This window comes from Lissotriton vulgaris, chromosome 4_1 (genome assembly GCF_964263255.1).
Source record: "Lissotriton vulgaris chromosome 4_1, aLisVul1.2, whole genome shotgun sequence".
Lineage (NCBI taxonomy): Eukaryota > Metazoa > Chordata > Amphibia > Caudata > Salamandridae > Lissotriton > Lissotriton vulgaris.
Window position 1 is genome coordinate 1,660,340,925 of NC_141691.1, and position 144,179 is coordinate 1,660,485,103.

Here is a 144,179-nt window from a genome sequence, read left to right on the forward strand (position 1 = left end):
CTTGTAAATGTAATCTGCCCCCTAGTGTCTAGCATTACGCAGTTCTGTAAAGTACACTCATACATAATAGTTACTCAGGCCAATGAGACCACGAAATAGAAAACAAATAAGCATAGTAGCAACGCCACTGAAATGCACAGAAGATTTTGAAATATAATTTAACTACAATGTAATCGTCATCAGCGGCATTATTGGCTTGCTCCATGTAAAAAACAAATATTTGCAATACAACAACACAGAGCAGGAGAAAACATCATAGTAGTGAGTGATTAAATGGCTACTACTACTCACCAAGCCCGGGGATCTCCAAGCCGAGCTGGTCCAGCAGGTCGCGCTCGCGGTCCAGGAGGTCCGTCCAGCGATGGGTGACCTGGCTGTAGGTGCGCTGGACCCCGTAGAGGTAGGATATGGCCCAGCACACCTTCTCCCACCGCTTCCGGCGCTCCCGCATGTTGTAGCCGCCGGCCGCGATCCTGCCGCCTCCCGCGATGGTCCTGGGCAGGCGGCGCTGGACGAAGTAGACCAGCGCGCCCACTTCCTCCGGGTTGAATATCTCCCGTCGCGTCACCTGCTCCCCCCTCAATCTCCCGCATGCTGTCCTGGCACTGGGTCCAGAACTACTCCCCGCCGCCGCTGCGGCCCTCAAGTGCCTGGGCAGCTTCACGGCGCCTGGCTTGACCATGGTCTGGGCAGGTAAGGTAGGAAGAAGTAGAAAATTAAGAAAGAATAGGATAGGGAAGAAGAAAAGAAAAGAGTTTAAAAAAGTAGTTTAAAAGTAAAGAAAAATAGCAGAAAAGACAAAAATATACAGCTAGGAAAAGAGAGGGATAGATAAGAAGCAAAATCGTAAAAAAAAAAACTGAAAACAAGCAAAGGATGGCAAAGATACCAAGAGGATTAAACACCATGCCCAGACACAGGAAATGAATGAAAAACAAGATGGCCGGCGCCCGTTCACGAGCGCGAAAGTAAGTTCGCGCGAGATTTTCCTCGCGATCTCGTGCGAACCTCTAGATTTCCCGCGCGATCTCGTGCGAACCTCTACTCGCAATGCGCTTACTGCGCGAGATTATACATAGCGGGCGGAAACGGAAATACGTCACGCAAACAAAATGGCCGCGCCCGTACTCGACCTTGGGGTAAATTCGCGTGTTGCGCTGCAAGCGGCTCGCGAATACTGCAAAAAAACTCTCGAAACAAAACGCCGCAAAAAAATAAAATGCTCATTCGCACGAATTGGCGGCTTCCGCGGTCGGTTTCGCACGACGCCGCGCCCCGCGAATAGCGCGAAAAAAACCGAAAAACGATTTCAGCAAAAGCAAAAGCAATGAGCAGGTGCAAAAGGTCAACCTCATGATTTGTAACGATTCTTTGTAGTGCTTCCTGAGGGGGCCCTCCAGAATTCGGTTGCCTGCTTGCAACTATTGTGTGACCCTGCTCTGACCTTAACTGTATGCCACAAAGGTCCTGATTTACAGCTAAAGGAGCAGACAAGCAGGTGCCAGGCTGGAACTTGAAATTCTTTCAGTGACACATTAATTAGCCCCTAATTCATTATTGTCAGTTGGGGCAGGGCAGGTGTTGTTAATAAACTAACCCCAAATTAATTCATGTCAGTTCAAGCAGGGCAGGTGGGCTTGCTTTTCCCCCCCATCTTCTACAGTGATGATGAACCAGAGGGTGGCATTGATGTAACAGAGGGTGGCATGGGTCAAAGAGAGGGTGCCAGTGGTGAAACAGAGGGTGCTGGGAGGCTGTGATGATGAACCAGACGTAGAAACAACATAGTCGCGACCGTTGCGAGCCGACAAGTAAGTTCGCAATTGCGAACTAGTACCAAATCCTCGCGAACTGGCAGAAACAATTGCGAACACACAAAAAAAAATCCGCGAATTCGCGGATTTTGCGGATTGCGAGTTCGCAAATCCGCAAAATTCGCGAACGCGAGATCCGCAAAATTCGCCCATGCTTAGCTGGCGCCGACCTCATTAAGTTGAAATGCCAGCTCGGGGAGCCCACCAGGAAGTGAAACAGATGTAGGGGCAGGTTGTAATCACAATCTATGGTGTGAAATTGCACTGGGAGGCTTCCCTGTCACTTGACAAGATAGGTCCCACGTCAGTGACGTGGAAAAGAGAGTGATGGAAAATGACGACATCATGTCAAGAGCAAGCAGGGTAATAATGTTTATATGGCTCTAGTTGTGCTAACACAGCATGACTGGTCTGATAGCAGGGACATAAAATACAATTGCAAGACCCCGTAAAAAACGTTCCAGTCATACTGTTATTTCTTTTCCAAGCCATGGTGCGATCTGCCCTTTCCTAGGCCGTGCTCTAGTATGTTTAAGGTACAGCGGTGTACCCAAGTACTGGTAGGAGTGTTTTTTTAAAAAGATTTATATAGCGCTTACTCGACCCGAAGGTATTGGAGCGCCAGTTACGTTACACAAGGACACATTCGCTTTTGTTAGGCAAGGGGAGATAAGGTGATTTGCCCAGAATTACAGGATGCTGAGCCGCTGGGGCCGAACTCTAGTATGTTTAAAGTACAGAGGTGAACCGGAGTACTGCTAAGAGTATTCATCCGGAGCCACGCTTTAGTATGTTTAATGTACAGTAGTGTACCCGAGTACTGCTAAGAGTGTTTATGTGAGGCCGTACTCGTACCTTTCAAAACATTGCAGTGAGAATAGTAATGAGGCAAAAAAAAAAAATCGATTATGTCTTACTGGTCATAGATCAACTACGCTGCCTATGTTTTGAAGAAAATGTGTATGCAACCAATTTGTGGGTCGAGTGCATTGGTGATAGGTCGAGAAGAAAATTCTTGTCACTAGACCTGCAGGTCAAGTAAGATTTTTAAGATTTGTCGAGCCCTGATACTGTAAGAGCATTGTATGGTTTCTAAGCCATATAAAAATACATATATTAATACACAGGCCAAAATACTCAACTGGTGCTTCTAAAATACGCCTACCCCAATGTACCTAACCTAAGTCTAGTACGCGGGAAGAAGTAAGTATTGTGTAGCACAGATTTTAGTTTTTGCCAAGAATCTACCAAAGGTTTCTCTAGGTTCTAATCAGCTCCATACCTTGTTTAGAATGAAGGAGAAATGCAGCGTCTTGATCAGGGCATCAGCTGGAGAGTCGGCTTCCTTCGGCACTTGTTGTAGCGAGCTGCGTCGGGCAAGTAGGTTTTCAAACTGCTCCAAACCCCCTTAGTTTGCCATAGCAAGTGAAGGTATATTTATACCTTGAAGGTGTTTAGGAATGCCATAGTTTGACATAAAGTCGGGCATATAAACGTCACATTAAATCCCTGTGGAATAGTTGTTCATTGTAAAGTACCTGAGTTCTTGGGGAAATCAATATTGAATCATGGGGAAGTTCCCTAATTGCTTAAGCCGGTTTTCCAAGAAATCGTTGTGACGTTTGGTACGGGTGGAAGTAGCCATGCCTGTATTTGGGTAGCATGGGTTATGCCTAAATAAGGGCTTGATTTCCATGGCTATATAAGGGCAATGTGAATTGTACCTATATAAGGGCATGAATCGGGAAAATTCACTCTGAGCCTAAAACGCCACACAACAACCTGACTGTCCAGTAAGTAGTGTTTTGTTAACTTGTTCAAGGAAGCCCAAGTTGCTGCCTTACAGAAGTCCAGGACGCTCTGTGCTAATGCAGTGGTTGCAGACTTGGCTCCGGTGGAATAAGCATGCAAACCCTCAGTGTTTTACGAGCATGATCTATCGGGAGGTGATCATTTTTGCACAGCCATTTACTTCTTCACTTTGACATACCCCACTAAGAGTTGGTCACCCACCCGGAATTCTCTAGTGCTGTCAAGATAGAATGACAACACTCTCTTTGGGTCCAATCGGTGAAGTCGCTCCCCTTCCTTAGAGGGATGTGGCGGAGCATTCAAAGTAGGCAAAGTGATGGACTGGCCTACATAAAATGGATTGACGACTTTCGGTAGAAAGGAAGCTCTAGTTTGTAGAACCAGCGTGTGTGGGTAGATGTTCAGGTATTGAGGCTTGGATGACACTGTTTTGGTGGAGGGATGCCTGGCTGCCGGAATAACATTCTAGACTTCGGGCGGAAGATCAAAGGCTGTCAACTGTTGCTGCTCAATCTCCACACAAGAAGGTGGATGATTGACAAATTGGGATAGAGAACCAGCAACTGGGTCGACTCTGCGCTTCCCAGAGTTTTCCGCTCAACTGCGCGTGTTTTTTTAGGGCCCTGAGACCCATATTTGCGCAGCCCGTTCCTACTGGCATGCCTTATTGTACTATCAACAACCAGACCATCGTAAAGAGAGGAACTTTATTTTTTCTATCTGCACTCACATCTCTAAAACACCATCCAGTACAAAAATACAGTGCCTTCAGAAAACCCTACTTATAAGCTGAAGTAGTAGTAGTTTCTTACCTGTCGGTGTGGTTTTGCAGCTTGATTAATTTTCTTGATTCACATGCTGTGCATTATTCTGCCATCTAGTGGTTGGGTCCGGAATTACTGTTTTTTTTGTGCTTGTTTTTTGTGCTTGGTGGGCGTCGAAATACCACCATTTGGTGTCCTTCTGTGATGTGGACAGGCTTCCTCCGGAAGCTCCCACCTTTGGTCGCCATCTTCGGATTCTTTTTTTTTTCTTCATCGTTCTTCCTGGCAGAAGATGGTGGGTCCGCTAGTGAATCCAGAAAATTATTCAAGCTGCAAAACCACACAGACAGGTAAGAAACTACTCATTTTGCAGCGTTTGTCCGCTTCGATATTGTCCTTCCCTGGTAAGTGTATTCCTACTATGTCTATGTTCTTTGGGATTGCCCAGTTGCTGGGCTAGAGTTGATAGAGCTACAGGCTGAGTCGCACCTTGTTTGTTTATATAAAACATGACCGTTGTGTTGTCTGTTTGGATCAACACCTTCTTGTTGTAGGTTTGTTTCTGAAATGCTTTCAAGGCTATGAACACAGTCTTCAACTCCAAAAGGTTGATGTGTTTCACTGCATCCTGGTGTCTCCACGATTCTCGTACCTTGAGGTTGTTCATGTGCGCTTCTCATCCTCTTTGGGAAGCATCTGTTGTTATGGTCACTGTTGGGGTTGGTTGTGTGATATGCTTACTTTGTTCCACCATGCCATCTCCTGATTAACTTTTTGCGTGACTACCACTAGATCTTCCCAACTCCCTGTTGACTGAGACCATTGTTGTTGGAGCCATTCTTGAAATGGTCTCATGGGTAGACGGATGTTGGGAATTAAATGAATGCATGATGCCATCATTCCTAGTAGTTTCCTCACTGTCCTCACTGTAAGATGTTGCCCCTTCTTGTAAAGATTAGTCTCCTTCAGTAAGGCTAATGTTCTCTTGCTGCTTGGGAACGCCTTCCCTAACACAGCGTTTAGTTCTGCGCCTAGGAACACCTTTACTTGTTTTGTCTCTGGTGATGATTTTTTCCAATGAATTGACAAACCCAGATGAACAAGTGTCTGTATTACCGTTGTATATGCTGTTTGCAGAGACTGTATGGGCTTGCTCTTACCAACCAGACGTCTAGATACGGGTAAACATGAATTTATTCCCTGTCTTCTTAGGTGAGCGTCTACTGCTGCTAGGCACTTTGTGAACAGTCTTGGACTCTGATTTTAGTTTTAATGCCAGCACCTTGAACTGATAGCTTGTTTTGATGACCATGGATCTTAATAGGTTCTTGTGTCTTTTGTTCATAGGGCTGAGCAAGTAAGCGTCTTTAAAGTCCATGGTTGCCATATAATCTCCTTGTTGCAATTGAGGTATCACCTCCTGCAGCATAGTCAGTCAGTCAATAAAACTTTATTTGGTTTGTTACAACCATAAATGTATACACTTTACATCTTATCATTCTGTTAAAAAGCATAAGCAAGGCAGTATCATAGAAAATGTAGCACATATTTATCACACATAAAATAACACATTTCCTTTAAAATATAAGTCAAATATCATCCTATAATTGGTAAAATCAAATAGTTCATCCATGTGCATTAAATCCTTCCGATATATCCTTTAATAGCACAATCTCGTATTATCCTCAGGGGACAACTTACGATATTTACTCTATAACACTTGAGGAACACCTTGACTTTACTTATATATTTCCCCATAGCACAGGCTATATCTAAGTTCATCATTCCCACTAAAAGGTTAACAGCTTGCGTCCTGTTCATAATCCTATATTTTTTGAAGACCGGACATAAAATCTTCTTTCGCATATCTAAAATCGTCATGCAATCTAGTAAAATATGTAGAATATTACAGGGGGTACCTAATGTGCAAGTGCATTTACCATTACTATCTATCATAAAATATTTAACCCCACTATTCGCATAACAGGGGTTTATCCCAATTCGCACTTTTAACACCTCACGCCTTAAACGGTAGCTAGGTAACCTGTCTACATAAGGATACTGTTGGTCATTTTCCCAAGCCAAGGTCATATGGGACACTGACGTTTTTCGCGAGAGGTACTCCCGATCATGTATACGAGGCATATCAAATCCCAGTGACCTAAGTTCTTTCTTGTCTATTATTAAATGTCCTAACTGCGGACCTAGCCTTAATTCAAGCACTCCATACGCTTCACTTAATGAGGCTCTTGTCTCTTTGGCCCAAGACAGCTCACTGAAGGCAATTTCACCTTTACATCACTGGGAAATGTTATGGGACTCCCCTGACCCTAGGCGCTGCCAAAAACGTATTAGGGCCATGCAGGCTGTTATAGCCCAAGAGGTAAATCCCAACTCTAGTCTTGCTGCTTGTATCATAGATGATCTTGGCAGCGAGAAGAAGCTTTTTAGGATATTTCCCTCCTCTTTATCCCAACAGGTTTTGCCACTTAAGTAAAGTACCTCTGCCCCATACAGGAAGTGTGGAGGGACCATTGCTAGTTAGGCTTTTATTCCCGGCCTATCCGACATTTCTCCATATACACTGTTAAATCTTTTTAGGCACTTCACAGAAGCTGAAGCCCTCCTTTTTAAAGCTTCCGGATTGGTATACCATTTCAGGTTACTCTTAACCACATTCCCAGATATCTGTATTATGTTACCATCTCGAGCAGTTCTGTGCCAAGTAACCAGGAGAACTTTTTTTTGGTCCTCCCGAAACATAAAATGTTGGTCTTCTCCATGTTCACTACTAATTTTTTATTTAAGCAGTATTCTTTAAACATGTTTAATTTCTCTGGAGACCTATCTCCGTCTGGTCCATAATCACCAGGTCATCTGCATATAATAAGCAGGCTACATGGTTACCTCCCAGTTTCGGGCTAGCCCCTTTAACCTCTCTTAGTTTTAAAAGTAGGTCAGCTAAGAGCAGGGAAAAGAGCAAAGGGGCAAGTACGCACCCCTGCCTCAAGCCAATTTTCAATCTGGATCCTCCCAGACAATCCTCCCTCCTCATCCAAGATTATCTGGGCCCAGTTTTCAGTATGTAACACCTGGATCAGGGCCAATAAATCACCATGTATCTTGTACCCTACCAGGGTTGACCACAGCTGCTCCCTGACCACAAGATCGAATGCCGCGCGGAAGTTCGCAAAACAGCAGAATAAGTTACCCCTCTGTTCTATCAACTTCCACGCGATGGACCAGAGAGCAAAGCAGTGGTCCACCGTTGAATGTCCTTCTTTAAACCCACCCTGTTCTGGGGGTACTATCTGATTGTCCTCTGCCCAGTCCTTTAGCAAACCTAGGATTACTTTGGAGAATACTTTTTCGCCTATGTCCAGGAGATTTATCAAGCGATAGTTTTTAGAGGAATGTACGTCGCCTTTTTTATGTAGTGGTCTAACAATAGCCCCTTTCCAAATATCTGGCATAATTCCTGTATTTAATATCCCCTGGAACATATTCGAGAAAAACTCAGCCCATCAGTCTGGATTCGTTTTTATAACAACTGCTGGTAACTTATCTGGACTGGCAGCTCGTGTTAAATTTAACCCAGCTATTATGCTCCTAATATGACCTGGGGAGAAATGCTCTTTTACTTCTTCCCTAACTCCCGGCCAGCTATTCAATATTATTTCCACCCTCCTTGGCCATTTACCATAAATTTCCTCAAGATAGACTACCCACTTATCCTCTGAAACGAAGCACTGCAGGGTCCCTACAACTTTCCCCGTACATTCCCGTATCAATTTCCAGAAGCCTTTAACATTTTATTCTTCAATTGCCTCAAATAAATTCACCCAGAATTTATCCTTATAGGATCTTTTTTTATCTCTAATAATTGCCTTAAATTTTATTCTTAATTTCTTAAGTTCAATTGATGAAACATCATTGCATCTACCTCTAAGGCATCTTTCATGTTGCCTAATAGCGGCCTTTACTTGGCAATCGTCATCAAACCATGGTTTATTATTTGGGTATAATTTAGCTTTGCTTACTAACTCGTGATTGCCCCATTTGATTTTTATCCTGAGGCATTCTACCAGCTGCCTTATTATATACTCATACCAGGATATATCCTCCCCTGGTAGTAGGTTTTCTAACCCAACTGTTAACTGGAGTGCTCTCAGTTTCTTTATATATTCTTCACTAATCCGGGTTGTAAGTCGCTTTGGGTATTCAACTTCTACTTGTAACACTTTTTGTCTCTGCGGCGCCCTGTTTACCTGTAATTCTATCAGCAGTGGGTAGTGGTCGCTGCCCTCTACCCAGAGTATTTCAAAGTGTTTAAATAAATGGAAGCTCCATGCCTGAATAAATGCATAGTCTATGGGGCACTTTTGCTGCCCTATTTAAAAAGGTAGGCTTTGCGGGCCGATCTGCTTCCTTTCTTCCATTAGCACAGACAAGGCCCATAGCCCCCAAAAGCTGACCGAGCACCACGTCTTGGGTTGAGATGTCACACCTAGGAAACTAAGCAAACTCTATGTTATATACTCTTAGCAGATCACTCTGCCAAAAGTCAATTTTTGGGGGATTTAGGCTATGGTTAAAGTCACCCGGTATCAAGAGCAAATCTCTAGGGTATATATCGCATAAACCCTCCAAGTCTTTTTTTAAACGTTCCAGATCCCCTTTATACTCATTTATTTTTCCTTTCTGTATGTACCCATTTATAATACCTAAACCTTCACCACCTGAGGTATTATTTAATGTCAGCACTATTCTACCTAATGCCCAATTACACTTGAGTTCAAGGGGTTCTATATCTCTCGCTATCCTTATTGAAACCAACGTCATCTAACCGCCTGATGGCCTACCTACTATGTTCTTTCTTGCAGGTTTTAAATGATGAGTAAAGCCGTCAGTGACGGGGGTTTCGTCGCACAGCCAGGTCTCCTGTAAACAGACAATATTGGTCTTCCTAAGGATATTTTTTCAACTTTCCTGTAACAATATTCTTTTATATCCATTAACGTTCCAAGACAAAATGGATAGGCTGCGCGACGACCCTAGTTCCTAATCAATATTACTCAAGTACCCATCTTCCTCGCAATCCATATATGCCAATTCTCTACATCTATTACCGACCAGAACATCTTCATCATCCTACCCTGGATTTTTAAGAATTATAGTGATTTCAAGAGCTTCCCATCCTACCCAACCCCAAACTGATCATTTTTATTTGCCGTTCTCCCAACCCTGCATGGTTCCTGAGGAAAGGTTTCCCTTGTTTATCCATCAGCACATCCTCCATTTTTAATATTCTAATTCCCTCTCTTAGCATCTCAGCTTCTGCCTTTTCCACTGCAACTTTTATTAGTACTGAATGGAGTAGAACCTTTGTTATTTCCTCCCCTTTGATGTTAACCAAGAATCCCACTTCTTTTAGGTCTTCTGTACTAACATATCTTAAACTAGTTTGAAAAAGAAGAGAGGAGCTGGGAACGATTTAGAGGGTTTAATTTCTTAACTCTTTTCCCCCCTTTCCCTGTCCTATTGATTCTACAAATAGTAAGGTATTTGCAGGCCTATCTAGCTGCAAATCTTGTGAGCTTTCATCTGGCGTTTCTTCCCTTCGTTGCCTATTTGCTTCTTCTCTACCTCTATTCCTGCGTCCCTTCACAGGAATTGGGTTACTAGGCCCTGCACCTAAGGACGTCTCCATCCCCAATTCTAGTGCTACGTCCTCCTTTTCCCCGGGATGTTTCCTCAGGGTATCCTTAGCACTCTTTACCGTACTTTTTCCTGTTTCCCACCTAGGCTGTTCTTCAGGTCTACGGGGGCTTGCAAAGGTTAACTTTTTTATTTCTGGCATCACTACCTTATCACTTGGCCTTTGTTCTGAAGTTACCCCCTTCCCGTTCTCCTGTTGCTTTGCGGGTTGGTATTTAGGTGGGGCCTTTTTCCCCTTCCTTTGCCACTGGGTATTTTGTTTTATACACCTCCTTTCCCCATATCTCTTTATAATCATAGGGCAACGAGATATACATACTGTTGGTTCGTCCTCCTTGGGTCTGCACACCCTTACCACTTCGTCCCCTCTATCCACTTTAATTTCCCCCTAAACTTCTACTGATCTTACTACTGAGTGCATTAGGCTTTTAATCTGTATAAACTCCCCAATTATATTCTTAAACTAGTTGCCTTGTGTTTTTAAAAATTCATTATTTAAGACTGAGACCTCTAAAATGCCCTGCAAGGTTTTCTAAAGCATCAGCATAACCTCAAGCATAGATAAACTGAAGGACTCAGTCACCTCCAGACTATGCAGAGGAAGGCATGATTAGTCAGTTTGGACAGCATCAGAGTTTTCCAATCTTGCTTTCACATTTGGGCTAAACTCCCTCTGGGCGGAGTCTTCCACACACAAGGATTTACTTAAGTTTGCTCTTTCTTCCTCCACCTCCTCTACTTCTATGTCCTGGATAAATAGCGACTGAAATAACCGTGGCGAGGAAGACAAGCGTGGTTCCATCGGAATCTCAGCAATATTAAAATTAGTCTGGTTCAAAGATTCCACGCTTTCTAGGTGCAGAGTCCTCTATAGTTTGCAGGGTCACTAGCACACTAATCTCCTTATCTGAAGCCTCCTTCGCTTTAAAATGTTTGCCTAAAAAGTCCTTAATAGATTTTGATACTGCTGATCGCCTTTCGCGCCTGCTGTCTTGGAAGTGATCAACGCTATCTGTGGGATTGAGAACAGTGAGGGGGTAGACCCCATCACTGCTGTTTTACTTCCGGTGCGTGTCGCCATATCACCATTTACATTGTTCGATCCTTTCGGTAATTCAGTCAGGTCCTCCATCCCAGGGCTTTTATTTCCTGATTTCTTGAGGTTTTTCAGGGCTTTACGGGGTTTCGTTTTCCCTAGGGCCATTGCTTTTGCTTCCCTTAACTCCTTCCTTCCGGAGTGCGTGATTTTAGGATGATCTTCTCCTTCACTTTCTTTAGGTTCCCACAGCTCTTTGGGTACACTGCTGCCCCTGCTCCCTGTGCACTTTATTTATTTCCCCTTATTATTATTTTATGAAAAGGGAGAAAATATCTTTTCCACTTACCTCTGTTCTGTGGGCCCGCACTCTTACCTCCACCACTTCTCATTTACAACCTCGCTTTTCCTTTCTCCGATCTAACTCCAGTCCAATTACTCAGCCAGTCCGCCACTTCACCACCTAGGTCTTGCTGCAAATTTAAATTTTCCACTGGGTTTGCAGAGCCTACAATTCCCCCCTCACAGCTTCTTATATTTAACTTAATGACTCCTGAGTATGTTTGAGTGGGTTTGCCTGCGTTCAGCTCTTACCACTTATATTTTTTATAAAACTCCATCCCCACATGGGCGTCCACTGCAGACAGGCTGCCACTCGCAGTTCACGGCTCGTGCCTCCAGTTACCAGGCACGCAGTTCGCGGCACGTGTCTTTTGTTCCACGGTTCTACTGGCGGTAAAGGAGGATTAAAGCTCCACGTCCGCGCTGATATCCGCGAATTACTACACCTGCACACACCATACTCCCTGCAGCGGTTCCCGGGTGCGGCTGCCGAAAGCGGCGTCGAAGCAGGAAGTCGGTAGTGCGCAGTGAGAAGTGGGAGGTCCTCCGCAAGAGCACGTCCGTAGCTAACACAGAACAGAGCGTCACAATTGACAACTGACAGACACTCTTGGCACTGATTTGAGTTTGAATGCCAGCACCTTGAACTGATAGTGTGTTTTGATGACCATGAATCTTAATAGGTTCTTGTGTCTTTTGTTTAAGTCCATGGTTGCCATATAATCTCCTTGTTGCAATTGAGGTATCACCTCCTGCAGCATAGTCATTTTGAACCTTTGTATCTTTACGAACTTGTTTAAGAACCATAAATCTAATATAGGGCATAGTGTTCCATCTACCTTTGGGATTAGGAAGTACATGGAGTAAATACTGCACTTCCTGCAGTAATTGAGATAATTCCTTATGTGGTAGTATTTTTAGGTCTCGTGGTGTTGCAGTGCGAAGCACTGCCGCCACAAGTCTTATAGCTGCTGTCTGTGCCTCCAAGGGCATGAGCCGATTCTACTATGGGCACGAGCCGATTCAGGTCTGTGAACGCGCTTCACAGTGGATCAGCTCGCGCTCCACAGTAGATCGGCTTGTGCACGTTAATGCTCACTTTCAGTGTTGTGATCGGGAGCAGGGTATTACTGGCACCACTGCCACGCCTTCATGAGTCATAAAAGCTGCATAATTAGGGTGGCATGTTTACTTAGTGCTATTAGTGATATCTATTTAAACGTGCAGCACTGAACATTTACAAAGAAGGCGAATCAGCGACATTCATTGGAGACACGACCTATTTGAAGACGACCTATTTGAAGATGCTTGTTTTACTGGGGTAAGTTCTGTGAACTGTTTATTTTTTATTTATAGTATAACTGGCAGGGTTGGCTAAATTATGCGAGAAAAGGAAACATATGCAGGAGATGATGGTATGAGGCAAGTGTGGCAGATGTATAATTATGCGTAATATATAAAAGCAAGTTGCAAAATGTCCTGTGTTGGAGGTTTGTTTTTTTCTTTCTAATCAGCTCACAGTAATGCCTTCAAAAAGAATAGTGTTAAGTGGCCATAACAGAGTTCCTTCGTGTTAACAATTTATTTGCAGCCGAGTAAAAAAAAAAAAAAGTGTAAACCAACTGTCAAACTTTGCTTTTCAGATTTCCCTCATGACACAACCCCCTTTAGGCTTTCTCCGCTTGCCACCAATTTATGGGGGTCCAGATGAATTTTTTTCACTTCTAGCACTGCTTCTGGAGCACCTTAATTATCATGCAGAAAAACTCTAGTCGTGCTTGCCACTTTCGTAAGACAACGAGGCGTGGCACTAAGATAACTCCTTCTCTAGTAAGCCTAGTAACCTTACTAAATAAAGACACGGGCTCCAAAACCAGGCGGCGTTTGGTTAGCAGCACCACGTTCTGATCTTGTGCTTCCGTGGCAGGCCCCACGAGATTAAGACACTGGAGGTGCGGTAAAAAGGCAGAGAAGATAGCCGCAGATGTCCTATATCAAGTGACATAACTGCCAGTTGTGCTGTGCACGTTAAAGGCGAAACCGTCGCGCTGGGTGAAATGTACACAACGGATAAGCTAATGCGTCTGATAGTTTCACAACAGCCTCCCCACATACACCCAGAAAAGCCCCAATTCTTACCTTAACGCACAGAAAATACCAACACCAACAATTACAATCACCGCCTTTCTACTCCCCGGGTTTCCTGCCGCCAACGAGACTTATAGTCGCCTTGCTCTCTCCCAAGGGAGACAGAGCTGTGCATGAGCCGATCCAAACCTGGGCCCGAGCCTACTCAGGTCTGTGAACGCCAACGTGCACGCTCACGGCGTCACGCTCCTGCCCTCCGGCGTCTCTTCCGAGGCGCGATCCAGGCCGACGGGCTCCACTATAGGCTCCAGAGCGACGCCAGTTAGGCTGTATTTCACCCTTGTTTATTTTTTTGTTGCGACTCGACGTGCCCCGCTCCCCTGCCCCCCCGCCCGCCACGCAATGCTGAGAGCTTGTTGCTCTTCCGTCTTCTCTTTCCCTCCCACTCTCCCTCCATGTCTCTCGCATTTGCTCTTTTTCGCCAATGCTTGTTTTATATACCTGCAGCCCAAGTCATTCTTAAGGGTTTGGGGGCCTGGAATAGTCCGACTGTCACTTGTAGTAAGTAGGAGTGTGATAGTCACTAGTTGTGATGGTTTGTCTTTAGAGGCGCTGGCAGAGGCATTGGGTGGTGCAAGTTGCGGCGGCCTCCGGACCAGGGTTTTAGCACTTACGTTATCTTTCATCAATGAATCACTGCCAAGCAACTTCCCTAACGCTTCCTCCAACTGATGTCTGTCTGTTGTTTTGAAGGGTGTAAATTTGCCCGTCTTGATGATCCCCAAGGAAAGTCTGAAACCTCACGGGCGCCCAGAGCACAGCACGAAGGCAGTTTTTATCCACCACCGCGAGTCCCTTTGGAAGCGATGCCGCAATGCCTGGTGAGACGTTTCTTATTTAAACTTAACATCTCGGATAGGATGTCAGAGGGGTTTGTCCAAGAGTTGTGACTGGCAGTTTAGGATGTACGCTCATGAACGCGTTTGTCCCAGCTGTACGACTGAGAGCGTTGACAGTGCTGGCAGTATTGGATTGGTGCAGTGCACAGATCTAGTGAACGTAATGTAAAGTTGCACCAGAAAGTGGCAGTGCATCGAAGGTACTGCAAGACCCTGTCTATGGTTAGAAAGTACCAATTGATCAGAGCGGAGTGGATTCGAATGAAACGATAAAAAGGGTTACAACAAATTGTGCTTTCTGCCAATGTATCTTTCTTTGCTCTGCACCTACTTCATGGTACATAATGGGTCGCTTCTATAGGGGCACGTGTGCTAACGCATTTTCCCATAGACATAGAATGGGAAACCCCTTTGGTACATCAGGCCCATAGTTTTACAGGTCCTGGCTTGTAAATGTGAAGAACGTGCAATGGAGATGTCAGCAAGATGATGGATAGGAAGTGATCGGGTGACTGGCTTTAAAGATGCGGGGCTGCCCTGTAGTAAAGGTGCAATCCGTCAAGCAAGGCAGAGCTAACTAAGCAAGACACCCAGACCTGTCTGCTTCAGTGTAGAGAGCACAACAGACCGTCATGAGTGCAAATGTTCACGTTAATAAACATTTGTTGGGGTGGGAGTTCTCTGCAATGATTTTCTCAGTTGTGCTTTGCTTTCCTGACCTAGTCAGCTGACAACACCTCAGTCTGTGATATGTATGACTGTATTTGTTCTCTTGTATCCCCCTTTATTCATTTTCCGATGCTAATTCTTACCTGTTCTGTATCTTTTATTTACATTATTAGTACATATTGCCCAGCCATAGACTGTCCTTGATGCTGTTTTAACTTATTCTATGCACAATTTTTCATTTCATTATTCGAATTATTGAGTTAACTGTTTCCGTGGTCGACTGGAAATAGCATGCCAACTGCAGGTAGACGTTTTGACTCGTCTTCTTGTCCCACTATGAAAATTCGTGGAAAGTAATTTATTTTCCTTGTCTCTTTAAGCACCTTATCTTTAGGGGTGGCCATCTGTTTCTAATTAGCATGGCCTTAGCACCCACGCTATTTAGAAACTGATGCCCCCCCCTCCCCCCATAAAGATAAGAAAGTCTGCAGGCACTACCCTGCCCACTGAAGTCAAACAAAATACAACAAATCACATTTTTAAACCGTGTCTTTTCCTATCTGACGCCTAGGATATGTGAAGACAATTAAAAAGACCCAGTGACTCCAGGGACAATAAAGAGATGTGTTTTTCTGACTGAGAAGAGGAGCTCTAAGAAGGCAGTCCTTTCAGGCGCTACAGACATGTACCTGTCAAGGATGACTGCTCTGCTGTCTGCTCTAGGCACCTCTTCTGTACAACGCATATACCTTACTGCTCGAGGCAAGCGGATTCGTAAGGCTGTGCCGGGGCAAAGAGCTGTTTATGTAGGTCTTCCGTCACTCATTCACTTTATATCTCCCTGGTTGGAAGGGGCGGGAATCAGTCAGGCTTCAGCCAGGTTTGAACGAGCCATTCAGACCCGAAGCTTCAGTGTGCCTGTGACTCAGTGTGCCTGTGTGTGGGATCACGTGCTTCGGTGCAACTGTGTGCCTCTATGTATTAGTGTGTCTGTCTCATGGGGTGCGTCTGTTTCTAAGCGTGTGCATGCATGTGTGCCCGTTTGTAGCGCGGTTTCTATCTATTTCTGTATGCGGGGGTCAACAGGGGGTAGAAGACATTGTCATTTACAACGCCCTTACTTGATTAGTGCTTCACAAAGGGGAAAAAAAACCATTAACATTTTCAATGCGAATAGCTGAAAAGAATGTAATTGCGAGGCCTATTGCATTGTAAATGCTTTTTTTTAAAAATTTCAGTACGTTATGCATTTACTAAAAGTACTGCAAGTGGAAGAAATGCACCGAACGGTTACAAAATTGCAATTGCATTTGACCTATTGGTATTTTAAAGACATAAACTAAAGGCATTGTCATTTACAATGCCAATAGCTCAAAATCTCGCAAATGCGAGACCTATTGCATTGCAAATGCTTGTTTCTCTTTGTTTTTTTGTTGGGAGGTGGTTTGCTTAGCTCTATGCAGTAACCGTACTGTATTATGTTTAACACCCATCTGTCCGAAGTGATTTCCTTCCACTCCTGGAGGAAATATTTTAGTCTGCCTCCCACTGGTTTTGTATGATGACCCAACTGTTCACTTACAGGACGTTGTGTTTGTGAAGGTTGTAATGCTGTGTGCACACTTGGTGATGTTTTTGTTACGTGTGCCCCTTTTGGAATGCAGTCACTTGGTTGTGGTCTGTGGACCAACTCTTTGTGGCTGGCCTCTTCACTGGAGGCACCCACGAAAGGACTGTCTTCCCTGCTGGTACTGCCAGTTCTGTTGCTGGCCCGGTTGCTGACCTTGGCTTGATCCCTGGTATGTTTGCTGGTATGCTTGTGTGAGGTAGTAGGTTGGTGACTACCTCTACCTGTGGTTTTTCTTGACTGAGTGCCCTATCGCATGCCTCTGAATTGTAGAGCGCCCGTAGACCTTGCTGTCTCAGAGTCTTCTTTCAACTGATTTATATTATCATCAACAACACTCCCAAACAGTTGTTCTCCATTGAATGGGGAGTTAATTATGTTGCTTTGGACTTCTGGTTTGAAACCGGAGATTCTCAGCCAAGCATGCCTTCTTTCTTTGATGCCAATCATCATTTGTCTGCTTGATGTTTCTGCTGCATCAAGGGCTGACTTTAAACATGTATTCGCAATATTTTTACCCCCTTCTACTAAGTGGGTAGCTCTCTTTTGGCACTGTTCTGGTAGGTGTTTCAGAAGTTCCCCTACCTCTTCCCAATATGGATATGCATCCCGGTTTAGCAATGCATTGGAGTTGGCTATGCGCCACTGGTTTGCCAAACTTCTCTCTATATTTCTTCCCACTAGGTCCATTCTCTTACTCTCCTTGTCTGGTGGTGGTCCAACAGTGGTTGCCACCTTTGCTCTTTTCCTAGCAGTGGAAGTGATAATAGAATCCGCTGTTACTGACCCTTTGATGTAAATTGGATCTTTAGAAGAATGTTTGTATTTCTTCTCTGGTCTTTGTGTGACTGCTTGGCATGTTGCGGGCTCCTTAAATGCTTCCTTTCCTTGATCCAATACACTTGGCAGCATTGGAAGGAATTGGTTTCTTGACTGTGTTGGCATTAAAGTTTCCAACAGAAAACATGATGGTGGTTTCTCTTCTTCTTCCAAATTAACTCCGTAAGTTTCAGCTGCATTTTAATCACCTGATTGTATATCCAAATGTCATCTGGTGGTGATGGCCTCACTTGATATGTATCGATCGCCTCTTCTGGTGATTCGGTGTTGAAATCTTGCCATTGGAGGTCTGGTGTCTCAGAGTTCGCTGACTCCAAATATTTGTGTTCATCGACGTCCCTCTCTTCCTCAAAGGAGAATCCTTCTCCCTTTCTTCCTCGAGCGGTTCAGGTGCCATTGGGGGCTGCAACTCTTCGACGACTTACTCTACTTCTGTTGAAGTTTTCGGCGGTATCTTGAATTGCTTCAATCTTTCGTGAGAATTCTTTCTTGGGCTGTAGTATGCTCCCCATTTCAGCTTCGAGGTGCTTCCTTATTTTTTCTACTTCTGCTGCGTGCGTTTCGACGCCGAGAGTTTCGGCCATTCTTTTCACGCTTGCCGATGCGGTTACCGAAGCCTGTTTCGACTTCTCCTTTTTCAACATCAAATCGTCTTTATCGTGTTCGTCTTTCACCGTTTCAGATTTTTCTAGGGTGTTGGCCGTTCTTGAGTCCTTGTCCAAGAATCCGACCGAGTGCCTATCTCTGGATGCTTCTGCGGTCATTGAGTGCTTCGAAGCAGAGGCTCCCTTCGAGGCTCTAGAGTCTGTTTTTCGTGACCCTCCTACTTTTTTCGAGGTCGACATATCTCTCAACTCCTTAGAAGTCTTCTTCTCGACAACTAACTCCCGGATGTCTGTGTCCTCATCGACTTCAGGTCCTTCGGCGACGCTGTCCTCTTCTTCGCTGGAGAGGCCCAGGTCTTGCAGCAATGGTCTAGGCCCTGGCCCTGCATGTTGTAGTTGGCCTTTCTCTGCCTTTCTCTCACCCTCAAAGTCTTCGGGGTGAAGACCGAGCACGTGTTGCATTCTTGACTTTGAAGACCCAGCAGCAGGCAAAGCTTGCAAACTGGATGCTGATTTTTCTGCGCGTACTTATGACATTTTTTGCACAACTTGAATGGTGTCTTGTCCATTAATTTGCGCACAGAGCTGCTCCCTGCATGCACCTTCTCTGGTTGTTCCCCAAAGTTTTGGTGTTTTTCCCTCTCAGCGTACCCGGACTGCTTGAATCGACAACCGGAACGTCGAATGTAGGTATCGTTAACCTGTAGAACTATTTCCTTAAACTTTCGTGGATTCTTCTCTCCAAATCTTAGGAGCTCCTTCCGTAACAATCCAGCCACAACGGAGGAAGAAAAAGAATCTAAAGATGGCAACCTAAGGTGAGAGCTCCCGGAGGAAGCCTTTCGACATTACAGTAGAACACCAAGTGGTGGTCTGTCAAAGCCGTAGTAAGTCAGACAGAACGGTTGAGTACACCTGGGACTTTCAGGTGATATCGTTTCATTTTTATTTATATAAAGCAGTAGTGTTACTCCAACTAGGTCCTGAAGAATGCATTTAAAACTCTATTCAATGTAATGCAGAAACATGTTGACCACTTGGTGCGGTTATTATTTCAAACCTGCACTTGCACCTGCGTTTTAATCTTAGGGATTGGGAGATACTAATAAATTCTGTTTCTCTACCCAATTCACCTAATTTTATTATTACCCCTCACTTTTCACCCTAATCACTATACACTGCTTTTTTCAGTAGCCACTATCATTTCTTGTACAGACAAACCCACTTGCAACTTTCATCGGTCACGGTAACATCTGACCGGCCGTTTTGTCTCCTGGGTAAGGAGAACCCAAATGATGAGAAAGAGGGCGGTACAGTGTGGCTTCTGATGGGAACTATTTTCTCCATTTGCTCTTGAGCCTTTACTAGGCCTATAGTCACTAGCTTGCATGAAACTCTCACTGGTGCTATTGCGTAGTTTTGGTTTCGTGATCCATTCTGTCTGACTTACTATCACTTCTCGGACCCCCAGGTATTATTTGTTGTCACAATATTGTGTTTGGGGCACATACCTGGTTGGTCGGTAAACCTGCCCTTAGACCCTTCTTTCAATTGTGTGTTGTATGTGGTCTGTCAAAGCCCACAACCACAAAAAAATAATAATAAATAAATGACAGCAATTCCGGAGCCAACCACTGGGTGGTGGAATAATCCACAGCATGTGAATTCAGAAAAGATTCACGCTGCAAAACTATTTGATAACCTATGTCATCCTCTGTGTCTGCATCTTCTGCCTCAGGATAATCTGGAAAGTAACAGGTGGTGACCACATTTGAAAGCATAGGTACAGATGGGGGATCCAAAATATTACCTCAAAGGACAGGTTAGCTCATATGCCTTTATCCCATTACATAAATATATGTGTGCATCATTTGGACTTGCAAGGATGTTTATACCCAGACCAAAGGTATTATATTTGCGGTTTCATCTTATAAAAGGTTTTATGGTCACAAACAACCATGGGAGGGGTTGATTGGTGGGAGAATGCAAATAAAACTGCTTCAATTGTGTAATTCAAATTTGCACCATTTGAGGCGAGGTGGCACAGATCGAAAGAAGGCAGCCCTTTAAAAGCCATTTCTGATTCCAGACACAATTTAAACAAAGTACAAGATTCATACATCAATAATAAAAATGCAATATAGAGACAAATCTGGTTTCATTTAAGAAAATGTAATTGTATTTGCACTGCTTAATACAGCCTTCCATTAAGACAAAGTCTATAAACTGCACCTTGCTATCATGATTAAACAGGCCTCTGCCATTTTGAAGATATTAAAAACCTCTGAGGATTTAATAGGAGAACGCCATACACCCCCAAGACTCCCTCCTGATGCAATAAAATTCTCTTGCAAACTTAACACCCCCACTTATTTGCAGAACATTATGTAATATTAAGGCTCCAACAATTCTTTTGAATTATCCATTTCAAAACAATCAAGCTGAGCATTGCACAATTCTATACAACAAATTATCTGGACAATACTGTAAATATCACTGTATCACGTTAATCCGAATGTAAAATAAAAAGTCCCCAGGTTAGAGCAGAAATTAGTATATGTATCACACTTGTTTCCAAGAGACTAGGATTCTTTTGTATTCTGATTAGTTGCCTCGGGCAACACATAACTGAATGTGTACATTATGGTATTTCATTTCGCTAAATCCAAAATTAATTATTTCACTTCGATTTATAGGGCACATTGACTAGAGAGTCTCATGTTAAACGTTAACCAATACTCCCATTATTTGAGATAATTTTTAACCACATCGCTGCTGTGGTTATTTTTCCCTTGTGCTGGAAATTGCCATTTTGCTGGTGTCATGACGAGCTCAGCTCGTCATCAGCACAGCTCAACTGTGCCTCATGACGAGCTGAGCTCGTTATGAGCATGGAAGGGGTTAAACTGCATACTGTCTTAAATAAATGTAAACCATTCCATGATTGAATTACAGTACTACTAGTTTAAATTCCTTATCTTAAATTAAGTGCATTACGTAACGTGTTAAAATCCTTTCTCAGACAACCATCACAAGTATAGAATATTACTTCAGTGCAGGTGTGCAGATAAACACAGCATACGTGTTAGATCTATGTCCACTGTAGGCATAATGAGACAATAAGTTACAGCATAACTGTCTAGGTGCCATGAAAAACTCCTTCATCCAAAATTAATCTTCCTTTTTCCCATCATCCCTTTCAAGAGGTATTATCTGAAGTTCTTTGGCGATGCGTTCTGCGATGGCACTGCTACTTGCTGAAATAATTCTTCGAGACATTAAATCAAATGGACCCCCTAAAATGACAAGAAATTGTTTACCATTATGTAAAGGAACAAGCATTGGATTAAACGTTTTGTATTCATGCACAATATCAATTTGTATTGTAATTCATGTGACATATTTATCTAGTAAAAGCTGGCCTTTGCTTGAATGTTGAACCGGAATGCCTTTGTACGATTAACACCCTTTGCACTGTACCATATTAAAAAAAATTTTAAGTCAGGTCACTGAAAGTTTTCAACACTGGGAGAATTTGCATGTTACGCATACAAAAATGCTATTGCCTGGTGGTGCTATGGATATTGAATCTGAAGTTTCTACCAAAGATGTGGTTGTAATGTGCTTAGAAGAGGTACTGATTTTTTGCAAACATTCCTTGAGGGAGAAATACCAATCCCCATACGGAATGATATTCAATTTGTTGCATAGTTTTGTCAACATTACTGTCCCAATTCAGTTCTATAGATATTACATAAACATACACCACGAACATTTAGGAACCACAATGAAAATTAACTGCCATATACACAGTGGTGGTTATTTAGGCTGGGGGTATTAGACAGTGATCAGGATTAATACAAACCTCAGTCAAACCACAAAGTACACATTTGATGCCCTATGAGAAGATGGCCTGGTATATGATTTCCACTAATGTAAGTAGGTACACTGCACCAGCCCAGACAACCCTTACGGTGTTTTACGAGGTCTTAGACAACCTTAGAAAGCTATCTTCTGTGGAGAGCCGCCTTCAGGCTTAGTCTTGAAGGAGTGTAAAGCAGCTTGTTTTACCAGAATGTAATCTTATAGTAAAGATTAAATGAAAAGGAACCACACAAATGATGTATAAAAATATGAAATTATTATAGAACACTTTCTAATGCGTTACAGTACCTCCTACATGGAGTTAGACACAAAGCACACAATACTTAAGCAAAGAAATTACAGTAAATAGCAAATAGAAACAGTTGGCCAGCGAGGCGGACCAAACCATATACTAAGAAAGTGGTATAAGAACCACGACCAGAGTCTGAACAATGTCGAGAGGACGTAGAATTGCTGGGGACCCACAGAACCCCCGAGGTTAAGTAGATAGGGACCCCACAGAATGCATGCGCAGTGTGAGAACACAACTGCGTGCTCTGTACAAGTCCATGTGCAAGTCGCGGTTGGAACGAGCGGTCCCACGATGGATGTCGAGTGCTGAGGCGTTGGTGTCCAGTGGAAGCACCAACAAGCCATGGCAAATGCAACCCACGCAGGAAATCAAGAAGGTGCATATTTGTTCCAAGAGATTCACCGCAAGCAGGGGAGTCAGGGCACACCCCGAGCAATCAGAGGAGACCAAGGAAACAAAGGTGACCCTCAAGTGGACCCACAGGCCAGTGGGACTGGAGTTAAGAGAGTACCTCAAGCAGCTCACCAAAAGATGCAGGCCACGATGCACACAATGCGGTGTGGTCGAAGAGTTTGGTCACTGGAGTTGCTCGAGTTTGGGGCTACTTTGAGCCCGAAGGGATATTACTTCGGTTGTCCTGGATGCTTCACAGGCCTTGGAAGGTTCCTGTATGATGCACAGACGATGCAGCAGACTGGAAGGAAGATGAAGTCAGGACAAAATGAGGTCCATCGAAGTCCAAAGTGCCCAGACGGTAGAAGTGTAGTGGTTTCAGATTGGAATCTTATCCTACGACGAATCCAGGGACCTACACCAAGGTATGCCCTTAAGTACCCTAAGGAAAAGGTTGGGAAGATTTAGGGGACCCTCCCAGGGGAGGGTCCGGACAGAGGGGAGGTTACTTCCATGTCCTTTATCCAGTTTTGTGCCAGAGCGGGAGCCAACGGCTCCCGGGACTGGTTTGAACTGTACTATGAACAGAGACACCAAATGTGCCCCTCATGCAGAGTTTCAGGCGCTGGCAAGCGCACCCACCCAGAACTAATACACAAAATCTTGTCTGGGAGGTGGTCAAACCTCCTTGTGACAGGATGCCTATTGTTCTGCCTACCCCTGCTCGAGCTTGGCTCAGCAGCAGGAGGGCAGAAATGGGTCTCTGGTTGGCAGCAACCATTTTGTGCTGTCTGGGACTAGAAGGCTGGTACCAGGAACACAGAGCCTGACAGGGGGCTCTCTCGGTGCTTGGAATCATACCTCTGACATTGTATACGGTGTGGGGGTTTGATTCCAACATGTTGGATACCAAACAGGATACGATTTGGTGCAGCCATTTATGAGATGTCATCACACGATTACTTGATGCCCCTCTACATAGTATATGGCTGCTTCACTGACAACCCGGGAGAATGGACTCCGTAGGCTGAATGGGTGTTCTACTCATACAGGGGCACCCTCTTACTTGGAACTTAGAACTTTACCCTGCCCTCAGGGTTATAAAGGACTGCTATAGGGGTGACTTATAGGTTTTAAGTGCAGTGACCCTTAGATATAGTAAATCTATATCTTTAGAAAGTGGTGCATGCACCAACCTACACAGGCTGCAACGGTCTGCCAGTAGTTCCATTTTGAATGGTCTGTCATGGATGGCATAATGCATGCTTCAGCCCATGGGAAAACAAAGCTATGCAGCCATGCCGGGTGTAATACACCTGGTGTATATATTTAAAGTGTATGATGCGCAAGTTCTGGTTCATACTAAGTGTCCCGGTCAATTCACACACATATTTCCAGTCTTTCTCTAAGATCGGCTCCGATAGGCAAGCATTCCAACGCTCCAAACTCCAGTCCGGTCCATATATGCATTCATCTTTGATCAGCCTATATAATCTGGAGATCAAGTTTTTGTTATTAGGTGCAGTGAGAGCAAACTGCAAAGATAACAGCGCAGATGGCTCTGAAGGGTATGTAAGGTAGTGAACCTTGGCCGCGTGTCGAAGGCTGTGCATTGCAAATCTGAACAATAATGATTGATTGCTAATGTAATGGAGAGAGTCAGGTGTAACAATAGACCCCTCCGGATATATGTCCTGCATCGGTTGAAAGCCCGCCTCCCCAAGTAGACGCACTGACGTGGTGTTCTATGTACATGGCCGGCGCGTATATCGGCAGTTTTCCCGCCGATCGCCTGCCAGGCGGCTATGGTTGTGTCCACTGCGTTTATTTTGGTTCTCGGGGTCACGCGTGCCCGATGAGTGATCATGCTGTGCAGCGGAACCGGAGAAGCCTCCCCTTCCTCAACCGCAACATGCGGTGTATACGCATGAGGCCTCATTCAATAATATACATATTGGGCCTGTGCACTTTGATAATAAGCATAACAATCTGGCACCCCAAAGGAGTTTGATGTAGTTGTATAATGTTGATTTATCTACGGTTGACATTATAGTTATGCCTAAATAAGGGATCCCTCTTGTGGCCCACATGAAGAGGAATTCCGAAGAGAGTAGCACCTGTTCGTCATGGGTAATAGTGACATTTAGAGCTTTGGATTTGGTGTTTTGACTTTAACCCCAGAAACTTCTCCAAATGCAGCAAGCTCCTCTAATAGTGGGAGTAGCAACTGTCGGGGGTTAGTGATAAGTAATAAGACGTGATTGGCAAATAACGCTATCTTATGTGACTAACATCCCATCCAAACTCCTTCTACGAGGGAGTGCCTGTGAATGTGCTCTGCAATGGTTCCATATATAACGCAAACAGGAGTGGCGATAGATGGCAGTCCTGCTGCGTTCCTCTAGAGATTGGAAAGGGAGAAGACAGGGAGTTGTTGACACTCACTAGTGCCGTCGGTTTCTGATAACTGGCCCATTTCCAGCTCCAGAAGCAGGCCCCGGGTCAAATGCTTTTAGCAGCGCCGTAAGGAATGACCAGTGTACTCGTCGAATGCCTTTTCGGCATCTATTGACAGGAGTAGTGTCATGGTCTGGGCTCTATATGTTTTCTGTAACATATGGAAAAGACGCTATGTATTATGCCAACACGTGCGGTCCGACACAAATCCTGACTGATCTGTTTCCACCTGACCGGGGAGATATTGTCCCAGCCTGTGGGCCAATATCTCTGTAAAATTCTTTGCATCTACGTTAAGTAGTGAAATAGGATGATATGATGCACAGGACTGGGGATCCTTCCCCAGCTTTGGTATAACTATTATAATTGTAGTGCACATGGACTCTGTAAGGGCTCTCAAAGTGCTGAAGGAGTTCTATAGACAAACCAGTACGGTGGACAATATAGAAGCATATTGCTTTTAAAAAACTGCTATTAATCCATCTTGCCTGGGCGCCTTCTCCAGCTTCAATCTCCCGATCACTTCTAGGACTTAGAGTTCCATTATATTTGTTTCTAATGGGGATGCTATGTATTTTGTGAGGGTGGTCAATGGGCATTTCACTACGTATGCAGTGCCGTCTTCGGAGAGTAGTTTGTCCCTACCACATAAATGGGCATAGAATTGGCCAAATTCAGCGGATATATCCTCATCCCAGATTTGAAGTGTCTGATTGTGGCCTATCAAACTGTGTATACAACGGTAGTGAGTTTGGGCATGCACCCTATTGGCCAGTATTTTCCCAGCTTTGTTCCCCCCTGCGTATTAATTCTGTCATGTACGAAGCAGAGCGTGTTCGGCTGCATTCATATCAAGGGCATTAAGTTGTTTGCAGGCAATAGTCAGTGGTCGTCTAATGTGGTGTGAACCTGTTGTTTTATGTGTCGTCTCCAGATCCCTCACTGCCACCTCCAGTTCTGCTTGCTTCGCCATACGTTCCTTATTATGTCATGCCGCTATGGCAATACATGTACCACTGCCTAACCCATCAATTCTGGCATATGATTTGTGTGCGGCCATCAAAATAGAGTATGACTGTAGTGGGGTGCAGTTTCCTCTAAGCATCTACCAGCCCTGCGTCTGCTAGCCAACTGGTACCCTGCGGAGGGATGTCTCCAGTGAATCCAGCCCTTTGGGGTGATCTATCCAATTAGGCATCAGGTACATGATTAAAGTCAACCCTATCACTCTTCTGGCATCCGTTGTCATCAATAAAGTTCCAATTGCTTGCTTCAAAAAGTGCTCCTGATGTTCGTTGGGGGCATATTATTACGAACAGTTATGAATAAAAAAAAGGAATAGGAGCATACGACCTACAGTCTCAGAATGGGTTGCAAGACCTGGCTCTGGAAGTGTGTAGCAAGTAATATAGCAACTCCCACTTTTTACCCTGGGCCTGCTAACCAGTACTGTCGATCGAACCATTTAGACCACATCCTACCCCAATCTTTTTAAAGGAGGTGGGTCTTGTGTAGAACAGATATATCACAGTGGGCTGACCGTAGCTGGGAACAGTAATGCTACTCTTTTGGTTGGCGAGTTCAGACCCCTCACATTTAGACTAAACATTTGCACCATAAACCATCAATATTGAGAATTGCTACCTGGTTCTCCAGTGTACTACGTTGTAGTCGTGTACCGGATAGATATGGTGGAATATGACCGGTTACAAACTATAGTGCGAGAAACATAAAATAACTCTACAAACATTAAAACAAATGAACCCCTTTACCGTGGCGCGAATTCTCCCGCTATGCGGGAGAATTACTGAGCGGGCGGGGCTTCAACGTCCAACGGACGTGCGCCGCACCAGAGAGCTAGTGCTTGTGTCGCCCATTGGCCGACGCAAGTACCGAAGAGGTTAAACATCAGCACCAAGTGGTGCAAAACTTGCGATTTCGTGGTAGGGGGCAGTAGCTGGTTTGCTCTGCGACCCATCAGAAAGGTCATGCTCTGGACCTGGTGTTTGCTGACGCCCAGCATGTAGTGGTGAATGACATCATACCTCAATGCTGGACGGATCACGCGCTGGTTTTATTGCATCTTTGCCTTCTTGCAGCCCCGGGTGATACAGGGAAGAGCAATATTAAAATAGGTAGACCTTGGTCCAGACTTTTAAGATCTTCGGCCTTGCCCACCCTTCTTCCGGATGGCTTTAAACTTGGAAACAATGTTGATGAAAGTTATGCCAGTTTATGTCGGCAGATCTCTGCCTCCCTGGTTACGGCGGCTCCAATGCGTCGATCAGGGAACAGACAGAACCGCGCTATGCCCTGGTACACCCCTGACCTTCTGCAGCTAAGGTTGAGATGCAGGCGGGCAGAGAGGGTGTGGAGGAGGCACTATTCAGAAGCGGAAAAAACGGTGTTTAGATCGACACTACAGGAATACAAAGCACAGATTAAGTGTGCTAAGGCAGTCTATCTGGAGGAAACGCTAAACCAGGCAACCAATAAATCTCAGTCCCTATTTAAGATTGTGAATGACCTTTCCCATCCGGTTGCCGCCATGAATACTATTCCAGTCTCACAGGTTCTATGTGATTCCCTAGCAGCCACCTTTGAGGATAAGATCTCCACGATTCTAAGTTGACTTGCGGGGGAGCCTTTACCTCTGTCGACTACCTTGGACTGTTTATCTAGTCATTCTACCATGGAAATCCCGGCAGAACCTTCCAGTCGACCCCAGTCGAGTTGTCTGCTTCTCGGCCTGGGAGCTCCAGAGTGACCTCCAGTCGACCCCAGCTGAGCCGCCCCTCCTCTAGCCCGGGAGCTCCGGATGAGTCTTCCAGTCGACCCCCACCGAGAAACTCTTCTTTCGGTGTGGGAGCTCCAGAAGAGTCTTCCAGTCGACCTCGGGAGAGTTACCGGATTCTCAGTTTGGGAGCTCCGGAGGAACCTCTTCGCTCTTGCCATCGTTGGCGGGATGGTCTTCCTCTTAGTGGGGGAATCATGGCTGAACCTCCGAGTCATCCTCAGTTGAGTTGCTTTTCTCTGCCTTCTTTCGAGGAGTTTTGTAAACTGGCACAGACGGTATCCTCTGGCTCTCCGCTAGACCCTCTTCCACATAAAATCTGGAAAGCATTTCAGGATGAACTTTTTCACCCTCTGTATTCCATCTGTCAGCAGTCGCTTGCTACCGCGACTGTCCCGGAGAGCTGGAAACTAGCGGTGGTCTCTCCCCTCCTGAAAAAACCCTCTCTTGATCCCACCTGTTTGTCAAATTATAGACCTATTTCCCTGCTCCCTTTTCCGGCTAAAATCCTGGAGAAGTTGGTCATCCGCTCCCTATCTAGTTTTCTTGAGGATAACGAATGGTTGGATGTGGCCCAGTTTGGGTTTTGGCCAGCGCATGGGACAGAATCAGCGCTGGTGGCCGTGTTAGACAATCTTCGTTCGCGGGTCGACACTGGTCGGGCAGCCTTTTTAGTGCTGCTAGACATGTCGGCCGCGTTCGACACGGTCAGCCACTCCACCCTCATCAAGAGACTGGAGGAGAGCGGGGTTACGGGGCTGGCTAGGGATTGGTTAGTCTCCTATCTTGACAACAGACAGCAGGTAGTGGCTCTGCCGCCTTTTAAGTCGGATGTGCGGAAAGTCGGGCAGGGGGTACCACAGGGCTCGGCCATCAGCCCCATACTTTTCAACTTGTACCTCCGCCCTTTGATCCAACTGATAAAATCTTTTGGCATATCGGTGTTTAATTACGCCGACGATACCCTTCTCCTTGAAGGGCAAAGATGCCGTCCCTCTAGAGACTTTCCACCGCTGCCTGACTGTTGCATCGAACTGGTTGCGTTCCAACTCCCTCCAGTTCAACGGATCTAAGACAGAGGTACTCTACTTCTCTAATGACCGTGTACCGCGTGCTCTACCGGACAATTTCTGGCCCCCTTCCTTTTCTGGGACAGTGACGGCTGCAGAGTCTGCTCAAAATCTGGGGGTCATGTTTGGCCCCAACCTTCAACTGGATCTTTTCGTAAACAAGTCCGTGGCCACATGCATGATGCTACTTAGGATCCTGCGGAAGGTCCTACCACTTCTTCCAGCCCAGGCTAGGCCAGTAGTGCGGGGTCTGATCCTAAGTAGATTGGACTACTGTAACGCACTACTTCTGGAGGCGCCTAAAACTCTGGTGGGCAGGCTGCAGTGGGTTCAGAATATGGCGGCCAAGCTGGCACTTTCTCGCCCACGCGCTGCCTCATCTACTCTGGCACTACAGGATTTACATTGGCTGCCGGTTCATCAGCGGATCCTCTTTAAAGCATCCTGTCTGGTTTTTAGAGCTTTACATAGACAGGGTCCAGTGTTGTTACAGAACCTTTTTTCCTGGTACACCACATCTCGGAGCCTGCGTTCCTCCACTGCGTACTTGGTGTCGGTCCCCAGAGTGCAGAGAGTAAGGATGGGAGGACGGTCGTTTAGTTTTGCGGCCGCCAAACTCTGGAACTCCCTCCCGCTCTCGTTAAGAAGTCAGGGTGAATTCCCAGCCGTCAAAAAAGGGCTGAAAACTCATCTGTTCCCTAGAGTAGCCTAACTCTGCATTTGTTTTCCTAGAGTAGCCTAACTCCGCATCGATGGTTCGACTTACTGAGTCAAAGCGCCAGGATGCCTTTTGGGGGACAGATTAGCGCTATATAAGTATGCCAAATAAATAAATAAATAAATAAATAAATAAATAAATAAATGTCATCTGCCACTTGTGCCAGTGTCCCAACTCGTACCGAAAGGTGTGGAAACCTCGGCCACTGACATTTTCTCAGTTACTTCGGCGTGGACCCGGGGGGGGGGGGGGCGTCTCCATCCATACCAACCCTACGGCTCCGCCGGACAACATCTTTTCTATCTGCAGGATTCCCAAGTCTGTGCAGGCCCTCCAGTCTTAGCTGGCATCCTGCGAATGTGATCTAGGGTCTGTGTTCTTTATTCATCTGTGCATTCTGGGGACTGCTTCTGAACCGTGAGCTGCTGTACGAGTTCCTTGAAGCTTTCTGTTTTGGTCGGTCTGCTCATTTGCTGTTACAGTAAACGCAGTCGTGGGTTCAAAGCCCATGCAGGGAGCAATTGTGGAGACTGTATCCCAAGGTACGATAGTACAAATTAAAATTATTTTGAATGTGTATACATTTTTTGAGACCTTTTGGGATAGAGTTGAATTAATTAGAGTTACCATGAATGTGGCTTTGGCAAGCACAAACAGGGCTCAAGTATAAAATGTATGGCACACAAGGGTATACAAAAATGGTTATTAATAATGTAATGTGCTGGGCAGTGTTCGGTTGCAAACAGAACACTGTATTGATCACTTTAAACGAATAATCACAACATCAATTATGGTTGCATTTCAATGTGAAAGGAGATATGCATGGGTGCCGGAAAATGTTAAGATAGCCGTTGTATTTATCACGTTAAAAAAAATGTGTAAATAACCATCTTTTACGTTCATGATAGTCTGTTTGTTCAATGAAATCACAAGGTATTTAAATGTGAAAACAATGCCGGACAGTGATAAAGAGAGTGTGCCGAAATGCATCGGAAGATTTTATTTTTGGCAATAAATGCACAGAAAAGAAATCCCATGAGTGGGCTTCGTTGCTCCTGGTATGTAATTGGCATGGCACTGTGATACGAATACTATGTGAGACCACTCTCACGTTGGAGCGGCACCCGCTGTGTGTGGTGCAGCGGATGGTGGAGCGTAACAAAGGGATAGGTGTATATATATATATATATATATATATATATATATATATATACACACAAGATTTACCCTGCTATAGTAGACATAATTTCACTGCCCCTTATATCACGTAAATAAATGCATGCAATGACTAATTTAAATCATTAAGAAAAAAGAGACAAGACACAAGTTCAATGAGCGTTTACCTGTTGCATCTATCACAACACCTCCGGCCTCGGTGATAATGACCGCCGCAGCTGCCATGTCCCAACAGTGAATCCCCATTTCATAATATGCGTCTGCCCCACCTGTCGCCACGAGACACATATTCACAGCTGCTGTGCCAACTGCTCTTATTCTGAAAGAAATAGAAATAGCTGTAAAATATCAGGCTGGTAATCATGCTTGACGCAAAACATATACTTCGGACATGAAATGCTGCCACAGTCATATGCAACTGTTAGAAATTCGAAACAAGTGGTTATCCAAAGGCTTGCCGATAATCGTAGATGACAGCCAAGGGAAGAACTGAAGTGGGCATGGAGTCTTACATTTGAATTTTCATGCAGCGTCATCATTTTAAAAAAAAACTGTACTGGGAGAGCTAAATGTGAATGTTTCTCGTAGGCTGTTGATAGACCAGAGCATATAAAGCATGTGAAGTCTAATTTTCACCTATGGAGCCCATACACAAAGGGAAGCGGACAGACTGAATGGTGAGCAAAAAAGGGCAGTCTAAGACTGATAGGTCACAAAACATACAGCCACTGCGATGCCAATAAGCGAGGCTTTAATGTACTTATGCATGCAAACACAGGCATAGAATGCTATTCGCATGTGTTCGCAGTTGAAAGCCATACCTATTGGTTTTATCAATGCAAGATGCCCCCAGTGTAAGCAGTACAATACTATAGTACCATATAGCGTTACTGTATACCGATACAGTGTATCAACAGAGAGCAGCACAGGCCTGCCGACCACATGTAGTTAGTAATCCCAAAATTATAATATTTGTTAAATATGTATTTAACAATGTATTCCAATGTTGTTGTGAAATAACCGATGTAATTTTGAAAATATGTAATAAATGAAGCCTTCCCTATAAAAATGCTCCTTCTATTGAGGACTAAAGCAGCACATACAATCAGCTTCATTCAAGAAAGACCAAAATGGCATATACACGTAGGAAAACAGGAGGGCAACAGCAGTGCATACGAGTGGCACACAAAAAAGGACAAAAAGACAGGGGAAATCACACCAAGAATGCCAGGTCTAACACCAGTTTGCTGCAAGATTGAAAACTGATGTTTACAGGTATGCGGATAACTCACAGATCGGCTTCAAATGTACAGGGAATGGATTCTGTGGATTCAACGTTTATAGCTCTTGCAATATCTGCTGTCCGTGACTTGATGCACCTTACTTAACTGAAACCATATTGGTCTTTCAGAGGTATATCTCTGGACATGGGTGGGATCGCCAGAACAGCATTTGTAATTTAAAAAAAAAGTTCTAGTGAAAACATGCCTACCTAATGCACATTTTTGATTACCCTTTTGTAAAGTAAATTCAATTTACCAAATTAAAACTATAATGCACTGGGCTGAAACACAGCTATACTCTAGCATCTAATAAGCAGCACTTTTAAGAATTTCAGAAACTGCTATGCTTCTCATCATTTGGGGTAGGGTCAGCAATTTGAAGGCAATGCAGTGGAAGGATCAGTGCCTTTATAACATTTTGACCAACTTATTTTTAAAATAAGGGAAAACTACAGGTAGAATATCCATGACCAAGAGAGAGAGGATTACAGGTAAGTAACGTTAGGTTCACCTTCACAGGAATCTCTTTCCTAACCAGAAACAATAGACTAAAATGGGAAACTAAATTAATCTCATTCCTGGAGAAGGATTTTAAAGTGAAGACAAAGAGCCTAACAACTTCTAGGACAAGGAGCTACAAGCCACCTAAGTATATGTATGGAGTCGGAGTGTAATTCAGAAATGTTTTGTAAATATAAGCTATGACCTCCGGGTCATTGCCAATATCTGGAAAATGTACATTCTGCATCAGGCAGCAATAGCTACTTTTCCACCGGTATAAGGTACCTTTGGCCTAAGCAGAAGCAGTTGGAGTAATAACCAATAATACAGGACAGTATTCATAGCTCTACTGTTTGTTAAGTGGAGGCTAATCCAGTGTGGACCACTCCATAATTTATGGACTACTTTTTGGACTGCCTAATGGCATTAGTGTTATCTGAGTGATATTTTAAAACACTTTTCACATTCAGGCTAGAGACTCTTTGCTGTGGTTTGATTGCTGTGAAAATCCTAAAGGAGTTTGGCCAGGAAAGACGGATAAGTGCCTAAGTAAACATTTTGAACTGAGAAACTAAATAAAGTTACTCTGGCCGGAGGACTTGAAGCTTACCCAGCCTTCTAGTCCCAAGAAAAAACACTTTTAATGCAGATGTTGCAGATTGGGTGTTAGAAATGGGATCTCTGGTTGGCTAAGGCTTGCTCCAAAGCCAGGCAGAGACCACCACTCTAGTCAGGGCTTGGGAGTTACATGCCAAAGATATCCCCTGCTCATCCCCTTGGTACCTTGGCACAAGCAGTCAGGCTTATCCTGGAGGAAACTCCACACAAGGTTATATCAAAAATAGCCTTTGTATTATCCTAAAACACATTAGATCATAATCACACAATGTACACTATGTCAACTGGCACTGGGCAGTATCTACAGGGGATTATATACATCCGACAGGGCCAATTGGGCCACTGTCGGAGTAATCACAAAGGGAAATTAGCAAATGTAGAACATATACTAACTGTAGCATAAAATATTAAATGTAGTCTATCAGTAATAACAACTAGTCGCTACTGGTAAAAGAAATGAACTTGGCATCATCAACTTCTCATAAATCCTACTATGCCTAACATCCTAAGCATAAATACACTACACATTAGGAATTAAATCTATCCTGCCCAAACCTCAGGGCATAAATACATTACGTATAAATCACATTAGGCATCACGTAAGGTATAAAACATCATGTAATTACCATTATAAACACAGTGTGCCCCATGCGGGGCACAACAACTGAAAACTGGCCCCAGGCGCTCAAACGCCCGATGTCCAGAATGTCCAGGCTGGCTGCGCACGCAGCAAAGCAAGAGATCAGGCCTAAACTTGGAAGCTGCCCACTACTTGCTGGGTGTAGTAATCCATGTAATGCTTGTTCTGCATTCTCTGTTAGAATTGTTATCTTACATTTTGGGCAGATGTGAAATGAGCCTGGCACCACTGTGCCCGCTGGGGTCTCACTGGGGCTCTAAGCAAAAGTATGCCCACCGTTGCAGATGCCCAGTCAGGTGGGGCAGTTGGAAAAATCAGCGCGGGCACCACAGATTCCTATTAGCACAATTGTGGCCCCCTTCGTTGGAGCAGTCCGCTCCCTTTGCGGGACTGCTCAAGCACTGTGCCTTCATTGGCACAACCAGACTGTGGGCGCCAAGAAATGACCCCAAGCCACACCGGGACTTGGTGATCCCAACGCAGCCTCCCGAGCGAGATCCGCCCCCCCCCCCCCCACTCACCGGGACTCTCCTGTTTGCCCTACAGTCTCCTCTCTTCAGGGTGGACGGCACAGGGCTGACATGCGGCGGGGGCAGGCACCGACAATGTGCCTCGTGCCCCCTCCACCTTACTCTTAGACCGCTGCGCCTTCTCCTGTGGAGCCTTCAAAGCTCCAGGTGATTTAGGCGGCATGCGGGGCTCCTACCTCTGACACAGGAGCCCCGCCAGTACTTTCACCCACTCTCTGCTCCTCACCAGGCAGCACGGGGCTCTCCCTCGCTCTCGGGGGCAACGGGCGCAGACGCCCCCTTTGTCCACATGGCCTTCCCTGGAGCCGGGACTTTCTGTCTCCGCTCTGCGTCACAATGACGTGGCGGTTGGAGTCCCGGTTGCCAGGCAACCCTCCGGCTTCCCTCGGGGCTGCGGCGAGGAACTTCTTTACTTTTCTCTTCACCGAAGCGCGGGGTGGGCTTCCGCCTTCGGTCAAATCGAAATAAAATGGTGGTTCCTCTTTCCTAAGCCCACAAAGCGGGGTAGGAACCCGCTACGAAGGCACCGATGCAGGGTGGGCTCCCACTAGGGTCTCTGCACAAGTCAGCGGTGCCAAAACGGGGTGGGCTCCCGCTCGTATTTTCTAGCGCAGAGATGCAGGGTGGGCACCTGCTCAATAATTAGCAATTGTGGGGGGAATCCCACACAGTGCAGCTTCGCGCTGCAGGCCACCAGCCGTCCTCCTGTGGGCAGAAGCACAGCACTTTCAAGCACGAAGGTCAAGCACTTCTTTTAGAATGAAAAATAAAGCGCTCAAAGGCACTGCAGCCTCAAAGTCCAGGGGAAAAAGAAGGGGGTGGGTCGGGCAAAGGCTGGGCCCAAGCAGGCCAGCTCACAGGGCCCTCCAGCAGGGAGGTAGTCCCTAGTGGTAGTTCCTCCTGGCGCCCAGCAGCCCCCCCTTCCCCCCTCAAGTCAGGAACAACAGAGAACATTTTCATGGGGTCACACCCCTTTTTTTATACACATTTTTCCTTCGTGACACAGCACAGGGTTTAGGAAAAAAACAGATGCCGCTGGTTTGGGGGAGCTTTGGAGCACTGTGTTGTGCTCAGCTTCTCTCTCCATTGTCAGGTGGGGGTTAGGTGCTCAAACGCACCACAGGGTGCGGAGCCAGCATTGTGGAGGGAAGGCAAGCCCTATTGAGGTCCCAGGTGCAAATCGTTCCTCCCATCTACATGCAGATCTCCTTATTCACCACTGGACAGACTCATCCTGGCTCCTGGAGCCAAGCACACCATCAAGCCCCTGTCAATCACAAGCCAGACATGCACTCCACATCAGGCAGGCAGACACACTGCACACAGAAATGCGAACTTCTAAAAGTGGCACTTCTCCACTAGTCACAATAAATCTGTGCACACCATTGCGCAGCATTTATTCTCACGAGTTTGCACATACCAAACTCGTTCTGGCACTCCTCTCATACCAGGAAGTACCATGGACATACATAACCCCCATGCATTCCTACGGAGGGCAGGCCAGTCTCATCACACGCACTCAGAGTGCACACGCACTTTACACTGGGACTCAGTGCTAAAGTGCGCAGAGGCCAAAAACAACTAATATCAGGTCACTTTAAAAGGATAAAAGAAAGTCTAACATCAGCCTTTTATGTAAGTAAAATGGAGAGGCCATTAGTTTGGAAAGATAAGCCTCGCAAGCAGGAGAGGGTTTCCTGAGTGGGGAAACAAACTTTGCCCAGAACTTCAAGAAAAGCCTTAACTACTATGATGGTGAAAAAGTATGTCTGGAAAGGACTCTCCCTTTAAACCATAACGAAAGGGAAATGCACTTTTACAGGTACGATTTTGCAAGTTCTCAGGTCCACTTGGCTCAGGAGACAATGTGCAGAATATCTTTCCCATAAAAGTGTGGGACGAGTGAGAGAAAGGCCTCACTTTCAGGACCCTCGTGCAAGTGTCTGGCAAATTCAGATGCCTGTTTTGTTGGCTCCCAGGAGCCAGAAAATCAAGTTTGACAAGAGAACACTGGATTGAAGAATTCTGCCCATTCCATTGGCGGCAGATCTGGATTCTGCAAACATTTGTCAGGCTAAAGTGGCAGGTGAAGCAGATCTTGATACCTCAATAGTCTTAGCAATCATGAGCAATAAACATTATTGTGATTTTGCACTGCATCATTTTGATAATGAATGTGGGGAGCAGGAAACCAGAAAAAAAGCAAAAGTCAGGAGGATCCACATGGGGTGCAACCTTGATACCAGGAAATTCATGCATAAATTTAATGATGGTCCCGACTCACAGAATTATAGCAACATTTAGGAATAAGATATGAATCATCTTAAGGCCTAATTAAGAGTCTGGCGGTCCACAGACTACCAGACTAGTGGGGGCGCTGCAGGGGTGGTCTTCCAACCGCCCTATTATAATTATGGCTGTCGGACTGCCATTGCGCTGCCAGGAAACAGCTGTTCTACTTTTATGGTTGGATATGGTTTTTTCCTTTTTGACAATGCTTTTCAGTATGGGCAAAAAGCACTGTCAAAACTAAACGTTTAGCTAATGCATTTAACAGGCACAAGCTACTGACTTTGCTAATGGTTATTTTTGTTATTGAGGCAATATGCTCATCAGTATCAACTCCTTTAGGTCTTTTTTTTAAAGACATTTTAATATAAAGCTATGTTTTACATATATAGTGAAATTTGTTTAAGGGTCATGAATTTACTAAGTGTCAGGTTTCTGTGACTCACTTCCATCCCTGCAGTCCCTCGATGCCCACACATCCTTGCAGTCCTAATGTGTACTTTTAGTGCAAAGGGGTTTGTATTTTGCAGGTTGTACACATCACCAATAAGAATAGAGTTTGTTATGGTTTTGAAATGTGCGATTTGACGTGTAAATGTATATGTGGAAGGAAGTAGCTGTGAGTTTATTTTATTGTTCACTGTACAGTTGTATAAGAAAGGATGCACTTTGGTACACGTTAATAGAATGTATATGTGTGAAAGTGTATTCTGTTCAGAGAATGCTTGTTAGAATAGAAGCATACATGTGTGTTATATTACTTGTGATTAAATGAATCAAAAGGTACAAACGCATTCCTTCAATGTTTATGCAGGTTGTCTGTTGAAGGAAAAATGCTGCAAAAATACTTTTTTCTATTGAATAGTTTGTCAGGAAGACTAAAATGTTGCACAATGCACTTCAGTCAGTGAGGCTTACTAAATGAAAGAAAGATTGAGAAGAAGTTTTCTTTCAAGTTCATTAAAAAGAAATAGCCTTTCCTATGTGGATGGTACAGAGTTTATTTTAATTTTAAAAATAAACATGCATTGTAATTGGCTTGCACTTTTAGTTTGCAGTGATTTATTTTCCACATTAATAATTTTATAATATTCTTTTAAATTAATCATTGGACATGTTTTGTTTTTAGTAGTGTTCTAAAACATTAGCCCAGGAAATGTATTTCATTATTTTCACTTTTGACAGTGTTTATGTTTTTAGCTTACTATGCTTTGAATGAACATAACGCAGTATCTTATTGCAGTACCTTATTGAAATATAATTAACAATCATGTTGCTGCTCGTTTATTGTTGTAAAGATGTTTGGTTTTTTATTAGGGAGGTTACAGCATGTATTTTTTTAATTTGTTTTCAATGTTTGTGAACGGTGTACCCATATTGTTGTTAATTCCCTCATTGACCTCAATAAAGATGCAGTACCATGGGGAAGTGTTCCTGTTTACTGAGCTGAGACTCCAGAACTGAACCTTAAGCGGCTTGCAAGGTACCTTCCTCTTTCAGACAGTGGCTACTGTGCCCAGTGAGAGGTGCCTATTAGCCTTTCTAGACCACAAGGTCCTTCCAGGCTGATAGGCATTGTGCACAGGCTACCCAGGCCCAGTAGGGGCCCCAGAGTTTGAACTTTCACATTTCTCCCTCCTTGCCTCCCTGTACAGTTCTCCTGAGGGTGAGGTGTCAGCTCATCACTTCCTTGAAGCAGCAGCAGGTGAGATGCTTCAGCAAATGTTTTTTCTTCTTTCAGATTTTTAATTGCAAACAAGGTTATGGTCTTCAATTAGCCACTTTATGTGCCATGGTCAATAGATTGCACATGGAGTACTAGGTTATTCTAGTACTTGGGAACCAATGCTAATGGCACCAGACAAAGATTAAAGAAGCACCCAGTAGGCACCAGGTCTCACAAAGAAATCTGACAAGCCGCAGAGCAAAAGACCACAGTGGTGTTTAGTTTTTCTGCCAAATATTTTCAAGTACCCAAGTTCATAACTTTGTGATTGATGAAGACAATTTTATTAAACGTTTTTCTCACGAGAGAAGGTATACAAATGTATGTACACAACTACACAAAAACCTGCGAACAGACACAAACATACACCCACACACAAACACATGATTTAATTTACTTTACAAAAATTGTTTAAGCCACACCTTTTTGCAGATACTGCTAGCAACGCCAACAGTGGGCCTGGAGGTTTAACCGTGCCAGTAAGCCAATTAATTCAAGTAGAATGAGTGAAACTAATTCAACAAAAGACTCTTTAGTGAGGAAGTCAGAGATTCAGCCAAAGCTTTAATTAGTTTGGTTATGTTCCTTCTATATAAAGAATATGATAGCACAGAAATATGTTGGATTCCATAACATATATAGGTAGAAACAGAGCTGCATGTGGGCCAAAAGCTAAATATGACATCTGTAAATAAATGTGTTTATAACAGGACAATGAGATAATAAAATTTGCATTTTTGGTTGATTATTTCTAACAAAAATACAACATAAGAGAACAGAACTTACCCATGAATTGGAATACACAGAAGTCTTTCCATGTTGGCAAAGGTCAGTTTTACAACATCTGGGTTACGGCTTGCCCCTAATTCTGTTAGTATGAGCGATTGTGTAATATCTGTTTGAGACAAAACAGCTTTGTTACTCCACGTTACAATAAATTAAGGGACTCAGACAAGGAAATTCTGTGCCAAATCCAAAGGCTAATGTTAATGCATCATCCTCAGGACCAATGTGTGAACAAACTTCGAATGCAGAAAACAAAACCGGTCAGGATTACCTACTTGGGTGCTGTTGACTTGACCTCCCCGTCCACGTGCACTCCATTGGGCGCCACAGAGAGGAAGGTCACGTTCAAGCACCCAGCACTGGGAGAGCTGCTAGCGTTTGGAGTTCCATTGCTTCGCTCATCTCTCAGCTCCTTCGACATACGCTGGAGAGTCTTCCTCTGCTGCCAAGCGATCAGAGACCCTACAACTGATGCGCTTATGTAAGTGACGTGCTGATGTCAACTTCAGGAATGATACCCATGAAAACACTTTCAGGTTTCCCCATGGGTTGCAATGCGGTAGAAAACAGCCCTTATTTTGGTGTTAACATGGAAAAGAGCCACTCTCAGCTTTTGGGCAACCACCCCAATCCCTGCCTCCCCCCCCCCAATCAAACCATGCCTAGTGATAGATGTTAAAGGCGATCCCCTGGTGGTTCAAACCGAACCAAGCGATTCTAATTTAATCAGGTGGGGGAGCAGTCGCAAACAAAACAGATTTGCCCCCCTTAAAATGGGCTCTAGTTTGGAGCTCTGAAGATCTCTCAAGTATTTAGAGGTATTTACAGATGGAAACTCACCGCACCCTCATTTGGCTGATTTCACCAACTTTTCTACAAAATTCTCCCTCAAAATGGGCAACAAACCACCATCAACTTCCATACGGTCACCACCTTAACAAATATGAACCACTCTCAAAGAACGTTGTTTTCTCTTGCAATGGTATCTCCTTCTTAAACACCTGGTCTTGCCCTGACTTAAGACACAACAGGTTGACAGGTATGTGATAACATATTATACAACACAGAAAGTTTCACAGTATTTCTGACATCGAGTGTAACAAATACGTGTATCACAGGCCAGTATTTCACTAGCACTGTCAGTACATTGTTGGCCCTTCCAATACAAAATCTGGAAAATAAATTAAAATCTTTTGCTCCTTAATTTAAAAACCTAAAGCAACAAATCGAGGATGACATATTCAAAAGTAGTGTAGAGCAGCTCAAACTCTTCACAAATGATTTTCAAATCAAGCAGAAGTAGACTTTCTTTCACACGTTAACCAAACAATAGAATTTTAAAATTGAACATAAGAGAAACTACATCAAATGTGAAATTAATTTTTTAAAAAAGCAAGTGGGTAGTGGAGCAGCTGTCCTGTCTGATATGTCCACAACTGTTGCAGGGATGTGTAGAATGTTCCCCTTTCCTTGCTCCTATTCCCAGCTTGTAGTGTGGACAAACAGCAATAAACTGTGCCCAGGGCTCTTCGTTCAAGCTCTAAGCCTGCCTGTCTCCCTTCCTTGCACGTGTGCCGGGGATACAAAAGTGCGCAGTGATCTATACTTACAGGGAATTCTTGGGCCTCTGAGATGTAGTGTTACCTCTCCCACCATTGTAGCTGTAAGATCTTTAAGCAGAAAGCGACAGTCAGTTTTTGCCCCGAAAAAATTATATTTGGATGGAATGTGCTGTTTCCCCCCTTTTGGAGACCCTAATAAATAAATGTAAGATATAGAGGGTCCTCTGGGTGGTATTTTTGTCAGGGTATGAAAGATGTAGAGTATTGGAGGGCCCATTGAAGTAAACAGCGGGGTTGTCTCTTGTTTGGAGGGTGAAAATGTGTCCAAGGAGAGTGAGGTTAGAAGTACACATTTTAATTTCCTGTGTGACACTCTATAACATAACAAATCAGATGTGCATTCGCATACCATGTCGATTGTATTATAGTTGTATTTATATAGCCACTAGTATCCCTGTGGAAGCGCTGAATTGTTTTGAAGATGAATGGCATACTACTCGGTAGGAGTGCCATGAATGTTTTTTAGGTCTTGCCTTGGCAGCATGCAAGTGCTGCTGTAGAAGATAACATTTTGGAATGAGTCAGCTCTTTTCAAGCACTTGTGCTTGTGCTGGCATCCACCTTGCGGGAGCGAGCAGCGGCGCGCAGGGGCCATATGTTTCCCATTTGCATGGCTGTGTGCGCGTCTGCACTTTTCAAGCACTCGTGCTTGTTTACTCGCTCCAGTGCAACTCTAAGTTCACCCTGTTTGCTGCCAGGTTCCCTGCCCCAGTCCAGGGTGCATTTTCACGCTCCCCCTGGTTGCTTTTCTCAGCGCCCTGGAGGGCTGTGAAGTCTCTGTGCTGACTGCCTTGTTTATTGGTTACTGGATTATTTATTTTACACTCCCATAATTGAGAGCAGACACTGCTTTGTGATCTTTTATTCCTTCTTGATTTCTCCTTTTTAACTTTTTTTTATCTTCTCTTAAGAAGATTAGATTTATTCATATGATCGCCTGCTCCCCAGCCTTCGTGCATGTGTATGTGTATGTATTCCTTTTAAAATTCAAACGGAGCATTCACGTCTCACGTATCTAACAGCATACACTCTGACAACGAAAGAAGAGCCCCGGCAAACGGAGCGCACATGCCCGACGTGCCTTATAGCACTCATGTAGTCAATGAAGGAGGAACCCCAGAATTATCGGCCGCCCTTCAAAACCAGTCACTGAACCTGTCGAGATGGAGCATCCCGGAACTAGACAAAACGGCCCAGCAATCAACGCCTGTGAGTAGCCGCACGGACAGGGGGGAGAAGCCCCCAGCGATCACAGATCATCTATCACTGATCAACGAGGCACTGATTTCAATGACAGGCGCAGCAATAATGCACGCTGATAAGCTTGACGCTCAGATTAACATATTACAAACTGTCGCAAACCTGATCTCTGGGATTGACTCCAAATTGGATCACCTGAATTCACTGATCTGCAGAGCACAGGACAGCACACATTTCGAGCCAGAGTCATGCAGCTGTAGTCCAATTCTGTACAGCTTAGAAAAACTCCCAAATATCATGACCACATTAATAGAGGATCTTAAGAAAGAAGCAAGTAAGAACCAGAACTTACCCGCACAGGACCCCGCCCAGGTTTCTCTAAAAACACAAGGCTCAACAAATTTCCAAAGTTGTAGCACAGAAACTCACAAAGGAGAAAAAACCGCCAGTGTGGCGCTTCCAGCAACGATTAATGTGAGCAGAACAAACGCCCCCCTGAACCAGGCTAAAGACCAAGACCCTCAACATACCACCAAAACAACCAGCCCAGAACTCCAAATTCTATCTAGGAAAAATAAGAAAAAAATGTAAAAATCTCAAGAAGGCGTAAAAAAAAAATCCCACGTTTCCAGATCTATCCGGCAATGGCTATGGCCTGACAATCAGATGCCTGGTCATACCGAGAGTCAGCAAACGACCCAAATGGCAGCAACCACTAAAATGGCAGAAATAAATGAGTCAACCCCGGAAGCCTCACACATAATCAATGCAGCAATAGACCTGACGACACTGGCTTCTTTTGCAGCTCTTCAGCTAGCTCCAGCATTGTCAATACAAAACCAAGCAAACAACTTGCAAGGACAAAGCAATGGGGAAGTGAATCAAGCCCCCCGAAGCTCTCCGCTCGCCGCTCAAACAATGATCATGACGCGTAGAGTGACCCAAGTACCATCGGATGCAGGCAAACCAGAGTACGCCGAAAACATGCCATCAAACGACCTGACCAGCCCACCGCTTACTGCGTCTTTCCACCATGCAACAGGGTCAACAATGCAGGCACACGCCAATCCACCTGGCGCGGTACAACCACTACTAATCGACGCCCAGGCAAAAAAGTGGAAGGACGCGGATTCTGCCAGCCAACTAAACCATACACAACCCCAGGACCGGAAAATAATGCTGTACCCGGACTATGTTTCACAGGGAAAGTGGGACATTCTCAATCGCAGCAACCTCCTAACACTTTGCGCAAACATCCCAGGGCTGGAAGGGACAAAAACTACAGACATCGAGACTATTTCTTTTTTGCCGCCAGATCCGGGGGAGAAAAATGAAACCACGGAGCTAACCTTTACCAGCTCAGACATGGCTGAGGCACTGAAAAGTCAACAAATGCAACTGGAAAGCTGGGGTATAAAAATAAAGTCCAAGCCTGCGCAAAAATACCCCCTAATTTTAAAAACTCAATTCCTGCATTCCCAGCCGCAAAGCCCGGAACAGCTAGCTGGAGGGCACCCACGCTCAAACGCCCCCTCTACTCACGCGCCATGCGGCGTCCATCCTCCAAGGGTCCAAAGGTGGTACAAACATAGGCTTAATCAATGGAACCCCAATCAAGATAACAACCAACTTGAGTCAAGGCAAACGTTTATGCGTATCAAAGGGGTGTGCGAGCAAAGACTGGTCTTGGCTGCCGCTAGCATTAAACCCTAGCTCCTAACAGGTATTGCCCTGAAGATACAGGCCAACTTTACCAATGTACGACCAACGAGCAAGCGAGATTCCTAAATAAAACCCGGATTACTAATAGCTTGAAAAATCATGACCTGAAATGTTGCAGGGCTCAAAAAGCTGTTGCAAAACCAAGCCGCGGTGAAATTCATGGAGGAGGCGGACATAATCTGTATACAAGAATCTTGGCTGATCAACCCTCTTTCACTAAGAGGATAGGCAGAATATGGTAAACCAGCAAAAAAGATTAACATTTTTGGAAGACCATCGGGGGGGATATGAGTCTACATAAAGCATTCGTTGAAACTGGAATTCGCGGAAATAAACAACCTTCCAGACACCCTTCAGGCGGGCATCCTGAAAGGTCGCCACTCGATTAATGGAAATTTCCCAATTTTACTAATCAATATTTATCATAATCCACATGGGCCTATAGTCAACCTGCCCACGCTCACAAACTGCTTAGAGTCCTTATTGCTCCAATTCCCGTCATCAGAATGTATTATCCTTGATGACCTTAACATCCACAATATAGGGGTGTTATCCACACAAAGTCATCAGTCTGGGGCCACTAATGCACTGAACGACCTATTAAGATCTTACAAACTGGTGACAGCGCATTCAGTTCATCTAAAGAAGAACCCAGGGGCCTTTGTTGGTCCTACGTATAACAACCAAACGACGATCGAGTATATCTTAAGAGATAAACTGTAACCCCTAATGTCAAACTTCTCATTTCATTAGTGTAGCGACAGCGATCATGCCGCCTTAACCATCACGCTGAACTTAACAGTAAATACACGCCACAGGCTAGAATGCATTGGAGCAGCCGACGGCGAAGAACTGATAAAGCTACCCAGAAGAATTAAATGGGGGCAGACTGAAACTACCACATTCAACTGGGCAAACTCGTGGATAGGCTGGCCACCGAGTGAACAGAAGAAGGACGCAATAGCAACATGGAACGGTATAACCGGGACCCTGGCGGTGACACTTCGTGGGGACACATTGGTACCCTCCTACCGCATATGGATAAAATTAAGAAATCAAAAAAAGCGCCAAACAACTGAATACGAAACGAAAAGCCTTCCGTAAAATCAGCACAAGCTTAAATAAACAAGCATTTACAATGCAATAGGTCTCGCATTAGGAAAGTTTAAGCTATTGGCATTGTAAATGATAATTGTTCTATATATGTGTTCGTACTTGCTATTAATAATAACTAATTTGCATTAATTATTTGCATAAAGTATTCATTTTTAGCTGTATTGTCAAGTTAACATGCATGTTTCTTATCATTATAGTAGAGTTGTGAATCTTAAAGATTGCAAGGTAAGAATACAAATGTGAAGTATTGCAGCAAATTATATGTTGTTGGTATAAAAGAGACATAGCAAATATTTTTTTAAAGAAATTATTTAGCTGCAAAAACGCAATATTAATCGGCACTCGGTATTATGATAAGTTGCGTGCTAGCTTTTTAAGCTGTACGTTTACTTTTATGGACGCATTTCCTGCAGCCAATAACATAGGAGTATCGTATTACGTAAGGTAACATGCTCATGTAAACGCGTGAAATCTGTAGTGTGCTTAGGCAGTGTTTAATCCTGAGGTGCTTAAGCATTTGAGAGGCCGCAAACAATACTCCCGTCAGCCATCATGCTGCTTGGACGCCCCCCCTTGTATGGGCCCCACCTCAAGAACAATTTGAGCCCCCATCCGAAGCAGGCTGAACGCCAGGACCAGTACCCGCCACAAGGAGGAGAAGTGGGAGGCCCCGGCCGGACTATCATTCACAGGACCAAGCAGAAGCAGGTACATCCCTCCCCCTCCCGACGCGCCGTTATGCTCGTCCATAGAGAGAGCCACACGCCACACACCGAAATGCAGCATTCGAGACATTGCCCGCGACTAGACTACAAAAGCCGCTGTCCCGCCCTTCACAATAAAAGTGACAATAGTGGCCAAAAACACCTAACTTCAAGCAGCCAGTACAGGTAATGTGAGCGTATAAAAATACAGTAAAACATTGTCCACTTAAAACAATTGGTAACACACTTTGCAACACACAACAGCATTCGAGAAATTGCCCGCGACCAGACTAAAGTTAGATGCGGGCCAAAAAATGCATATGATATGGCGATGCTTGTAGAAATAGTGGTGCGTGTATGTCGTCGTACCTAAGGTATTGTTTACAGTTTGCTACCGTATTTGTAGTTCGGTAAGGTTTTTTAAATGTACAGTTGAGTGCATATGAAGCAATATATTAAAATACTGCGCCCATGTAAAATTTTAGTAAGTATGAATTGAGTCGCATTTGTAACTGCAAGCAACAGGCTAAATGGCGATATCATCTTTTAACTGCATTTTTCTTGGAGGTAATGCAAAAAAGTCGTTTTAAAACTGAGTACAAGCTTACCTTTTCCAAATAGTTAGGAAAACGAATCCTAAAGTTTCCCAAAGCGTAGACGAAGTGAAGGAATCACCAGATCAAGACCCAATAGTTCTTCGATGTTTACGCTCAGTATCGATGTGTGTAGGCAATTGTTAACGTTCTCCGTTTAAGTAGGATTTGTTGATCTGATAGCAGACTTTAAGGGGTAATAAAATGCAAGGGGTACATGTGAAAGAAATGCATAGGGCTAGTGAACAAATGGTTAAGTGCGAAAAAGCCTGTCTGCTAATTGTCAAGCTAAACTAAAAGGGCAAAGGTGACCGTTGAAGCCAAGGCAGTTTCGTTTCATGATATCGCAGTAAATGTCTAGAAATGTAAGCAAGCTGAGGCAGTTTTATTTCATGAAATCCAACTAAATGTTTGGAAATGTACGCAAGTTTTTGTTTCTATTAAAAGTATGGTATGCTGTACGTGTAAAAAGTGTCTTTAAATAGCTGTATTTCATATTAACAGTATGTATTGATGTAGGTAAACGTATAGAAAGTGTATTTAATTGGACATTCATGTAGCTTACCCGCAGAGCGAAAGTGACACGGAAAGTGAGCAGACTAGTATTCAGCAATTCTTCCCATGCAGTTACTGTGTTAACTTGGACACTCTTGCGGACACTCTTGCGTACTACCTTATGTAAAGTATGTTTTTGCATAGCTTTTGACATTATGCAGGTTAGAAAAAAAAACATATTTACCACTACTCTGCAAATCTGCCTCTGCAGTTACTATGTTTATTGGAACACCTTTGTGTCCTTCCTCATGTAAAGCTCACGGTTTCGTGAAGGCAGAGCGACAGTGGCATGAAAAGTGGACAGACAAGTAGGCAGACAAATGTAAAAAAACTACTATGGGAAGCTTTAAAAATCTTGGCTAAAACTGTAAAGCGTTTTGGTTAACGAGATGCCCTTTGACATCAAGCTGAATTTTACTATTAAACTAAAAGCATTTAAAATATGCCTCAATATTTATTAACGCAAGGCAGACTGCTAGCACACTTGGGGTCATTAAACAAAAACGCAAGTTACCGGTCTAGGTTGCTGCACGCTTTCAGGAAGCAGAGTTGCTGGCGGGGGCGAAACCAGGAAGTCAGGCATCCTTGCCCGTGACATGGGCGGGGCCTGTGACGCGGCCGGAAGAGGCCGGTGTTGCGCGTTGATGCGGGCTCCCATCATGGAGGGAGAGCGCCGAGGTAGCGTGAAGAACCACAGAAGTGCCCCGCGTGTGGAGAAAAGGAGCTCAGCGAGGCGATTCAGCGAGGCGACTCGAGCACGGTGAGTGGAGGGGGGATATGTGTTAATGTGTGTGTGCGCGCGCGTGCGTGTGTGTGAGCCCCGTGAGGAGTGGTGGTGGTGGTGGGGGAGGGGGGTGCGTGTGTGTGTGTGTGTGCGCGTGCGTGCCTGCCTGCCTGTGTGTATGCCTGAGGGGGAGGGGGGTGAGTGTGTGCGTGTGGGAATGTGTGAGCGCATGCGTGACTGTGTGTGATTGAGTCTGTGTATGCGCATGCGTGTGTGTGGTGCCGTGCGCGCCCTCGCGGAGGAATCTGAGACGGCGACGCTCGTGCGTGAGCTCCGTCTCAGATTCCTTCTAAAACGCCAACAAAAGATGTCTCGCAGACAGCAGGCTTACGCCTGCTTTTTACGTCTGCGAGACCTAAAAACAACTACAAGAAGCCACTAAAAGCCCTTCCAAGAAGGTGTGGGATGCAAAACGAGACCATTGCGAAGCACAATGGCTAAAAATCTTCGACTTGCTGAGTCCCAGGAAATTGCAAGAGTTCTGGAGTTATCTAAGCAATCTCGGACGAGGTATAAACCACAGAGAAAACTCCCTCGAAGCCTCTATCTGGGTTGCCCATGTAAAAGCACTTTATAACGAAGACGGATCTGCCAACCAGCAAAATAACGCACCCATATCAGGAGACGACCCAGACTCTGTCATCGAAAAGAAGGCCCCGCCCGGAAAATTATTAGTGTCTAAAATCCTAAAAAACATCAGGCAAAATGGCGCACCGGGTCCTAATGGCCTTCCTGATCACTTATTTAAAGCGAACATCGAATTCTGGTCCGAAAATCTGACCCACCTGTGTGCGGAATGCTGGCTCTTGGGGGATGTGCCAGACTCATGGAGAGGCTCGCTTTTACATCCAATCCACAAGAAAGGCCCCAAAACAGATCCATCAAACTACAGTATGATCGCCCTCCTGGATATCGAGGGAAAAGCCTACGCTAGCGCTATCCTGAGGGACCTTGTAGATTGGACGAGCGAAGAAGGCCTTCTCCCATTCTGCCAAAACGGATTTAGACCAGGGTCCGCCACAGTAGATAACATCACCGCACTTTCTTTCTTGGTCCACCAAGCGCGGTTGCGCAAAAGTCCCCCCTATTCGCCTGCTTCATTGACTACTCGGCAGCGTTTGATGGGGTAGATCGCGCCATCCTGTGGAGAAAGCTGGCTCAATGGAACATCAACCCATCCCTGCTAAAAGCGATCCAGTCTTTGTACCAAAAAACGTGGGTGAGAATCAAACTGTCGTGGGACTCCGCGCAGATTGACACAGATCGAGGTCTAAAACAAGCGTGCGTTTTAGCCCCACTGTTGTTCAATCTATATACAGCAGACATGGAGAGGGCCTTGTGTGGGGCAGCCTTAGCAACCCCAAAGATTGGAGGGACCAAAATTCAATTCATACAATACGCTGATGACTTAGTACTCCTGGACCATACCAAAATTGGGCTACAAAAGGCGCTGACGGCACTTGCAGCATATAACAACAAAAACAGACTGGTTGCAAATCCTTCCAAGTCAAAAGTGATCAACTTCGGACATTATCCAAAGAAAACAAATCAGTAAGATGGAGGCTTGGTCATCTCTTCTTGGAAAGCACACAGCGATACACCTACTTGGGCATCTGCTACCAAGAGTCGGGGCTCTCAGGCGTCCACTTAAAGAAAATTCAAGGCAAAGGTAAAACCATCACCTACGCACTCTGCAAGTTACAAGCCTCTTTATATAGCCCATCCACAACGGCTATCCAAAGAGTACTCAAAGCTAAGCTAATGCCGGCCCTCAATTACGCTCAGCAAGCGTTCCCGGGCAAACTTAACAAGGATTTAGAAAAAATAATTGCAGAGCTTACAAGAGACTGTTCCATTTACCAAGGTGCACCAGAAACACCCTCGTCCGCTTGGAGTTCTCGCTCAACCAGCAGAATCTGGAAGACATGGCCGCCCTAAGTAAATACTACTTCCTTTCAACGGCGGCACACGAGAACACACTCAAGGCAGTTCTGAAACACATCTTCACGGAACCTGGGAATCCCTGGTTGGCCACTCTTAATGCGGCAAAGGACCTTCTCAACCTTGCCACCGAGTCTTGGAACCCCGAACACGTTAATTACACTGCCATTAAAAACGCGATTATAAAACAAGTACGTGCGCGGTCGCGGGAACTGGACTTGGAGTCACTGGCAAAAAGAGATTTCCATGAGTCCCTATGCCTGCTGCATATTGTGCATAACCCTAAAAACCATCTCACGCAGGCCGTGGGCCGCGCAGCCCTTCACAAGATTTTAGCCTACAGACTACACTCCCTGCCCCTAAAAGAACTATATGTCTTTGAACAGGCTGGACCAGGAGCTCAGGAATGCAGGCTCTGCAGGTACAAACAAGAGTCATTGGCCCATCTTTTATTTTGTTGCCCGGCTCTGCGTACGGCTCGCAGTCTTTACCTTAGGCCCATCCTAAGACAAGCGGGGTCACGCACCGCAAAAGGAGGCGATCTACCATCTATATACACTGACTATGGTAAAACAGATGGCCCCTTTTGGAAAGTTCATCCATCAGTTACAGACTATGCTGATGGCTGCCTAGGGCACACACGAATAGAGGCTTTGCAGACGTATGTCGGGTTGTCTTACCATGAACCCTATTCACGGTGCCCACCAGTGTTCCGGGAAATACTACATAGACTCGCTTGCCGACACACTCTTGGTTTTAACTTTTGTAATTTTGTATTCTGGTTTTTAATGTAATGGTTTTGAGTAACCAAACAATTAAGTATTCAACTGAACTCGTCGTCTCTTGCAAATCCCAGAGAAACTCAGTTAGGACTGGTGATGTTCACTTAGGGCTTCATCTTGGCTGATGATCTACTCTGAACAGAATCGTCTGCTTTCTCTAGGCTTCACGCTTTCCAAAGAACAGGATACTAGACATCCTGTGCTAGTTTGGTTTGGGACAGACACCTCATCTGCAGGATAATCCCATAGACATGTACATAGTTGTCCACATTAAGGTGCTGCTTCTGAGTGACGGAATTGGCAGGGAGTTAATTCTGCAACAAGAATTACTGCTGCAGTACCTCCATGCCATTGCCGTGCAATTCTGAGTTAATGCATATGTCCCAGTGTCACTACGTCATTCTACGAAGATTAGTTGGAGCCAGTCGAGGATCAGGTTGTCGCTCAAGAAGAGCTGGAGCTTGACTAGTTTTCTTGCATTCCTGCAACTAATGATCAGGGCTGCAGCAAATGCAATGCCATTGGGAGCCACGAATGCTTTTTTTTTTTAGATTATACTTTTTCCATTATAATTGCTGTGGTATGATTATCTTGATTGCTATTTATGTTACTGACTTTCCACGGTTGCATACTGTGCATATGGGCTAAATAATGGAGCCAATTATGGAGTACTTCCCTTTTTTGCAGAGAGGGGGAAGAGTGGATTGTGAAGATACATTCTTCCATTTTTCTACTGCATTTACGTGGCGGATATTTTTGCGAGTTCTTTTTAAAATTAATTTTGTCTTTCCCTCATGCAATGTTCATAGTTTGTGTAGATGCTAGTTTAGGTGATAGTCATAATGTTCCCGTTGTGATTTTTGTAACGTCTTCTGGGTTGTTTTGCATTTGCTTGTACTTAAATTTTTCATTTTGACTTGTAACAGGATGCCTGTAGATTATGTTGTAGTGTTTTATTCTTAAAGAAATGAGTGTCCCTATCGTCAAATCCTGCCGTGGATGTGGTCAGAAGGAATTTGATACCCACTACAATTGATTATCCGCACAACCACCACTTACACCTAAAATGTCATCAGGATAAAAAACATTTCATGTGTGTAAGGACCCTCGATTGAATAACAGCACGCAATTTTAACACTCACTATCACTTCGCAAAGATTAACTATTTGTGAATACGGAATTGCTATATTTTTGATATGAGAAGTTTGTTGGCAATTGTTTGATCCATTGTCTATGTGATATTTGTATAGTAGTTGTAAATGTGTATAAATGTTTTGTATTTGTATATAGGTGTATATAAAGTGTTCTTCTTGCCTATGAAAAAGACAAATCTTACTAAAAATAATGAACAAAAGGGTTAAATAAAATTACCCATACAAACAAGGAGACGTTGATTTTTTGTTTGTTGTCTCATAAACCTAAGGCGAGACTAAATAAATAGGAGGGCCAGCATTTCTGTTTTGTTTATTGCCTAGATCTCAGCACATTCTTACCCCAACGCCTAATAAACGGTCTTATCTATGCCTAACAAAACAGCATTTTCCTCTCACTTTCCAAAGGAGGTGGCTGCAGTATTTGTCAGAACCCGAGTAATCCTAGATATTTCTGAAACCTAAAGTTCTTCAGGAATCTGTATTGGTGGTGTTTGCATGGATGCCACCACGTTTCGCTTCCCAAAATGCCCTGCAAAAGTCACAGGTGAGAAATCTAAATATACTCACATTTATGTAACAGAAAAAATAGCAAATTCCTGAAAGGAACAGCAATAAACGGTGACCATGTAAAGGCCACATTGACTTAACATGGTTACAGACTGGTTCATTCCAATCTGATACAACTATAGCAAGGCTTGAACCTTCTGATCCTAGGCTTCAGAAGCATCTGCTCTGGTGAAACTCTAGATGTGCAACTGTGGGCAGGCTTATTGGTGCTTGGGTGCGAAGCACACACCCTTTCATTATCTGGTCCCAAGATATCTCACCAATAGCGAGGTTCGACACCCGTGTCTCTTGTCGATGAGACACAATGGATAACATTTCAACTTTTCCAGAAACCAGAACGGGTGTGTTATAATCAGTTTTTTTTTTTTATGTCTTTCCTACTCTTGTCAGTTTATGAGGCTATAAAATGCTGGTGAGGGACTGTGTACTCGGGTTGGTAGTGGAGGAGTGTTGGCTGAGCAGAGAGGATGTTGTTCTTGCCAGGTCATTTCCTAAGTAGCCTCATCTATAACACTGGCAACAACTGGAAAATGAACCAATATTTATTGAGACGTGGCAAATGGGGAGGAAGAAGAAGCAGGTGAAAGATAAGAAGTGAAAAAGAAATAAAACCCTGAAGGCCCCACCAGTGTCTTTTCCAACAGACAGCCTGTAAGTGATTTGCTCAAGGATTGGCATAGATTAATACAATGTTGAGTACAGAATGTGTATTCCCAAAACTGATAGCCAACGGTTATCAACCTGCTGCTACTAAAGGGATGAGAGGCAAGAATATAGGATAAGTCCTCCTGTCTAAAATACCCTCCAAAAAAGGTATCCTATATATTAAATCATTAATCCGGTAGAGTACAGACTGTAGTAAGCTCAACAGTGAGCATATGTGATGGTACCATAGGCTGACACTTGGCAGTATATATGCAGACTGAGGTGAAAACTGGTGATAGTTGATAAATGTGGCTCTCTATCAGGGTTCATGAGAATTTACAGTAAGGGATATAGTTCAATAGGTGTTGTAAAAGCTGTAATTGCAAAGTTATTCTAAACTGTTGAGAGGCACAGAAGAGTAAATGTTTATCTCAGTTCCAGGATTTTATCTTCCAGAAATGGGCGTATGTGGCAGAAGCATGGATTTTAGGTTGCTATGCCATTAGTGACACGACTAATCGCAGTGGAGTTTGAAGACGAGGAGTTGCATGATTTTGTTTGGAGTGCTCACTATTTTATGAACAACTGTTGCACTGCTATTTATCATGATAGCCAGAAGTATGACAGTCTTCATGTAATATTATGTCTGCAGCATGTTTCCGCTGCAGTTGACTCATTTGACATGCCGAGGTTTTGGACTCTGCAGAAGGATACATTTGGGACAGTATTGTTAGTGGCATGTAAAATAAGATAATGTTGAGATTACAACAACAAAAAAAAAGACTTTGGCTTGGAAGTTTGTTACATAAGAAATTTCCTATGCCCACACAAGTCCCATTGCAGTTCAAAAATTGTTTCATGCCAACTCTGAAATGGAGCAATGACGATATACACACAGCAATTAGACCACTTCCCAAATTCTTCAAAGTCTCGCTATGGTGCACTCTGTTGTGGTGCTGTTGCACTCAAATTAGTATGTTTTGTAACCAATTATCCAATTCAAGGTAATGAGGACTTTAAATTATGAACTACATAATCAGTCTACACTCTGTAGCTGGAAGTAGTGAGGCCAAAGAAGCATGTACATTCTGTAGAGGAATGCGGTCTGGTCTAAGGCATAGTTTTGTGTGCTGGTGCTATCTTTTATGCTGATGAATTTATTCTGTAGTCAGTGGTTACATTTCATTTGCTGAGAATGTACTTGTGGAAATGTAGGAGCTATTTAAAGGAATTTGAAAGGATGAGTGTGTGCCTTGGAGGGTATGCTCAGAATGAAACCTTGAGGTTGTCCCTTGGTGTTTATTTTGTTCAAACTGTTTATGCTGCATTTTACATGCCATGCACTTTGAAGTTTTGCATGGGTTTCGTATATGGCTATGTTGCCACCAGCACCTTTGTGTCTGCCAGAGTTGCTCAAACAAATGGTTGTTCCAATGTGCTTGCCATAGTGCTGCTGAAAGATTTTTGAGGCACTAGAACTGATGGGTTTCTGCTGTGGTGAGACAGGATGATGGGCTACCCTCTGTGATCCTGTGTTTATGTGCAAGTATACAATAGCAGGTGGAATCTAGTTTTTGTCTAATTAATGCATGTGCATGCAAATATTTGTCCATGGTCCTTCAGTATTGAGCTGTACAGTTTGAGTGTCGACTATAGCACCCTGGTCCTGCAAGTAAGAGCAATTGTGGAGGGAGTGTAGAGTTCTGGCCATGCATGCACATGCACATGCGGTAGAAGATTAATCTTTCCCTGGTGTTGCAAGAATATGTTGTCGAGGTAAGTGAATAGTTCATGTCCCTGATTTTGAGAGTGTGCGCAGTGGAGAGTGTATGCTGTATATGTCTCCGGTCAGGTAGGAGTGTGCAGTAGATGGTGTGTGCAGTTTATCTATCAGGTCCTGCAAATGAGCGCAGTAAAGGGTGAGTGATTCGTATGAGTTCCTATCCTACAGTAATACAGGATGTGTGCAGAATGGCTGTTGGCAAACTGAATTTGGCGTTTACCTGTTCCAGAAGGGGTCCTGGTAAATTGTGGTGTGGTGTTTGTGGTTTCATTTGGATACGTTTGTGTGACTGCGTATATGTGTGTTTTCAGTTTTGTGTGCACGGGGTTTGATGCAACCATTGTGTAAATAAATTTCCTGACTTATTCAAGCTACCGTTTCTCATTCTTTTGTGTGTGTTTTATTATCTTCCAGGGCAAGGAAATGCTAGAATGTGCTGTTTTTTGTAATGCCTTTGTACTCTAACTCTACTGAGCCAAGCTTGAGGTGTCAGTATGTTGGTTAGTGACTTTGTGGATGGGTTCGCAGGTGGAGAGAGTGGACTGAACAAATGTTGCGGCTCCTGGTGAGGCGTTCAATAAAGAACCTGTAACTTACTCATAAAATAAACCTAAAACCAGTTTTTCCACATGAATGAACTAGCGGACAGCTGCTCCTCTAAAATAACCTAGTTTTTCCTGAGCAAAGGAGAGAGAGAGGAGTTTGGACCAGGTGTGGTCTATAACCCTACACTGTCCAGGCAAGTACAACAAATCTAGAAGAGAGGAGGAGGAGGAGGAGGAGGAGGAGGAGGAGGAGGAGGAACACTTGATGGTAGTTACTCAATTGGCAGGTTCTTATTGCATTCGACTCTAGGGAAGCCGGAGGTTGGTGAATATTCCTTGTTCTCCAAAGAAGCCATTGAGAGATGGACTTTAATTTGTTGTTGCCAACTTTTATAACCTAAGGACTTCTTCCCTGTGTTCTCGTGAATAGTCAAGATGTAACCTCTCATGGTTTTAAGCTTTACTGCTTGCTTATTAATTTCAGAAGATGAAAGCATAACAAACAAAATACACCAGTGTGGAAAGTCTACATTACTAGTCACCAGTAGATATCTGGTTTGGGATGCCTGATTTGTGATCATTACAACCATATATTATATTATATTTAAAACTTACCTTTCTGACCAGATACCTGGAGTTTCTGACCATTGCAAAACGACCCCTTTCCTTTTCTACCAGTGTACATTTTATCTTCTACACAACTGTACACCACTCCAAATTCAATCTGTAATTGCAAAACAACAACAGTTACGCCACTTGAAAATGTGATCGATTTAGTATTTGATTGAAACTCAAGATCAGTATAGTTCTGCAACAGAAGAAAAAAAAGTACAACTAAATTGACATTGACAGCGTTGTCGAACATGAGGATTTCATATTATACAGCTGGAATTTTACATGTTATCATAGCCAAATGTGATTTTAAAAAAAATATATCATAATACAAACTGACTTACGCACCAGATTGTAAGCGAATTTAGTGGACCAATATGTTCACTCAAGATATCTAGGTCACTCAGAGCATTACCACTCTAATGTTGTTAACTCCAGAAACTAACTTGGGTATTAGTGAAAACAGTTGATGCATATGGCTTGCATAGAAAGCCTTGGTCATAAATAATATGATCGTAATCCTGTGGTTCACTGAAATTATGTAACAGTGGACACCCAAAATCGTTACCCACTGCTGCAATGTCATCAGGGGAAGTATTTACTTCCAATTTGTTTCACAGTCTTACCCATGTCCCCAAAGTACACAAGCACAGCAGCTGAATGGTGGTTAGTGGTCTCACCAGTTTTATACCGCTTCTCTTAGGTCTCCACAGATTTAAAGGAGATGGGAGACAAGAGCATCACTATATCCGCATCAACCACTTTTTTCAGTGTCCGAGTTGCCCCTGAAGACCTAAGCTGGCAGAAGAATTCAACACATGCTTACACGCAACTCTCACAGATGCTCTTGTCAGAGCAAATTCATATCATTTGGGCACGGAGGGGATTATAAGGCAAGTATTTAACTTGTAGGTTTGGAGGAGAGGGAGGGTGTATGTTGATAGGGTTCAAGGCAGGGGGTTAGGCCTTTTACTGTTTTTAGGCCATGCCCTGCCCTGCCCTGCTATCCATGCCCTATCCCAATACTCATCTGCCCCAGCTTATATAAGAGGAAAATGGGGAAGATGACCCGGGTGGTGAAATCGACCAAAGAGCTGAATATATCTGGGACAGGCATTCCATATTGATTCACAAAAATACTTCAACAGTATTGTGTGGGTCTGCTGGTGTATGGGCTCATAGAGCTAGAAAGGTGCCACAATCTCCAAGAGGACTTTGTTGGGGATATGGAGATAACTCTTGAGTCAGTATATGCAACATCAATACTAGGGGTGAAGATGGGTATCCAAAGAGTTAACACTTGTGTTGACCTACATCGTGCAATGTGTGTGTGTACAGAAATTATGCTATCCCCAAATTCCACCACAAAAATGTGTATTTCCACACTGATAGAGAAGCTAGTTTGCAACTACAAGACATACATAAATGTCAGGTCATGCATTTCAAGTAGAAGTTAGGAAGGTTATTGTTTCTAATAAATAAATGTTGCTAAAGTCCAGTGAAGCACATCAGGGAACAATATTTTAGAAGCAATCAACAAGGGATATTGTGGGGGGTGTGGCTGAGCTGAGAAGCGTAATGGGCGCAGCTTAGTGTAGCTCCATGTCTTCCCTTTTCCCTTTACCTATCCGCAGCACTTATCCGTGGGCCTGAAGAGCACATTCTTTGTCGGAGGCTTCTGCGACCTGATCCCGTAGCAACGGACCTCGGAGAAGCACTCCCGATTCAGATCCGAGAGCGGGATCGGGATCGGCCTGTATTCAGAGGGAAAGCCAAGGACTCGCGTGGAGGGGTGATCTGGTGATGAGTCCCAGCAGTCCCTACACCTCGGACCTTTCCATCAAAAGCAGCTGATCGGCAGCCCGTGCTGGCAGCCGGGAGCCGTCAGTGATTCTCCTTGCCCCGGGACATCATTGGCAGACCGAAGCGATGACCCGCAGAGACGGAGGAGGCCAGGATCTTGACCCGGATTAACCTGGGAGCATTCGGTGGGTAAGAGTCGGGCCCACGGGACCGGGACAGTGATTTGGCCGGGTTGTGGGCTGAATTAGAGGGCCTCCTCCCATTCAGGGGATAAAGCCGGCCCCGATCCCGAGGCCTGCTCGCTACATCACAGACCTCGCCGGTGTAAGAAAATAGAGATCGGGCGTGATCTCCGAGGCAGAGCTGGGCGCCCAGTAACTTGCCTGATAGTCAAGACTCCACATTCCCCTAATTGGCCTGGACTTCAGGCCCCACCGGGCCTTAAATAAATGAATGGGGGACTAGTGGGGGGCCTGAGGCAGCGTAGATCAACAGCGGTTGGAGAGATATTTAATCTCCCTGATCAGTCCATAATAGTCATTGAAAGGGCTTCGTGACCTGCACGCTCAACCGACTGCGGGGGGACAATACATTATAGGGGTGAAGAATCTAAATAGGAGTATAAACCTGCCACGCCCCAATGGCGGAGGGCAGCATTTATTGATTTTACCAGATCAGATTGTGCTGCTGCTCCATATTGAGCCCCAGTGAGTGCCAGAACCAGCGTCCCAAGGAGACAGACGCATAGATGCACATCATTATTGGTTCTGGCTGCAAATATCAACCTGGCTCTCCTCGAATTGCATTTCCATTCTGGTGAGACTATCCCGGACTTCAATCCGAGGGTGGGGGTTGGCTGCGCTGCCTGGTGTGACCCCTGCTTTTTGCCCTGGTAATCGCCCATCCATACTATCACAACCAAGGCAACGGGACGCAATGGCATTGAGTGGCAGCAAGTCAGTGCAGCAGAACAGACTGGATCGCTATACCCTTCCCAAAGCCTTGTTGCCTGAATCTTCACCCACGATCAAAAGTGGTGGAGTCCAATCTGACACAGATCCAGAGCCTACGCTCAAAGACGTAATGGCAGCAATCATGGGGATAAAAAACGTCTCTGGAACACAAGATGGACGCTCTTACGGTGGATGTTGCCTTGCTCAGGGCGGACCACAACAAGAATACTAAGAGTTAAGCAGGTGGAGCTCACAACGAGAGTCTGGTGGAGGATACCTCTCAGCTGCAACTTGACGTCAAAGAAGTCCAGACCTTCCGGAAGTATGCAGAAACCAAACTAGAGTACGAAGGGTGGCTGCGGCGCAATAATGTCCATATTTTAGTGGTCCTGGAGAAATCGGAGGGACAAGCTACTGACCTTTTTGTGGAAGACCTCATTCTCAAGCACCTGCAACCAGAGGCGCTTGGAAATGTTTTCGTCATTGAAAGAGCCCATAGAGTGGTTGTACAAAACCGGGGGCCCCCTCATCCTATCCTTGCCAGAGTCTTAAACTTTAGGTATCAATATGTGATTCTTCAGCATGCCAGAGTGGGACCTCCACTCAGATACGATAACGCGGAAATAACTTTCTTTCTGGACTTTACCAAAATGGTTCACAGATAAAGATGCTCCTTCCTTGGGATAAAGAAAGCACTAAGAGACAGAGGATACAAGTATGCCATGCTTTTCCTAGCCCGGCTCCGTGTGGAGGCAGATGGTAGAGCCTGGTTCTTTGAGCACCCAGAAGCAGCTGCCGACTGGTTGGAAAGCCGCTGAATGTCAGGCAGCACCTGGCCAGGGGTAATACTGAGTTGGGGTGGTCATAGGCCAACAGACCTAATTGACAAGTATGTTGATAATATCTGTTAGACAGTAGTGGAGACTTAGGGCCTGCCTATGGGCACGATAAATTGCTTACAGCTTATTTGATCTAGGTAGCATGCAGCCTCCCATTTTGGGAGCATCCATTATAACGATAACTGTGATAGGGGGGGGTGGGTGGACACCACGCACCCCACTTTACTTCTTTTAGTTAACGGGTGGGTGACAGGCACTCTGCAAGTTGTAACACGGGCAGTTTGTAGCCTGGTGGGCAGGGAGGGGGATAGTTGGGTAGGGGTGTTAAAGTTTGAGAACTTTTATTTGTACGGGGTACTCGTTTCATTGACATTGTTTTCATGGTCTGAAATGTATTCAGAGTTGGTTATATGGACAACACCATCATGGGCCACCGAGCAGGAGCGGCTTCTATGCCTTAACATAGATGAGTACACAGCGGGATATAGGGGTGGAATGTAAATGGACTGGGGGATAAGATCAAGCGTGGCATGGTCAACCAATACATCAGGGGACAGGCCCCAGACGTCATACTCATTCAGGAAACACATCTTATTGGGAACACATGCCAGGCTCTGAACAGGGGAGGATATAGGTTGGTGGCACATGGGGGCTTCACTACGGGGTCGCCAGGGGTGGGCATATTGACCAAAAACGTGTCCCCCTTCACTGTACAAGCCACATGGTCTGAAGCACGGGGTAGATATATCGGGGTCTCGGGTAGGTGGGAGGGCAGGACGGTCACATTTGTCTCAGTGTATATAAACACCCACAGCCTTCAAAAACCTGGGTAATATACTCATGTCACTCCATGCTGGCCTCCTTGTGATAGGAGGGGATTTTAACGCAGTGCTGTCCGGAACGCTCGACCGTTATCCACCGCGGGAAAACAGACCCGCACAGAAGTGGTTACCTGACTTTCTCGAGTCCATGGGGCTGGTAGATGGCTGGAGGACACATAATCCAGACAGGACCCAATACACGTTCTCGTCAGGAGCCCACCATAGTCTGTCTCGTATTGACTATATCCTAGTCCCAGCGGCTCAGGTATTCAATATCCGGGAGATTCGCCACTTGGGTAGAGGCATCTCGGGCCACTCTCTTGTCTGGATGAAGGTAGTTCTGGGTCAAATGATAGCTGGGAAGATAGCCCCCATTAATTAATGGTACCTAAGAGACCTGGAAACCCGAAAAGAAAATAGGCCATGCATTCGACAACTACTTCCAAGAAAATGAGGGGACTGTTGATTCAGCTCAGACATTGTGGGAAGCCTACAAAACAGTTATTCGAGGGGAAACTCTATCCATGATTGCAGGAAAGCAAAAGGATAAGCAGACCGATTTAGTTCGAGCAGAAGACAAAATACTGAGAGTGGAGAAAGAATTAGATCAGGCTGTGACACCCGAAAAACTACATCTCCTTCATTTGAAAGAAGACGACTTCAAAAGCATAGCTGAGGACAGAGCTAGGGCACAGGGCAGAGAAACGCAGAGCAGAATCTACGAACATGGTGATAAGGCGGGGAAGCTAATTGCGTGGTTGGATAGGAGGGAATGGGCGGCATGTCTGGTGCACAAGCTACAAGGCGAAGACACCATCCCCATAACTGACCCGCAGGCAATAGCTGATCATTTTGCTGGCTACTACGAAACTTGACTGGTATCCACACAGACGAAGACAATAGTGAACTGCTTAGAGATATCAGACTTCCTACCCTCTCAGATGAAAATAATGAATATCTTGAGTCCGCTCTCATGAGGTGGCGAGGAGGTGGCGCAGGCAATACGGGGGTGAACTCGGGAAAGGCATCAGGTCCCAATGGCATTCAAATTGAATTGTACAAATTGAGACCGGACATGATTGCCCAGTACCTCCATCGATATTCTTAAAGAGCAGACACAAGGGGATGCTCCTCTTTGACCAACGAGTTGCCAATATCGTAGTCATCCATAAGGAGGGCATACCCAAAACCAGCTGTGCCTCCTATAGACCAATTTTGCTGCTTAACACAGAACCTAAGATGCTTGCAAAAACATTAGCTACATGCCTGATTAAAGTAATTGATACACTAGTGCATTCCGGTCAGTCCGGCTTTATCCCACATCGAAATACCGCCCTCAATTTACGCCGCTTGCACGGTGTGCTGGGAAGAGTGCCGACCATCCTAGAGCCCGCCATATTGGTATCCCTAGACGCCACCATGGCATTTGACATGGTCGAATGGTGATACCTCTTCGCCGTGCTGGACAAATTGGGATTTGATCCCATCTTGTAGAGCTGGGTCCGCCTGCTATAGATCAGCCCCATGGCCCAGGTTGTTGTCAACAACCGCAAGTCCCCAGCTTTTCAATTGAGCCGTGGCACGCGTCAGGGGTGCCCCCTATCGCCACTCCTCTTTGCATTAGCCTTGGAGCCCCTGGCGCCATGAATCCGCAGAGATCAAGTGATTCGCAGGATGCGGTGGTCTCCAGGTTTGGAAGATAAAATATCGTTATACGCAGATGATATTCTGCTGTATCCGACCTCCCCAAGAGCCTTCTTGATCAGCCTCCTGGACATTCTTGCGGTGTTTGGGAGGTATTCCGATTCACCATAAATTGGTCAAAGACCGTGGTTTACGCCCTACAGGGAGAGCCACCCAACCTCCCAAGGGGCTGGCTGCCCGATACAGATAGCGTTGGATGGCTTCCACTAACTCCGCATCTTCATCACGCTGAGCTCGGTGCTCCGCTTTGCACTCAACCTGGAGCCGCCTTTATAGAGGCTGAAAAGTGACGTCAAGCACTCAAAGTCTTTACCCCTCTCGCTGTTAGGTAAAGCGGTCCTCTTCAAAATGATGGCTCTACCCAGCTTCCTATACGCCCTTCAGAACTCTATGGATCCAGTTCCCACATCTTACTTCAAAGAAATAGAACCTTCAATGAGATCTTTTATGGGACGGTAAGCCCCGAATAGCCCTAACCAAATTGACCCTTAATTGGTACGACGGGGGCATCAGCCTCCCAGATATTCGGAAGTATTATTGGGTGTCCCATTTGGCAGCTATCAATCAAGGGATCTTTGGTCGACCGGATGGCCCTGGGTACGCCATGGACAGATGGTTACTCCCGGGGGGAGGGGGGGGGGGGGGAATACAGCAGAGCGATCTATGCCAGGCCCCGTAGGCACCATCTCACAGGACCGACTGCTCATTCGGTCCACGTTTGGCATGTGGCACACAAACAGCTGGGTCGGGACCGCAGACTTACCCTGGAAACTCCACTGTGGAACTCTGAGAGGCTGGGAAACCTGTGGATATCCAAGGGCTTTCACAAATGGGACCTGATCGGAATCTCGCAGATCAAAGATATCTGGGGTAAGGAGACTATTCTTCCTTTGGCCTCCCTCCAACAGCAGTATCGCCTGGCAGACGCTGAATATTATCGGTATCTACAAATACAGCACGCCTTGCTCACGCACGTCACGAGCAAAGCCACACTTCCGGAGGCCTCCCCCTTGGAGTACAGACTACTTGATGGGCATCTCCCTGAGAAGACCATCTTCCGGATTTACAAAAATTGATTAATAATATGGAAGATCCATTACAATCGCTGAAGGGGAAATGGATTAGTGATGGTCTAGAACTGGACGAGGAAGACTGGCAGGTTGTGGTCTCCTCTCCGAGAGAAGTAGCAGTCCAGGCAAGGCTAAGTTTAGTACAACTCAAAATTCTGCACAGGATCTACATCACGGGGCCGGGCACGCATGGGCAGAGCAGAAAACAGGGAGTGCAAATATGGGTGTGGGGAGGTCGGCACGTTTAAACCCATCATATGGGACTGTGTACACATACGTTCTTATTGGCAAGCCATACACCGCACTCTGTGGGAGGTACTCAGAATTGACCTGCAGCCCAAGACCCGCAGATGTCTCCTAAACATTTGGGGACCTACAGATCTCACCTCCTATGCTACACAATGGACAACTCTGGCATTAATGATTGCTAAAAGGAATATCGCACAGCACTGGAGTGGTGTGGCTCACTGGTTAGAGGCGGCAGACCCGGAAGCAGAGGACGGCCCGGGACCAGGGTTCAATTCCAGACGTGGCAGGGTCGTGGACCAGGGTCAGCGGACTCGATAATTCTCGCCTCGGTGCCTACTCTAACCAGGGATCACACTCGGCAACTCTGGGCATTAGCTTGCCTCATCTCCACAATGGCCCCCCACATAAGCCGGGGATGCCTGGCTTCACCCTGGAGATACTCAGTAGGGTCCATCTCACAGGGAAAGCCAGGATGGTTACCCCAGCGGTCTACAGCGCGGAGATACCCCATGTTGGGTGATTCATGCGCTATACAAGACATCATTACATTACTGGGGGGCCAGTCAATCACTTATGCTGGGAAAGAGGAAGGAGGACCTAGACTAGTGTATGTTCAGGGAGAGGTCGGTCTATGTTGCAAGAGTGTGCCCTGGGAAATGGAATAGAGTTTGGGGACCATGGAACCACTACAGAGGTGATATTTGTACTCCACCGACTCCTTTGCATTAATCTGAGACTCTTGAGATCCCTTGATTTGTCTTACACTGTAAAATGTGACTTGGTGTACTGTATACCAGATTGGAAATTCGGAATTTGTATTGTTTCCTGCTCATGAATTTCAATGGTGAATTATGTCGATGATGTTTAATAAAAAGAACTGTAAAAATAAAAAAAAAGGAAGAGATATTGTAAACCTATTTTGTTCAACATAAATTAAATAGGAGAAAACTTAAATAAGGCTGGGTAGGACCATGAAATGGAAAGTCGGTGAAGTTTTGTTCAAAAGGGAACCCACTCAAAGAACCCTATTGATTGGGATTTTACGTTGTAATTGTTTTCCTATTTAAATGACGTTAGGACTTTTCATGTTCTTGGTTAGGTTAGTTTACAGTACAGACTAATTTACAAACAATGCAATTTTGACCCCAGACATTTCAAAAGGGGAAATCCCTTTGAAGAGAATCTGGACTACTGGCTATATCAAACCAGGACATACCACCTACTTCTGACCAGATTGACTTCATACCCTTTCGCTCAATATATGTGATGAGATTCTTAATGTGTTTAAAAAAAGAAGCGAGAGGGATTATACCATACCGGCTACTACTTTAAACTCATTGGCCAAATTGCCGTCTTTTATCGTAAGCAAACTAGCTATGCCCTGAAGAAGTCCATGCGTATGGACAAAATGTGTCTGCTGTTTAGTTCATCCTGATCGTTGTTTTAACCCAGTTTAAATAAAAGAATAACTTTGAAGAATATACTTTTGGACTCAGATCTAATATAGTGCAGTGGTGTGTAGCATATTACACTGGCGTGGAGTGCACTAGAGTGGACAGGTGTAGAGTCAAGTACACGGTTATAAATTGGAGTAGCGTCTTGTACAGTATGGGTGAAGTGGTGTGACACAGTGTTGGAAAGTGTAGTAGATTGTGGTGTAAGGTCATAGAGTGGAGCAGAAGGTTGTACAGTGTAGCATAGGGGCATAGAATGTACAGTGTTATATAATGGCACACAGTGTAGTAGAGTGTTGTAGAGTGGAGTTGCACAGAGTGTAGTAGCGTGTGGTATAGAGGGGAAGAGTGGAATGTTGTACAGTGAGGTAAACTGTTGAGCAGTGGAGTAAAGTCCAGTGAAGTTGCACAGGATAGAGGAGAGTAGCCTGTTTTAGATTACAGTGGCATTAAGTAGAGTGGAATGGCTTAGTAAACAACAGAGTAAAGTGTTCTAGAGTGGAGTGGTGTGTGGTACATTGGAGTGGAGATGTGTATACTTCCGCAAAGTGTCAGAGTAGTGTCACAGAGTGGATGAAAGTGTTGTACAGTGGTACATTATGGTAGAGCGGAGTGGGAAACACTGTAGTACAGCTGAGTGGCAAAGAGTAGCATGCAGTGGAGTGGTACAGAGTGCAGAAGCAGCCTACAGTGGAGTAGTGGTTCAGAGTACAGTATATTAAGTGGGGTGCAGAGGCATAGAGGAAGTTGCCTAGAGTGTAGTAGAGTAAAGGGTCATAAAGTGCTATAGAGTAAAGTAGAGTGCTGTACACTGGTATTGACAGGAGTACATTGTCATACAGTGTAGCACTATAAGGTGGAGTATAGTGTGGTACAGTGGAAGGGCCTAGACTGTTGTAGAGCAGAGCACAGTATTAAGGTGGAGTGTAGATGGGTAGAGTGGAGTAGCGTAGAATGGAGTAGCATACAGTGGAGTGGAGCACAGTGTAATTGCGTATGGTGAAGGGGAGTGAAGTGGGGTATAGTGAAGTGGCATAAAGTAGAGTCATGTACAGTGGAACAGCGTAGCGTACAGTGTTGTGGAGTAGTGTTCAGTGGAGCGACATACAGTGGAGTGAGTAACATGTAGTGGCATACAGTAGTTGGGTGTGGAGTGACGTAGAGTGGAGTAGCGTACAATGTAATGGCATGGAGTGCAGTAGAATAGCATAAAGTAACATAGCATACAGGCTAGTGGTGTATAGTGCAATGGCATAGAGTGAAATGGCGTACAGTAATTGTGTTTCAAAAAAGCTATATTCGATCACAAGTATCATAAAAGCGGTACAGAACCATAAAAAATCTGGAATACCAATGCATTTATCTATACTACTATTATAAAGAGAGAACACAACCCTTTTGGCAAGGTAAACTCGGGAACCACAGCGCCAATCCACATCCTTGAAATTGTCAGGGTGTGTAGATGGACATAGGCTACATAAAATTAAAATTAAACGTAAATTAAAAAAATTAACTTTAAAAACAAAGTAGTCCCCTGAAAGAAGCGCCGGCCGCGACGTCTGCGTCATGACATGGAGAGCGCGGGGAGGAGCGGCGTTCAGGAGCAACAGGAAGAGCGGAGGACATGATCGCGGGGAGGAGCTGTGGACGGGCGGGGAGGAGCGGCGGACAAGCGATAATGACCAGCGAGAGCAGCGAGTAAGGTATGTGAACCTGGAGGGACGGGCGGAGGGACGGGCGGAAGGACGGGCAGAGGGACGAGCGGAGGGACGGGCCGTGGGACGGGCCGAGGGACGGGCAAGCCTGAAATGCTGCCCCCAGCCCCCGTCTTCCCCAAGCAATGCTGGGGCGGGCTGCTAGTAAAATATAAAGAAGTTAAAAGATTAAAATAAGATAAGTTAAAAGATTAAAATAAGATAAGTTAAAAATTAAAAGCAGAGGATTAAGACATGATTTTCCAAAGGTAATGCATTGCCTTTACAGGGTAGAGGACACATTTTCTATTAATATTAGAATATCCCCAGCACATCTCTAGGCAACAGTTAATAACAAAGTTACAATCATGAAAGTGCTTCCTGCACAGAAAATCATTGTTCTGCTTGGAACCACTGCCTTGTTAATCATTTTTGAGCGGATAATCGATGCACATTAATTGTATTTATATAGCACTTACTATCTCAGATGAGGTGTCCATGTGCATTACAGTGATAGCACACTACTCCGAAACCCAAAAGGATTGGTGGTGGATTAGTATAAGGATATAGTAGTATAGTATTAGTATACGGAGGTACAAGTTAATTTGAGTGGAGGACATGTGAGTCTGTTAGCTGGATTGAATAGAGAAATGGAGGGATAGAAGATGAAGAAAACCATCAGTGTTGATTGGGAGATCATAGTAGAAAGTGGAGGTCTGGGATAAGTAAAGGAGATATAGAGGAGGGAAGAGCCTGTATAAATGGATAAGGGAGATGGAGAATCAGAATAGAAAAATGAGGTTCGGGATGAGTCAAAAGAGAGGGAGAATTTAGTAGGGTTCTTTGGGAGATCATAGTAGTAAACTGATGTTTGGGGTGAGCCAGAATGAGGAGAGGAGGGAGGAGCCTAGGACAGGTTATTTTTGAGATTATAGTAGGAGAAAGAGTTTGGGATGAGAGAGAATTACGTTAAGAAGATACATTGTTAAAGGTGTATGGTGCTAGTAGGACAGAGTAAAGTTTGAGAGTATTATTTTTTCTTGTACAATAGGACTAAAATAATATATAGATACATGATAGAGAGGGAATTTATAAGTAAGGAATATAATATATTGAGATCTGCAGGTTTTGCTTTTGAGGAGTAGTGAGAGGAGATATTGATGTAGTGTTTTTCTTGTGAAAGATTTGTATGTGCAGCTCTGCTGGTGAGTGGTATTTGAATAGTACAGCGGTGGTGATGTATTTTGGAGAAGAGTATGTGGTGTGTTGTAGGGGATAGAAAGAGATATGAAGGTCTGTGTGAGATTTGATCCCTGGAATGGGTAAAGTGTGTGCTGGAGTGGCATGTAAGGATTGTATGGATATGTGTAATTGCTAAAAAGAGGTGGTGGGTGGTGCGATAGAAGGCTTATCATAGGTTTTGTCTTGATCAAAGGAGATCTTTTAGGAGCAAGTAGACAATAGAGCTAGTGTTTTGTTGGAACAGGGAGTGTGTATCTAGATGCATTAAAGTTATGTATAATGTGGCTTTGTGTTGTGTTAGATGTGTGGCTGTGTTAGTGGTATAGGACAGAGTTGTGTTTTGTGTGAGAATGCAGGTGCCATAGTGTTGCAGTACAATTGTGAGGTTTTGTAGTGGTTGTGCAGTCGTTCAATACACATTAACATCTGTAGGAGGATTGTTTGTGATGCAGGAGTAGAATGCATTTGCTGATTTTGTGTTTGGATGTTGGTGGATGTGGAGGGTTTAAGGTGGTAGTAAAAACTGGGCAGTATCTCTGGCCCTATTCCCAACCCGAACAGGCCTAAACAGGCAACTTCCCTTGTCCTCTCCACCCTTAGCCTTGACACCCAGGTGAGGCGCTCTGAGCCCTATGCTTAAAATTGTCCTATTAGCCAAATGAACCCTAGCCCTAACCAATCAGACCCCCTAACCCTTAGAGCCAGAGGGAGACCTGGCCCTATTAACCAATCACAGCCTTAGCCTTAACAGCAAACCAAAGCAAAAATCAGTCGAATAGGAATCCCTAGCCCTAGTAGCCAATCGGAACCCTAGCCCAAACACCCAATCAGAACTCAAACCCTAGGCCCTTAGTCCTATAGAATTACTAGTCCTAGCAACCAATCACAGAAACAGATGCAACAACCCATAAAAAACATATAGGAGCCAAGTGACCTTAAGTTCAGACTGCTGCGGCAGGGAGGTGCTCCTCTACTCGGAATCTCCTTGGATACAGAGGCACAATCCTTTCTTCCTAGATTCCAGATTCTACTTTTCAGGTAAAGGACAATTTTAAAACCTTTGAAATACTGCTTTTCGTGCATTTAAACTAATCTCTTCAAGCCAAAAAACGAGTGCTGCATACACTTTCTGAGCACAGTTCAAAGCCACAAAGCAGGTTAAGCGGTCTCCTAAGCACACTCTGGTTAGCCACTGAGGTGTATGGATGGTGATACTTAATACAGCCTTTGTGAAAACATAGGAAGGAAACGCATAAAGTCACAGGTAGAACAAAGCATCAGTTTAAAAATACCAAGTTTGCAGAAAAACAAAGAGGCAAATGTAAACAGACACGGACAGGCAAAAATCACTTTTTAAAAATGACAACAAACTCTACACTGCAGTAAAGGGCTTAGCTTCCTAGGAGGATTCAGGCAGGTTAGCCAAAATGGACTTGAACATGCACTGCATGTGGTTTATATATTTGAGAAAGACTCATTAGGCTGCAGCACGTTGCATTCTGGGAATTGATGTTTTTTCTTTAAAGCATTTGTTGTCTCAAAAATCCCTCATTTCACTCATCCCCACAAGCAGCAGTGAGCAATGATCCACTCTGAGTCAGCGATCTGTCACAGCAGTGGGCCCCCGACATTTATGGCCCAAAGTTGAAAGGGGGGTTTGAGGGTCTGCCTATATCTTTCATTCAAACTGGTCCAGTAAACCGTCAAAAATGCTTTCCCCAAAACCCGCCACTTGCCAGCAACAATAGTCACAGAACATCAAAAAAAATCAAGACAACCCACCTTGCCCCCATAGCCCTCATGCACCTACCGGAGCTGCCACCAAGTACCTAGACCTGGAACACAACTCGGTCGGGTGAAAAACCAAGTTCTTTAACCTGTGAGGCTCCTGGGGGCACCAATCAAAGAAAAAAGATGCAAAGGCTGTGGCTACAGATTTGCAGCATCGGAGCATGCCATTCCTGGAGACATGTGGACGGGGAGTGACAAGGGCCTTCTATATCCTAGGCAGGGAGCTAAATAAGACCATACACTGAAGTAGCATACAGTGGAACAGTCTAGAGTGGAGTGGCGTGGAGTGAAGTGAAGTGGCGTAGAGTGGAGTGGCGTAGAGTGGAGTGGCGTAGAGTGAAAGAGTAGAGTAAAGAAGAGTAGCGTACAGAGAAGTGGCATAGAGTGGAGCGGGGCCGAGTTGGACACAGAGTGATGTACAAAGAATTGGGTATAGTAAGTGGCGTAGTGTGGAGTGACTTTTAGAGGAAGAGTGTAGCAGGCTCTGGCATACATTATTGCAGGGTACAGTGGAGTAGCGTAGATTTGAGTGTCGTACAGTGGAGCAGCATAGAGTGGAATCGCGTACAGTGGAATGGCGTACAGTGGCATAGAGTGGACTGGCATGGAGTGGGGTGCGGTCCAGTTAAGTGGTGTATAGTGAAATAGTTGTGTACAGTAGAATAGAATAGAGTGGAGTGGAGTGCTGTTGAGTGGAATACCATAGATTAGACAGTTTTGAAGTGTGGTAGAGTGTAGAGGGATTGACTGTAGAGGTATACAGTGTAATAGCGCACTGTATTTATTTATTTATTTTGCAACTTATAACGCGCAGACTAAACCCGAAGGTATCAAGGCGTCTATCAAAATCAATAAACAGAATATACAAAGCACCACTACGGGTATGCACGTGTAAAGAGGTGAGTCTTTAGCGCGGATCTAAAAGTTTGCAGAGAGGGACTGGATCTTACTTCCAAAGGGAGGGCATTCCACCATTTAGGTGCCAGGAAGGAAAAGGCCTTACCTCCCCATCTTGCTTTCCTGACACGGGGTACAGAAAGGAGAAGTTTGTGACTGGAGCGAAGATTCCTACTGGGGTTATGCCGAGAAAGAATGGATCCCATGCTTGTAGGGCTGGGTTTAGCTAAGGCTTTATACACCAGGCACATGGATTTGAAAAGGATCCGGTACTCAACGGGGAGCCAGTGAAGTTGTTTTCGGGCTTCAGTGGCAGAGGCACGTTTCGGTAGGTCAAGAGCAAATCTCGCTGCCGCGTTCTGGACCACCTGCAAGCGCTGTAGATGACTCTTGTTCAGTCCTGCATACAGCGCGTTGCAGTAATCCAGTCGCGAACCCAAGAGAGCGACAGCAAGTTGCTTTCTTGCCTGGGGTGACAAAAAGTGCCTGATTTTCCTCAGAATGTGGATAATCCCCCAGCAGGTCGAAACAGTCCTGTTGACCTGATGGCACATACTAAGGTTAGGGTCGATCATAACTCCCAGGTTTTTTGCTGACGAGGTGGGCTCGGGACATACGCCCAGCGAGTTCGGCCACCACTCCGCCGACCAGATCGTTTCCTTTCCTCCAAAGACCATCACCTCCGTCTTCTCCCCATTCAGTTTTAGTGAATTGTGGATCATCCACTGGCCAACTGCCTCCATGCAAGATCTAAAATTGGCGGCAGTTGACGTAGCTGGCTGGGAGAGAGAGACTAGGATCTGAGTGTCGTCCGCGTAGGAAACTACCTCCATCCCAAAGGATCTAATGAGTCTGGCAAGGGGGGTCACATAGATATTAAAAAGGGTAGGACTGAGCGCTGACCCTTGAGGGACCCCACATTGCACAGACAGGGATGGAGATAGAAACGATCCCAGCATTATCCTTTGTTCTCTATGGTCGAGAAAAGAGGAAAGGAGTCCCAGAGCAGGCCCGCGGACCCCAATCTCCCTCAGGCGAGATGTTAACACCACAGGAGACAGGGTATCGAAGGCCGCTGTGAGGTCTAGAAGGATCAGGAGGGAGGTCTGACCCTCATCAACTCTAGTGCGGATGGTATCCAGCACTATGGTGAGGGCAGACTCGGTGCTATGTTCCCTCCTGAAACCGTGCTGGGAGAGATCCAAACAACCCGAGCTCTCCACAAATGCAGCCAGATGTTTATTCAGATGGGCTTCGAGCATCTTTGCGGGAGCCGGGAGCAGTGAGATGGGGCGAAAGTTCTTTAACACCCGGGGTCCAGAGAAGGCTTTTTAAGCAAAGGTTTTACTACAGCATTCTTCCACTGCTGGGGAAAAATGCCTTCCTTCATCGCTCTGTTCATGATGTCAACCAGAGGAGGAAGGAGAGATTCTCTGCACTGCTTGAGGATCTTTAGCGGGCAGACATCCAACGGAGAGCCAGATTTGGTTTTATCAAGCAGGATTTCAAGATCCTGACAAGAAAGGGGAGGAAAGGAAATCAAATCCTGATGTTGAGAGGATTCAATAACACCGGGCTCAGGGAGAGCAGGCAGCAAAGGAGCGGCGGTCAAGGATTTTTGGACCTCCAGAGCAGCATAGATGTCGGCGATCTTTGACTGAAAGAAGGCAGCTATCTTGTTGCACAGGTCCTGAGAGGCAACCACAGGATCCGGTGTCTGAAGGGTCGTAAGGGAATCAACAATCCTAAAGAGTTCTCTAGGAGATGACAATGAGGAAGTGAGTGCCGTGAAGTATTCCTGCTTGGTCTTAATAACTTCCAGTTTGTAATTTTTGAGCAGGACCCTATGGGCTTCTCTATCCTTAGGGGCCCAGCTAGAGTGCCATAAGCGTTCCTGCCTTCTTACTTCCTGTCTCCGAAGCCGGAGCTGTTCGGAGAACCAGGGAGCTGAGGGTCTTTTCCTGGCAGAATAGCAGGACCTTGCAGGAGCGAGCTCCTCTAAGGCCTCAGCAATGGTATTTTCAAATATAGAGACCGCAGTGGAGGTATCTGCCTCCCGAGGAATGGACAGACTGGTTGTCCATGGATGGAAGGAATCTTCCCTGATCTTTTTGAGGTTCCTTCGCACTTCCATGGTGCTCGAGGCCCTTCTAATATAGCCCCGTGAGGGATACATCATATTGAAGGGAACGGCCAGATGGTCCGACCAGGAGAGATGGAAGGGGCTGACAACTGTCAGCCTAGGGTCGTTAGAGAAAATGCCATCGAGCGTGTGCCCCGCTCGGTGGGTGGGACCGTTCACCAGTTGGGTGAGTCCGCAGGCTGACATTATTTCTACCAGGGAAATAGTGTCGTGAGCCTCCAATAGCTCAAGGTGGAAATTGAAATCACCTAGAATGGTCAGATTTTGTCGGCCAAAATAGGGTTCCAGAACCTGCATCAATTTCAGCCCAAATCCTGCTCTTGGGCCAGGGGGGCGATAAACCAAGATTCCATTAAATGCTAGATTAGCAGAATCAGAGAGGGAAAAATATAGGACCTGGGATGTGTCCTTGGGGTCAGAAAGGGGTATAGTGTGGCAGTGAAATTTGTCCTGATACAAAATAGCCAGACCACCGCCAACACGGCCTAATCTGTCATATCGAGTTAGGCAGTAACCCTCTGTAGAGTGGCGCAGAGTGACCGGTTGTAGAGTCGAGAGGCGTACAGTGGAATAGCATACAGTGTAGTGGCATAGAGTGGAGCGCGGAGCAGAGTGCGGTGCGGAGCAGCGAGTAGGGTGGAGCGCGGACGGAGAGCAACATGTATAGTGGAGCGTGCTGCAGAGTGGAGTGGTGCAGTGTGCCACAATCAAGTTTATTTGTGTAGTTAAAGAACCATATGTAATTGCATAGCAAAGAACCATATGTAATACATTTGATTGTAAAAAAAAGAGAGAAACCTACAAGCCTTTTCTTGAAAAAAAGTAATCAATTAAAAATCCTGCAGTTGAAACAACAATGAAAAATTTCTATTACACACATATGTAGTATACGGCAGAACACATTAAAACCTTTTCATGACAATAAGAATCAATAAAAATCAATTGTTTAAAGTTCCCGTTGTTTGGACTTACTGTTTATAGAAATGTAAAACCCTGCAAGCCCCGTTTGCTCCTCAGGCGCTTTCCCAGTTATAGATGGAATTAAGTCTTTAGTGCCTATAATCCTTAGTCGATGTAACAAACTGTTGCTTTAAGGCCTGGGTAAAATGCGCTATAAAAAACACTCCGGAGGTCTCAAGATTTTATTATGGAGTTAATTACTGTACAGGCAGGTCTTCTTGCGAGGGTATTTCTGCAGTAAACAGAGACAGGAATCAGGTTGAGGAGTTAGTTGCTTGGTTAAATGCGGCTTTTCCAATGCTGCTGGCCCAGAGTTCTTGAATACCTAACTCCTCAATGGCCTGGCTCAAATATTCTCAAGAGCTTTTTTGGTTGCTGTGATGTTCCTCGATTTCAAGCCAGCATCAATTATTAATGGAGCTACTCTCGGAAGCGTGCAATCTCCAGCACAGTTTGGCAAAGGCACTCTACTGTCAATTGACTGATTTCTTTTTAAGCCAAACTCAAGATCAATGAATCAATCAGGGGTTTGTATAGCACGGCCACGCACCCGTCGGGGTCTCAAGCGTCGAGGGGGGCTGCTGATCAGTCTGGGTGTGGAGATTCAGTGGATAAGACAGGTCTTGAGGTCCTTCCTGAATTGGGTCAGCGACGCGGATTGCCGGAGGTGGAGGGGCTGGGTGTTCCAGGTCTTGGCAGCGGGGTATGAGAAGGATCTTCCTCTGATTCTGGTCTTGTGGATCCAAAGGACGGAGGTCAGGGCGAGTTGGGCGGAGCGGAGTTGTCTGGCAGGTAGTGGAATGCGAGGCTGTGGTTAAGATATTCTGTCTCTGCGTCATGGAGAGCTTTGTAGGCATGTGTGAGGAGCTTGAAGGAGATTCTCTTGTTGATTGGGAGCCAGTGGAGTTGTCAGAGGTGTTGCTGCGGTGGGGGATGTCGAGGACCAGTCTGGCTGGGGCGTTTTGGACATTCTGTAGTTTCCTGAGCGGTTTCTGGGTGACACTGGCATAGAGTGCATTGCCATAGTAAAGTCTGCTGGTGAGGAGTGTGTGGGTGAACGTCTTTCTGGATTTTGTGGGTATCCATCTGAATGTCTTTCAAAGCAGGCACAGAGAATGTGAAAGCAGGATGATACTACTGCTTTGATTTGGCGGTTTCTTGCGAGCGAGGAGTTCAGTATGATACCGAAGTTGCGTGCGTGGTCCGTAGGAGTGGGAGGGGTTCCTAGTGCGGCAGGCCACCAGGAGACGTGCCAGGCTGAGGTGGCATGTCCCAGGAGGAGTACTTCGATCTTGTCGGGGTTGAGCTTCAGGTAGCTGCCCATCATCCAAGTAGCAAAGGTCTTTATTCCGCTGTGAAAGTTGATCCTGGCGGCTGTGGGTTTGTTGGTAAGGGAGAGGATCAGCTAGGGTGTCATCGGTCCTAGGAGACAATGTGGAGTCTGTGGCTTCGGACGATGGCTGCGAGGGGGCTATGTAGACGTTGAAGAGGGTGTGGCTCAGAGAGGAGTCCTGAGGCACTCCACTGCTGATCTTTTTAGGTTCTGAGTGGAACGCAGGTAATCTGACTAGCTGAGTTCGGTCGATAAGGAAGGAGTGTATCCAGTCCAGTGCCTTGTCATGGATGCTGGCATCATGAGGTCTCATGATTAGGGTGCTGTGTGATACGATGTCGAAGGTGGCAAAAAGGTCCAGTAGGATGAGGGCTGAATGACTGACAACTCAGTTTCTTTTTCAGTGTTTTGAACCCAAGGATTAACAACTGTGCTTTTGCCTGGATGGCAGCAACATGATGTTTAAAGTTCATGTGATGCTCCAAGCCGATGCCTAAATATATGTATGTATTTGGTAGCAACCTCAACCTTCTATAAACCAGGTAAATGACTTGAATTTGGTATCAACCAGGCAAACCACTTTCGTTTTAAGTTTAGCTCGAACTCTTGATCATCCAAGTCGTTTTTTAGCATGTTTATGCTTTGTTGCAGGCCTACTGGGGTTTGACTTATATTTTTCTTTTAATTTGCATACTGCAGGCAACCTATTTTCTCCGATGCCAAAATGAGGTGGGGGTGGACGTTTTGTGGGAGGACACCTACTACGTCTGCTACTGTCTCCTATTTTGCCCTTCGCCAAGGTTACTGCGACCAGCGCAATGATTGCCCTAAGCAAGTCTTTTGGGATGCCCCATTCCTCCAGTTTCACCCAGAAATGATCATGAAGGACCCGACCAAAGGTAGACTTACACGCAAACAACCAAGGTTTGTTTCACTTGGCCTTCTCTACTAGGATATTTAATGCGGACACATTTATTAGTGTTCCCATGCCTGGTCTAATGCCTTTTTGGAATTGTGGTATCAGGTTTTTTCCTTTACCTATGCCTGTAAGTGTTAAGAGTAGACATGAAGCGAAAAAGCAATGAGCCTGTAGTTGTATGAGATGGCTGGGTATCCGCTCTTAGAGATGGGTTTAAAAGATATTGCCTTTCCTCTAATCTGGAATGACGTTGGTGCGATAAAAGCAGTGCTAGGTAGTGGTGAAGAGTGGAGTGGCGTACAGTGGAGTGGCGTGCAGTGGTGTACACTGAACTAGCATAGATTAGAATTGTGTAGAGTCGTATGGTGGAGTTGTGTAGAGTGGAATAATATATAATTGTAAAGTATAGTACAGTACATTCTTAGGTTAACCTATTCATTAATTTGTTTTCATTTATTTTAAGTACCATTGGACTCCAGAGGCAGTACTGCGGTACTCCTTTAAATTTTTTCTAAGTATATATAAAAACATAAAAATGTTTCCCTACCTATAACCACTTAAATAAAGTAGTAATAGGTAGCAGAGAAATACCGAATCGAATACCTATATGCAAAGGCGGAACACAGAAAATAGCCAAAGAGTCTCTAAAGACAACATGGCTGCCTTTAACTTTTGTAAAGGTAATCATTAGCCATTTACATAGTGACTAGTCCTAGCTGTGTACAGCTGTACTTCCACGAAATAGTGTAACAGCTGATATCGCTAAGTTAAAATGCAATATTACTTAAAAAATACTTACCTGTCGTACCCAAAAGGACCATCTGCACACCATAATGTGTAATCCTGCCAAATTTGATGGAAATACATTCAGCCGTTTTTGCACTATGCAAGCTACAAACGTCTATGGTCCTCTTCATCTCTAAGCAAAGGTCCTCTCTACATCTCTAAGAAACTTAAGCCTTACGTTCCCCCCAGGACCCTTAGATCAGGAAGCAAACTCTTCTTTTAGTTCCCAGGGTTAGGAAAACGAGACTAGGTGGGAAATATTTCTCCTACTTTGCTCCCCTGCACTGGAACCAGCTTCCTACTCACCTGAGACAATGCCCCTACTATCCACGCTTCAGGAAACTATTGAAGACCACCTTGCTTTAAAGTTATCTTTCAGCCCGCACAGTAGCTCAGTCCAAAGCTTAGACATACCCCTCTGGGGGCGATTCAGGCGCTATATAAAAACCATAAATAAAAATAAATAAATATGCAAATTGCATTGGTGCAAAAACACGTTTTGGGACCACCCTTTTATCTTAGCACCCTCTGTAGGAAGCTGGCTCTGTATATACAATACCAAAGTAAGGCATAGTGTGCACAGAGTCCTGTGGATCCCCAAAGGTATAAGTAGATAATACCTTAATGTCCATTTGTGGTAGTGTGGGCGAGCAGTACAGCTTTATCAGAGGGTAGTGTTAAGCATTTATTGTACACATTCAGGCAAGAAATAACGTCACACACTCAAAGACTGAACTCTGACCAATTGTTTTATATGAAAATTCTTAGTTGTATTTTATTTTAGAATCAAGCAGGACTTGGTACAGGTAAGGGAAATAGTACTTTTCAAGAAGAATGCAGTTGACGGTTTCAGGTAGGTTAAATGTTCGGAAACAGTTGAAATTACTGTGCAGTTACTTTGTAATTACTTTGTGATTACTCCGTTTAGATTACTTTTCAGATAACTTTTTCTACTCACAGTGGTATGCCTAGATACCCCACTGGGACATTTCCTAGAAAAAGATATGTAACTCAATTGGTCATCAAAACACACTTTCTTAGGTTTTCATACAATTTTCAACTCGACACTTCAAACTTTTTTTCACAGAAAAGCAGTCAATGCAATCCTATGGGAGAAAATCAGGTTACTGTTTTGAAGGGGAGTAATCGGTTTGGGAGTTGAGTTTCTGGGGTCAGAACCAGGGTTCCCCCATGGTCAAGGATGCACTCAAGAAGCACCCTCAGCGGCACTAGGGCGGCCGGGTGCAGAGTGCTGAGGCCCAATGTTATCCAAAGGGGGATAGTGGGCCTCCAGACGGTGGCTGCTCAAGGTACGCCACTTGGATGTGGGAGCAAAGCTCCTAGGGTTTAGCTTAGGGCAAAGGGGGAACCGAGTTAGAACACAAGGGGAACCCACAGCTGTACAGAGGCGGCCGGGCGCAGGGTGCTAGATTGGCATTGGATGCCCTGCTGGTTTCAATGGGGAGTCTCCGGTCACAACAAACACTGCAGGTTCGGACATGAAGATCTTCTGGAGGTGAACACCGGTTGGAGAGGTTAAGTTGGGATGACGAGGGATGCCAGAAAACTGTCAGTTAGGGATGTAAGGGTGTCTTTTGGTGTCAGGCTTTTTTTACCGGCTTGGGTCGTGGTCAGAGGGATCCTCCAGATAGAGACTTCAGGTGATGTAGGGAGACTTGAGATGGGTAAGTGATACTAAATCCCAGGTCAGGATTGCAGGGGAGACCTCCTTGTGGTGTTAGGCCACTCTAACTCAGGCTGTGGGCGTCGAGTGCAGAATGATGCAGACTCGCTGACTTGACCAAAGCCAGAGTCTGTTGGTAAGCGAATCCAGGGCTCAGGTGAGACAGTGTTGGTAGGAAAGGCAGGGCAGGTCCTCTGGGTTCAGGGGGGCTGCCGGACACACCAGGGTTTCGATGGAGCAGGTTGAGGTCGGGATAGGCCGGTATTGCCTGGGACTAATTCAGTTGGTGTCATCCTCTTCTTCTTTCAACAGGCTCTTTTGTCCTTCTCTTCTTCTTGCTTGTCTGAGGAGGCAAGGTTCGGGGTTGCCCCTAAATACTCATTTAGGGGGGGCATAAGCCTCACTCTGGTTGGCTGGGTCCCCCATCTTCAAGATGGTGGGGACTTAGAATTGTGCCTCGCCTCCTTCACCTGAGGGGTGGTGTTAGCAAAGGTGGTATAGTGCACCCTGCTAGAGGGGTGCCTAACCTATACCACAGGCAGTGGGTTGTAGGCATGGCACACAGGGATGTGTGCCATGTCGACGCTTCACTTTGCTCTGCAACAAAACATGCAGCCTGCAATAGCAGTGTGTGCGTTAAGGTATGGGCCTCTAAGGGTGGCACAATATGTGCTGCAGTCCTTAGAGGCCTTTCCTGGTCACAATGCCCTTGGTGCCTTTTACAAAGTAACTTACATGGGGCTAGAGAGTTGCCAATTGGGTGTGCAACAGTACAGTTTAGTGCCCTGGGTTGGCAGAAACCCAGGGCACACTAGGTCAAAGAGCCTCAACATTGGGCAAAAAGTGGGGGGCAACAATGCAAAGGGGCACTTTCCTAAACTACCTTGACCAATCATCCCAAAACATTCCATCCCCTGCAAATGTAGCAAAACCTTTCAATTTGGAATGTTTTGTGAATATTCATCAAACGGGACAACGTTTTTGGTGACTAAAATTATAAGGCATTCCTATACCTGGGAATCCTATCTATAACTAAAGAGTGGCTAGTGCCACACTGACTGACAGATAGATAGGACAGACAGACAGACAGGCAGGCAGGACAGACAGACAGTACAGACAGACAGGCAGACAGGACAGAGACAGGCAGACTGGTCTGCCTGTCCGGACAGGACAGACAGGCAGACTAGTCAGTCCTGTCTGTCCTGCCCTGACAGGACAGACAAAACAGACAAGTCTGCCCTGTCCTGTCAGGGCAGGGCAGACAGACAGGCAGGGTAGTTTGTCCTGACAAGGACAGACAGGCAGACTGATTTGTCCTTACAAGACAGACTCCCCCCTCACCGACAACCCCCCCCCCCAAAACCCCAACACCCACTATGTGTTAACTGCAGAAACACATGCTATGCACACTCCTGCCATCTTGTGTTGGGCTCAGACGACTTGTTTTTCGCAAGGCAGTCTTTTGTTGTGGACGTGGTTCCTCCTATTCGTGAGAATACTTAAGATCAACGGTTCCATTGTTAGACTGATTTTTTTTGTCTACAAGAAAGTATCAGAACTCCGAGTGACTTCACCATCGAGGAAGACACGCAGAGCAGTTTCTGCATCCTGATACTCCGCTTACTCTTTTCGTTCTACGTCATAAACCATCACATTCTTCCAGCAAATTCCACAACTTCATCAACCAATGAGCAGCCTCATGTGTACCCCTTGCCCCACGTCAATGAGCATGCTCAGCTCAAGGTGATGGAAGGGAAAAAAGACTTTTCCAAAAGTGCCAACAGTACGGGACAAACTACGCCTATTCAGACCAACACAATGTCTGCAACCTCTGCCTGTCACTGAAACACAACAAACAGGATTGTCCAGCCTGCAATCTGTTCAAGAACAAAAAACCCTTCGTTCCTAAAGCGACTGACATTTAGCCCACAGTATGAAGGTGGCTGCAGAGGCCAAATTCTCTGCGGAGGAAGAACAGGTCGGCACCAGCAGAGAGGAGGATGAAGAGGACGAGGAAGGCTGCGCCATCTTGAGCAATTCGCACTACTTCGTATCCAATGATTGTTCTTCTTTATCCTCCTCTTCAGGATGATCAATCGCCTCCAACCACTGAACTCTTTGGAGAGCCCACTGCTACAGGATCTGTCCTCAAGAAGACCACTCCGAGGGCAGTGAGTACCCTTAGTCACCAGACCCTCGTATACTTGAAACCCTTAGCCCCACACACCATCCCGTCACCGCCTAGGTGCACCACAGCCCAGGGGCTTTGGTAGAAACAGAGTGCGTGCCTTGGAGCAGAGATAGGACCATAATCCAATCAATCCCAATCGGGCTCCAGGCCACAAAGGCAAATTGGGAGGGGACAAGCAGCCCTCGAAGCCGCAGCAGCTGTCAGTGTCAATGAAGCCCTCAATGCACGAGCAGCCTTCTATGCCATCAAATACATTGATGGCGTGTACCCCCTGGGTGCAGGAGAAGCCATTAGAGCCAAGCAGGCACAAGCTGTTGACTTCACATTAGCCACTGGCATCAACCCAACCAAAGGTGCGGAAAAAGCCATTGGCGTCGAAAATCACATTGAATGTCGCCGCTCCACAGGAGCATCAGTCAAAAAAAGACACAAAATGACAAATCATCAGCAAAAGAGGTTTTTACTAAAAAAGAAAAGTAAAACAACCACAGATCCTAAAGAGTATAATGTCTGTGAAAACCTCCAAGCACTTTTGGAGACAAGCATTTGCAATGCAATAGGTCTCGCATTAGGAAAGTTTGAGCTATTGGTATTGTAAATGACAATTTTTTTTATTTATATTTTGTTTTTGAAAATAACTAAATTAATAGCTTTGTCATTTACAATGCCAATAGTTATAACTTTCGCAAATGTGACACCTATAGCATTTGTAATGCAATATGTGCTGTATTTACGTGACTTACATGTATTGATATTACAAATAACAATGGCTTTTAATTTTTTTTAATAGTTAATAATTAAATAAAAGTTATTGTAATTTATAATGGCAATAGCTTAAAGTTTTGTAAATAACTTTTGTGAAGATTATGTTCAGTGTATTTTATTGTGACGAAATTCCAAGAACAGAAGTGAAATATTAACATGTTTTTGTTACATTTGTAATAAAGCTTCAAACATTGAGAGAGCATATTTGAACCAGGTGTTGTTGAATGGTCGCAGAGATTGATGATGTGGTGGCGCTGAGTGATGTTGTGATGGCAAACGAGTGATGCTGTGGCGTTTAGTGATGCTGTGGTAGCACATAGTGATTTTGTAAGGGTGAGGGGGTGTGAGGGTGAGGGGGTGTGAGGGTGAGGGGGTGTGAAGGTGAGAGGGGGTGTGAAGGTGAGAGGGGGTGAGGGGGTGTGTGTGAGGGTGAGGGGGTGTGGGGGTGAGAGGGTGAGGGGGTGTGAGGGTGAGGGGGTGAGGGGGTGAGAGGGTGAGGGGGTGAGAGGGTGAGGGGGTGAGAGGTTGAGTGAGGGGGTGTGAGGGTGAGAGGGGTGAGGGTGTGAGGGTGGGGGGGTGTGAGGGTGAGTGAGGGGGTGTGAGGGTGTGTGAGGGTGAGGGTGTGTGAGGGTGAGGGTGTGTGAGGGTGGGTGTGTGAGGGTGAGGTTGTGTGAGGGTGAGGGAGGGTGAGGGGGGTGTGGGGGTGTGAGGGTGAGGGGGGTGAGGGGTGAGGGGGGGTGAGGGTGTGTGAGGGTGTGTGAGGGTGAGTGAGGGTGTGTGAGGGTGAGGGTGTGTGAGGGTGAGGGTGTGTGAGGGTGAGGGTGTGTGAGGGTGAGGGTGTGTGAGGGTGAGGGTGTGTGAGGGTGAGGGGGGGTGTGAGTGTGAGAGTGTGGGTGAGGGGTGCAAGGGTGTTAGGGGGAGGGTGTGGGTTGTGAGGGTATGGGGTGGTGAGGGTGTGGGGTTGTGAGGGTGTGAGGGTGAGAGGGTGAGGGAGGGTGAGGGGGTGACAGGGGTGATGGGGTGAGGGTGACTGAGGATGCGGGTGTGTGAGGGTGAGGGTGTGTGAGGGTGAGGTGGGTGCGGGTGTGTGAGGGTGAGAGGGTGTGTGGGGATGTGTGTGAGGGTGAGAGGGTGTGTGCGGATGTGTGTGAGGGTGAGGGTGAGTGAGGGTGAGAAGGTGAGTGAGGGTGTGTGAGGGTGAGGGTGTGTGAGGGTGAGGGTGTGTGAGGGTGAGGGTGTGTGAGGGTGAGGGTGTGTGAGGGTGAGGGTGTGTGAGGGGGTGTGAGGGTGAGGGGGGGTGTGAGTGTGAGAGTGTGGGTGAGGGGTGCAAGGGTGTTAGGGGGAGGGTGTGGGTTGTGAGGGTATGGGGTGGTGAGGGTGTGGGGTTGTGAGGGTGTGAGGGTGAGAGGGTGAGGGAGGGTGAGGGGGTGACAGGGGTGATGGGGTGAGGGTGACTGAGGATGCGGGTGTGTGAGGGTGAGGGTGTGTGAGGGTGAGGTGGGTGCGGGTGTGTGAGGGTGAGAGGGTGTGTGGGGATGTGTGTGAGGGTGAGAGGGTGTGTGCGGATGTGTGTGAGGGTGAGGGTGTGTGAGGGTGAGTGAGGGTGAGAAGGTGAGTGAGGGTTTGTGAGGGTGAGGGGGTGTGAGGGTGTGTGAGGGTGGGTGAGGGGGTGTGAGGGTGGGTGAGGGTGAGGGTGAGGGTGAGGGTGTGTGAGGGCGGGTGAGGGTGAGGGCGTGTGAGGGTGAGGGCGCGTGAGGGTGAGGGCGCGTGAGGGTGAGGGGGCATGAGGGTGAGGGGGAGTGAGAGTGAGGGGGAGTGAGAGTGAGGGGGTGTGAGAGTGAGGGGGTTGTGAGGGGGTGAGGGTGTGTGAGGGTAAGGGGGTGTGAGGGTGGGTGGGTGAGGGTGGGTGAGAGGGAGGGTGAAAGGGTGTGTGTGGGTGGGTGAGGGTGGGTGAGAGGGAGGGTGAGGGTGAGTGTGTGAGTTAAGGAGAGGGGGTGTGAGGGTGAGGGGATGTGAGGGTGAGGGGATGTGAGGGTGAGGGGGTGGCGACTAGGGAGGAATGGACAGCAACATCCAATCTATATTTACTGAAAGGTCTTCCCATACACTGTTACCTATTTGAAGATCCTTAACCCACTCACAAATTGCAATTTCTGGCATTGCTCTGAAAGCAGGCTTAATAAGGCATGTAGAACCAGAGCGGTAGACACACATTGCTCCACGATAGGGTAACTTGCCTGAAGCAGAATTAATAAAATTAAGCCATGAATGTTTTATATGCTAAAACAAATTAGCTACGTTATCTGCATCAACATTAGTTGAGAGGCCAAAGAACAGTGTAAGAAAAATAGGCCCCAGAGCAGAGGTTTTATTTGTGTGACTTCACTGCATAACAAGATAAGACCCCTGTTATAACCCATTTTAAGGCACTGTGGGAGGAAGCGGGTCGTATATATAATTATACTTCAAAACTAATACAGATTATGTAAAAAGCGTTTTCATATGAAGAGTTATGAATAGTAAAAAAAAAGTATAACTACGTGAGTTAATGGATGCCCAACGCTTCAGCAATTTAATTAGCAGGCTTGAAATCCAAAACTAAATCCACGGGCTGCTTCATAGTTTAATAAGAGCACAGACCCTGCCCTTGTAGTGATAGACCCGGAAGCTCTTGGCCGGCCGGCCAATCCGCTCGCGGCCGGCCGGAAGTCCCACCTCCCGAGGTCCGTGAACAGGCATGCCGGCGCATGGAGCGCCCTGCCGGTCCGGGGTAGCCCGGGTCCCCAGGAGGGGGCCGGGGAGAAGGAGGAGTGTGGCGCCTGTTGCGGGGCTTCTCTGACCTGAGGGAGCCCCGATTCAGAAGAGGAGACGAGACGCGCCGCGCCGTGAGGAGCGGAGCGCGAGAGGAGCCCCGCCGGAAGAGCGTAGTCGGTGAGTGGGGCCCAGGGCTGATGTGAAGTGTGTGCCTGTGTGTATGCCTGGGGGGGGGGGGGGGGGGGGGGCGGGGGGGGGGGGGGGGGAGGGGGGAGTGTTTGCGCGCGTGTGTGCGTGAGGGAATGTGTGCGCGCATACGTGACTGTGTGTGATATTGAGAGAGAATGCGAGGTAGGGGATAGTGTGCCTGTATGTGTGCCGTATGCCTGCGTGTGCATGCGCGCGCCTGTGTGTGTGTACGTGCGTGCATGCAGAGGGGTGGGGGCTGCCTGTGTCTGTGTGTGAGCAAGGGCTTTGCACCGCGCATGCGCAGCTATCAGACGCGCGCTCCCGAGGTGAAATCTGACATCGTCAAAGCGCGCGTCTGGTAGCTGTCCACATTCCTAAATATGGGCCACAATAGTTCTGAAACAGACACCTTCAATGCTCACGCATTGAGGGTAGGTCTGCTCGACCTAAAAAAACTAACTTTTTAGGTCAAACCAGTAAATGGGAAATTACCCTATAAAAGGATCAACCTTAGCCTTCACCAAATAAAAAGACTTTTGAGCATAAAGCTACCAGCCCCATGCAATTAAGACACTACACCACTGCCTAAATCTACATCACCGGCATCCACACACTAACAGGATGTAGACACTAGAAGCTCTACACACTACTCTCATGGCGATCAGTTGGAGGTAGGGCACCCAGACAGTCACAATCCCTGGGAGAAATAGGATATAGATCCTCAAGACCCTGACATAGATGTACCAGTCCCAGTTAAAGTGTCAACTCCAAATGGCACTTTATGTTATGTTATGTTATGTTAATAACTTTTATTCGGCGCACAGCTGCCCCAGCGAAGGGGCGTCCTGGCGCCAGATCAAGTACCACAACACAACAGGTCAGAGCTGAAAAGGAATCAATTAGCAGAGGCGAACAGGTGGGTTTTAATGGCGCGTCTAAAAAGGGTCAGGCTATTTAGGGCACGAATGTGTACAGGAAGGGAATTCCATAGATCAACCGCCAGAACAGGAAAAGAGCGTCCTTCCATCCTACTCAGTCTGAACCTAGGCTTAATCGCCAGATGGTGAGATTCGGACCTGAGGGACCGCATGGGGACATACGGCGAGATAAGGCCCACGAGGGCAGGAGGAGAGGAAAGCTTCAAAATCTTAAAAGTGAGACAGAGAGCCTTAAATTTGATTCTCTGTCTGACCAGAAGCCAGTGAAGGGAGATCAGAACAGTAGAGACAGAACATCGTCTCGGAAGGCCGACAATGGACCGTGCGGCAGCGTTCTGCACCCTCTGAAGCCTAGTAGCCTCAGCCTGATTAACTCCAAGCAGCAGGGCACTCCCGTAGTCCAGCCGGGAAAGGATAGAGGCCTGAACCACCAGTTGCCGAGTGGGAGGGTCGAAGAATTTGAGGACAGGTCTCAGTCCTCGCAGAATACCAAAGCAGGTAGCTGCTGTCTTCTTTGTATGGCTGGTAAAAGAAAGGTTAGAATCCAGCCAAACCCCCAGATTTTTAACTTTGGCCGCTGGGATGGGGGACACCCCCAATTCGGGAGGCCACCACTGGTCTCCCCAGAGTTCCGCCTGCTTCCCTAAAATCAGGACATACCACAGTGTGCACTTGAGCATGCCGCTGAGTAACATACGGTCCAGATGCACACCACTCAGGAGGAAAATGACTTGACTTGAGGCGCCCTCCAAACCCGAACGCTCAGTTCAATACTTACCCATGTTAGGGTCAATGCTGAAAGGCTCCACTGAGATTTTCAAAGAGCCAGCCAAATCAAGGTTACTTGCTCCCCTTATTGAGCACAAATATTAGGGGGCTCCCAATAGTGGATTCCTAAGTGGCAACTACAGCTAGGGAGAGGGTAGCTACCAGAGTACAGGTGATGCTCCTCCCCCAGATAAGGAGAGCAAGCATATGGATGCAGCAGGTAAGCGAGTGGCAGTTGGTTATGTTAATCATTGGAGCACTGCAAATTTGATGTGCTCTCCCGTCAGAGCTACACAGGATGACATCGAAAAGCTGCCACAATACCTTCCCAACCAATACAAGATAAAAAAAATTTGAGGTGAGGGGAGGACCTGAGTAATAGGGCAAACAAATCTCTAACACTCCAATTAGATGTGCCCTAGATGGTGCAGATACCGCTCCACAACTGATTAATTTCTCCATTGTATTACGCAGGCATGCTTGGTTGCGCGTTTCAAGGTTCATATCAGAGATGCAACAACACCTCTTCAATGTCCCATTTGATGGGGAACAACTCTTAGACCCCGACTTAGATTCTCATTGGAAAAGATCAAGAAGGATACAGAACTTCAAAATCCACGTATTCATTGCAGACAACCATCCATAGGCAGTAGTCTTTTCATAGGTACCAGGGAAGAGATTTGGCGAAAACCACCACTACTGACCACATGTCCTACCAAAAACAACAAACCTGCCACCAACATGTAGGTAAAGGTTATTACAGGAGTGATACAAGGGTGGTAACTAGAGAGACATATGTAGAGGTACCCCTGGACAGAGATCCTCCACCACAAAGCAGTGCCGGTCTAGATCAACACTAGCTTCTAGCCAATTACGGAAAGAACATACTGGAGGGATACGTGAATGGTCTTCGAACCCAACTCAATACTCATGGACATTCCAAAGCAAACTAGACCCTCATTGATCAATAGTTTCATGGGGCTCCAGACAATCTCCCTTGCTAGTTACGGAGCATTTATCCCTTGAAGGAGTAGCAAGCTGTGGGAATTAAAATCATGTCCCCCCACTACCTTAAAATGCACTTGTAAGGTTTAAGGAGGGACACTTTTAGCAGCCTCACTTGAAGATACACAGGAGAAACAATCTGTAATATATCCCAACATCAAACATATGACTCATCTACTAGGAAACAAGAGGCTCTTATTGTGACTAAAGTGAAGATTAATTGACTGTCACTCCACTGAGGAGACTAGAGTGTAAGAATGCAAAAAATATGTGTTTAAGTTATGGGAACACAGCATAGAGGAACGGAGATCAGCATTAGCCCACTGAGCTTTTGTGGTGTATAAAGTCGACCAACCCTTCAACCAACCAGTGATGTAAATAAAAGTGGATATAAAATACTGGTCTCGTGAAGAGGCAGTCAATCAACTGCCATGTGTTTATAAACACCCAGGGTGCCAAGTTCAATCGGTGGGACAACACTTTCTAATAGAAAATGCCTTTGTCCACTGTGCAGAGAAGAAACCATCTGTGAGTCTTCCTTATTTATAGGCAAAAGAAACATCGACCCTAGAGATCAAAATCAACCAAGTGGCATGCAAGAAGGCTGAGGAGTTGACACAAGACGTATTTATTTGAAGCCAATAAAATGGCAAGCATAAGTCATGCAAAAACCTTTAAGAGGAAAATGTATGTCTCCTACAGACAAGTTATTGTGTATTAACACAATGTTGTTTTCCAATCTCTTGCTCCGACAGTGCAGAAATACGAGTAAAGATCACTCGCTAGGTGCCAAATACTGTGAGCGTGTGCAAAGCTATCTGCCTCCTCAAAACTATATGATCTTCCATCTGAAGCATGCTGCATAATGGATTAAAAATTGAAGAAAAAAAAATAACTCTTCTTGAATCGCAAGAGTAGGAAATTATTCTGAATGCATCAAAACAGGAGTGGAGTATTGCTTTCTGGAGAAAAGATACTACTGTGCAGAAAGGGGATGTTGTTAAACAACAATTGGAGAGTACATCAAAGGGCACATGGTCCACAGTCTAAAACTCATCTTAGGAGTTTGGTTTACAAGGTGTCTACAGCTTCGACGCCTCGTCAGGGGTAGTAAGCGCTATATAAATGAAATTACAATACATGGTGCACAAAATCACATAACGTTTTGTCCCTTTAGAGTTGCGAACTATCTCAGGAAGTTTCCTATTCCCTGTGCAGGCAAGAAAGGAAGCAGAATAATGAACTGCCACAAAAGGTGCTATGAATTGAGCCATTATAATTGCTGTAAATAATGTAAAATCATATTTAAATGAGTGAAAAGGGTAGGAAAGGACAATATCCAAGCATGTTCATCACTTAAAGTCTGACTGAATGGGTAATTATTAGATTAGTACACCACTAAGAAACCATGTAGAACTAAATATTTAGAGGTATTCACTGGACTAGGTTTCAATATAAAACATCTGTACAACATATACTCGACTATGCGTGCTGGCTTACAACAAAACAGCAGGGCCTGAAATACAAAGTCTACTTTTGTCAAGGATCTACCTTTATTTCAGGTAGCACAACATGATCTGAAGAAACATTTCCTTTACCCAATGGAGCATTATTATTCATGCTCTATAGAAGTCAAATGCAATCTGCCATTTTATACAATAAACCTACCACGTTAGTAACATATCCATAATCCTGCTAAACCACAGGTTCAAGAAGAATCCGAGTTATAATCAATCAGCCTATTTGCTTACAGAGACAGGAGGGAGATCCAATGCCATGAAGGACTTCAAAAAAAAATCAATGACAGTTAAACAGCAACTGGTTCCAAAAAGTTTAAAAAAAACACACCAACCTTTTTGTTTACAGCAAAGCCAATGGATACAGCCACAAACGGAAACCTAAAAAGGAAAACAATAGTGTGTATTGAGATTTTTACAATTTATATTTTTTCCAAAAATAAATAACTGCTGTTCAGTCTCAATATAAGAATCTGAACAGTAATAGTGGATCCTTGAAACCAAACAGAAAAGGTTCAAGGTTTTTAAATGTTCACTTAGAAGCATTACTTGTGCACAAAGTTTGTTGTTCCATCAATGGGGTCAATGATCCACGTTGGGTTATCAGACAGCGTACTTCCTGCCCCAGCAGCGACAGATTCTTCACCAATGAAGCTAAAAAAGACACAAATAAATATCACGTTATCAACTATTTGTAACCTTCCAAACGTATGATTGGCAGGTCATAAACAGACGGGTATCTGACAAAACACAAAGCTCGAGGAAATGCCAAAATATAGATCACAGAATTTTAGAATGTTCACTGCTGTTGGAATTTGCCTTTCATTAAAAGGTGTGTATGAAACAAATGTACCTACGCAGACAGCTTTTTCAAAGGCAAAGAGTTGCAGAATGTGCAGTTCTAACCAATCGTGTACAGTTCAAAATACAACAGTGAAAAAATCTATAACAAGATACTGGTCACAACAAAACTACAATGATCACAAATTAATAATGGACAAAGACTTTGAACCAATGTTCTCCCTAAATCAGAGTCATCAATGAGATGTATTAGCTAAGAAGCTTATTCAAACTATTAAAGATTTAATATTGAGAAGCGTACTGATTATATCCTGCCACAAGTTTAACTACTGGTGGGGGGGTCACTGAACGGCTCTGCAAGTATCTGTGATCTACAATGTGCCAATGTAATCACCATTTTTTCACTGTGAAAAAGGACTATTTGTAGCTACGTTGTAATAATCGAAAAGCACTATGGATGATTAATGCCCTGAAATTACAGTTTAATTATGCGTGTAATGTCCAGAAATTACATTTTAATTATAATGCATCCAATTCAAACACTTTTTTGATCAAACTAGTTGAACTTGGGTTCCCCATTCAAAAATCAGGATCTGGTACAACTGAAAAACCTTTGAATTATGGGTGGGAAAATGACAATCAAAGGGGGGGGGGAATTCAAATTTGCATGGAACACCTATTAATGCATTTCTGGATATTCATAGAGAATTTACTTTGTCGTTCCAGCCCTAGAAATAACTCTGGGCAAAGAACTACACTCCACTCCCGGAGTTTGTGGAGATTTGGTAACTACGTACATAGTAGAGTAGCCAGTTTCTAAACTGCACCCATAAATGCTTTGATAAAGCAACTTTACATGTTAAAAAGCATATAACCAATACACAAAAGGGAACTTTGATATTGAAAAATATCAGGCAATGAGAGAGGTGATGATTTTGCGGTGCCTCCTAACCTAGGGGGGAGGACCAGGCAGATGCCTTGAACACAAAGTGCATATCATGCTGAACGATTCAGTGGTGGTTTCATCCTCTTAGGACCACCCGAAGCAGTTATTATGGGCAAAAATACAATCCCAACCAACGGCCCTGCAAAGCATTATGGGATGAGATTAGCATTTGGCAGTGAATATTATAGTATCCAATATCAAAATAATTCTACAAAGAGCTGCAGTTCCACTAGTCATTACTAGATGTCCCTCACAAGTCAATTACAAAAGCATTGAAACCCTTTCATGAAGCTGCAGTTCAGCTCTTTGTAGAATTTATAGTATTAGCTCTCAGCTCAGGGTTTCAATGTTTTTGCATTTGACTCGTGAGGGACATCTAGTAATGACTAGTGGAACTGCAGCTTGATGTAATAATTTCAATGCTTTTGCATTTGACTCGTGAGGGACATCTAGTAACGACGAGTGGAACTGCAGCTTGATTTGCCCATAATCACTGTGCTTGGGGTGGTCCTAAGAGGATGGGACATCACTGAATCGTTCAGCAAGATGTGCTCTTTGTTTTCAAGGCATCTGCTCGGTTCTCTCCCTAGGTTAGGGAGGATGCCAAAATCATCACATCTCTCACCGCTTGCTAAATTAATAGTTTCACTTTTGTGAAATGACTATATGCATTTTAGCATATAAAGACAGATACTTGTTATTTTACCAAAAATATATGAGGTCTCTGTTGGCGGAGCGAAGTTGCGGATTTTACAGTTTTCTGTTCAACTTCGTGGAGTTCTGCGTAGTAGTACTTCGCCAACTATGCATACCCTTACCTAGAAGCACAGCCATAAAAGGGAGAGAGAGGTTTGCTTGTCTAGTTAGGATGAAAAGAGAATACCTCCATATTCCAAGAGGTTTTCTCCTTCAGGAACAACTTTTATTAATTATTTTTATTGTGTTTTCATTGGAACAGTACATACAAATAAAGACATGTAACATTTGTGGCAAATAGATCAATTTTGCTTATTCGATTATAGAACATAAAAAGACACATCAGTGATTAGTTTGTATTTATTGGGTGGTTGGTTACATGACCCAATGGGCTATTCTTTTTCGTGATAACGTTGTGGCGGACCAGAGCTTTTGGCCCTGTGCTTGTTTCTAAACATAAAAACATGAACATATAACATACATATATTGGCGGCTTGTTGTAGATCCGCGTGCCACACCGAGCCTGGTTGGCAGTACTTGTGCTGTATAAGGAGGTTTGAACAGGTCTAGGGCGTTATCTAGTGGTGACCACATCTCTCTGTTGGGTCTTCTCCATGGTGGGTGCCTGAGTGCAGTGTTGTCGGCTCCTCTTAGGAAGGTTACCCAATTTAGCCACCCTTTGAAGGTGGCCTTGAATGTGTCTTTTCATTTGGCTAGTACAATCTTTGTGGTGCTCGTGAGTAGGAAGTCTAGAAGGTTTCTGTCTTGTTGTGTGTTGATGTCGGTGTTGAGGTGTGCTGTGGTCAGAGGGCAGAACTCTCTTTTGAGGGTGCAGCCTAGTGTCTGGTCGGTGAAATTGAACACTTTGTCCCAGAAATATTTTGACCTTGCTGCATTGGAATATTAGGTGTGCTAGGTCCCCTGTTTCCTTATTACAGTTCCAACATTGGCTATTTTCTCTTAGGCCTAGTTTCGCTAGGCGTTCAGGGGTCCTGTGTGCTTGGTGTGATAATCAGAATTTGTTTGTGCGAAATCATGAAATGCATTGAACTACAAAGGACACTATCTGCTTTTTGTGAACCCCTAAAAAGTCAGAAACATTTGCAATTGGTAGACGTAAATCCCCTATCCTTAGATTATCTACTTTTTGTAAAACCTTCTCAAATTTGGAGCAATAACTTACATGTTCCCTCAGAGAACTGATATGCCTGTGTTGTCAACATGTTTATCATACATGAGAAATCCCAATACAGAGTTCACAGAATACTTACAAAGATCCTTGGACTTTTGTCTGGTTTTGGTTTTCTTACCTGAAATATATGTTGGTCCAGTCAATGGATTATTAAAAATAAAATTCCCCACAAGGTCATCAGATTACCCATTTGCAATCCTTAGATCTTTTTCAGTTCACACTGCCAAAGTTGTGTGAGATAAAGCTAGGTTTGCACTATAACAAACAGCACATACACCTATACCGTGGTAAATGATTGAATGGTAATTTCCATGCTAGATCTGGCATTTCCTTTTAACTTGAGCGTTTCTAATCAAACAAACTAGGGACGTGTGAGTGTGGGGAGGGTGTCAAGTTTCTACATTACTGAAATTACTTACTTGACTGCTTATGAGGCAGATTCAGGAAATACATATCTGGGGAGACGGTGCAACATATGACAAAATTGTGCGACTGCAGGAAATGTTTACAGAATTGTAACAAATTGACAAAATAAGCATAATGTCTTCAGAAGCCTTGATGTGGGATCAGGCAAGATCTCTGTTAATAAAGTATGATGGCAAATTGTTCAATTGCAATGATCAAATTAGATCCAAGAAATATTCAAAATACTCACTAGCACTTATCCAGAATGCAAATGGCATTGAACACTTAAGTTACTGAACTCCTCTCCAATGTTTTACTTTAGCAGACTAGTAGGAGCTGTTTTATTTTATTTCTGACGTTTACCTGGAAACTATTTATGTTGTTCTTCTTAGCCAAACTGATAATTTGTCAAATTAATTTTGTCTAGTCATTTAAATAACTGCTCACACAAGTGCTTAGGCAGTTTCTGAGCACTCCTGAAATTGACAGAGATAAGAAATGAAGCACAGGAAGACAACATTATATTTGAATCAAACAGAGTAATCAAGTGGGGGGGAGCTATACTAGATCCCAAGTCTCCTAAACATTTTGGTCTAACAAATCTGTGGATGCAGGATAGATTTATTACAGCTTACTTATTCACAAAACTTACAGGATTTTTTTTAATTCATTTCACGTTCTTTCCTGTTGTGACCCACATGCAATGTGAAGTAGCCCACCAGATAATGCCATTCCACATCTACTTGAGCCACTTCAAACTGTTCGCAGTGTATACATCAGAGCACACAGACCACAACATTTGACTTCAATGTCGTGAGGGGTACTCTTCCAAGTTTCAAGGAGTACCTCGACTTTTGAAAAATGAACCCCTCTATATTGACTAAGCCTGGCTACCAGAGAAAAATAAGTAGGGGATTCCTCAGAGATTATGTTGTTCAACATTGGGGCTCGACACCCGGGGGTTGTGCACCAGTTCAGGACTTGAGGACTGTTGGTCTTCATGCTTTGGTATAGATATACATTCCAGGGGTTAAATGTGTCATAACCCAATCATAACTCTTAAGGTACCAGAGAAATTGCTAGCTAATTTTGCAGTCACCATTGCCTTGCATGAGATCAGTGGCTAGGGGCTGAAAGTGTCACTATAACTCCAAGCACTAGCTCCTAGTCGCCCTGTGTTCCCACTGACCAGATAAACTTTACCCTGACAGACAGAGAATTTGAGAAACTGGCCTCTGCAAAATTAAAAAATACAGTTTGGGGATAAACAGTGGAAAAAGGTCATACAGTTTGTCAAATTCTTCCAACTACCAGTCTAGGGTGGCACAGGACTTCAACAACTCGGGGGGCGCTAGGTGGCGCTGGACCAAGATGTCCGCGCTTCTGTGAGGCTCTAGCACAGCCAAGCAGTCAAACATCCTTTCATGTCATCCTGATGCATAATTCACTGCTACACGCATCACCGATGGAAGCGTGTTGTTAAGAGAATTCCGCAGATGTATTGCATGCCTACATTCCCGCTACAGGTACCAGCTGAATAGCGGCGTCAGCAAGCTGCGTGCAGTGGCCCGGCTTCACTGTACTAACTGCCCGGCTGCTGAAATCACTACAGGCCGCGGACTGGAGGCCTGCGACAACATGGCGACCGTGGTCCGCAGCGCAACTGCCGGGAGACCCAGGCTGCCGATCCGTACTGCCTTCGAGGAGAGACCTAAGACTACTGGCGAAGGCGAAGGAGGTGTGCCAACCTGAGACTGCAGCTGATCTTCATGCGGCTGAAGGTACGACTGATTGCGACCTGCGGAGCCGTGACGGCCGGAACTTAGGGCACTACCGGGCACAGGCATTAGACTTAGGGGCCCGCACTGCACCACTCGAAGCTCAACGCGAGGGTCAATTGCACTACCCACGGAGCAACTCCCCATCAGGGCGGAGGGGTCCGTGCGCTCCCCGCTCATCCTCAACCGATGCCTAGCGGGTTGAGTAGATGAGCCCTTACACAACATTATAATTCAGGCCTGTGGGAAAAAACACTTGCGCAGCGGGTAACGGCCCGAGGGCGATTGTAGGCGCGAACTACGCGTCGCTTACACCCCGCATTGCTAGAGCCGGCAAGCTGATTGTGGACATTAATATACTGATGGCCACGGAGGACAACTATGATGCCTCTAACCAGGGGTCTCCAAACCGGTTCTGGAGGGCCGGATCCATGCCATATTTTTAAAATAACTACATGTATCTCAATGGGGATATCCAAAAAATCTGGCATGGATCCGGCCCTCCAGGACCGGTTTGGAGACCCCTAAACGGAGCTTTTAATCGGGACAACTGTGACATACTGAGAACTCAGAAGGGAGCTGTGTGATGGCACAGAATAACCTGCCACCACCGTCTTGATTCATCTGCCATTTTGAGCTGGCCCTCCGGCCCATGCCTGCGAATTAACTGTAAATAAGACCCTTGTTACTATTGGAGCCTACACGTTGCTGGTACTTGGAGGCGCCTCTCTCGGCTACGCCAGGATAGCTGACCGGGACACACCACTTGGGAGTCCTGCCCACACGTGCCCCTGGTTACGTGGAATAACAGCTGCACCGCTCCCTGCCGAGGTATACCTTCCATGCACCGTAGGGGGAAGGAAAAAACGGACTGGTGCACCCCCCCCCTGGACATTGCGAGCAAGCACTCCACAAAGCAGACCCCAGGACTCCATAGCTCTACTACCAACCAGGCGCGCAGAGGAGGCCCACACCATGCTACATATCCTGCTGCAAGATGGGGCGCAACAATGCCAGACAATCCAAGCTCCCCTTTGAGTCCCGCAAAAAACCCCAGATCTCAATCGGTGGACCATGCGGAGCCAACGACTGATGCCCCGCCTGAGGACGACTGGAAAACGCTACTGCTGGGGATGAAACAAAGCCTCACATCAATAGACTCGAAAATAGACGCACTAAACATGAGGATGGACACTGGTCAAACTGAGCCAACATGACACTCGCTTAAAGGAGGCAGAAAGTCGAATTTCGGACCTAGAAGACGGCGCAGCAGCTAGCGGACGACATGCCACACAGAAGGATAAGCTGCTCAAGATCATAGCTGACAAGAACGAGGACATAGAAGCCCGGTCCCAGAGAAATAATGTACGAATCTTGGGCCTGGCGGAATCCACCAACACGGGCCGTATGGAGGACTTTACAGAAAAGCTAGTTGTAGATCTCTTCGGCAGGGACTCCTTTTACGCACACCTCATGGTGGAAAGAGCGCACTGGTCTTTGGCTGCTCGTCCTCCTCCTGGGCCACCGCCCAGGCCCATCATAGCTCGGTTCTTAAACTATCGAGACCGGGACACGATCCTGCGCCTGGCCCGGGAAAAACAGCAAGTTCCCTACGAAAATACGACTCTGGCGTTCTTTCCAGATTTTACACCTGCAGTGCAGGAAGAGAGACGCAAGTTCGCTGGTTTGAAGAAGAAACTTCAAGCCCAAGAAATTTCCTATGCCATGTTCTATCCTGCAAAACTGAAAATAACGCATCAAGGGAAACACTTCAACACTCCACAGCAGGTCGAAGATTACATAAAGCACCAGAAGAAAGCTACCTCCGGAGACGACGGCCCCCCGTAATCGCTCCAGATCACAATCCCCGCTGTCTCAACAGGACTGATGCATGCTAGTACTGGAATCCCCGGCGGAGAACTTCGCCAATTCTATACGAAGCAATGGACTGATCTACATTGGTGATGTATACTAATGACTGATGATGTTTATTTATGCATCCACTACTCGGCTTGGTTTCCCACCTCCGTCCCACGCTCTGATACCTGGCCGTATGGCTGTGTTACCTGTGGGTGCAATATGAAGGTGACTGGGCGGGTTGAGCGTCCTTATCAGGCCTCTAACCCTACAGGGCGAACCCATGACCCCCTCCATTGGGAGGGGAACCTTTCTCTTAAGATGCAGTTTGTTTTGGAGGGTGGGAATGTAATGCCCGGCAAGTTGGGGTCGCCGGTGTGGGAGGGGGACCATGTACAATGCAAGTTATATTACTATGTGCCAAAGAGGTGACAATACACGAACTACACGCGATATCTAATGCAACAAGCATATCGCTCCATACAGAGACGTGGCTAACAACTATTCAACTGGGGATACACGACATACATTGTTATGGGTTCCACGGCTGAGTCGCAAGAGCTCCGAACCATCAAGATTGCCTCATGGAATGTTCGGGGACTCTAGGACCCTAGGAAGCGTAGACAGATATTGGGATACCTAGATAGGCATGGGGTAGCTATTGCCCTCCTGCAAGAGACGCATCTGGCACCCAGTAACACCACACACTTTGCGTCCAGACGGGCACATGTCGGTCTTTCTCCTCTTATTCTAGTTACTCTAGGGGGGTCACCATCTTGATTAAAAGTGGGGTGGCTTTCGTACCTAAGGGAATGGACTCTGACGCTGAAGGAAGACTTTGTATGTTGTGGGGGGCGCTTACATTCTCATGAAGTGCAGATCGCAAGCTATTATGGCCCTAATGTTGATAATCCTAATGCCCTTCTTTTAATGTGGGGAAAGATTCATACGCTAGGCATTGCGTATGTCATCCTCGGGGGAGACTTCAATACTGCCCTGCGACCTCAGCAAGACAGGTCCCGTACTCTTTCAGCCCACTACACAACCACGCAGAGGACACTGTGCGATATGATAGATGATGGAGGGATGTTGGACACTTGGAGATATGCACACCCCACACTCAGGGAAGGCACGCATTACTCGACAATACACGCTACCTGGGCTGGACTTGACTAAATTTTTATATCAACTGGGATGGCACATTGGCTAACCCAGGCGGCACATTTGGCCCGCACGTTCTCCGACCACTCCCCAGTTGTTGTAGAACTTAAGGATTCGTTTAGTATGCTCCCCGTATTTGGACTGGCGACTCAACCCCACTCACCTTCGCGATGTCGTGTTTAAGACAGAATTAGAGCAGGATATTAGAGATTTTTTCGACCGTAACCTGACAACCGTATATAGCCTCAGTATGGGAGGCCTTCAAGGTCTCGATGAGGGGATGGTGCATTGCCAAGGGGGGGCGGAATCCTTAAGGCCCTGCGCAGCGACCTCCACAAACTGGAAATCGAGCTACGTGAGCTAGAGCTCCTTGCACCGTAGTCCAGAGAACAGCACAGTCAAAGCCTGCATTTGCGACAATTTAACGGAATACGACACAGTAGCACATAGGCAATGCGCATTTCGGGGGAAGCCACACACAGCGCACATTTATGGGGAAGGGGACCGCCCAGGGATGGCTTTGGCAAACGCGATCAAGCCCCCTAAATTTGCCAACTACGTCACTGAAATATAAGATCACCAGGGAGACGTATACAGGAACCTCCCGGACCAACTTCGCATTTTCCACTAACACTATAGCACACTATACTCCTCACATAGAAGGGAACTACTAGACCTGCCCACCTATTTTGAGGATGTTGCGTTAGCTTGGCTGGGGGACACCCAGCAAAAGTTCCTTCACTTAGAACTGGAGCTAGACGAGATCGCCGAGGCCATCATGTTGATGAAATCTGGTAAAGCCCCGGGGTCCGATGGGCTCCCGATAGAATTTTATAAAAACCTTTGCTCCATTATTGGCCCCTATTCTAAAAAAAGTGTACTATGCAGCACTGGAGGACTTCCCCAACACTATGCTAGAGGCACTGATAACCTCCCTGCTCAAGCCCGGTAAGTCCCCCACGTTGAGGGACTCCTATAGGCCCCTTTCGTTGCTTAACTGCAACACCAAAATACTAGCCAAAGTCTTGGCGACACGCCTTAATCTCCTGATGGAGCTCTTGGTCCTGCAGGATTTGTCCCAAACGGGCAACCTCGAACAACCTGCGCACCCTACATGCGGTATTGCAAGACATCGATCCAAATTGTGAGGCAGTGGCGGTGTTCTTGGACGCCACCAAGGCCTTTGATTTGCTGGAGTGGGACTACTTGCTGGGCACGCTGGAACACATGGGGATGCCTTTCAGCTTCATTGATTGGGTGCGGCTAGTGTATTGTCAACCTACAGCCACGGTGCTACTGAATGGTTCTAGGTCTGCACCATTTAACATTCACAGGGGAACACGACAGGGGTGCCCACTATACACCATTCTTTTTGCGATCGTTTTGAACCCCTGGCTGCGAAACTCAGGCAGCACCATAACAGTCGCGCTCTCATCTACCCTGCCCGCCAGCTGCTCATCTCGCTCTATGCAGATGACATGACGCTGTATATTAAGAAACCCCAGGATAACCTCAATCCAGTGCTGCGAGAAATCGCGAAATTTGGTGGCATTGCTGGTGTGCAGATAAACTGGACTAAGTCCGCAATCTTCCCGCTGACGGATAAGACGCAGCCGCACCAGCTCGCCTATCCACTCATATGGGAGCTCGAGGAGTTGAAATACCTCGGCATACGAATCACCAGGCAGAGAGATACCCTATGCGAGCTAATTATGGCATGGCCATAGATAAGATCACAGATAGCATCACTAAATGGCTACGTCTCCCACTCTCAATGGCGGGCCGAATCGTCCTCACCAAGATGGTGCTGCTACCGAAACTACTGTACCTCTTTATAAATATCCCATAGAACCCAGGGAGATTCTTCTTCTGCACACTAAGGACTCAATTAACAAAACTCATCTGGGGAGGGAAACAGGCACGTATTAGCCTTGACACGCTTATGCTGCCATATCACCAAGGTGGGTTCGACGTTCCCAACTTTGAAAGTTACTATGATTGTGCACAGGCCCGCTTCGCTGCATTTTGGTTCCACCCGCCACCATATATGGCACACCTGGCGGTGGAAGACGGTTACATGTCCCCAGTGGTAAAGTCTGGCTACATACACACACAGGTGGGAGCCAGGGTGCGGGACCCGTCCACAGTGGACGGCACTGCACCAGCTTGGGGCCGCATAGCTCGAGCCACGGGCAGCCCATTTCTATACTCACCCAGACTGCCATTGGTGAATGATCCCTGGTTGCAGGTGATCTGTGAAGTAATCGGTCACAAAATGCTGCTAGATCTTAAGTATGCTCTATGGGGAGACCTCTATATACAGGGCAAGTTTCGCACCGCAGAACAATTCTTCGGGGAGCACAGACCCTCAATAATGGACACCTTTTTGTACACCCGCCTCCGGCAGGGCGGCCGAGCCACCGCTCCCCCATTCCCAGACGAGCCTGAAATCCTTGCACCCCTGCATGCAGTGCTACAGGCAGAGGCCCCGCATCATGTTATATTGTTATTTTATAAACAGGTACAAAACGCATCACAGACAGTCTCCCGAAGGGCCCGACTGGACTGGGACAAAGAACTAGACGTATCACTGACGGATGAACAATGGGAAACAAGCTGCACGCAAACAAACGCCATTACGGGTAATAATAGGCTACGTCTCATACACTACAAATTTCTGCATCGAATATATCACACCCCTGTTAAATTACATAAGTTTCACCTACGCGAGACGGACTGTTGCGCGCGATGTGGGGTGGCTGGGGCAGACTTCATTCACTTGTCCTGGGAATGCCCTAAGGTTGCTGAATACTGGACACTTGTCTTTGCTGGGATTTCTGACATGTTGGACATGGATGTAGCTCCGTACCCGCTGATGGCGCTGCTAAGCTTCACGCAAAACACTGCAACTGTCCATAAAAAGTTCTTGGCAATGAGTTTATTACTGGCTAAAAGACTGGTAGCATGCCGGTGGGGAAGAGGGCGCACCCCCAAGTTTAAAGATTGGATAATGACCATGACCACGTGGCAAGACCAATTACACACATATGCGGAGTTACTACCGATGAGGTCACGACCGAAAGACATTTGGGGGCCATTACGTCCTATCCCCTTAGGCAACGGGCAAGTGAGGAAGATATGGAGGATGGACATAATTACAACCCCTAGCTTACTGCCTGGTGTAGAAACTCGGGGGGAGGGGGGTGGGATTGTTTCTTTCCTAAATGCATTGCCTTCTGACATGGTTGTATGCATGCACTAACTGCGCTGATGACATATTTAAGGTGTTGGGTAGCATGGAGGACCGAATTGACTGTGTGGATGTGGGAGTCAGGGCAGTTGAACTGTACCGAACAATGTCCATACAATGCCCACGACTGATCGAGCACGTCATGCATTTTGTGTAGAATATGCCAAGCTGCTATTGTTGGTTTTCCACTAAGGTTTAATGCCTACTTCAGTACACTATGTACATTGTTCAGAGGGTAAGAGGAAGGGGGGGTTGTTTCTTTCCTAAGTTCATATGTTCAAAATGTATGTTGCATGTTGCGTTGCTTATATTCTGTAAGAATACTTATATGGTCATGGCTCGAATTTATTTCACTGATGTACCGTGCTTATACACAATAAAGGTTTTTGAAAATTCAAAAAAAAAAAAAACTTTGACTGGTGCTCTCCCTCCAGCGGTTAACACTGACCAGCCATCTAGGCATTCTGCTGTTTCAGTGGTGGGTTTAAATACTATAGACCAGTCTATTTTAAGGAACATCGTTTATTCTGGATATTTATTATTCTTGAGCATCCTTGGTGCTCAGGTGGCTCCATGACACAAGTTGACTTGATGAAAGGAGGAGACAAGAGAACGTTCTAACTGGCCCAAGAAAATCTAAAGTAGCCACAGGCTTCAATATTAGACTATTTTCTAGTGATTACCATGAAGGAGCTATAATAATGTTTGGGTTGCTTCTCTGGAACAGAAAGATCAACAGAAAGACAATACAAGGATCTCCACAGATATTCACGGATCCATTATAGCTCAAAAGGCTATTGGGCAGTCAGGACATACAAGAAATGGACACCAACGGGCCAAACACAGAGACTGCTTCTGCCTCTGCTTCGGCACCTGATCTAAACTGAGTATCCTTTGCCTTGCTTTGACTCACTTACCCATCTGAAAATACCTGTGCCTAGATTACTGAGATACTAATGAGTGATGTTTATATGGGAATTACTAGGTGATGTGTATGTACCCACATACAGCGATATGTGCTACGTAAATGATGCTACTGGTGCCTTATCGATATCCTACTGTCTCCATGTCATTAGCTTGTTGCCACCCTGCATAGAGAGATTGCCATCATGTTATCAACATGTTGCAGCCATGTTTATTCATAAAGTCATTGCTTAAAGACTCAGTTCACCTAGGTTTCCTGACTAGTGTTGACTAACAATTATTATTCCTTTGCTCCACATTCCCTCACGATTAATGCAATAGACTAGAAAGGACGGAAATGTGGAAAAGGTTAATATTGTTGAATGAACGTCTGATTCGTAGCGCTGTGATACTGGCGCACCGCATATACGAACTGTCAGGAGGGTTGACACAGTACCTACTATCTGCAGCGATTAATTCGCGCCTGGTGAATTACGTTAACTGTTATTGTACTGGACCTGAAATGGTCACTGTTCTAACATCCAGTTACACAAAAGCTCAAATATACGGTCATATCCATTGTTATAATTGTTAAAGGTCCGCTCAGCGACCCAGTTCCAACATTTATAAAGTGTAGTGTTATCCATGGGCGGAAAATGCTGTTTTTTCAAGTCACCATGCCTACTGCATACTTTTGGGGCGGGGCGGGTGGGGGGGTGAAAGTGGTTGGGTCGGGGTATAGTGGTTGCATATCGCCGTCAATCTACGCGCACTACAAACACACTGATAAAGAAGTAGGCTATCTCACAATAAGTGAAATCCTCATCTTGGTCAGGAAGCTCATACCTCTGACTGTCATACTTTTAGCCAATATAGCTACCGTTCTAGTATTTAATTGTGCGGTGGAAGTCACAATTGTACTGCAGGTTCCCAATGGTTCCTTAATACTCGCTCAAAGACCGACTCGGAGGTGGGTTGCCATGCACAGGGTCTTAATTAACAACACTGATACTCTAGCAATGCATCATATTAAATATGATTATGCCTATGCCCACGGTTAGTACACCTCTTGGGGTGACTCAGGTGGGGAAGCTGAAGGTACTTTACCTCAATGTCAATGGCCTTAATAAACCAGTCAAACGTAAAAAAAATCCTGGACTATCTACGGAGGCAGAAGGGGGACATCGCATTGCTTCAGGAATCCAAGCTAGATGCTAAACAGTTCTATACGCTCAGAAATAAATTTTTTAGGGAAGTCACTGGTTCAGAAGCGGTGGGGAAAAAGAACGGGGTGGTAACTTTGATAGCCAAAAAATCTAACATTGATCTCCTCTCCTCCACGACTGACACCAAAGGGAGATGGGTTACAACCAAACTGCTAAAAGACGGTACAGAATTCTATATTACAAACGTCTATGCCCCAAACACATGTGAATTGAAATTCTGGTCTGATCTAACGAAACAAATTGACAGTATCCCGGACTCGGCAGTACACATTCTTGCAGGAGACTTTAACCTCCCCGTAGACCCAACCCTGGACAGAGACTCCCAATGCCCCTTCCGTAGCAATAGGTCACACAGAGCTTTCAAAAATCTCTGTGAACGATTCCACTTAGTTGACTCATGGCGCTTGCAAAATCCAGATGGAAGGGATTACTCGTTCTACTCTCCCCCCCACGACTCGTTCTCACGAATTGATTACTTATTTATCACACAGAACGCTATACCCAGAATTGATGACACATCGATAGAGCCGAGGCTTGTGTCCGACCACTCCTGCATCACACTCACCATCTCTGATATAAAACCATCCACCCGCCATTCCGCATGGCGCCTTAATGAAGTACTTGAAGAACACCGGGCGACCATTGAAACCGCCATCAAAGAATATCTGGTTCACAATACCAGGGCCGACACCTCTGACTTAACTAGGTGGGAGGCATTAAAAAGCTCTATAAGAGGGATAATCATTAAAATTAAGTCTGCCATGAATAAAAATTATAACAGGAAATTAGAGGAACTAGAAAAGGAAATATAAATTCTGGAAGCCAAACACTTGAAAGACAGGAAAGTGGATTCACTGAATAAGTTGGCCAACAAAAAGTACGAATACAATAAAATCGTAAGTGAAAGGGCTGGTGTATGACTAGATAGGAGGAAAAGGTTCAAATTATGTGAATCTAACAAAGCAGGTAAAACTCAAGCAGCCTACCTCAAATTCAAAATACAGAAGAACATGATAAACTCCATTGTTGACAACCTCGGTGTAGCTCATTCCGATCCCACAAAAATAGCAGATCTATTTAAGGAATTGTATGAAAAACTCTATGCCAAAAACACAGACGTAGAAAGCAACCAGATAAATGATTACTTGATTAAATGCAAACTTCCGTCTCTCTCCCTAGATGAGCAAGCAGACATAAACAGTTCAATTACGTCCCTGGAAGTTCAGAACGCCATTAAATCATTAAAGTGCGGAAAATCCCCCGGGCTAGATGGCTTCTCTGCGAGATTTTATAAATGTTTCTCCCAGGTGGTCACACAACCACTACTCCACATGTTCGAAGAAATAAGTGAGACAGGAGAAATAAAATGTACTCTGTCAGAGGCCACCATTGCGGTCCTCCCGAAAGAAGGGAAAGACCCCACACTACCCAAGAACTATAGGCCCATCTCTCTTATTAATCTTGACTGTAAGCTCTTCGCCTCCATCCTAGCAGCACGGCTCCAGAAAATAATACCAAAACTTATCCATCCATCACAAGCGGGGTTTCTGAGGAACAGGTTGTCCAGCGATAACACCAGGACTCTGGCACATGTACTAGAAAAAGCAAAGCTCCTTTCCAATCCTTCAGCAGCAATAACACTAGATGCTGAAAAAGCATTTGATAAAGTAGATTGGGCTTACTTGGGAGGCTGTATTAAATAAATTTAATCTGGGATCATCACTTATAAAGATGATCATGTCCCTTTATTTCCGGCCTATAGCGAGTGTCAGAGCAGGTGGTTCGTTCTCGTCACCTTTTTGTCTACACAAAGGTACGAGGCAGGGATGCCCCCTTTCCCCATCATTATTCTTGTTGGCTATCGAACCATTCCTTTACCATATAAGACACAACAAAAATATACCAGGAATTCCTTTCAATGATTGTATTATAAAACTAACGGCATATGCGGATGACGTACTGGTCGTCTCAGAGAAGGCGGGTGAGGCTATACTGGCTCTCCTCACCACTATCGAGGAGTTCTCGAAGGTATCCGGTTATAAATTAAACAAAGACAAGACAGAGGTTAAATTACTCAATACCCTAGGGAACAAAGATATCATAGGAGATTCAGGATTAACGTGGCAGCCAGGCTGCTTCAAATATTTGGGCTTAGAATTTGATAGCGACCTAATCTCCACAACGCGAATTAATGAGAACATAGTTCTGACTAAAATAAACAAACTACTGGAAGGTTGGTTGCCTAAATATCTATCCTGGTGGGGCAGGGCTGAAACCCTGAAGATGATAGTAACACCTCTGGTAAATTACTTGGCATGTATGCTACCAATGACCTTCTCCGACGACTTTATACACAAAGTAGAGAAGCTGTTTGGTACGGTTCTGTGGCAAGGGAAGAAGCCAAGGATATCAATGAAAAAGCTACAGCTAGCTAAAGAAAAAGGCGGCCTGGGTCTCCCAAACCTCAGACACTATCAAACAGCATTCCTATGCAAGCAGAGCGCCCTATGGCTAAGCAAAGAATTAGACTACACACCACTATGGATAGATATCGAAAAAGCTATACTGGGTAATATTCCACTCCCGGCCCTACTCACCATGGACCTTGCGTATCTACCCCATTCTAAGTATATCCTGCTAAACACAAGAAGGGCACTCCTGAAACTCAACCAGTCAAACCATAAAGGCCTAAAGCTCAAAAAGTCCACTTCCATAACCCTCTGGCATAACCCTTCACTGAAAATCAATGGGACACCGCTCCAGTGGAAACACTGGTCAGGGAAAGGTATTAACATGGTTAGCGATCTCTTCAAGGGTACTGAACCTCTACCGTTCTCGTCACTCCAAGCCACACACGACCTCACACCAATGGACTTCCACGATTTTTTTTTAACTAAAAGCACTCCTGTCTGCGCACTCCTTGACTCCCTCTGTGCCATGGCTCTGGAGGTCTGTCCCACGCATCAATAAAGCGGGACATTTCGTCTCAAAGGTTTATAAAATGCTCCTTCCCCTTCCTCAGAAAACACACAGAAGAAACGAGATGAGATGGGAAGCAGAGCCCAACACAACTGGTATGACTTTTGACTGGGATATAATATATACTACTGCATTTAGGAATAAGGTCTCCCCTATATTATCACAAACTAAATTCATGTTAATCAACAGAACACATTAGACACCGGAGAAGCTCTTTAAACTTCAGCTAAGAGAGAGCCCCATGTGCTGGAATTGTAATGCAGAAGTGGGGGACTTGGCCCACATGATATCTAACTGTCCCTCTTTGAAGAAATACTGGAATAAAATCTTTGAGTGCATTGAACATATTTTCTGTACCAAACCTGTAAGGGAGTTCGTCTATGTTCTGCTAGGAGTACAGAACCCAAACTTGTCTACCATGGTTGATCGCCAACTCCTTGATCTCCTTCTCACCTTAGCAGGCAAAGTTGTATTATGTAAGTGGAAAAACGCTTCTGAAGTATCATTTAAAATGTGGCAAGATTGGTTGTCCTTCCTAAGAGGAGCCGATTACCATACACTGCACTCACCCCAGGGCGCGTCTCTCACAAAAAATTGTGGAAGGCCCTTGATGCTTCCTCCTTCTCGTTTGACCCCCCTTAGACTACATAGCTAAAGTCAGCCCTTCACCGAGAGATGGTCTTGGATGTCATCGAGATGAGAACCTACACAAGATATAGGATGGCTATGCAACTGTACATGTATACGTAAATGTATTGACCACCACATATGTTAATGTTCCTTTCTCTTTCTTTTGTTTTGCTTTGCTTTTCTAGTGATTCTACTACCATGTTTCCATCATAATCAGAACCTTGTAGATGGAGAATTGCTTTTACTGTCCTTAATGTATACTTTGCACCTTATTGTATTGTCTTGTGCTTTTCTTTCTAATTTTAAATAAAAATGATTTGAATTAAAAAAAAAGAGAGATCTAAAGATATCAAATTATTTTTGAGGATGCTTGTTTTAGGTGTACTCAAATATTTACAAACCTGCAAAAAGTAGTTTTCTTCATAAACGTTAACAACTGACTGGTCAATCAAGTTACTAAATATTATCTAAAGCATTACACACTTCCTGAGTTTGACCTCACACTGTGTTCTGCAGTAAGCATGGACTTCCCAAAACGCCACCCTGAAGTGAGTCAAGTGGTAAATGGGAGGACTTGATGATTCATTTAAAGTGCGCCAATATGGAGGCTCCTAGACAAAAATGGGAAATTACAGTAACCTCAACCTAACTGCCTAATGCCCTCAGCCTGGACTGAGACGACAAGAAAAAAGCCTTACTAACCCCTACAGATGCCGAGTACTATGCTTAAATATCTAACAAAACGGCAGGAAAGCCTACACACTTTGCAAAATGTCAGAAATCATTGGTGACACCACTGTATGCAAAACTGAAGAGATTCTGGATTTGTGAACCAAATCTACATTTTGCATCCAGTGGTACAATGTTTCCCAGGCAAATCACATCTATGCCGGGAAAACACTTTGTGAATGAATGAGACCCAAACACTGACGTCTAGCCACAAGACTACATTTTAATTTGTGCACCTAAAGCTTTTCTTGTATCAAAGGTTATGTTTCAAGCAAACACTGGGAAAATGGTTTGTTTTACCTTAAGAAATACACGAGGGCAGACGAGGAGAATAATGTAAATCTTTAATAACTGCCCATCCTCTCATTATATTGCAGTACAAGAATATTACCCACACAGCTCACTGAAATACCAAAACATGTTCAAATGTACGGATTCAGAGTCTTACACTCGCTCACGTCGCCCGACTGCACAACCTCAACATCATCTCCTAAGCCGGCGACACCCAGCTGATCCTCTTCCTTTCAAGGATCCCCTCACTGCCAAAACCAACCTCCACGAAGTAATGAAAGCCGTCGCCGAGTGGATGAACAGCCGGCTGAAGCTGAACTAGGACAAGACGGAAGTCCTCATCCTCGGCTTGGGACAACTCCTGGTGGCTGACCGCATTAGGAGCAGCACCGACACCCACCGGCCGCGCACGCAACCTAGGTTTCATCCTCGACTCACTCTCCATGACCAAGCAAGTCAACACCATCTCCTCCTCCTGCTTCAACACCCTCAGCATGCTCCGCAAGATCTACAGGTGGATCCCCACCAAAACAAGAAGAACGGTCACCCAGGCCCTCGTCAGCAGCAGGTTAGACTACAGAAACGCCCTCTACGCAGGAGCCTCGGCCAAACTCCTGAAACGACTACAACGCATACAGAACCCCTCTGCACGCTTGATCCTCTACATCCCCTGCCACAGCCACATCACATCCCACCTGAGAGATCTGCACTGGCTTCCCTTCAACAAGACAATCACCTACAAGCTCCTCACCCACGCACACAGCACACTCCACAACACCTGACCGGCATACCTCAGACAACTCACCTTCTACACCCTGAACCGCCAGCTACGCTCCGCCAACCTCGCCCTCGCCACCGTCCCCCGCAATCGAAGAGCGACCACCGGCGGCAGATCATTCTCCCACCTCGCCGGCAAAACCTGGAAAACCCTCCCCATCCTCCTACAGCAGACCCAGGACCTACTTACCTTCAGGAGGCTACTCAAGACCTAGCTATTAGAGCAGTAGCAGCACTCCTCCCCCCAGCGCCTTGAGACCCTCACGGGTGAGTAGTGCGCTTTACAAATGTTCTGATTGATTGACACTATCATATTTAATGAATATAGGTCAAAGCAACTAAATTAAATCCAGCACACCATTTTTTACATTAGATGTGATAACAAAAAACGCTCACATACATATCGTTAAGTTTCTCGGCACCCACTATTATCTTATCAGTAAAGAGTTCTAAGTACTCTATGTGATTTAAGCACTGCCTGTTCCCTTAGACCTTTATATATAGTTCCTTTATCGAAGCAACCATAAATGTGCATGTTGCATTGCCAGAGCAGTGTGATGAGGCTCACAAAACTATAGATCAGAGGGTAAGGTGTTGTAAATAGAGTATACGCTAGACAGGAAGAGTTGGTCCATAAAGGGAAAAAGTAGTAATAGGCCACAGGCTGTTTAGACAGCCGATAGAAAAACTTACAGCTGTAATTGTAATCTTATGTGCAATTCCAGATAGCAGAAAATAAGGATACATATAGATAAATATGAATTTAATCGCTTTGGATCCTATAGAATTGTCTTAAAGACGAACATTTGATGGCAAACAAGCCATGTTACAGTTTGAGTCTTAGATATTGTACTAGCCAAGCAAGTTGGTGGATATCTAAATCCATTTGGGCTGCCATCGATGGGCAATGGGTGCAGAGCAGCATTTGTCAAGCAAGAAGGAGTTTCATGCATAACCCTGGCTTCTCTCAATTCGAACCTATTATTAGGCTGGTGTGACCCATCAGCCTACCACTTCAATAACCTGCTGCAGTCACAATGCCTGGGAATGGTCATAATTCCTTGCGAAGGACGTTCCTGGAGGAAGTATAGAGCTTTTTCAGATCGGTTTTTACCATGTGCCTTCTAATGATGCAGAAGAAGAAGTGGAGTTAGAAGATTTACTAAATATATATTTTTTCAAGGGGGAACGCCAGACTCTAAGGAAGATAATTTTTCATGTTCTTTTTATACGAGCAGAGTGAAATGGGTCTCGTTTTTTAATCAATTCACAAGATACAAATCTTACCTGTGGGAAGGAAATTTTTCCTTAATGGATGAAATTATAATTTTCTCAACTTTCTGATCGGTTTCGGTTACCAGATCTGTGGGACAGCTTTTGACCATAACGGCCATTTCAGCTTTCAGGGCTTCACAGACCACCTGGTAAAGGAAAAAGGTTAACGAATTAATATGGCTACAAGCAAAACATTAAAAAAAGAAGTTATACACCCAAAACATCGTAATCATCATGCTAAGACCACTAAATTCACAGGATGTGCGAGAAATGCTTTCCAGTTCCTGGTACTTACATTAGGGATAGTGCTACTGTTTGGTGGGTTCAAGGGGAGCATGTGTGGTCCTTCAATATGCTCTTATTTGATCTCATAAAGTACACACCCCCTACACGTCTCATCCATCAGTTTACAATTGCTTGCCCCCACAAGACCAAGTCTTTGCAAACTGAAGTAGCATGAAGGTACAAAGTACTCACCATGCATCCTATGCTAGTAGTCACACTTCTCCCAGACTATAAGAATGAAGGGGACCGGGGGCAAGGGGGGGGTTAAAGAATCGAAGTGCAGTTTTCCATCATAAAAATAATAATCTGTGATGGCTGAGTGTCAGTGCACTCCACCGCCTACATTTCTGCTACATTTCACCATGCCTCTCTGTCCATAGAGCTGAATTCCCAGATGGGATGTCTGGCGGTATAGGGACATTGGGGCACATGCATGCATCAAGCATACATTTTGTGATTCTAAAATAGCGATTTTTAACAATTGTCTATTTTGAAATCACAAAAAGCTATGAATGTAGGAATCGCAAAATAATTTGCGATTCCTTAACATTAGCTAATAGCGATTAGGAAATTGCGAATCACTATCAGCTAATGCAACTCCATTCATTCCTATGGGCCTTTTGGAATGAATGGTAATGCATTCGCAAATTGTGATTACCAAATTGGTAATCACAAACTGAAAATGCAAATCCAAGGGTGCTTGGGGGCCTAATGCCCCCCTGAAGCATCCCCCCCAAAAAAAGGTATGTGTGCACATGTAAAGCACACACATGCCCGAAGGGCATGTGTGCGCTACATGGCACTTTGAAAAATGCATTTTTGTGCATTTTTCAAAGCATGCACAAATTACCATCAACTTGAAGCTGATGGTAATTAGTGTTTCCTAAATGCACAGTTGGCATTTAGGAAAGGCTACATGCATCGCCATTAAGGAATCGCAAATTGCGATTCCCTAAATGCATTAGCAATTTAGGTAATCACAAATAATTGTGATTACCTGAATTGCGAATGTCAAGCCTTTGAAGCATTAGAAATGGCCTTTTTCCGTTCGCAAACGGGCCGATTCTGTGAATCGGCCCTTTTGCGAACGGAAAATGGCTTGATGCATGTGCCCTTGAGTGCTACCTTTATTAGCAGCACTATGATGAGTAATTTGTGCTTTCTGGTACATCTTGTTCCCTTCTCTACAGAATCACTGCTAATGTAACAGCATCCAAATCTGCTAGAGGGGGCAAAAAATACTAATGTAAGAATTGTATGCAGATCTAGATGACTATATTATTGCCTTTGATCTGAGCGAATTTAGGATTTGACTTTATATGGACATCCACGGTACCCTGTTGAAAAAAAGAAAAAAAACACATATGGAGTAGCACTACTGGGCAGCTTGCAAAACAAGTACACAGTGCTAAACAGGATCCAGAAGCTGCATTGGTCATAACTGCATGTGTAAAAAAGGAAAGTGAATGACTCTTATAAAAAGCCAAATATAACCAGAAGGCCATACCTCTGGTGTTATTATGAACCACAACCAGTTTACTAAGGCTATTAAAATGCAAAATTGATTGTCTGTTGAATCTGTTCTGACTGGATTTCCCTCCTTCATATCTGTCCTACTTCGCAAGCACTTTCCTTTTTCACACTCCCCTTGGAGCAACCTTTCTTTTTTTAAACATTGAATATGGTGATTACTTAGAAAAGTAACTGAGATATAATAAACAGTCACTATTTGAGATATATAGGTGCCATTGTGTCATTTGAGTATGTACATGCTTACATTTAGAAGAAATTGGTGATGCATTAATGATCCTATGCTATTCATATACGTATATGATGCTTTTTTGACAAAGGAATGTTTTCATACCTAAACTGCAACTTCCAGAAGTATGGGACCCTTGTTTTTCTACTTCGGAATTATCAACAGTAGGATTAAAAGAAGTCTGTATGTCATCGATTTTCTTTGTAAAAATAAAACAAAATCTACAATCTGATCGCATTTAGCATATGATTTATTTGTATCACCCTCAGAAGGATGGCTTTGTAAACTATTGATAACTGAAAAAATTGCTCAGGGAAGATTGGGTGAATTTAGTATTTTGTTAGAATAAAAGAAAATAATAATCTCACTGACAAACTAACCCTATGGAATTACGGTACATTTCATACCTTGTTTAGGAGAAGCTATGTAACTTCCTCACTAATTTATATACCCAAATCAAGGCCTGTCTGGGAGTTTTGATGATGCGCAGTACAGACTGAAACATTCCTTGAGCAAACACTATACCTGGCGTCTGCCCCACTATGCGGTAAGTAACATGAACTTGCATAGTCAGTTATCTAAGAGAATAATTGTGCGAAACTAAAGGACAATTTAAGAAAGCACTGTTAGCTTCTAATGTAGAAGATGGTTTTAACAACAATATGATTTCCCAAATAGTTACCATCAGCACAAACTATTTATTTGTGTGTGCCCTCTCCCGAGGTAAATGTAGGAGCCTGCCATTTTGTCAGCTTCTGTGTAACATGTTCAGTGTGTCTGTGTCTCTTCGTCTACTTCTCCGTCACCAAGCCTCAAGCACATCACACCTGTCTCCCCATCTCTAGTGTTTAGCTAGATTTTTGGGCATAATACAGTTTTGGGCCTCATTGAGTGGAGGAAAAAGCGGTTACATCTGCACTTTCACTGTCGATGGCTCTTGTGGCACATCAGCCTTACGATGACCTAGGCAGGCGGCAGACTACGTGTTGGAATGAGCCATGCCAAACTGCGTTGGTAACTTTGCCAGGAATTGAAGTAATTCAACCTTCTGATCTACAGGAGCTAATCTGCAATCATATCTGGTGGGGTTAGCTGCATGAAAGACTGCCATGAAAAGGGAATGAACTTTCAAAAAGGGAGAGCAGAGAGGCAGTAATATTCTGAGGAATATTCCCCAACATCTAACAGAGACTAGATATGGGCGGTCTCTACAAAATATCTGCAATTTTGGATTACATTGCCAGTGAACACATTTGGTGGTATTAATTCCACTTACCCACAAGAGCAATGGGTTCTTCTCACCAATGCCAACGTCTCATGGCAGATGCAGCGACTTTCGTGGTGGCTAGTCTTTCATTTTGTCAGAGACATCTAAACATGGCAGATTTTCCTTCGCTGCTTTAGCGAAGCAGTTTATTTTGCAATGGCAGAGTGAAAACACACCACTAAAAATCATATTATAAGCTTGGCCTGTCACCTAGACATCTTGCCATGATTTTATTTTAACTGGATTCATGCTATTGATCCCATACAGAGACATATTCTATCAGTACAAATATGATACTTAAGAGATGACATTCATCTTGCCGTAAAGCTTTAAAATATGCCACACAAACTGCACAGGACTGCTAATTTTGGAAGCAAATGTATTTATATGTTAATTGCACATTGACCTACGCTGTGTTTTAGAGGTGGTTAGAGCAAAATGCCTACCCACAGATCATGAATCACCAACTGAGGCAGAAACCATTAACAAAGATTATGTTGTACAAGGAACGCACACGGTTTGAATTTTACTGTGTGGTTTGGAATTTGAAGAGAGGAAAAATAATTATTTAAAGCACACATTTGTGTTTCATTCCCTTTGCATTTTGAAGCAAATATTAAGCATGCATCGGTTTTTATCAGGAGTAAAACAATGTAAAAGCCCACAAATCTTGACAACTTAATGATCTGAAAAATTACAAAACACCGGAAAATGAATAGCCATGAGAAACTATTTCTGGAAAAAATATGCACAGGGAGTGTAGATTCATTCAGTAGACCAAGAACCAGCACCGTAAATTATACCCTAGACTAAATCAGTGGGTTTCAAAAATAACAGTTTAACCAATTCCAACTCCGCCCAGGAGACTATTTTTATCCCACAAAATTACAACCTTGGAAACATCTGGATAGTCACCCGATGGGGTCAGGGCACTACCCATTATACCAGTGGTACTTGGAAAAGCAATAAAAGAACGAAAATGAGCACGGTTTTCAACTTGAGACTTCATTAGCTTAGGCCGGGTCTTAAGTTGATCAGGTATTTAACTGATCCATGTGGACTATGAATGTGTGAATCATAAAGTTTGAGCAGGTTTGCGCACTCTGTTATATTTGGTTTTGCTTTTCCTATTAAACATGCCTGATGTTAAAGTTTAGAATATAAAGGAAAGAATAGCAAGAATGAACTATTCATGGGACATGAGACTACATGTGGTGTCAGGGATGTTCTGCCAATAGTAGGGAAGCTTTTACTGAAAGTTAAACCCATTTCTTTTCAGTACTTCTAGACAGGATGGTACTTCTGCCACGCACACACTAAATTCTGACTTTGCAAACATGGACGTGATTCATAATAACTATGTAAAACTGTGATATATTTGATGATACGTATTTATATTTACAGTTAAACTTTTTCTGGTAGGAAAGGAAGTTCGCCCCCTCCCCTATTTCAGTCTCAGACACACTGATAACTGTTACTGCAGCATCCCTTCGCCAGCCGATCTAAGTGCGGGTTGGATTCATACAGAGACATACTACGGTGGTCAGTAGTATGTATATACATACATGAACAATACATTTGCTCTAATAATTTCAAGACATACAGTACTAAACACTCACATGGGAAAACATGCTGCACCGCTTGTTCAACAGAAAGTAGTGCTGACTGAAGTACTTTTACACGTCACTCACGGTGTATTACATAGACAATAAATGTTTCTAAAACGCAACTTAAATGTACATGATCCCATTTAAACTAAATACATACCGTTCCAGCTTTTCTTGCTATAGTAACTGCATAATCCATACACTCTTGCCAAGGATCCCCCATTGTATTCTGAAGTCAAAGAATAGAAACATACATTTAAACACAGGAATTCAATACAATGTGGACACATGCGAGGGAGTCACACGGCTTCACAAAATCGTATTATGTGCAATTCACTGATACCTTTTCTGCACAATGCTCGGGCCACCATTGTGTATCATGAATATGCAGAGCACACTTTAAGCATCACCCATTCCGATTAAACCGTTGCGATATTTAAAAAAATAATCAGCTTAAGATAAAACGTAAACAGAGTTGTTAGCCCTTTAAGTATTTTATTTTGAAAACTCCATTCAACGTGATGTTTTTCAGAGCAAGAAAGATTTTTTCTGATCCGAATGGCATCCATAATGTTCTAGTGGCTGGCAACACAACACACCTACCTGGCTGGAGATTGTACAACTCGCACCTCGGAATCCGGTGTGACCTGAGCTCTCAGCAGCACATCTGAAATTGTCTGCCTTTGCTGGGTAATTTTCCAGTATGGTCCACTGTGAACTCGCCCTACCCGGAAGTAAATGTCAATCACGTTTGTAGTTTTGGTCCTATAAATGTGAGTTTTTGGTCCCTCCTGCAAGACAACCTCTTACGAGATCACGTGTGTCCAACTGGGTGGAGTTTAAGCGAAAGATGATACGAGATGATGTTAAAAGTTTAAAAGCACGCAAAAAAAGAAGCATCGAAGGCGGATATACGGAAGTATATACACATTCCAATTCTGTTCATTGAAATAAACGTCTGAAACGGTTGGTTGGTTTTATATGTAGTATTGAAACAAAGGTCCTCTTTGTAAATGCATATTAACGAACTGCCTTCATGCGTTTGTTTTGTTAACAATAGTAGTCTCGCGTTTAACATTAAGCTCCTTGCACACAAGCTGACTGTTTTGAAGTAAGCGGCTGTAAAAAGAGGTGCCCTCAGGTTGTAGAGCCCTGAAATTCTTCGAGGAGAAACCCGTTAGGCGGTAGAGCCGCATTGTAAGTATTTTGGGTCAACACCCCCACCTTCTTCCGTGATTGGCTGTGTGTCTCCCTCAGGCCCTAAAGCCCCGCCTCCTCTATGACACTTGCTTCAAGACAGAAGCAGCAGCACATCGAACGGAAGTTCGGCTGTGAACGACGACCTAACAAGGCATTTTGTTTGCAGCAAGGCAGCCTTGTATTGAGAGTGAACTTAAAAAATATTGCCATTATTTATCGTAGAGTATATCACTTCCAGAACTCTTAGTATGCATTGCGTGTGTGGAGATACCTTGTGTGCTCAGTAGGGAGACATCTAGGACTTTTTTAGGAGCAGCGGGAATTTATTTAATTTAATGCATTTTTATAAAGCGCCGACTTTACCCGAAGGTGTCAGAGCGCTGTACAATAGAACCAGTTACGTTACATGAGAGAAATGTTACAAAATAGAACGTTACAAATATAGCAGGACACAGTATCAAACACAGCAAGCAAGAGGAGGTACGGCAAGAACGCAATATCAAACACAGCAAGCAAGGAATGTACAAAGAATATTACAAATTTACAATGACAAGCGAACTTCCTGGCGGGGTCTGAGAACAAAGGAATTAGTTCTGAAAGTATGTTTGGGGCCCAACGGGGGAAGGGGGGGAGGCAAACAGCACCGACCAGAGACTCAAAATTAGGTGTGATAAAGGCTGCTTTATTGGAAGCAGGTGCACCTTACACAATGAAAACCCTTGGCCTGCGCCATACAAAACTAAACCTCACTAAATATGTAATTTCCTGACAAACCCCCCTCCCCCTCCCCTAAACTGGTTCCCCCAATCCACAAACAGTAAACAATTAGCAAAAACGTCAATTTGCCTCTCCACCTGGCTAAATACTTTATTGTGCTTGACCTACCCCCCCCCCGATAATCCAAAAACAGATCTCCTACACTTCCCCCATATATTAGGAAGAACCGCCACTCGAAAGACTTGCTAACGGCTTTCGACCCCCCCCCCCCTAGGACTCCTGCACTTTCGGTATCTGCGCACACCAAGGGCCTGATCCAGAGCCTCCTTCAAGTGTACCACCCACAACTCCATTCCGTACTGACAGGTGTACCCCATCATCCCTGAAAAAATCCACTGCCCCGTACCTAAGCTCCGGGTGCTCTATCCTTTCAAAACCTTCTTTCTCCCCAAAAGCCTTCATTGCCTTGTAAATTTTCTCCGGGTCCTATCTCTGGCCGCTGGCCTCTCAGCCCCCCTCCAAACCCGCCTGGGACCGAAACTCTGACCAAATGACATGACACCCCGCCTACCTGCGCCGTATCTCTAACAGGTCCCCCTTCACTTGTCTAACCAATGCTAACCCTTTGCACGGTAACAAGGCCATGTCTGGCACACTCTCCCCTTTACCACTTCACACAAAGCCGGCAATAACGCATGCCAGCGCCTGCCCCCTTTCCTTGTCACTGACAATGAAACCACCTGTCGTCCAATTGCAACTTCTGATTCCGGTGCTTGACCCAGTCTCCCTTTCTGCTCGCTTTATAAATAAGTGTCCACCAATATAAATCTCCAGCGCCGCCGCAGATGGCCCCGCCCCTGCACCTGAAAAGACACACATGTGGGAGGCGAGAAATGTCCTTCATGTCATTGTTTCACCTCCCACCCCCGCAGCCTGACAGACGCCCGCCACCAGTCCGACCTCCAGGGCCCGAGGCCTTCCTCAAAACTGATGCGCAGCCTCCGTTGCCGCCCCACTCCGAATGACTGCCTCCGTAATGCCTTCGGGTACGCACCCATACACCATATGGCGTGCCGCAGAACCCCCAACACCTGTGCTGCATACACTCTGTCACCTCCTCCTCGACTAAACCCCCCGCCCAGCCTTTCAACAGCCGCGTCCCCCATTCCCCCACCGACGGCGAATTGTCACCCCCAAAAGCCCCCGTCCATCAAATTCAACCTGAACCGCACCACCTGCTCCTGCTGAAGCCACCGATCCCCTGCCTCACTGCTCCCGACCGCCGCAACTCCTCCCATGTCCGCTCATAGGCACACCATGGAAATGCCCCAAGAAAGCCTGTCCCAAGCAACCCCCCTTAATCCCAGCTGACAACCATAGTCGATGATGCAGCAGCGTCAAACCGGACAGCGTCAGACCCAAACGAAGACGTTGCTGTCCTCTTGTCCACCGGGAGGCGTGCTTCCATGGCCACGGAGTCGAGCTCTATACAAAGGAATGACAGCACCGAACTGGGACTGTGCGTCTTCTCTGGCAATAGGTGCACCCCCAGGTAAACCACAAGGCCCGTTAAACCGTCCAGCTTCGCTGGCAGTCTGTCGAAACCCGGCCGTCCCACCAGAAAGAAGTCATCCAGATAGTGCGTCACCCACCAGAGCCTGTCCGCCAGGAAAAAGCCAACTGCAAAAGAAATGAATGGCTCACACAGCGCACACAAAATCGAACATCCCATGGGCAGTGCTGTCGCCCCCCATGCCAACATTGCCGCCCCCTCGTCCTCTGGCAGGCGTGCTTCCATGGCCCGGAGTCGAGCTCTATACCAAGCAAGGACAGCACCGTACTGGGACCGTATGTCTGCTCTGGCGCCAGGGGCACCCCCAGGCAGCCCACGAGGCCCGTAAAACTGACCAGCTGCCGGTGGCAGTCCATCGAACCCGGCCGTCCCACCAGAAAGAAGTCAGCCAGATCGTGTGTCACAGTCTCAGAGCCTGTCCGCCAGGAAAAAGCCCACTGCAACAAGGAACTGAATCGCCCAAACAGCGCACACAAGATCGAACCTCCCATGGGCAATGCTTTGTCCCCAAAATTGCCGCCCGTCAAACCGGTTCCCCACCAACCGGTGATCCTCCGGATGACCCGGAAGCAGCCAGAACGCTAACTGAACATCGCACTGTGACATGAAAGCGCCTTCACCCACCGCCGCCGCGATCCGCCGCGCCACATCCATGTCCGCATACGACACCCCTGAGAGCTCCGCCGCAACAAAGTCCTCGACCGACTTACCCCCCGACCCCGATCGCTGCTGGCTCAACCGAGACTGACCGGGCTCCTTCTTGAGCACCACCCCAATAGGGGAAACAATAAAACCTGGCAGCGGCGGCTCCAAAAAAGAGGGGTGGGGGGCCCCATTCGGGCCCCGCTCACCTCCTTAAACAACTGCCCGCACTATCCCTGTGTTCGTTTTGACGGCTTCAAGTTCTCCACCCTAACCGGCAACGAGCCTATGCCCAGAACTCTTGACCCTTTATCCCACCTCCCCGCACCCCATCTAGCACCCCTCCACATACCGCGCCATTCCCAGGCGCACCCCATGATCCCCGGTATCCGCACCAACCGACAGCCGAGGTGTACCCAAAACCACTCCCCGCTCCGCCACCATCCTTACCTTGCGTCAAGGCCGGCGTGGTCACTGGATCCCACCGCCTAACCAGTGGAGCCGGGGGGGCCGTCACTCTCGGCGCTCCTTGCCGTGGGCATACCTGAAACACACTACCAACACCGTTACTCTGCTCCCCCACCACCCCCTTCCCGCATCTCCCCCTCCTCCTCAGAATCCTCCACCTAGTCCAATTGCACCATGTCCTCCTGCCCAGCACTGGGCCCATCCATCCACTCGTCCCCTAGTGCCCCCCTTAGGGGCTCCGTCCTACTCAACCCCGCCTCCCACCGACAAACCCACATCAAGTCCCCCCCGATCCAAGCTCTCTCTCCTCTCCTCTCCTCTCCTCCTCCACTCCTCCTACTGTCTCCTCCCCAGTTCAATCATGGACGGACCAGAAGAATCTACGAAACAGTAAACCCATCATTATCGACAGCGCAAAATCCCTTGGAGTCATCCTCGACACAAAACGCAATCTACCCTCCTAATTAATTCAATCGCAAAGCCTGCTCGATACCAACTGCGCCTCCTTAGGGGTATTTGTCGCTTCTTCCCTTAGCATGACCTTAACAACCCTGGTCCCATCGTTGTTCCTCCCCCAGACTGGACTACTGCAATTCTCTACCTACTGGCCTCCTCAAATCCCACCTGTCGCACCCCATGATCCCCGGTATCCGCACCAACCGACAGCCGAGGTGTACCCAAAACCACTCCCCGCTTCGCCACCATCCTTACCTTGCGTCAAGGCCGGCGTGGTCACTGGATCCCACCGCCTAACCAGTGGAGCCGGGGGGGCCGTCACTCTCGGCACTCCTTGCCGTGGGCATACCTGAAACACACTACCAACACCGTTACCGATTCGTCGCTTCTTCCCTTAGCATGACCTTAACAACCCTGGTCCCATCGCTGTTCCTCCCCCAGACTGGACTACTGCAATTCTCTACCTACTGGCCTCCCCAAATCCCACCAGGCGCACCCCATGATCCCCGGTATCCGCACCAACCGACAGCCGAGGTGTACCCAAAACCACTCCCCGCTCCGCCACCATCCTTACCTTGCGTCAAGGCTGGCGTGGTCACTGTCACCCCGTAAGCCTGTTTGCCATTCAGAAGCTCGCTTCAGTCATGGGGCCAAAAGAAGCGACCACAGCACACCCATGTTATCCACCCTCTGCTGGCTTCCCATCGGTGCGAGATCTATCTACAAGACTGCCCGCAACACCCACAAAGCCTCACACTCCTCCTCCCCTCGCTATCTGTCGAATAAACTGAAACTCTCTGGAGGCTCTAGCCTATCCCAAAATGCGGAAAATCTACAGCTTGAACCTCCGACTTCCAAGAAGGAAAAATCGCTGGCCCAAATCCTGTTCCGGCAACGCAGTGAGAAGCTGGAACGCACTTCTGCTTCAGCTCCGGACCACCAACTCCTCCCAGGCCGTCAAAACTGACCTCAAAGTTCTCTTCCTTCAAGACACTTCCAAAGTTAATTCATGCCCTCACTATTACCTGCAGGAAGACCCTTTAGTATAGAAACTTTTTATTCTCCCTGACTATGGAAGTGCCGTCCCAGCGTTTTCGTGTGGCTGTGAGACTGCCAATATTGCAATAATACCCTTTTACTTGTGATTGGTACTCTTAGTAACATGCACACGTCACAGTTCCCTTGTATACACTGTTTGCTACCTCTTACATTTTGTTTGCTTTCGATACATTCACAAGTGCCACCATTGCCCACATAACTCTTGCTCTTGCGTTCGAGTGTCCTCCATTTATCGCAGTATTATACCTCTACTTGCACTTTGCCTGCTTTGTAACCTGCACATATGTCACTTTTTCTCCTGTAAGGCACCGTTTGCTACCTCCTGTATTTTGTTTGCCCGCGATCGTCACTTTTGCCTCATGTAATGTAACTTTGCTGTTGCAATTCGTTCACTTGTAACGCTCCTTTATCAGGTCTGTCCCTATTGTGAAGCACTCTGACACCTTCGGGTAAAGTCTGCGCCATATAAAACGCATAAATAAATAAATAAATAAATAAATATTATCCCGCATCTGATCAACCGCATCTTGTCTCCATCCCCCACCCCCAGCGGCTGTTCCGACCCTTCGGGGTGGGAGTGGCGGGGGCGCACCGCCCCGCTTCCCCTCGCGCTTCCGAAAATGGTCCCTCGTGTGAGCACGACCGCCCGTACCAGGCAGAGCCAGCCCATCCCCTCGGTCAAGTGGAGCCGCATGCTGCTCTCCCGAGCGCCTATCCCAGCGTCCCTGCCAAGAACAAGAGGTGGGGTCCAGCATGCCGGGGAAGAAACACCCCCCCGCCCCCCGAAATCCCCCACCCTCGCCCCCACCCGCCGAATGCCCCCCTCCACACCCATCGTGCCTCCAACCTCCCCCCACACCTGCCCAGCCCCCACTCCCTGCTGGACACCCCAACCCCCAATCGAAGGCCTCCCCCGAAACAGGCCTCCCCCCCCCACATGCCCCGCACCCCTCCCCCAACCCATACCCCCCAGTCGTACACTCGCCGCAAAATAACTCCCGCCCCCAGCCCCACCCTCCCCCCATGCTCTCAACCTTTGACCCCCCCCAGCGCTCCCCAGCCCGCCCCATCACCGCCCTGGCCGCCAGCGGAGACTCAGACCTGCAAGGCCCCACCCTGCTCACCTCTCCCTCGGGGACACCACCCCCCCACTCCACTCCCCCCCCAGCCATCCCCCCCTTCCCGCTCAGCATCATCTATACTTAGGGGAGTCCCCCCCTTTCCCCCAAGCCGAGCCACCCCTCCCCACACCTCTGCATCCCTCCCCGGCATTTCCACGTGCAACCTCCAACCCCCGCCCCCCTTCCGGGGACCCCTCCCGCTCAAGTGAATGCCAAGGAGGCTCAGCCACCACCACCCACAATGAGCTCGCCCCTTCCCTCTTGCCCTGGCAGCGACGCAACCGCGCAGCCCTCTAAACCAGGCCCTGCGGTGCCCCCCCACCTTCTACCTGGGGCGTGCATGCGGCGGCATCACTTCCAAGCCGGCTGCCACGGCATTGCCAGCGGCGTGCCGCGGCTGCCTCACCGCACTGGCGGGCCACACCAGTCCCTGCTGCCTGCCTCCTCCATGACCCACGGTTCGCCGATGCGCGCCGTCCGCCTCCGCCTCCGCTCCTCACTCCACCGACAACCACGACTCCCAGCACCAAACAGGCCCCCGTGGACCACCAAAAGACGGCCTTGCCCAACGCGACGCGACAACAATTAACAACATAACAAACAGCGGCCAAAACAATTACGTCCGCCACACCCCAGCCCGGCTGCTGTGTCACAAGCCACCGAAATGGTGGCCTATGACACAAAATGGCCAATTATAAAGGAACCCAGCCCAAATGCAGCCCAAAACTAGCCCACCCCAGCCCAAGGCTACCAACTAGCCCCCAAAACCAGCCCACATACGGTGCTGGACTCTATACCCCACCTCCCCCCTCCCCCGGCCCCAAAAACCTCCGGGGGTGGCAGGCCTCCCGCTGGTCGGCTGCCCCCCCAAAGCCCTATTGGAATAGAAGAGATTTGAGATCCGCTTTGAAGATCCGGATGGAGGTGGTGGCACAGAGCAATGGAGGAAGCGAGTTCCAGATTCTCACAGCATTACCTGAGAACGATTGAGCCATCGATTTTTTCCCTTTTGAAGGAGGGGGGCTCAAGCAGAAACTTTTCTGCATTCTGAGAAGGTCTCAAGCCTTCATACAATTTCAATTTATTCACCAGATAGCGAGGGGAGGAAGTGTGCAAGGCTTTGTGGGTGATGCAGGTCGTTTTGTAAATAGCTCTTTCCTCGATGGGAAGCCATCGAAGAGAAGACAGTATAGGAGTGATGTGGTCACTTCGTTTGAACCCTGAAATGAAGCGAGCTGCTGAATGGAGGACGGTTTTGAGGGGGGAGAGGTGGTATTTGGGTAGGCCAGTCAAAAGAGAATTACAATAATCCAGTTTAGAGAGAACTAGCGATTGGACCAAAGTTTTTAGGTCTTTCTCCAGGAAGAACCAACAAATCCCCCACAGAAGGCGCAGCTGATAACGTGCGTTTTTGGCAATGGAGTTGATGTGTGAGATTCGGTTGAGTCTTTTGTCAAGTATGACACCTAGGGATTTAGCGCAGTCGACAATGATGGGTTTACTGTTGAGTAAAGTCCGCTGATCCAACCAGGATTGAACAGGAGGCAGGGAGAGAGAGGTAGATAGGAGGAGGAATTCAGTTTTGGAGGGATTGAGAATGAGTTGGTGAACTAACATCCAGTTGTGAATAGAGTTGAGAGTAGAGTTGAGTAGTGAGAGATCTTGTGAGGAAGACACCTTGAGGTAGATTTGAGTGTCATCCGCATAGAGATGGTAAAGGATTCAAGATTTGCTTAGGAGTTTCCCTAATGGTTCCAGATAGAGATTAAACAGAGTGGCTGCAAGGATAGAACCTTGAGGGACACCTTGACCAACCACCAGTGGAGACTAGAGACTGTTTGCAATCTTGATCATTTGGGATCTGTCAGAGAGGAGTGAGGCAAACTAATTAAGCACTGTGCCTTCCACGCCCATTCTCTGTTGAAGAGTGTTAAGGAGGGTGTTGTGATTAACAGTGTCAAAGGCTGCAGAGAGGTCAAGAAGAATCAGAAGGCACAATTCCTCCGAATCGAGTATATGCAGCGTATCATCGATCACTTGCAGCAGGGCTGTTTCAGTGCTGCGATTTTGAATAAAGCCAGACTGGAACACTTTCAAATTTGGATACTAACAGACTAAAGAGCGCTCCACAATGATTATCAGGGTATATTTACTGAAAAATATCAAAAAGTGGTGCCTCTAGAGGGAGGGTGTGTATCCAACACCCTCAACTCCTGCTGACACAGAAACTAAATTGTATACCACCCCCTGAGCACACAGATATTAATGTTATATTTTTTCTTTCTTATCCTGCAAACAAGTCTCTGGCAATATAGTACCCTTCACCCCCAGTATTGTGCTCATTCTATTAAATGAGCACAATACTGGGGGTGAAGGGTACTATATTTTCCCTTCTGTATATGCCATATATTTATTTATTTATTTTTATTTATTTATAAAATTTCTAAAGCGCACAAATACCTTCCGGTGTCTCGGCGCTAGAGTTCACAGATTGCAGAGGATTTCCATTGATAATTTACTGATTAAAAAGCCAGGTTTTAAGATGTTTTCGAAATATTAATAGTGATGGACTGAGTTTGATATAGGAAGGGAGCTGGTTCCACAATTTTGAAGCAGCAACCACAAAGCAATAACTTTTGAGCTCTAATGGAAGTATTTATTGTAATTCTTGGCAATGTTGATTTGGTTGCAGCCCTGAGGAAGTCAATGTGATGTATTAATGCACGACGAAACACGTGTTGGCTGATGTACCATCTATACAGAAAAGCCAGATTGGAATACATTTTGGAGATTTGAAGAAATCGTAACTGCAGAAGGAGTGTACTTTGCTTATTCTGATATACACATAGAGACGCTTGCCAGAGACTTGTTTGCAAGATAAGAAAGAAAAAATATAACAATAATATATGTGTGCTCAGGGGGTTGTATACCAGACTGGAACACGTCAAGGAGATTATTGTCCATAATGTGTTGGGAAAGTTGTTTTGCAACACATTTTTTGTGATTTTTTAAAGAAAAGGGAGATCGGTGATGGGGCGGAAATTGTTGGGGTCGTTCGCATCTGCTGAGGTTTTTTTTAGAAGAGGGGTAACCTGACCTGACCTGTTTTGAGGAAAGCTGGGAGGGATCCTTGATTGAGGAAGAGATTAACTACTGATGTCCAATAAGAGGAGATTTAGTATAGAAATCAATGGCAATGACGCTAGGTATGGGGTCAGAAGAATGGTTGGAGGGTTTGGTTTCGAGGATGCATTTGAGGAGGTCATCTTCCATGATGGCGGCAAAGTTCTGCCAAGTGACTAAGGATTTTCTTTTCTCAATGGGGGTGGGGTGGGTGACCTGATCCACCAGTGATTTGACCTTTTCCTCAAAGAATATAGCAAATTCAGTTGCTTTCTGTGAAGCATCCTCAGGTTTGATGGTTTGGGGAGAGCAGTTTGGGTTTCTGATGAGGTCAAAAAGTATTTGGGGGGGCGTGGCCGGGCAAGATGGCCGAGCAGACGTGACCTGCTTCGGATCCCGGTCCGCGCAGCGCTTGGTGAGCCTTATTGGCGGCGAACCTGAATGGAATCGCAACCACGGACCATCCCTGGGTGGCGGAAATCCTGAGGCACACAAATGTGGCACCCTAAGAAACTTTCAAGGCCCTGGGAGCTCTGCATAACTATGTACTGGAGCGGTGCATAGCTCCGGGCGCAAGATGGTGGCCGGCGCGTAACCCGGCGAGGCAGCCGGGGGCGGCGATCGCTGAGGCGGCTGAGGGGAGCGCTGACACTGCAGAGGCGGCGGAGGTCAAAGGGGTGAGTCTCGGCCGTCTGCAGAAGCCTGCACGTATTCTACACACTCTGGAGGCAGCAAAACCGGCTGCCTGACTTCAAAATGGTGGCCGGTGGGACACCCTGAGATGGCGGCGGGCCTCCTGGGGCTCCAGCTCACTCCTGCAGACCCGGACATGGCCTGGCGGAGTTTCAGCAGTGGGGCAATGTAAAATTTGACCTCCAGACTGCAAAATAATTGATGGGCGGTGTTTGCGATGGCCACAACACTGCCTGGCACCTACTGCGACGTGAGAAGGCTAGAGAAGGCTATCGATGCTAACACTGGGCGGCCGCGCGACTATCAAGATTTCGTCCCCACGCTATTACGGAGGAGCGGAGCAGCGCATGCAGACATCAGGGGAGGTTGGTACCGCCGACGAGATTTGTGAGCTGCTGGGAAACTGCGCATCGCTGCATCCTGCTGCAGCACGGGCCTCCTCCTGATCCTACATTGGATGCAGAGAGGGTGCCCCTGGCGAGGTCAGAGGCGTCCGAACGGTGTGGGCCCACTTCCTTATGCCTCCGAAGAAAGGCACAAACAAAGGAACTGGCAAGGTATCAGATTTTTTCACTGCTGCTGATAATCGTCCGGCTCTCAGGGGCAACTCTGAAAAGACAGCCATGGCCCTTTCCAAGGCAGATCTCCAGTCCATGTTTAAGGACTTCAAGTCTGAGCTGTGCAACGAGCTTGGCCAGGACATTAAATCTTCTATTGACCAACTGCGCTCAGATCTGTCGGAACGCTTGGCCTCTCTCCAAAGAGATGTTGATTCCGTGAACACCAGAGTTCTCAATTTAGAGACACACCACCAAGAACACAAACACGCGGTGAGTGAGTGTCAGGAAGACGTCCGCTCTCTTAAGGAACAACTTCAGCAAACGCAGCTGAAGACTGAAGACCTGGAAAACCGCGCTCGGCGGGAGAACATTCGCGTCAAAGACTTGGAAGAGGGCGCAGAGGGGCCAGACCTAAAGGCTTTTATGGAAGGCCTCTTTGCGGAGATCCTGCACCCCACAGTGCTCAAGATAAAGTTGGACAGTGTACACAGAGTGGGCTTCCCCCAGAGGGGTGAACGGAGGAAGCCTCGTGATATCCTGGCGAAATTCCACTCTTACAAAACCAAGGAGGCGGTCCTACAAGCGGCCAGGGCAAAGGACTCCATCTCCTTCCAGAACTTCTCTTGTGCCATCTTCCAGGATGTCGCTCCTTCTACACTGGGGCGCAGACAGACGCTGTGGCCTATTACTACCAAAACTCCAGGAAGACGGGATCAAATATCGATGGACATATCCTTTCGGCCTCAGCTTCAAACTTCACAACAAAAGACGCCACATCACCGCCTTGAAAGACGGCTTGCACCTCTTGGGCCTGCCGACGGAGGAGGGAGACTCCTCATCTGGTGCTTCGGGAGACCCTCCAGGGGGTGCAGCCTCTACCTTGGCCTGGTCGCAGAACAGGAGAAGGGGGAAACCCTGAAGACGACGGCTGTTGTTGGGATTATCTACTAAACGGGTGGTTGTGCCGCAGCTCTGAGCAGTACTCTCTCGTAGAGGGGGTGAGCTGGACTGCCCCTTACCCCAGTTTGATTTGTGCCATGGCGACCAAGGACTTAAAAGCGGGGACGGGAGCCTAAAGCTGCAGTGTCTGGGACAAACTGTGAGTTACTTATGTTCCATAGATTCCTTATTGCGATATCGCTACAGTGCTGTGCGGACTGGGTCCCAGGACCCGTTGTCCCCACCACTCCATGCGGGGGCAGATCTGCCCCGCGCTACGACAGAACAATTGTTTTCGATTATTGTTTTGTTTTTTTGTTTCGTTGAGTTTTGCGGGGGTTGGGGGGTGGGGCGGGAGGGATCGTGGTGGCTGTTCTTTTTGTTCTTTCCTGGCAGGATTTTTGCATGTAATCATGGGGGGAGAAGGGGGAGGAGAGGGGCGGTGGTGGCCACAGCTGCGACAATTGCGAGAATTCCGGCACTTTACATCGCTCGGAACCCTTCCGTCGCCCATGGGCGAGAGAACGGGGAAATATCACAGTGGTCGTCTGCGGCATGCTGGTTGGAATGTCAGTGAGGAGATACATAGGTCCTGCATTGCAATGCCGATTACCGTAGGTACATGGTACGTCAAAGGGCTTAACTCCCCTCAGAAACGACAGAAAGTCTGGAAGTATATACTAGATCATCACCTTGATATAGTAGCCCTCCAGGAAACACACCTACTTAAATCTGAAGATTCCCGTCTAAAACACAAGCAATACCCACTTATTTATAAGTCCTCAGCCTCTACCAAGCATAGGGGGGTGAGACTCTTATTTTGGTCTACTACTCAGTTCCAGCAACTAGGAGTGCAGACCGACAGGGACGGACGTTGGCTATGGTTAAGGGGCTCTACGCCCCTAACACTGGCAAGAAGGGATTCCTGCAAACTCTCCTGGGTAAGGTGACGGATTTTGCAGAGGGACCTCTATTTCTTATGGGGGATTTTAACTTAGTGTGGCACCCAGACTTTGATAGCACACATACTCGCCGCTCTGACATGGGCTCTTTTTCCATTGACACTCAGAGACATATTCAAGACCTAGGCCTATTGGACACATGGAGCGCTCTCTATCCCCAAACTCGGGACTATACCTTCTTTTCCCACATTCACCACTCCTACTCCCGGCTGGACTACATCTTCGCCAGCCAGTCCCTACAGGGCAACTTCAAGGAGACCAAGGTATTCCCCATATCCGTCTTGGATCATAGTCTATACTCTGTATGTCTTTCCTGTTTTGGTAATGCCCCGTCGCCTGCTCGGTGGTACTTCCCAGCGTTGTTAGCGAGGGATAAGGAATCGTGTGCCCAATTACGGGAGACTATCAAGGAATTTTTTACCCTACATAGACCGGAAGACACATCTGAATATAACACATGGGACTCCTTTAAGGCCGTGCTGAGGGGCAAGTGCATCGCGCTCAACTCAGCCCTGAATAGACAACAGGCCAAGGAAAGGGAACTACTAGAGGCGGAACTAGCGACTGTTGAACAAATTCACAAGCTTACACCCACCAGACAGACACTACGCAAACTCACGGCGATCAGGGGCAAACTCCGAGCTATCTATAATAATAGGGCAGAGTTCACTCTTCTTAAGCTGCATAATCTGTCTTATACTCAAGGCAATAAAATAGGGAAACATCTCGCTAGACAACTGAAAGATAAAAGGGAAAGGGAGTATATAGGGGGTATTCAAGATCCCTCAGGAGATATTGTCCATAGAGACAAGGACAAGGCGGATCTTTTTGGGGAGTTTTACAAGACCCTATACTCTGCAGACACTTTGGACGCTGATGGACAACAGGACTTTTTTTAGGAACCTGCCCATTCCTCAGGTCTCTCCCGCTTGGAATGAAGAGCTTATAGCTCCGATCACACTTGATGAGGTTACCTCGGCTATTAAGGCACTGAAACCCCATAAAGCGCCGGGCACTGACGGTTACACCGCAATGTTCTATAAGACATTAGCATCTGACATCGGCCACCACCTAGTTAGGCTTTTTAATAGAATGGCCGCGGACGGGGACATGACTGATTTCATGTCCGAGGCAGTGATCTCGGTGATTCCCAAGCCAGGGAAAGATCCCTCACGCTGCGCCTCCTACAGGCCTATTGCCCTCTTGAATATTGATGCGAAACTATACTCTTCTATTCTGGGTAAGAGACTGAATGACCTCATGCCGCTCCTTATCCATCCAGATCAGTCTGGCTTCATTGCGGGACGCCAAACTCATGACAACACCCGCCGCATTGTCCATTTGATCAAAAAGGCCAGCAAATTTAAGATTCCTGCCGCCCTGATCTGATTGGATGCCGAAAAGGTGTTTGACCGCATCGATTGGAGGTGCCTATTCTCCACACTCTCGGCGTTTGGCTTCTCCCCTCAATTTATAAACATGATCCAGGCCAACTATCAAAACCCACGGTCTAAAGTATTGATTAATGGAGTGCAGTCCTCCCCCTTTACGCACGCCAGGGGGACTAGACAGGGATGCCCCTTGTCCCCTCTGTTGTTCGCCCTTAGTATAGAACCACTAGCAATTGCTGTCAGAGAACACCCTGGGATTGAGGGTCTCCCCTTCACAGGAGAATCCCATAAGATCTCTCTTTTTGCGGACGACATCCTCTTGTCCCTGTCTAACCCGACGGTATCTCTCCTGCACCTACAGAAGGAGCTAGATCACTTAGAGAAGACTGCAGGCTTTAAAATGAATCTGGATAAATGTTATATACTTAACCTCACCCTTTCATAGAAGGAGGTCCTTCAGCTTCAATCGCTTACGCCTTTAGCGTGGGCTTCCTCCTCTATCCAATATTTGGGTGTGCAACTGAGGCCGACAGTAGAGTAGAGAAAGTATACGCAGCCCACTTTCCACCCACTATCACCCGCATTCAGGCGGAACTAACACGATGGAAACCGCGCTTTCTGTCCTGGCTAGGTCACGTCCATGCCATAAAGATGACCCTTCTCCCTAAATTATTGTATCTATTCCAGGCCCTTCCAATAGACCAAGAAAGGGACTTCTTTAGGCGTGTGAAAGCGATGATCCTACGCTTTATCTGGCAGGGGGGGCGTGCTCGCTTCTCATTCTTCCTGCTGCGCCGCCCAACGGGAGGGGGGATTAGGCCTCCCTGATATCCAGCTCTACTACAAAGCTGCGCAACTCAGGATTCTGGTTGAATGGTCACAGAAAGAGTCTGAGAAACACTGGCTCCATATGGAGCGTAGCGTAGCAGGGAGGACGATCTGGGACCTAATCTGGCGAGCAAGACAAGACAGACCCAAAAATGCCTACCTTAGCACCCCTACGTGTACCACCTTAAGAGTCTGTGATTCTGTGATGAAAGATGGAAGCTGGTCTTTCTTCCCTTCACCCTTTACACCAATACACTTCAATACAGCGTTTCCTCCGGCTCTTCATGAGGGACCTTTTGACGCCTGGTGGGAGGGGGGTTGCCTGGCGCTGACCCACTTGTTCCACAACTATGACCCCCTTGCATTCGACAACTGTAAGAGAGACTACGGGGTTGGAAAATCTGAGCGCTATCACTATACCCAGTTGCTGCATTGGGCCTTAGGTCCCCGGATCCGAGAGGGAGCTACCCGCTCCCTTACTAAATTTGAGACCTTCCTTGTTAAATCCTCATCCATGAAGGGGGCAATTTCATTTCTGTACAAACTTCTGCTGTCTGCTACACTTTCTCCCCGGCCGAGTTACATGTCTATGTGGGAAGGGCTGGCCCAACGGGACATTACTGACGAAGAATGGGCTCATCTGTGGTCTGACATTTTTAAATTCAACCAATCCACAGATCTACGAGAGGCACAATTGAAGACAATGATGGACTGGTACTTATATCCATCCAAGCTAGCTCAGATCTTCCCGGGCACGTCAGATAGATGCTGGCGAGGGTGCGGACTGCTCGGGGATTTCCAACATATTTGGTGGGACTGCCCAACCATCAGACCTTTTTGGGAGGAAATCTTAGCTCAGGTGAAAGACATACTGGGGTATCCCATCCCGACATCCATGGCTGAAATACTTCTAGGCATCGTGATCCTATGTTAGAACATCAAACTATGGCGGATAAGAGAATCATGTTCCTGTGTATTGGGGCGGCCAAGATCACTATTGCGGCGGCATGGAAGAGGAGAGAGGCGCCAGCAATGTGCCTGTGGCACTTCCGGCTCTGGAGGTTGCTTAGCCTGGAACGTATGTCGGATATCTTTAAGGAAGACTTCAAGAACTTCGAGTTTAGATGGGGGCCGCTGGTCTCCTTTCTTTCACGGGGTCTTCCATCAGCAGTTTGTCCCGCTACAGTTCGGGCCCTACATCTCTTCCAACTCTAAGTAGGCTCCACATCGGCGAACCCATGCCACCACGATATAGAGGCCACCACCAGGGTAGAGGGTGTAGGAAGGGTTCCGGGAGGGGGGGGGGGTTTGTTCAACTGTTTGACTCTTGGTGAGATTTCTGGCTTTGGCTAAACTTCTGACCCCAGGGAAAGAATCCCTCTATACTCACACACACTAGAACTATGTTCGAAGATGGCCCTGTAAAGAACACTGACTTTTGCAGAGACGGCGACGGAGCTGACGTAAGCTCACACTGACACTCCCTCTCGTAATGTTTCCGCTATGTACCCATAAACTTTAGAATCTGTATCCCTCAGTTAAGCTGCAAGTTGTGATTGGGGTGCATTGACACGTACACCAGGGTTCTTCTTTTATGTTCCACTGCTGTGACTAATGACCAGCTTTCCCCTGCGAGGGATAATGGGCGGATTGTGCCTTAAGTCAATGTTAAAAACTTAATAAAAACTACTTTGAAAAAAAAAGCATTTGGTTCTGTTTTTAGCTGAGTCGAGGAGGGATCTGAAATGTGATGCTTTTTCATGGAAGATGTGATTGTGGTATAAAAGAGAGAGATTGGAGGTGGATGGAGATTTTCTCCAATATTTCTCCAAGATTCTAAGGTTTTTCCCTTCGTCATAGAGAGCTTTATTCAAAAAACGTCGTGAGGGGGTGGGTCTTTTCCTTTTGCTTTGGAGTGGAGCGACATTGTCAATATCGACTGCTAGGATTGCGAGGCACTGGGGGGTGAGATTGTTCACATCCACGTTAGGGTCTAGTCTAGGAAGTGAATGCATAGCAGAATCACACAGAGTCTCAAGATCAATGTTTTTAGTGTTGCGGAACCAGGTAGAAGCCCTTTTAGGTTGGCTGAGAGTTATAACTTGCGAAAGGTGAAACGGAAGGGAATGAGGAAATGGTCTGACCAGACTACATGGATTGGGGTAGCATTGGTAAGCAGGCCTGATTTCAAAATAACAAGGTCCATAATTGAGCCCTTGGCGTGTGTAATTTCCAAGCAGTGTTGGACAAGATCGTTAGCTGAGAGAAAGGTGGCAAGCTTGTTGGCAGCCGAGTCTTCCACAGAGCCCCAGTGGAGATTGAAGACACTTAGGAAGATCTTCCTTTCACTTCGAGAATATTGGTCACTAATGAAGTCGGTTACTCCATAAAGAAAGAGCAGTTACCGGGCGGGTGGTAGATGGCATGGAACTTGAAGGATGAGCCGGGATAATCTTGAAGTTCTAGGGATAGGCATTCGAATGTGCGAAAGAAGATGGCAGGAAAGGCTTTAATTTTATGGGAGTTTCTGAAGATAACAACTGAGAGAGGGACTGATTTTACCGTATAAATATCCTGGGTCATTCTTATCACTTAGCCAGCATGAACCCCTGTGTAGGCCCTTCTGTTCAAAATTATAGGCCTTGGTTAGATTGGCCAGAGTGCTGCCATTTTCTGTTAAGCAAGCACAGAAGGCAGGCTCCAGTTTGAGCCCCCACCCTACTTGTGTGCTAAGTTCACGAACGTTAAAGTTGAACATCCCCCCTGTTATTTCAACATAATGAACCACATCCTGAGGCTGTGCATGAGAAAAAGGGAACTTCCCACCGCAGCTACACCAAGCTGGAGTGATGGATGTGGCAACAGGACGTACAGACTGGTACATACACATATAAATAAAATCCTTTTGCGCAATAAAAACACTTTTCTGCTGCCCAAAGCAAATTTATGATAAACTTCCAGTCAACGAGGCATGACCTTTAGTCTAGTCTAGCATACATGCCGCAGTTACTGGAAGGGCTGCATTTGACTGTATGGATGGAAACGTACGAACCAGGCCGTAAGTGACGTAGGTAGGATAAGTGGCATGGGGTGGCGTGAGATGACTTTACCATAGACTTCTCACCGCCTTAAAGAATATAAAAAGGAGATCCACAGAAATATCTTTGGACAACTCCTGATCTGTTTGTAGGTATCAGGCAAGCGAGTTGTCTCCAAGAGCTCTTGATCAATTTATTTACTTAATGTATATATACTAACTGTATTGTTCTTTTTTATTTTGCCATTTCAAATGTTATATCTGCAAATGCTCTCTATAACTTGTTTGAACCTTTATCATATTTAAAGTGTTCAAAATGTAATTGCAGGATTTCTCACTTATAGGCAGATGTGAGTATTCTCAAATAATATGTACTTTGCTTTTTGTATGCAATCCACCTCGAATCATAAATGTGTCTTTAAGATTTTAGACTCTTTCTTTCTAGCAGTTTAAAGGCTTGTATTCAGTAAATGCAATATTCAGTAAAAGCTTGTATTCAGTAAAAGCAATATTCAGTAAATGCAATGGTCAGTAAATGACATCTGATCCCGTGGCTATCTGAGAATGCGGAGCACTGGATCCAGAACTAATGTGATTTGTATGCCTTTATATTGAAGTTTCTTAAAGTTGCATCTTCTTAATAAAACTGTTAAACTTTCAGCCTCAGTTTCCACGGCTCACATATCTGTTTTTTCTATTTTTAGAGCAAGCGTTTCCGGACACCCAGGTACAAATTAAGGTGCCCCTTTGTCCCTAGCTCACTCTCACGATCATCCCAGCGCAGGCTTTCTGAGCCATGCGCCCAGCCGATTGCCCCTCTGCCCCGTAATAAATCTCCCTCTAACATTTGGTGCTGAGTACTCGGGTGGCAGCACCAACAGACAGGAAACATCTGGACCGGGAGGAAATGCAGGCTGCTAAACGATCGTGCCCCCCTTTCTGACTGAGCCATAAGAGGAACGCAACGCACTGGTAAGCTTATAATTGGACTGCCTGGTGCGATTGTCTTCTCTTGGTTTCAGTGGAGTGGTGTGTATGTTTGTGACACAGCTGTATCCCTGCCAGGTTATCAGGGTGTTACTGTCTGTTGGTCTCGCTATACATTTTTTCAAACTGAGGGAAAGTTGTGTGCGAAGTGGAATTCTGAGCCTGAAAGTGAAGTTAGGACATTAATGCGATTTACGTGTTTATCTTTCTAGGAATAGACACATGTTATTACCGTGCCTCTTGTAGATACAGGGAGGGAAGGACTGCGTCTGGCATCTTTCAGCGCTCATTTTGTGCTTTTTTTTAAGGGATCCTCTGTCCAACATAGATATAGAGAGACAGGGAAGGAAAAGATTGCGCCTGGCCTCTTTTCAATATTTATCAAAAAGGGATCCTCTGTCCAACATAGATATAGAGAGACAGGGAAGGAAAAGGCTGCGCCTGGCCTCTTATCAATATTTATCAAAAAGGTATCCCCTGTTCAAAATAGAGTGACAGGGAAGGTAACCCTCTATTTCAATAGTCAATAGAGAAGAGGCTAAATCTGAGATCCGAGTAGCTAACGGTATTTTGGATGGCGCCTGTTAGACAATTTAAGTGGTTCCCCGGGATGATTAAGTGTTTTTTTTTTTAAGAGTAAATATTGTATTTTCGCCAGTTAAAAGTACCTTCTGCAGTTTCTCTTCTTTTTGTGTACGCCGTTTGCATTGCTTTCTTTTTTGAAACACATGTACAAAATGCTAGCTAATCATTAGGTACTTTTAGGACTGTATGTTATTGCTTAGTGTCTAGTGGTAAATATAGAGGTTTTTATTAGGTTCAAAAGCGTAACTTTTTTGAGATTATTATTTTTCATGGTCATTGTATTGGAAGTCACTGGCTGGTACAGAGGCTGGTTTTAGTGAGACCATAATATCTAGGTACACATTGATTGTTTTTTTTTTTTATTCTTTATTTGATTATACGCACATGTATATTGATTTTAGAAGAATATTTTTGTGACTGGCCCCATACCAATACTGTCATTTAAGGGTAAGGGCCCGCTTTTAGGATGCTGCTGAAAAATATTTTGTGAACATTATTGAAGGGCACTGCCAAATGCAGAAGACTGGTTTGTTAGTGAGATTCAATAACTAGGGAGATTGTAAATGCATTTATGTATCCCCATGTGTGTTGATCTGCCACTGATTAGCTGAAGAGATTCTGTAAGCCAAAGCATCTTGAGCGCCACAATTGTCATAGATATACTATTTTAATGCTGCTACTTTCCTGTGTACATAATTGTCATTCAGGATTGCCCCCCCTCATCAGCACACAGACCTCGCTAGGAAAAAGCTAGAGAAATTCACTGTGCCATTTTAAAATAACTGGGTGTCACTTAGGTCTGCAGAAAATGTTTTTTTTTTAAACTACATTTTCACACCAATGAATAGGATACATGGTTACAGAACATACAAGACTGCACACACAATACACGTGCATGTTTCTATGATAACACCAGGATTAGAGATACCCACTGTAGTGATCACCTCGTGGCCCCGCAACCCCTTACGAAGTAAGGTCCTCTTTGCTTGCTTGGGCGAACACCCTAGTGCCCTACAATTCCCTGACCTCTCTCAGGAAGGTGTTTATAACGGCCCAGATTAAGAAGAGATTAAAGAGCCATTTAATTTAGTCGTTAAAGAGGCATTAGGGGACGACCTTGTACTAGACTACCCTACAGTCTTAACAACTGACACGTAAGGACAGTGATAGTATATATATATATATATATATATATATATATATATATATATATATATATATATATATATATATATATATATATATATATATATATATATATACACTTCGCTAGAAGATACAGATGAGCTTTAGTGGGCAGCAACCAGTTGAGGTAGTTCTGCACATACTAGATAACAAAATAATAGCAGTACAGAACACTAGCACACAAACTCTGACAACATTTGACAGATGCCAAATTGCCTTGATATCTAAAGTTTGGAACCTGTTGGGATTCCCACTCACACAGGGTACTAAAATAAGAGTATCTACACTGCATCTAGTGTGACTGTGCCTCCCAGCGCAAACCTATAGATCCCCTACCCATAGCCCATACCTTACACTTGAGGGACCACAGTACTCACAGAGCTCCCCCTCTGTGGGGGACACTCAAGACATACCTTTGCAACTACCACTGGTGTCCCCATCAACATCACATACTACTAAAGAGTCCTCCACAGAACCAATTCAGTCAGTGGGAAGTGTAGTAAGTAGCGAGAACACTGATCTCACCCACCAGCACTCACTGACCTCATCCCCTCCAAGCACCAACTGCCCGGAGAGGCAGGGAGATTCACAAGATACTCACGCCTCACAAGGCTGTGAACATCACACATTATTTCTGCAGGCACTATACGAGCCCAACTTGCCCCTGGTTTGTGAGCATCACGCCCAGGAGCTGCATGAGCAGCTGGAGCAACAGCCCTCACCAAGTATCATAGAGCAATTACAAAGACATCCTTCCACAACGCATTGCCCATTATTGTGGGCATATTTACAAAACCGCCAGGTAAAAGGAGAGTAAGATTGTCAGAATTCGCTGCCACCAATTGCCCATCCCCAAGATAACTCTAGGAGATGAGCAGACAGCCCACGCAAAACCCAAGACTACAGATCACGGTAAACTTAGAAAACGGCTGTGTTACTACCATTTCTGAGGATCTAACGCCATCCTCTGTTCAGGTTTCACCACTGACAGGTACAGTCATTTTTACACTAATCTCAGTCCTGGGAATTGACACAACAAACTTGCAGCAGGTGAGACTGACTATAGCACCCAGTGAAGTTACACCTTGATCCCTTTCTGCACACAACGCTGAGGAATAATGACAACCCCTCTGCAACACGTGATAAAAAACTTTACAGCTCAGGAAAAGCGTATCATGAAACATTGTAGCGAGCTGCACAAACTCACACAAAATATGGTACACCCATGGCCCAGAGATGGTACATTCGATAGGACGATACTAGATCACGCTAGAACATTCATGGAGGGTAAATACTCTGGTAGCAAGCTTGAAAAACGTAAAGACACCCTGGCTATGTGAAGCGTCTTTAAGGACAATGACACACCTGCCCCAACACCCACCGCACCTACACCAGCCTATGACGAAGGTGGCATGTATCCAGGACGGGTCATCAAAACTGACCTAGAACCCTCATTGAATGACCGGGCAGCCATAGGCCATGACGATATCTCTGCCCCAGACATCTCAGATGGTTCACGAGACAGTAGACCAGAGAGTACACAAGGCCAGCTATCCCTAAGATCACAAAGCCCGGTGATGCAGGGTGCCACATCAGGAATGCCAAGTCACCCGGTGATGCAGGGTGCCACATCAGGATTGCCAGGTCAGATTGATGTGCTATTTACATTAAAGATGACTCCTGTATCCAACTCTGCAGGCCCCCAGCAGGAAGAGGACCAAGAGAGCAATGGGGCCTCTGGCGGTTCACAGCACAGCTCCCACACGCCTCTCCCCAGACCTAACTGCCCAGCCCCCACATTTATCAATAGGGACCACAATACCTCAGGGACAAGAACTAGACATTATGGCCCATTTCTGTCCCCTAGCCAGCAGCATTACAATACACAGAGACACCAGAGTGGGTGGCATCCCCTGAACACTGGTCACAGGCGAGGGGAAGAACACCTGCTACAATTTAATGAAGAAAACAGGGACAGCGAACAATATCCCTTTGAGGTAGTCACTGAGAGAGATATCAGCAGGTGGAGGACATAGCAGGACTTATACCAAAGACCAGGTAGAGAAGCAGGGGACATGTCACATGAGCAGTACTCAAGAAGCCCTACTGGCAACAAAGCAACACTCCAGCGACTGTCATTACAAGTAGGCAGAGTAGATGATAGAATGACTGAACTGATGGGTGGCTTGGGTCAATTTAGTAAAAGGCAACAACCAAGACTCAATGAATTAGCGAGTGCTGCAAGCCTAGCAGAGTCACACAGTGGTGGGGTCCCAACTATCATGCGACAGCACGGGCCATGGATATACTTACATCAGGAAGCCCAAAGTGCAGCCCCACCAGAGAATAATGCAGCAGCTTCCCTTACAGCCAACTTAAGTGTACCCCAAGCCCCGCCAACAGTCATTAACTACAACCCCCAGGTGACACCGCCACAGACGCCTGCACGCCAGGCATCACCCCCAGTAGCTGCACCACGCAGGCTAGTAACATCAGAGCTAGACATAGACAATTTGGACCTGCCAAAGGTTCTTTAAAGAGCAGAAAACAGGTGGAGAAGGCAGAGAAGAACAGAAATAGAAAATCTCGCCGTTTTAGGTAACCATGGGAAACCTGATGACATCCCACAGGAATATGATGAATCAGGTACAGCACGCCTACGCACCACCAGATCTAGAGCACTGCACCACATGGCCCTTAACAGGCCAAGACAGTCATTGACCAACGGTCTGACACAGAATGAGATAGTAATACTTGGAGAAGGGTCTGACTACTATGTCAATCCTTTCTCAGATGACTTGGCACTTGGCAGGCTGGACAGAAGCTAATGCACCACAAATTAATGTTTGGCCCCGAGATGGTTCTTTTGAGCCAGAGGAAATGGCCACTGCTGAAGAATGTATCTTGCAGGGTGCAGGAGATTACTATTGGGACTACGACTACATGCGCCAAGGCCTAAGGGTCTGGCAAAAATACGCACAAAGGTATGACAACACAAGGCCCACAGGGGTAACACGCCAACTGCCCCTGCTGTTTGAAAATATCAAGGACCGCCCCATCTATGTCCCTTGGTCCCTTATGGACAAGAACTCCCACCCCTCACAGAGGGCGCTGGAAAGTGGATACAAGCCTTTGAAAAACACACTGCCGGTGTGCCATTGGCTATTGGGGATGTAAAAAGTCTGCTCACCTCCCTGATTGGAGAAGATGCAGATGAAATGTTCATACCCATTGACGACAGACTTTCCACCACTAACACAAAATTAAATGGTAATCATTTCAATAAAATAAGGTCTGCCCTATGGAGTGAACTACGCCGGAAGTTCCCCGATGTCCCAGACATCGGATCTCTAATGTCACAAACAATGCAAAGCAATGAAGACCCAGCACAGTACATTTCAAGAATGAAGGAAAAATGGCATCAGGAGTTAGGAGAGAAATGGGACGTGACTGGAGGTAACTGTAGGTTCTTCTACCATACAGTTAAAAAGGGACTGCCTACTGCAGTACAGGACAAGTTAGATGGAATAGTAGCAATGGAATGCAAACCTTGGCCAGAAATACAACATCACATCATTCACTTTTGCAAGACGGAGCAGGAGAAAAAGAGGCAATTAGCAATTGAAAACGCAGCTGCTAAATTAGTGCAACAAAAACTTAAGAAAAGAGAGGCTCTTGATGCAGTTATGGTAGCTACACCAGCGAGTCAAATGACTGCTGTCACTAATTTTCCACAAAATGCCCAGAATGTACTAGGAGGTAACACGCAGGCAGCATCACAACAAATACAGGCACAGCCCATTTATGACAATGAACAACAACAGCAGTACAATGATAACCAGCAAATGAGGTCTGAAAATACTGGGATGCGGGGGAAGGGTAGAGGATCAGGCTCCCAAAGATCTGCACCCCAGCCAGGAGCACAACTGTGTTGCCACTGCCAGCGGCCAGGTCACTTTATAAAGGACTGCCGTACTAAAATATGGGATGAAGAGAGGTCAGCGGGTAGAGGACACCCACAGCAAGTCAGGCACCAACACAATACGTTCAGCAGCAGCCACAGCCACTGCAGCCCCATGTAGTGTACACCTACGCTTCTCCAGCACAGCAACAGCCAATGCTGCAGCAGGTACAATTACAAACACCGGTGATGGCCTAAGTGCAGCCCCCAATTCAACAAGCACAGCCACAACTGCTTCAGCAACAAATGCCTGTGTACCAAATGGTGCCACAGACACAAGTTCTTGTACCTCAGGGAGCCACAGTACTGCCCCCGCCAATTCAGTTTTACAGGGTACCATCCAGCAGTACCGGGCTGGAGGGTATTCAAGTTAGAACAGCCCACAGACAACCCTAGTGTGTCCCTTATTGTCGTGTCTCACAAATATTAGAGAGGATCCAGTTGTGTATGTCACGATTAACAACAAAACGTATAGTTTTCTGATTGACACAGATGCCACATTCTCCTGTACAAGGGAAGGAGCACTGCACATCACCAATCAAAGTGCAGACCTGAAGAAAAAGAGCTGTGGAAGAAGAGGGGAGTGCAACAGGATGTTTCAGATTTTATTTACAGACAGACATTGACAGGGAAGCCTGTCATGCCACAGGCTCTTTTACAAATAGCACTCACTCAGTTACACCTTCCTACACATGTCTCTCGTGATATCATGTCCACAACTTTGCAGACAGAGTGGTTCATCCCCAATGCATATGAGCATATACAACTCTTTGTTCATCATTTGTCAACGTATTCCCCTAATCCAGCTATGAAAACAGTTGCCTCAACAATACCAAGGCCCAAGGGTCCTTTTAGAGAGCTCTACATTGACTATGTAGACATGATTGACAGATGCCAGAATTACCGATACCTCATTGTAGTGGTGTGTCCTTTTTCACAGTGGATTGAAGCTGGACCATGTGTTCATTGTGACGCAAAGGCCGTAACTACCTTCCTGCTTCGTGAGGCCATATGTCGCTGGGGATTACCAGAAGCCATTTTTCAAACGCCATTTTTGACATCATTGCCACAATGTTAGGAGTAAGACATAAGTTGACCTCAGCCTATCACCCCCAAAGCAATGGTATTTGGGAACGTCTCAACGGCCTGCTCAAAGCCAAGATCAGTAAGATAAGTGCCACAATTGGGATGAAATGGCTCTATTGCCTTCCCATCACTCTGTTTACACTCCCAGCTCTGATCATCACCTCACACCTCACCAGCTTGTCACTGGCAGATCAATGAATGTGGTTGTTCCCTCCACCAGACCTAAAGTAGACACTGAAACGTCTTTTTGAGATTGTGAAAGCTGAATTGTTTGACTATTTGTGTGCCCTAACTTGTGCTGCTAAGTTCCTTTCTGTACAGATATCAAAGACAAAGAACAAGGGCCCCATTTCTGCTGAACTTACACCTATCCGCCCTGGGACACAAATCTTCATAAAGAAACAAGTCCGTAAGTGGAGAGAACCCAAGTACGAGGGATCTTTCCAGATAATTGACTCTTCACTTACTGCTGTTCGTGTAGCTGAACGCAAGGCATGGGTTCATCGGAGCCACGTGAGGATCCACCCGGCACGATCCGAAATCTGAACATTGACCGAAAAGAGGGCATCATGTTTCCACTGACTATCCAAGAACAAGAGTATGGACATCCATAGGCCATTGTATGATGGCATATGGACTGAGACGCAGCAACAGGCCCACCCCTCCATGTCAAGTTTTCACAGAAAAAGATATGTACAATCGCCATTATTTTCTTTGTTACGTTTGTTGTTTCAATAGCTGTATTCCACTGGTTTGCAGTATGATCAGATAGAGAGAGAGGAGCTACTAGCAATTTTACATCTGCCGCCACAACAGGGCACCCCATGTTCAAAACACCTCCTGGAAACATGCAAGATGGTATAAACACCAGCAGTAGCTATGACACCCCTGTGTCCACCTTGACGCCTTCCACACCCCCTGCCGACCCCACCGAATGGGACATGGTACTTGATATCACCTTGAATCCCCCTGTGCCAGGTACCCCTAAACGTTCCCGCCAGTATAAATTAAGTATCAAGTATAAAATGGGTCGCAAGAAAGTGCCAGTCAGATATACTTCACGCACCCAACGTAAGAAAGAACAGGCTGCACAAATTTCAGACTGGGTCAGTAATCTCCAAGACACAGTTGTTTACACTTTCGACCAGCACTCTATGCCTGATTTCCACTCCCAGCGCCCTAGTAAGACAGCAGAGGATATTGGGATTCACAACGCTCCATTAGACAACATGTGGTACAGGGACATGAGGGAGGTTGGAAGAAAGGTCACAAATGAGTCCTGCTTTGTATGTTCACACATTCCTCATGCTGTGGGCGCAGATAAATTGCTCTTTCCCAAAGAAGTCCCACCGCCCACCGCCAAATGTCTCCTACACCTGTTTCTTTGCCGCATACATGGTCAGATACAGCTCCAGTCAGCCAAAATAGATGATGTATTTGTAAACTCTACAGAGAGGGATGACCAATATGTTACATTCACAGTTTTCACTAGCCCATTGGAGTTTGAAAGGAGAATGGAGGTTTACCGTGATATGAAAGTGCCCGCCAACATAATACCGGTTTGGGAATATCACTTTAAGGTACTAGGATACTTCACTTTCCCAACGCCCCCATCAAAATGCCACTCACCCAAACATCAACAAGCCAACCATACCAGTGACACATGCCCTTGTCAGTGGAGACCAACTCTGCGCCTGAAGGACAATATTTATTTCAACAGCAAGTGGAATGGCCCACATGACTTGATATGTAAGGCAGCCTCCTTAGGTAGCCCAATTGTAGGACAAGAGCACAAACACTATATCAATCAGGATATTGGGAGGGAGTGTGCTGAGATATGGGCACAGGAAACAAGAAGATACACTTTCAATGAGGGTCGAAATGCTAATGCTAACACACTTTTTATTTCGGACCTTCAGTACGGCACCTCCAGCCTCATGGACATCTATTGGGCCTGCGGAGAGCATATCTACCTGCAGCTGCCTCCCCACTGGCAAGGACTATGTTCTATTGTCACGATGCATGAACTGCATTTGGTTGTTCCAGCAGCGAACATTTCCTACATTCATACCCACCCGATGACAGGTGATGTCACCCTGCTCCACCACCGAAAAAGGGAAGTCAAGAAGTATTTCTAGATGGCCCATTTCACGAGATTCTACAAGATTTCCGCCTTTTCAACGATGCAGAACTTTTCTTTGGGGGCGTTATCCCCCTGTTCCAGACCAAAGCCAATGCCCGCTGGCTGCAAGTCACAAGATATGAACTAATGCAGCTAGTCAACAACATCCGTGATGGGTTCAACGCTGTGAAAGAAGAACTACGATCTCTACCACTTATGGTTCTGGAGCATAGATACGTTCTAGACCAGTTAACTGCGATGAATGGTGGTGTATGCGCCAAAGTGGGGAGGAGGTCCTGCTGTACTTTCATATTGCGGTACAAAAGGGGGTGGTGATGGACGGAGCATCTGAACCAATCAAACACTCACACCCAGTCAACAGATCTGGGTTTAATCCATCACCGTTCTTTAGCCCACTCTGCCACCCCAGTTCAGACATGGCCATATGCAAATCAGTCTGACCCTGTGCCTCATGGGAACAGTCTAGCCCGAACTGCCAAGCCATGCCTTCCCTGGACCGGAAACAAGCTTCCGAGGACTGGTTTCTGGCATTTCAGCCGTCTTCAGCCCGGCTTGCTTGAATCCAGTGGCAAAGTGAGCAAGGGACTCACGTCTGAGCATACCCTGCCAACTTATGGCGAACAAAGCGGTACAAAAGGGGGTGGTGATGGACGGAGCATCTGAACCAATCACTCACCCCCAACCCGTCAGCAGATCTGGGTTTAATCCATCACCGTTCTTTAGCCCACTCTGCCACCCTGCCAGAAACCGGTCCTTGGAAGCTTGTTTCCGGTCCAGGGAAGGCATGGCTTGGCAGTTCGGGCTGGACTGTTCCTATGAGGCACAGGGTCAGACTGATTTGCATATGGCCATGTCTGAACTGGGGTGGTGTGGAGTGCAAAAAAACGATGGATTTAGGCCCAGATCTCTGTACTGGGGTGAATGTATGACATTGTTCTGCATTCTGTCCATCAACTGTGGTTTTTGTACTTTCATATTGGCCAATGATGCGGACAATGGAACACTTACAAAGGCCATTAAGGACTTGGACAATTTGGGAAGACAGTTGGATGAGGAGGGAGGTGCACAAGCAGACCTTTTACCTAATTGGTTCAATTTGGACTGGATGCCTTCATGGCTGTCTGCAGTACTAACATTTTTAATGCCTATTTTTTGTGCGTTGTTGCTGTTGTGTTTCGGGACACAGATATTGCTGCACTGTGTTAAGAGATTCAGCTCTAAAGTAGTTGGGATGAATTATGGAGACTCATGACTGTACACGGGAATACGCAAGGAACAAGGGAACGAGGAAGAAGTAGCAATGTTAAATATAGTAGAGCTTACCATCCCTGACTCTCGCACATTACAGGTTCCTCTGGATAGTAACTACCAGGCCCAGGTGCATAGTAGCCCACCACTTCTCTCGGGGAGAGACTTGGTACATCCTTATGAGACAATGTGTGACAAGTCAGGGGGGGACCGCATGAGGACTTAGAAGATGCGC

The 144,179-nt window shown here is 45.9% G+C and overlaps 1 protein-coding gene across 3 annotated transcripts; it reads right to left on the minus strand.

Annotated features, from left to right (window-relative positions):
* Positions 1-20,367: 20,367 nt before the first annotated feature.
* IMPA1 (inositol monophosphatase 1) lies at positions 20,368-114,754 on the minus strand. Of its 3 annotated transcripts, none has more exons than XM_086965934.1 (10): positions 114,610-114,754; positions 114,141-114,209; positions 109,075-109,208; positions 88,716-88,820; positions 88,502-88,547; positions 55,701-55,809; positions 39,373-39,481; positions 31,167-31,318; positions 21,122-21,510; positions 20,368-20,986 (listed from the first exon to the last, which is right to left on the minus strand). In XM_086965934.1, the coding sequence occupies exons 2-9, from the start codon at positions 114,201-114,203 to the stop codon at positions 21,386-21,388; spliced, it is 843 nt and encodes a 280-aa protein (XP_086822060.1). In that variant the 5' UTR covers positions 114,204-114,209; positions 114,610-114,754; the 3' UTR covers positions 20,368-20,986; positions 21,122-21,385. The 3 variants fall into 3 exon arrangements, with proteins under 3 accessions (XP_086822060.1, XP_086822058.1, XP_086822059.1); XM_086965932.1 differs by having other exon boundaries at positions 114,584-114,717; XM_086965933.1 differs by having other exon boundaries at positions 20,368-21,510; positions 114,584-114,717.
* Positions 114,755-144,179: the final 29,425 nt, after the last annotated feature.

What these genes read in the sequence shown, in the direction of transcription:
- IMPA1 (XM_086965934.1), bottom strand. Translation starts at nt 114,203, where the DNA reads ATGGGGGATCCTTGGCAAGAGTGTATGGATTATGCAGTTACTATAGCA. An exon ending in TAGCAAGAAAAGCTGGAACG is followed by an intron (nt 109,209 to 114,140) that starts GTATGTATTTAG and finishes TTCCTTTACCAG; the next exon opens with GTGGTCTGTGAAGCCCTGAA. An exon ending in GCTTTGCTGTAAACAAAAAG is followed by an intron (nt 55,810 to 88,501) that starts GTTGGTGTGTTT and finishes TTGCAATTACAG; the next exon opens with ATTGAATTTGGAGTGGTGTA.